This window comes from Xyrauchen texanus, chromosome 37 (genome assembly GCF_025860055.1).
Source record: "Xyrauchen texanus isolate HMW12.3.18 chromosome 37, RBS_HiC_50CHRs, whole genome shotgun sequence".
In the NCBI taxonomy this organism is placed as follows: domain Eukaryota; kingdom Metazoa; phylum Chordata; class Actinopteri; order Cypriniformes; family Catostomidae; genus Xyrauchen; species Xyrauchen texanus.
The window spans coordinates 9835575-9955638 of NC_068312.1; the positions used below are offsets into that span (position 1 = coordinate 9835575).

At 39.1% G+C, this 120064-nt stretch overlaps 2 protein-coding genes across 3 annotated transcripts in view; both read right to left on the reverse strand.

Annotated features, from left to right (window-relative positions):
- Nucleotides 1-1906, reverse strand: part of LOC127631011 (leucine-rich repeat LGI family member 3-like) — a 15917-nt gene extending 14011 nt beyond the window's left edge. Inside the window, exon 1 of the mRNA XM_052108947.1 lies at nt 1478-1906. Coding sequence (XP_051964907.1) covers nt 1478-1689 — 212 coding nt within the window. The 5' untranslated portion in view covers nt 1690-1906. The remainder of the gene's footprint in view (nt 1-1477) is intronic.
- Nucleotides 1907-16043: 14137 nt separating this feature from the next.
- LOC127630469 (fibroblast growth factor receptor 1-A-like) lies at nt 16044-82352 on the reverse strand. Of its 2 annotated transcripts, none has more exons than XM_052108010.1 (18): nt 81734-82352; nt 64314-64473; nt 49711-49968; nt 47176-47259; nt 46337-46509; nt 40277-40400; nt 37405-37595; nt 32624-32768; nt 27967-28157; nt 26718-26863; nt 25771-25892; nt 22103-22213; nt 20639-20829; nt 20370-20492; nt 19241-19311; nt 19007-19144; nt 18817-18922; nt 16044-17619 (listed from the first exon to the last, which is right to left on the reverse strand). In XM_052108010.1, the coding sequence occupies exons 2-18, from the start codon at nt 64417-64419 to the stop codon at nt 17440-17442; spliced, it is 2460 nt and encodes an 819-aa protein (XP_051963970.1). In that variant the 5' UTR covers nt 64420-64473; nt 81734-82352; the 3' UTR covers nt 16044-17439. The 2 variants fall into 2 exon arrangements, with proteins under 2 accessions (XP_051963970.1, XP_051963969.1); XM_052108009.1 differs by lacking the exon at nt 32624-32768 and adding an exon at nt 35751-35901.
- Between the last annotated feature and the right edge of the window lie 37712 nt (nt 82353-120064).

The following is a 120064-nucleotide window of genomic DNA, read 5'->3' on the forward strand; positions in this document are numbered from 1 at the left end:
GAGGAGTGATGCGCCGTAGTGGAGTTCTCGCTGGTACCATCCACTCCGCCGGACGGCCACCTGTAAGCGGAGGAACGGCCGCAGACCGCCAGGGGAGGAGGGGCTCCCAACCAACCGCCTGGAGCGGTTACTACTGCCAGGTAACAAAAAACGCGGCAGGGCATTAAGTCTGCCAGGGGCCGGTGGACTGCCTACGATCCGCCCGGGGAGGCGCGGCTGTTGTCCATTAGAGGTCGGAGGAGTGGACGAGGACCAAGCGTATCGTATAACCAGTAAGTGTTTTTTTTTCTCTCTCTCTCTCCTAATGCCTCTCCGTGTTGGCCTTTCTCTCTCTCTCTCGCTCTCTCTCTCTCTTTTTTATAAATATTTGGTTAATTTGTCACGATCGCAGTTACGGCGTGTAGGTGCCAAATTATTTTTTGTTTCCCTCCCCTTGTCCCCTCCCTCATCCATGTAGACGGGGATGACCTGCCGGCAGACAGGGAAAGAGGGGGGATGTACGTCATGTCGGGGGCTCCCTGGCCTGAGAGAACGAGGGAGGAACAAGTGGCAGGGTGGAGGGCAGGGCCGGGTCGTGATTCCGCACACCCGGCCCCTAATCAGGCTAATCAAGCATCCGAGAGGGATAAAGGACAACTGGAGACTGCAGTGCGAGAGAGAGAGATTTACGGACAGCTGTCTGGCACCTGTGTGTGTGTGTGTGTGTGTGTGTGTGTTTGTCTTTTTGGTTCAGTTTTACATTAATCTATTATTTATATTGTCAAGCCTGTTCGCACCTCCTCCTTTCCCTTTAATCCCTTTACATTAACTTTCACTTGACAATATTTACACTAAGGCATAACACAGATGCCTTAAGAGGAAACAGATTAATCAAGAAAAGATACTTTTTTAAGAATTTGTTAAGACTTCGTCAACATTATGATTGTATTATTATGACGTAAACCTCTGTGTTATGACACCAGTGCTCAAAATCCTAAAGGAATGCCGTCATAAGTCACCTGACGGTTGACATAACTCAATTGTCTTCTGCCCATAAAGCATTAACTTTAGACATTCCACATTATATTGCAGAGAATATGAGTGTGTAGATAAGAGAATGAGTGCAGAAAGTACAAGAAACAATACTAATACATTTTATATCGACAAAATTGCATCTACTATGAATATAAAGAGGACATTTTTAAAAACACAGATGACTTATGGACAAAAGTATATGGAGTTAAATGAAAAGCTCATTCAATGGTGAAAACTGTCATCATTTCCTTCGGTATGTTAGTCTCACTCACCATTGACTTTCACTGAATCTTTTTTTCCATACAATAAAAGTGAATGGTGACTTAGTATGAATGAAATTTCACCAAGCGTTTGATTTTGTGTACAACGGAAGAATTACAAGTGTTTGGAATAACATCAGGGTGAGTAAATGATCACATGATTTTTTTTATCGCTTTAACAGAAAGTCCTTTTCAGTACTCACAGAGAGATTATTCCTGGTGGGAAGCTCTTGGGAATGGATTTGGTGTCCATGCAGAAGGCACTATCTTTAGTACAGGAGCATGTGGCTGGACACCGTGGGGTTTTGGGAGCTCTGCGGCCCACTGCGATCCCAAACATACAGAAGACCAGCAGGCAAACTGACAGTCGCCAATCCGACCATCGTAGTGTACGCCAGGGCCTCACTTCCACCATCTTCCACCTTCTCTTCTCCTGCTTGAGTTTTCTCAGTCAGGGAATGTGGCCTGCTTGAGAGATGTATTAGATGCTGTGTTTTATTCTCCCTATTAAAAAAACTGCAGGTAAAGAAGAGATGTCAAATCCGGGAGGTGAAGAGTAGGTGTTAGGCTCAGAAGTGACTGACAGAGAGCAAATGAGATAATGACAAGCAGCCAGACAGAGACAGAGTGAGCTGGTGTTCCCTAGGCAAGCGCGTGTATGAGTGTGTATCAGATTTTTCTCTCCGCAGCTCTCTCTCTCTCTCTCTCTCTCTCTCTCTCACTGCAGAAGTGTTTGTCAGCCAGTGCTGCTATGCACACCCTCAGATTGAAGTGCAGCAACGCTGACACTGAATTATTAACAATCACATGGACTAATACTTAAGCAGTAGCAGGGAACACAGCAGAGAACATAGCAGGGAGGAGTTGAATCATCCAGCTGGCTATCACAGACCTGGAAGAGGGAACAGCCAGGGGTGATAGACAGGTCAATGGAGGTTATAAATAATTGGCCTGTATGAAAGGTCTAAGCCTCTTGTTTGCAGTTAGCACCAAAGGCAAAATTCAACAATCATAAGCACTAAATCTGAGATGCCTAAACCAGGGCCTGTGGGCCAAAGTTGGCCCGTGATGACATTTGATTTGGCCCACCTTGCCGTATGACAAGAGGGGGGGTGGAAATTTAATAAATTATTTGCCATTGACGCAGCTCTTCATTGCATTAATTTAGCAGATTTAACACAGCCCTCAATCAAGTTGGCCCTTTGAAGGAAAAAGTTTGGGCATCTCTGCACTAAATGAATATTATATAGCTTAACTTGGGGTTAGGGATTTGAATAAACCCCTAAATATTCAACTTTGGCATTTTACTCACCCCACCCCATTTGTGCTATGATCCTGAATTGTACCTCAAATCATGTGGCTTGTTCAGAAGTCAAATATTACTTTTCTAATCAGTCAGTTGTATGATTTTTGCCTGGTGGTAAATGAATGTTAAAAAAAGTTCCCATGGGGTTACATTATAAGGAGGCACCAGTATATCATAGCGATTGAGATTGGACTCTCAATGGTGGGCTGATTTAGCTTAGACCAGTCAGCAACCACGAGAACACACTTGTAATGCCATTGTTACCACCTCTAGCAGCCACATAGGAATATGCTGAAAGATTTAGATTTGAATATTTTAGCAAATGATGAAAAGTGATGCCCTGGCAACCAGGCACAAAACTGTAGTTTAATAGTGCAAATTTTGCAAGGGTAAACAGCACTTACATTTTTTTCAGATAATGTAAAAATCTAGTTTAAATCTAGTTTAAGTAGAGCAGGATTTATCAGAGTCGAAGAGAAGAGAACTGCTTTGATATCAGGACACACTGCAGTACTGCTGGAATGCAGATAAACATTACTGACCCCATTTCACCATCTGCAGTCTCTGATACTCTAAAACATCAGAGACTGCAGATGGTGATATTTTAAAATGCTACATAAATTATTATTATTTTTTAAAATGTTTATACCGTACCAGGTTAAAAATAAATATAAAAAAAGTCAATACATGTCATTTTATGGTAAAATAAATAAAATACAATGTTTACCTGTGAAAATGTATATTATGATTAACAAGACAATATAAATACAGTCAACTCCAAAATTCTTGGCACCTTTAATGAAAATTAGGTCAAATTATTATATATAAAAACAACACATGCAATTAATGATATTCTGCACTTAAAGTAATTTATACACTGCATATTTACATTTTTACACTGCTTTTTGGAACAAAACAAAGCTTTGTTTAGGAACACAATTATAGTCTTCAAAACATTGATTTAAAATTATTAATATTTGGTTATATACCACAGTTAGTTCCGGTCCTCGAATCTGATTGGACGAGAGGTGTTCCATGAGCACTGATGGTGTGACACCATTCTAAACTAAAGTGGATCTGTAAGGAGTTACTGGCTTTATTTTTGAAATTACATATGTTAGCCAGCAGGTGGTGGCAAATATATATTTTATGTGTGTAATATGAGGCAGTTGGTTGATTAAGGCTCATGCTGAGAGGAGCAACAGACTGACTGATTACAGAACTCAAGTGCTTACCTTTTATCAGAGTTTCCACATTGGATACATACTGTTTAAAATGGCGGAGGACATCGCTGTTTCTGTAGTGAATGGCTCTTGCGGACCAGCTGCCGCGAAATAGAGAGGAGTACCCCCGTTTGGGCGTCTATTTTCCACTGAAAAAGCTGACAGCATCTCTGATTGGGTGTGGCAACAGGTGATTGCACATGCTCCATCTCTCTCTCTCTCTCTCTCTCTCTCTCTCACACACACACATACACACACACACACACACACACACATCCAGCCGTCTATCCTTGTTTATCCAATAACTTGTTAGAAACAGCACAAGCTGTGATACTATTTCTGAAGTAAACTTTTGGAATTACTAACGGAGGCTTGGACGCATCATTTACCAGCAACAGCAGATTCTGAACCATAAACATATTTAACATTGAGCACCAGATGCTTGTCTTTGCATGCAGTCCCATTTTTCGCCAAACTTGACAATTGTGTGCATGACCAAAAAGTTCAATTTTTGTCTCATTTGATCACATCGCATGATTCCAGTCACAGGTCCAATAAAGTTTTGCAAAGTTAAGGCATTGCATTTTGTGGCTTGCTCTTATAAGGGCTTCTTTCCTGAAACTCAGGAAAGCTTCTCATCATGGAGGTCTGATGGAGGATTTTGAAATGCGAAAACCCCAAGATTGAGCTAAATTGAGCATTTCCAAAACTGTGATCCTTGTGTTCTTCTTTACTTCTCTTACCATCATCATCATCATCATCATCATCACTGTACGTGGGGGCAGTATGTGCATGCGTCCTCTTCCTGGCAAAACTTCTACTGTCTCATGCTTTTCAAAAATTTGTATTATTGCCCTAATTGATCATTTCAGATTACTGATTTTTTTTATAGCCATTTCCTAATCTGTATCTATCTATGCCCACAACCTTCTGTCTTGTTTGAGTTGACAGCTCTTATTTGAAATGTTAAGATGGATGACAAAAGTGTGCAACCTACATATCTATCCTGTGTGGCCCATTACATTTTATTTTATTGAAATATTTTTTTTATATATATCTGATATGAACATTGGGGTCTTTTATTTGACATTTTATGATTATTTTAAGTTAGTTAATTGCAATAATTGAGTCTCACTTGTGTTACCCTGATGGTGTTTTGTGTTTGTGTGAATGGCACTGTACACTATCCACACATATTTAGCCATTGCTCCAGGAAGGCCAATCTACTTGATGCAATTTAAATCATTATGTGGCATTTTGTTTTAACACCTTTGTTACTAGGTGGTTCAAAGTACATTTAAAAGTGCAAAGCAGATTTTGGTAGTTCGAGTAAAATATACAGGCACCAAAATAATGCCTAAAAATTGGTCAATAATTTTTTTGTTTGCCTTTTACAGCTGCACCTCTTTTTACAGTGTGTTTTTGAACAGAATTGTAACATTACATTATTTAAAATACTCTCGCATCAATTTAAGATTCATATGGTAACACTTTAAAATGAGGTTCCATGCGTTAACATTAGTGACCTGCATTAGTTAAAATGAACTAACAATGATCTCAGTTCATTTAAAGCATTTAATAATCTTGGTTAATGTCAATTTCAAGATATACTAATCAATGTTGTTAAAAAACATGGTTCATTGTTAGTTCATGATACCTAATGCATTAACTAATGTTAACAAATAGAACTTTATTGTAAAGTGTTTCTATTATATTATATTGGCGAACCAGTGGCTGGCTTAAAATGCTTAAAATGTACTAATTATACCGACACACCAATATTTTCTATGTTTTAAGCCAGTGAATCAAATGTTAAACGTTTTCAAAACTGCAGGATATGTTGTGTGATAAACGAACACCAGGGGGCAGCAGAGTACTAACTAAAAGCACGACAGCCTCTGTGTAGTGTCACTCTACTTCCTTTCAAGGTCATTCTGTTTTGGTAGGGTGGCACTACTGTGGCAGGCACGGCTGTCACCAGCTGACACCACACATGGCCCAATTCAGCTAGCCCATGTCACAGGTACTTGATCCAACAGTTCTTCTTTTGACAAATGATCTCACTCTGGTGAAACCTTGGATGGGGGAATTATAAATAAATACATATTTTTCATCCTTTTATTCTCAATTGTGTATTTTTAATCGTTTTCCACTCTTAATTATTCTACAAACAAATAGAGAAAAATGAAAATTGTATCCAATCAGAATGTATTCCTTGATGCTTAAAAGCAAAGTCTGACAACTGTCACAATTCACATGCTGGAAGCCAGAAGCAGCGTGTGAGTTTGAGCTCCACCCCCTCAGGCCTTCAGAATTACACAGAATCCCTCAACAGTGCAAATGAATGGGCAACTAAAGTCAGTTTGTCAGATTCATCAGCCAATCAGATTGATTTTGACATCAGATTGTTCATTTCCACATTAGCCATTATCACAACAGTCATGCTGCAGTTCAAATTAGGCTGCTTGAGCATTAAGAGTCATTTCAAGTTCTAGCTTTCGTGCCTGGACGTGTTTTAAAATGTCAATTGATATTATTAGTTAGCTGCGACATAATGTATGATGCCCAAAGGCATAGGGTGACTGTGTTTTCTTACTGGCATGAATCACACTGAAGTCCTAGACTTTAAATGCACAACCCGCCTCTGTGGATACCTGGCACCTATATGTACTTTATTTCTCACATTGCACACGTCAGCAGTTTTCTCACAGGTATAACATTACCAGCTGTGTATCTCTCTCTCTCTCTCTCAAATGTTCAAGCACCTGTCATTCATGCCTGCTTCTGTATATATCCTCTCATTCATCATTATGAGTCATGACTTCCGTTCTACAAAGCGGTAACCTGCAGGGTGCTTCAGGATGTTTGGAAAGCTATCAACCACTGTGAATCACTGCTACAACTCATAGTCGTTTAATAACAGAAAAATATAAATTCCCAACTGAGTTATATCCCAAACCCACTTCCCGAGTTCATCCCGTTGCCAGGCCCCATGAAAGAGTCTCTGTTTGCATTTCTTTCACACATCTTTTGGAGTTTCTCTGTCTTTAAAGTTTGGCCGCTGTACAGGAAACTTCCATATGCCCTGTCTCAGTTCAGGTGCAGTGGGGATTTTTTTGGCTTCTTTTTAGGATATGCGCTTGGATGCGGTTCGGCTCATTGTGAAAGCACGGCTAAGCTGCGAATCATTTACATCTATCCTCTGGACAGAGTAAAGTGACTTCCAACAAGAAAATGAAAACATAGTGTAGTGGCAATTACATTCGCAGGCAGCAAAGAATTCACATAAGGCACTAAATCCAAACCTCAAGTGCCATGAAGAAGAGGCCTTGAGCAATTGCAAGACTGCAGACGAGTTGAGTCAATGAGTCTAACATTAGGCTTGCAACCAGTGTGTGTCTTCTAATGACTTTCAGGTGGATCAACATTTTACAAAGAATTTCTGCAGGTAATTTTAAGGGCATAATCTGCTGTGGTTTGTCTCATGGACCCAAATTGTCTTATGGTGCCCCTCTGATTTCTCTCTTCTGTGTTCCACTGAGGTCATTCAGGGTATTGAGCAAGAGGGTGAGTAAATGATGACAGAATTGTAATTTTTTGGAGTACTATTATTTAAAAATAGTTTTAAACATCACACTTAAGTTTTTTTATTTGTGATATCTTTGTGATATGTAAATCTCTAATAAAGAAATCAATGGCATGGTTTTCTAGAAATGAATTGTCAGCTAGAAATTAAAGCGCAGCATAGTTCTAGCGGGAAGACTAGCAGCTGTACATCATCACACCATTAGCTGGGTAACTGCTAGCCAATCGCATGTAAGCCATTGCTTTATAAGTCTGCTCACAATCTATCACATTGCTGGCGGTGACTGCAACCTCCACCACCCCACCACCACCAGTTGAGCCCTGTCCCGCACGGGGGTAGGCTCCTCGCCCCTGCCTCCTATCTCCGGCATGACATGACGGTTCCGGGTACAACAACTCCCTCGGACTGCCGGACGGGGCCTACGCCAAAGAGAGAGTCATTACTTTTCTGTTTTACATCCATCAAATAAATGGCATCTTAAACTTCACTCAAGCCTAAATAATTTCATTCTTCCATGAAACATAAAAGGTGACTAAAATGAAGAATATCCTGGCTAAAGGATAAAAAAAAAGAGACAAAATGAATAAACTGAACTGGAGCCTTCCTGCAGGAAATTGAATGAAGTGAAAACAAACTGCCACTAATTATTTATTTTTTGAATCAGAGGTGCTGGAACACCGTTCTGTACCAAAGCACCCCAATTTAATCCCTGATTATAGCAAAGTCTTTCTAGCAAGTCAGTTCACTGTTGACCATCTTTGGAATGCTCTCGTGAGTCTATTTACAGTCATGACATATTTCAAATCAGCAATAAAATTTGACAGCACTGGAATGATAGATTTTGCTTCTTTACCTCAGATTATGTTAGAAAATTCTATTTTCCCGGCTGGTATAGCTACTGAGTTGATTGACAGGTGATGTCTGTATCTAAAAGGTGATTGACTCTTTTACCTGTAAGATGGGACTTTTGTTCTACATCCATTGACCGCTGTGAATTCCTTGGTTGGGCATTCCAATTTCTCCCATTAATTTGAATAGAAGTGGCCTGTCTCTGCTAAATAATCTCTGATTATAGGGAAGTATTCACTGCAACAAGCATTCTTTTATCTACTTTAGAAAATATCCTGTAATTGTTTACTGAGTGGGAAATAGCTCTAAATGATTCAGTCCCTGAGGTGAACTGTCTGAATGACTCAGACTGAATCACAAACTGATTCAGACCATTTTGCTAACACGTTTGACTAATCCATTGAACAGAATCAACTCAAAATAGAAATTCATTCGTGAATCGGTAGTTTGGATTCTAAACTGCCAATTAGCCAACAGGATATGGAAATATGGGACACGTTGCATGATTGCTGAAATATTTTCAGGGGAAGTTTTCAGGTCTGTATATGGCAATCTTCCTTAGACAAAGATTTTTCATTCAAATTTAATTTACTGGGGGTTACAGTGTGAAGAACTTAAATGTTCCCATTGATCATGGTATACATTTTGGTGGCGGTTATATTTGCTTGTTTTTATTATTCCTCCTGGAATCTACGCCCCTGACTGCAAGTGTGCAATGTCTAATCTCGTTTTATTTTTTGTTGACCTTAGCAACACAGAGTGGGATTTTCGGTCCAACCTGTCACGTTGGATCTACATCTGCTGTAGTGGTATTAAAGGCACCTCTGGTAATTTTGTTTGGCTCCATCAATTACTGTTATTGAGATTATTTTAATATTTTTATAAATTGTTTCATTATGCACATTTTTATAATTAATTGTATAATCCTGTGCACTACATTCCAAGTCTTATTTGTGTGAGGAACAGACTGAAATTAAAATTATTTATTGATAGTCCTATTGTGCATTCACACAATGTCAGAATTACCATAATTACAAGATTCCGACTTGTAAAACATTTTAAACTCGGAATTCTAAAGTGGTGACATCGGTCATTTAAAAAGAACCAATATGGCAGCAGCCTCAACGGTTAAAGGTATCATGTTTTTATGCCATTATTACCTGGAGTACTTTCTTTTTTCTTAAAAATGTTATCAACAACAAAGTCATAAATGGTGTTGTGAGTGTTGCCGTAGAAACAAATAACTTTAGAGGTCCCAGGACTTGGAGTTGCTATCCTGTAATTACAGTAATTCTGACACAACGTGAACACAGCACTATAATCATCTTCTCTGTCAAAGCTCTGAAATGGACTTTAAGTCATATGGACAACAAAAATGGCACATCATAGGAATTTAAAGCCATTTACTTAATTTGAGAGCTACAGAGGAATTTCGAATTGTGTCTGTTCCTCACTCAAAGCTAATGTGTGGCTTCAGAAAACTTGAAAAATTGTAGTACACTTATGTTTTTTCCCCTTTCATTTTCATTATATGGAAAAAGTAGCTGGTTAATTTATCTTTTGTGAATCACTTTCACCCCACACTTCCTGTAGCACTTGCCATAGACGTGACTGTCTTGTCAGGCTCACACACCTTACAGTCTAGCTGATCCCACAAAAGGTCAATGGGTTTAAGATCCATAACACTCTTTTCCAATTATCTGTTGTCCAATATCTGTTTCTTTGCCCACTCGAACCTTTTATTTTAGTTTTTCGGTTTCAAAAGTGTCTTTTTCTTTGCAATTCTTCCCATAAGGCTGCACCCCTGAGTCTTCTCTTTACTGTTGCACATGAAACTGGTGTTGAGCGGGTAGAATTCAATGAAGCTGTCAGCTGAGGACATGTGAGGTGTCTATTTCTCAAACTAGAGACTCTGATGTACTTATCCTCTTGTTTAGTTTTACACCTGTCCTTCCACATCTATTTCTTGTCCTTTATATTTTGACAACTTTGTATGAAATCATTTTTTTTTGGCAATTTCAAGCATTGTATATCCTTCATTCCTCAAAACAATGATGAGTTTCTGAGAAAGCAGTTTCTATTTTGACCTAATATTGACCTTAAGACATGCCAGTCTATTGCATACTGTGGCAACTCATAAACAAACACAAAGACAATGTTAAGCTTCATTTAATGAACCAAATAGCTTTCAACTGTGTTTGATATAATGGCAAATTATTTTCTAGTACCAAATTAGCAATTTAGCATGATTACTCAAGAATAAGAGGTTGGAGTGATGGCTGCTGGAAATAGGGCCTATATAGATTTGATGAAAAATAATTTTCTTTTCTTAAATAGTGATGGTGCTGTTTATTTACATCGGTAATGTGCTGACTATACTTTGTGATCAGTTGAATTAAAGTACTAATTTCCTTCCGAAACAACAAAATCTGCACATTATTCCAAACTTTTGTCCGCCAGTGTAATAATATAACTTTTTTCTCTCCAAGGTATCACTGTCTGTTCAGACAAGAAATAAAGTTTTGCCAAAGGGCTAATAGCATAGAATAAGTTGACAGACCAAGGTTATATGGCCCCACCTAAAGCGTTTAAGTGTGCTGTGATAAACCTGCAGAGGAAATCGGATCCATTGCAAGTAGGGCAGAGCACCGCCTCAGGGGGACAGGTGCATAATAGGGGGGAAGAGGTGTCTAGTGCAACCCATTTCTCTTTCGCCCGAGTGCCTTCATAAAAATGAATGATAAAACACTCTGAAATTTGCTAATACTACTTTGTAGATTCTTATTGTAAGGAGACTTTTGAAATGAATCATTTGATCTGACAGATGGATCAATGCAAAATTTGCAAATGCACACATGACTGATTATTATCCAGTTCTAATCCAATTTATGATAAAGAAACATTTTCTAAGTAAGTTTTCAAATTAGTCAAAGTGTGCTACTTTTGTATGCAGTAAAGGTTTTTAAAAGCTTAACTGACATATTTCTTTTTCTTGCGGATCTTGCTTCCTTTTCCATGGTTTAATTTGTCAAAATGACAGTCTTTTTTCTTTTCCTCAAACTTTTCTTCTGAAGGAAGTGCAGAAACAGAAAAACAAACTATACACAACTGAAGATTGATTGAAAGGTAGAGGCACTTGCATGCCCTCTCAGTCATTTCTAGCCCATTGGTTCAGTCCCATATGGACTCTCGTTAGCAGAGCAGCTACACATGTGATTTAGTCAAGGGGTTACTGACCCAAAACAAGCCCAACCTATGGTTAAAAGGTTTAAAGGTCAAATACCCCTTCTGTCAGACAGTGAGAACTGCAACCAGACATTCTCATGAAAATGTAGAAGATAATCATTTCAAAATTATATCATTATTCGTTTACAAAACCAATATTAAAAACACATTTATTTCGTAATTTTTATTTAATGCTCAATTAAAAAATAGGAAATTGGAAAAATTAATATATATGGCTTGAATATTTGATCCGCACCTGAAACACTCCTTTCTTCTGATTGGTCAACCTGCGCCGTCGTCTTCTCTATGTTCAGATAAATTTGTCTCAGTTAATATTACATTCTTTACCATTTATTCTCCCAATCTCGCCACATTCATTACAGCTGAGCTATCTCTCTCATCAAGTAGTCAGATATAACAGACGGCCCTACACATAAACCTGCTGTCTTTGATGATGTTCCGTTTTGAAAAGGCATGGTTTTAAATGAGATGATGAAAATAACCATATATTCAAAAGAATATTGATGCATATCGTTGGGTAAATAGTTGTGGCAGGACGGAGGGCAGGGCCGGGCACACCCGGCCCCTAATCAGGCTAATTAGTTCTCGAGAGGGATAAAGGCCGACCGAAGACTGCAGTGCGACAGAGAGAGATAGATATACGGACAGCTGTCTGACACCTGTGTGTGTGTTTGTCTTTTTGGTTCAGTTTATAATTAAAATATTATTTATATTGTCAAGCCGGTTCATGGTGCCTCCTTTCCATTAATCCCTTTACTCTGGTGCCAAAACCTGGGAAGGAGGAAGGATACGCCGTAGTAGATTCCTCGCCACTACCGTCTACCCCAACAGAGCAGCCGCGGCACTTCACCGAGTGACGGTGGAGCCCGGCCGCCTAAGAGCAGTGGTATGGCCACCGACCGCGAGGGGAGGAGGGGTTCCTAACCAACCGCCTGGAGAGGTCAGGGCCGCTGCCAGTGTTGGGGGAGACCCCTTCCATCCACCGGAACATGGTGGGGCGTTCCGTCAGCCAGAGGCCGGTGGACTGCCTCCGATCATCCAGGGGAGGCACGGCTGTCCACCATTAGAGGGTGGAGGAGTGGCTGAGGTCCAAACTACGGCATATTGGAGAACCGGCGAGTAAGTGTTTTTGTCACTGCCGCTCCGTGATGGCCTTTCCCTCTCTTTGTGTAGGTGCCACCCTTTTTTTTTTTTTGTTTCACTCCCCTGGTCCCCTCATAACTGCTGCAGTGCTTCCAGGTAGACATGGGTTGACCTGTCGGCAGATGGGGCGGAAGGCACACCCCTCCACAGAGAAAGGGGGGGGCATGTACATCATGCCGCAGGAAAGTGGCAGGGCCAGGTCGTGATTCTGCACACCCGACCGAAGATGGCAGTGCGACAGAGAGAGAGATTTACGGAGAGCTGTTGGACACCGTGTGTGTGTGTGGGTGTGTGTCTTGAACTTCACTTGTTGAAGTTCATAATTAAAATATTATTATATTTTCAAGCCGGTTCTCGCCTCCTCTCCATTTAATCCATTTACACTAGTAATTGTAATAGTTACCCATCCCATACCCAAGGGTCACAAAAGTTTGAGGACATTTTTATTTTATTTAATCCCTATAAACAAATATCACCTAGGTACAATATAAGATTAAAAGAACATTTTTCAAAAAATAAATAAATAAATGTGAATTGCATAGACATTCTTGGAAAATCAAATCAACAAGCAAACCAAACAGATTTCAATACTAAGACACGCCCACTGTGCAGAAATACATTTATGCGAGTTTGTCCTCACATAAAGTGAATATCAAAAAAATCTTTGAACAGCTGCTGTGGAACATTTGTCTGAAATTTAGGATGCGTTTCCATGAAGCCTTCATTTAGAGGGCAATCTTTGCCTCTTTGAAGATTACAGATCCCTAAATACACTCTTTATCTCCAAAACCCCACATTTTTCTATTCAAAGAGTAAAGCTATCAGAGACAGTGATAAAGAGCCTGCACTCCACACACCAACTGAAGACGCTCCGTTTCAGAGATATCGGATTCTTCATGGACAGGTTCTTGAATGGGCTAAATAGAGAACACACTTTCTACGACTAAAGACAACATCTTGATATGTTAATGGTACAAGTACGAATGTCATGAATACTAACAGAGATGGTGTTTGTCCTTGGTTGGGTGAAATATTGGTGACCTGTCGCCCAATGTCAAGAACATACCCACATACTGGAAATTAAGTCCTGTAAGAATAAATAAATAGAACAATGAATATAATTCAGTCAAGAGCACCCACATGACAGATGAGCAGAGAATTCTCTCAAGACAAAATTCCAAAAGAAAAAACATAATTGAGTAATTGTAGAAAAGTTATTTTTGTTTTGAAACTAATATGTTCAACCCCAAAATTAAAATTAATCATTTACTCACCTTCATGCCATACCAGATGAGTATGACTTTATTTTGCAGAACACAAATTAAGATTTTTAGAAGAATATTTCAACTCAGTTGGTCCATACAATGCAAGTGAATTGTGAAGCTCCAAAAAGCACATAATGGCAGCATAAAAGTAATCCATAAGACTCCAGTGGTTTAATCTATGTCTTCAGAAGTGATATGATAGGTGTGAGTGAGAAACTCAATTTTTTTTTTTTTTACAATTAATCTCCACTTTCTCTTTCACAATCTTCTTGTGTTTTTGTCACATGTATAAATGGATGACAGTAAAAATCTATATACAAAAAGAACTAAAAAAAAAAACTGCTCTTGAATAGTCGGGGGGGTAGCAACCATCTATTCATTTATAATCCACAGCTAACATACTGATTACTGCAATGTAAAGGATACTTTATTGATTTCTTTGCAGTAGTTTGGCCTGACACTGTGCACTTGCCTTCTATAGAACACTTCATTATTGGAAGTACATGGCTTGCATTGGATTTCATTCTACTTAGTGTGGTCAAGGCTGAAATTTTGCTGACGTTGTCAAGTTCACACTTCCAGGCTGCAGCATAGCTGTACTGATCTTGCTCATGTCTCCACTTCACACCATCTTTCTAATATGATATTACAAATTACTTCCACTTCCACCCCCACCATTAACAACAGCCCCCTCCCATCCACACAGATAAGAGTGTAGATGCTGCTTCAAGGGTTGCCATAGGAAGAAGATATGAAAAGGACAGATGCCTTTTTGAAACGGGTCATTGTAGCCATGAACAACAATAGATGCCAGAGTTCTTCAAAAAAGGGTCAAGGACAAAGATAGATGTATACTACCCAAAGTATCAAAAGTTTGGACACACTTAACTGAATCCATTTCTATCATAATCTTGAAAACCTTTTGAACTATTCCTTTAAGTCATTCAATTCTAAGTTGGCCTATTCAGAATAAGAATTCAACACAAGCCATTACATAGAAAATAAAAGCTGATACATTTATTGATGAATTTAAAGTGTAAATTTGGTGTGCACTAAACTGCAATGCAACAAACTCAATCATAATGCATGCCTTTTAAGCAAACAGACAGTACAACCAGTGTTCCAGTAGTTAAAATATTTTTTGACCCACGTTGCCCCTCTCAGTACAAAACAATGTAACGCAAATTAAAATGTACTGTAACTGTCCTATAAACATCTTGTTCACTTGCAACATGACAAAACACATTAAAATTAAACTGCTAAATACCCGGTATCCTTCAACCAGAGTCTTTAACCATATAAATCAAGCCTTGGCTGTAAGAGCGTGAGCTAGTACCGGGCAACAAGGTTCACTTGGCTGCAGCAAACCTGCGTGTTGCATCGACCACTGGCAAGGAGCCAGTCGCCATTGGAAACAGTGGCTTCAGTCTGATGCACTTGTAGCATAGAACCTGGCTAAGAAGGGTCACTCACACTGCTATAAATAAAGCACCAACAGTTACACTCAGCTTGGGATCTGGCATTTACACTGCAAGCTATGCATTATAATATTTAATCACCCCTACTAACCTACACTAAATGAGAGAGTCAATTTTGCAGTAAACAATTTATGTTTGTGTGTAAACTTGTCAGCAAGATATTTACAAGGTTGTTTATGAAGTTAATCAAAATATGAAAGGTGTCGTGATTCGGTTTTCAACAGCATTTTACTGGATGTAATCCTTCTAGAGTAAAATAATGGATCAGCAGATCTTTTCTATATCAGTAGTGGCACCATTGCTTTTAAAGCATGGTTATTTAATTGCATAGAGGCTAAATGCTTAGCGTCGTGCCTAGCTACATTTCTCGAAAGTTATTTGGGTGATATACATTTGTGTTTATACGAAAAGTCTTTTTTTCTATGATCATTAAAGAATGTCTCAAAGAGATACTGACTTACCAAAAGGAATGGTTTACCCAAGGCTAGCTGTCTTTTCAACTATAGTTGCCAATATAATATAATATAATATATATATAATATAATATAATATACATGGCTTGCATTGGATTTCATTCTACTTAGTGTGGTCAAGGCTGAAATTTTGCTGACGTTGTCAAGTTCACACTTCCAGGCTAATATATATATATATATATATATATATATATATATATATATATATATATATATATATATATATATATATATATTAGGGCTGTCAATGTATACATTTTGTTTTATTGAATTAATGACATGGTGTCCCGATTAATTAATCGCGATTAATCGCAATATTTGCTGAGAAAGCCCCCCATATAACGATTAAATTATTATTATCTTTAAATATTTAAAAATGTGATCTATATACATTTATATTTAAGGACCCGTCAATGAACACCTGCATCAGACATGCTTGTGTAGCTTCTATAAACATAAGTTTTTAGGTCACTGTGTCAAGTTAAATATAGTTTAATAATACACACCTTGAGATCCCTTAGTTCGGATTTGCACTCCAAGTGTTTTGAACGCAAGAACGTGACGCATGTCTGTGTTGTGCTGTCTGCTGAAGTGTTGTTTTGTTCACTGTATATACTGCGCGTTGCCACACAGCTGAAATTTCAATTACTGCCCTCTGGAGTAAACAGGTGGTACTACAAGCTTGCATTTATCAGGAATCTTCCTTATTACGGTCCGGGGCATTGCGATTAATTGCGTACATTTTTTTAAAACATTTTTATGAAATTAAATCGCACTGAATTAACGTGTTAAATCGACAGCCCTAATATATACATTTACACTTACACATACATACACACTTAATATAGCTTAAATCTGACATTGTACTGAGTACCATTTAGGACACTGCAGCAGTTATGAGCCACTTCTGCCAGGCTGCATAAAAAAAAAAATGTAAAAAAAATTATTTTGTAACAAAACTGGCCATCTATCAGCTCTGAATAATATAATCTCTTCTACAATTCTCATGGACATTTTACAGTCTCTTTCAAAAAGCTACACTTCAAAAAGTTCTACATATGCAAACCCTGGTACAAAAAAGCTAAATTCAAAGTGTAATAAAAATAAGGGTAGAGTGTAAATATATATTCATATTTATACATTTCTGGCTGTATTTACAAGGAAAGCTATCAGTCAGATAAACTGTATGCCCAAAGTTAAAATACTTTTGGGCAGACCTTTTAGTGGAATACATTTTTTTAAGAATTCGGAGAAACAACAGAAAGGTCATTGTTAAACATCAATAGAAAACATTCAAACACTCTAACATCCGACTATCGGTCCCTCTCACTCGATGTCACTTTAAGGTTTTCTCTACATGACAAAGGAGGATATTTCATATTGAAAAGTCTTCAGAAATGCACACACTACCACTCTTTCCTCAAGAGCCCTCAGTAAGCGATCAGGTTGTTCTCTTCCAGCTGTATAGTCCATCCATCCCAAGCAGTTTGTCTCTTGGCAACTCTGTAGTGTGCTGTGTGGCAAAGTGTCATCTTCTAGAGTTCAGGGTTTGAGTCCAGCCAGGAAGCAAACTGTAGAGTTATTGGTAAAGGGAGCTCAGCGCTTTTTAAACGGCACTCCTCGGTTGGGGTGCAGGGGGAATTTGGGCAGGCAGGGTTCATCAGCACCGGCGTCATGAGAGAAAACAGAGTCTTCACCAGAAGAGCAGGTAGAGCTGCGTGTGTCTGGGAAATTTGGGGAAAATTGGTCCAGAGACATGGACAGGTCCAGATACTCCTGAAAATAAAAAAACACACAAAATTGAGTGCAAACAGCATTCCCAAATTTGTGATCGGATTACAACATAGTAATTGATTGATCGAACACCCTCTCAATAACCCAACACATGTGGTCACAGGAGACGCATTTAGCAACCAGATGTAAACAGCAGTCTCGCTTGACTACAGGTGACCGGATCACCCAAGACGCATCTTAATACCATTAATGAACGGGGTCATTGACATCTAAGAGAAAATGTCTTCTAGACGTACTGCAGATATAAACAAACACATCAAATAGATGTTGGGGTGATATACGTGTGCAATCAGGGTTTACATGAGGGGCAGCACTTAAAACAGAAATTCACCAAGAAATATTAAGGTCCAAATTGTCTTGATCATTAAAATGACCAAACATTACTCTCAAGACGCATTATTACCTCAAATATAAACTTGACACTGTGTCCTAACCAGCCATGACTGCAAAAAACAATGAGTGATAGGACATCCTGTTGGTTGATTGGCTTCCATTTATGTGCTGCCATGCTGGGTAGCTCCGGTAGCTTTGTTTTTATGGTAGAAACTAGGGTCTTTAGAGTGTTTTGGTGTTACTATAGTAAAACTGCAGTAACCATGTTTTTCTAGCATAAGGATTTTGATTTGCATTAGCATACTTTTGGTTTCCCTGTATTATTACTATTATTTCGCTACGAATATGGTCAAAATATGGATACTGTAGTAAAACCATAGTATACTTTGTGGTTTCTATTGTTTTAATACGAATACTACAGTTCAACTATGGTTACTGTAGTAAACCATGGTTAAATATACAAAGGGATGGATCAAGCTATAGCGAAGGGTCCCATATAATTGCGAGGGAACACAAAATATTTCAGAAAATCAATAAACCCTCCCTGTCCTCTAAACATCAAATATGTTCCGATTGGACAAGATTTTGGACAGACAAATTAGTTGTCACTGGAATCTCACATGTAATAGGAGTTCAAACATGTCTTACAACTGAATGTCTGAAAATATATACTTATGACTATTCTCTAACTTTATGAAAAAGTTTATATTTCATCATGTCTTGTCCGAATAAGTTTTCGTTGGTGAATTGACTTTCCTCTTCTAGCACAGTAAAATTACATGCCAAGTCTTGAAAGCTCATTTGTGAATTCAAGACAGCTCTGATGCAGCTTCTGCATGTACTAACCTGATTGGATGTCACAGAGACCGTGCGGTCTAGATCTTCCACCAGCTGTTTGAAAGTTGGTCTTTGAGACGGAACAGCATGCCAACAATCTCTCATCATCATATACCTGAAAGACAAATAGTTGTGGGGTGAGTTCCTCTGAGATGCTCCCCAAATCATAATTTAAATGAGCAACAATGATGGCTCTTACAGTTCGTGGGTACATGTGGAGGGGCGGTCCATGCGGTGGCCTTCCTTCAGCAGTTTAAAGAGTTCCTCTACCGGAACACCTGGGTACGGTGAGCCACCAAGAGTAAAGATCTCCCAAAGCAACACCCCAAAAGACCACCTAACACACAAAGACACCATCAGAGTGACCATTACTGCTACGTAAAGACTTGCGTTTTGTATCGCACTGAGATTGAGTGAATATATTCACACGTACACGTCACTCTGGTGGGTGTAAATGCGGTCGAACAGAGCTTCAGGTGCCATCCATTTCACTGGTAAACGGCCCTGTGGAAAACACAATTACTTCATTCACCAACTATATAAGGTTACACAACTACCGATATCTGTTTGTGACAAATGCTTCATTCAAGTCCTCCTGGAGAGTTTAACCCAAGTAGTTTTGAAAATCACAATGATGACATGATGTGCATTCAAGTTATGTGATTTTGGTCTGATTAAAATGGATTCGTTTTTCAGATTTCTTTTTAAATTACCGGCAATGACCGGAAGCTTTTTTAGCATTAGTGCAACAAAACGAAGAGGAGGGATGTGTATTACATGTGTAACTGATCTATTGCGGACTTCAAGTGGAGACAGAAATATCGTAATTATGACTAAAAAAGACAAGCAAAGTGGGGAACTCTGAATTCTAGATAACACCCAAGTTTCTAACTTTTGATGTTTGGAAGGGGCGTGTCGATATGAACGATGATGGAAACCGCTGATTTTTTACAATTATACTAAAATATAGTAATATTATTTGTTTCAATAATATTAATTTGTTATAGGACAGAGCTTATAATCATCTAAAAAACACAAATGGCTCACATTTTGAGGTTTGTTTTATGAAAATTAAATGGCAATTTGTTATATACCATGCATTTATAAGTCATATAGGTTGAGTTAAAGTCCAACAGGTGTGTTTTCTAATGCTTATCTAATTATCAAACAGAAAAAAAAAAAACTTTTGCCATTGTTTATTGTGCAAATGTGTTAATTTGGCTTCTTTTGAATTTTGTTTCTACACAAAATATGTGCAAAATTATATAATCAACATGGACAATTACAATTTATTATGATCAATACCAACTTGCTTCTGCCATGATTCCTTAACTGACATGCCTCCAAATTAGAAAGTCAGGGCTCACAGAATTTTTTCAGTAAATTACTAGTAAATATGACTTTGCTGTTGTGTTCATGTGTACTCATCTTGTAAGTACAAATCAAAGATGACTAGCTGTGACAGCTTTATAGTATTCAATAAGAAACAACAGCAAACGAAAAGAAATTATGCGTAGCAATTTTCAATTTTTCTAATGACTTCTGCTTTATACAAGTCTTACATTGGTGGTCTTCTTGTAGTAATCAATATGATGGATGTCTCTGGCCAGGCCGAAGTCTGCTATCTTCATAATGTTATCTTCAGTTACCAGGACATTACGGGCAGCCAAGTCTCTATGAATACACTGCCAGAGAGAAAACACACACACATGCATTATTCAAGGGAACAATTAATCAAAGTCTAGGAGAAGACATGGGTCAATAGCAATACCCTCAAGAAAAGCTATCCAGTCATATCCAATGACAGCAGAATAGCAGGTAAGATGCCAACCTTCTTGGATGCCAGGTATTCCATGCCACGTGCCACCTGGTAGGCGCAGGAGACTAGATCTTTGACTGACATATTCTCCACAGGCACCTGGTCAGGGTTGTAGCAGTACTCCATACCGGGAGGACGACGTACACGCAGGTATTCTCGCAGATTACCCTTTGCTGCAAACTCAACAATGACATAGAGCGGACCTGAAACGGCCATACAAAAACATTTCAGACATATAAAATTCATGTAGGAACACAAGTTGATCACAAAATGTGGTGGGCCGTCCGAAATGGCTTTTTCAATGGCTGATACTGATAGCCAGACATCAAAGTGACCAATATAGTGCATATATTTATACAATGCAATGCAATGCAATACATAAAATGTCTCAAAATAAATCAACTAGGGCTGGAAAATGTAATGTGTTAAAAAAGGTAATGCAATTAATGCAGTTGCTTGTTTGTTTTTTTCACATCCTGTGGCTAAAATTGGCATCGATTAATGTCAATTAATTAAGGTACACGCTTGGCTTGATTCCACATCCTAGCACAAAAACTGATTGTGTGGAGCAGTGCACGCTTATTTTGCGCAAAGAATGTCCCACGTATAATAAACACGGGAGAGGCTTAACTGTACAGAGAATGGAGACTTCACCCGCAAGTGGTGAGCCAGGAGTGGGAGAGATATGGCCAAGCCCGAAAACGCTCACTTACTGTCATCTGAGCTAGTGTCAAAAGCGAAACCAAGTGAGAGAGACCCAGGGTGCGTGCAACAGACTGAAAGGCAGCCAGAGAAAATAATAGTTTTGAGACTTTAAACATCAGCAAATGAAATTGAATTGAATTTGTTTTATATCTGATCTGTATGTATAGTGTCTAATAATGCATTGACAATATGCACTGAAGTTTATTTTGCAATAAAGCTAGGAATTACATTTTATTATAAAAGTCTACTGGAAAACAGCATAAGATTTTACCCAACTTTAAATTACAGCACGTCAACTAGTTTTATGGCATGTATACCTGTAAAAATCTGAATATTAACATGTTTATATTCAAATAATTAAAACAAATGATGACTTACCAAGTGTTTTGAGACAAAGTTTCACAATTCACTAATAAAAGAAGTTTATTATCCATTGACAAGTCTGTTGGTAGATTTGAAAACTGACACAAAAGGATAATATTTCTGTGAATCGGCCAAGCAAGTGAATTCAAATGTCCAAATGTTTTTATAATTTCCTTTTTTTAATTTTTTAATTTTGTGATTCAATAAAGAATTTAGGTTATCAAAAGTATCTAGCTTGTGAACTCGCATAGACAACATCATCCTGTCCTTTTCAATAGAAGAGCAGAATGCCTAACAAATTGATTTTGGAATCTGAAATGATTTACGCACATATTGCATTATCTGGTAATGTCTCCCTCTATCCATCTGTCTCTCTTGTTCTTTCTTTCCCTCCCCTCGTTTACTCACCGTCTTGTGTGCAGGCTCCTAGCAAGTTGATGATGTTCTTGTGTTTGCCAATAATCTTCATCATTTCCATCTCTGAGATGAGGTCTGACAGGTCCTTCTCTGTGGCATCGGCTAAAAAAGCAATATTGACAAACAACACATCTTGGTGTGAGAAGTCACGCAAAATTCAACCTCAAAAGCCAAAAGGGACAAACAGTTGAAAAGCTGACAGACAGTTCAGAGGGTTTATTTTTTTAATTCTTGCGTAGATTAAAGGTGTCTGATTTTTAATTTCTGTGGTGGACTTGACATTGGACATTTACTTCATTCTGCTGACAATTAAATAACAATTAATATTGCTTCAAAAATACACAGGAAATATGGCCTTACATAAGTATATACTGTATGTACACACACACACACATATATATATATACTGTATTTATTTGGGCTGTAGATATAACACGTTCATTCAGTGATTAATATTTTTTTTTAAAAGACGTTAAAAAAATGTATGCGATAAATAACATCCCCAGACCGTGATAAGGAATATTCCAACCATCTGAGCAATTCAAGCTTGAGGTCCCATCTGTTTTCTCCAGGGGGCAGTAAGCAAAACTTCAGCTGTTTGGGCAAAGCGCTAATACAGAGAATAACTCACACTCAACGACAGCAGACAACACAAGATGAGAGCACATTCTTGCATTGAAAAACAAACTTTTTGGGTAGCCTTCCACAAACTTCTCAAAATGTTTCTCCAGACAGAAAATGGTGTAACTGAGACAGGTTTGTAGGCCTCCTTGCTCGCACAAGCTTTTTCAGTTCTGCCCACAAATGTTCTATCGGATTGAGGTCAGGGCTTTGTGATGTCACTCCAATACCTTGACATTATTGTCCTTAAGCCATTTTGCCACAAGACTGGAGGTATGATTGCGGTCATTGTCCATTTGGAAGACCCATTTGTGAACGAGCTTTAACTTCATGGCTGATGTCTTGATTTGTTGCTTCAATATATCCACATAATTTTAACAAAGCACTGCCACAACATGATGCTGCCACCCCCATGCTTCACGGTTGGGATGGTGTTCTTCTGCTTGCAAACCTCACCCTTTTTCCTCCAAACATATCGATGGTCATTATGGCAAAATTTTGTCTCCATGTGCACTTTCAAACTGTAATCTGACTTTTTTTGGCGGTTTTAGAGCATTTGTTTCTTCCTGGCTGAGCAGCCTTTCAGGTTATGTCGATATAGGACTTGTTTTACTGTGGATATAGATACATGTCTACCTGTTTTCTTCCAGCATCTTCACAAAGTCCTTTGCTGATGTTCTGGGATTGATTTGCACTTATTGCACCAAACTACGTTTATCTCTAGGAGACAGAATGCATTTCTTTCCTGAGTGGTAGGATGGCTGCCTTGTCCATTAGTGTATATATACTTGTGTACTTTTGTTTGTACAGCTGAACATGGTACCTTTAGGCATTTGGAAATTGCTACCATGGATTAAGAAGACTTGTGGAGGTCCACAATTGTTTTTTTCTGAGTTCTTGGCTGATTTCTTTTTATTTTCCCATGATGTCAAGCAAAGAGGCACCACGTTTGAAGGTAGGCATTAAAATACATCCACAGGTACACCTCCAATTCAGTACACCTCCTATCAGAAGTTAACTGGCTAATTGTCTAAAGGCTTGACATCATTTTCTGGAATTTTCCAAGCTGCTTAAAGGTCTTAGTGTATGCAAACTTCTGACAAACTGAAATTGTGATATAGGCAATTAAAAATGACTCGTGTCATGCACAAAGTAGATGTCCTAAACGACTGGCTATCAAAACTATAGTTTGCTAATATTTAATCTGTGGAGTGATTAAAAAATGTGTTTTTAATGATATTAAACTAAGTGTATGTAAACTTCTGACTTCAACTGTATATGTTGAAATTAACATTAAGATTAATAAAAGCTGTAAAAGTATTGTTCACTGTTAGTTCATGTTAACTAATGTTAACAAATGGAACCTTATTGTAAAGTGTTACTATATTTTTAATGCGTTACTCGTGTGCCACAATGATGTAATGTATTTAAATTATCAATATTATTATTTAATTATAATTATTTAATAATTATTTTTGTAATTATTGTTACTTGAGGAGCTTTCTTAGCAAATATTTATATATTATAATTATATATAATTAATCAGCATACCATGTATTTAATTTGATAAATTTTGTATCAATTGACAGCATATATATATATATATATATATAAATAAAACAGTATACACATGCGCACACAGATCAGCCACAACATTAAAACCACTGGCAGGTAAAGTTACAATGGCACCAGTCAAGGGGTGGGATATATTAGGTAGCAAGTGAACAGTCAGTTCTTGAATTTCATGCGTTGGAAGCAGGAAAAATGGGAAAGCTTAAGGTTCGGAGTGATTTTGACAAGGTCCAAACTGTGATGGCTAGAGGACTGGGTCGGAGCATCTCCAAAACAGCAGGCCTTGTGGTGTGTTCCTGGTATGCAGTGGTAAGTATCTAACCAAAAGTGGTACAAGGAAGGACAACCGATGAACCAGCGAGAGGGTCATGGGCGCCCAAGGCTCATTGATGCACATGGGAAGCGAAGGCTAACCCGCTTGGTCTGATCCCACAAAAGAGTTACTGTAGCACAAATTGCTGAAAAACTTAATGCTGGCCATGATAGAAAGGTGTCTGAACACACAGTGCAGTGCAGTTTGCTGCGTATTGGGCTGCATAGCCACAGACCGGTTAGAGTACCCATGGTGTCTCCCATTCCACTGCCAAAAGCGACTACAATGGGCACATGAGCGTCAGAATTGGACCATGGAGCAATGGAAGAAGGTGGCCTGGTCTGATGAATCACGTTTTCTTTTAGATCATGTAGACGGCTGGGTGTGTGTGCATCATTTACTTGGGGAAGAGATGGTAGCAGGATGCACTATGGGAAGAACGCAGAACGGCGGAGGCAGTGTGATGCTCTGGGCAATGTTCTGCTGGGAAACCTTGGGTCCTGGCATTCATGTGGATGTTACTTTGACACCTACCACCTACCTAATGATTGTTGCAGACCACATACACCCCTTCATAGTAACGGCATTCTCTGATGGCAGTTGCCTCTTTTAGCAGGATAATGCGCATTGCCACATTGCAAAATTTGTTCAAGAATGGTTTAAAGGACATGACAAAGAGTTCAAGGTGTTGACTTGGCCTCCAAATTCTTCATGGACTATTCCTTTGATTAGTCTTTATTGTTACACTTGTGCTGGAACAAAAACAACTTTTTCATTGTACTGTCAATGTCCCTGATCTGCTCAATCCGTGTTAGGTTTTTACAAAAAAGTTTTTAAAAGCTTCCACACAAGCGCGCGCGCGCACACACACACACACACACACACACACACTATTCGTGTCAGTGTTTACTAGCGTTTTTGGCCATTGGCTCACTGAGGAGAGGAAGGGGAAATGGCAGGATCTGTGCCAGAATAAACACGTGCCGCTCTGGTGTGGTATGTGACACAAGAGCTCGATTAACGCATTAAGGGTCAAAGTGGAATACAGATGACAGCTCAGTATACCATCACATTCCTAATGAGATACCAGGCAGTTTGCTGGCCTTTCCCACATTTTTATACCATACAAGAATAACAGAAAATAAGCTCTTACATTTGAGCATCTTGAGAGCAACCTTGGTGACACGATTAGGTTTGTCTTTGTCCATGCCCACAGCCTCGGCCATCAACACCTGCCCAAAACAACCCTCTCCAAGTGGCTTCCCAAGAACCAGCCTGAGATATAAACACAGAAATAAAATGTATTACTGACAATGCACTACAATATGTTTATTAATCAACATTCATTTTCATTTATCAACATTTACTTTTAAAAGGGGTCTTGGCATTTGAAATGCCACCCATTGAAATGTGCATTTAATTCATATATTTTATTCTATTTAATAAACAAACTTTCATTATATGCACCATTCATTTAGAGAAATATCTAATCAGCTGAGACAAAATTATTCTACAAATCAGGTAATAAATAGGCACACCGAGTCAAAATAAATGATGTAATCATTACTTATTAACATTTACTTTTAAAGGTGCCATATTATTCACTTTTATAGCATCTAATTTTTCCTCTTAAGTTCAATTAAAATATTGACAACAATCAAAAATGAGTTTTAAATGACTACTTTTCTTTGACCCTTAGTATGAACATTTTTGATGATGTGCCTTTAAGAATTATATCTGTAAATGACCTGCTATGTTTGGCTTACCTCTTTACTTCTGAGATGAGTAACGGTTTAGGCATTGATGCAATCAACGTAAACATTGGCTCTCAAATGTTAACACCCTGATGTTTGTGACATTATAGCTATGAATATTTCAGAATTATCTGTTTTTGGAGCTTACTTAGTTACTTCAATAACTTCCATACATGGAGAAGGAGCTTTGTGTTGTGATAGTCAGAGTATGTCTAGATAATTCAACTCTTATTACATTCAAAAGAGAGAAAATTATAATTAAGTTTTCAATGATCAGGCCCTATTAAATGTACTCTACTTATAATAATAATAATAATAATAATAATAATGTGTGTTTGCATGTTACCTGTCTCTGGGTACCTCCCAGCGAGGGTCCTGGGGCAGTTCATATTCAGAGACCCCTGAGAGCATTGGGGAGCCACTTGAGGAGAGACGGGAGGTGCGGACCAACTTTCCCCTTGAGTGCATTGAAGAGCTGGATTGCACCGACACCTGCACACAAACACTTAAACCTTTACTCTCCATACAAAACTGCAGCAGAAATGAGGTTGAAACATAAAAGGAGGTTATGTATTTGTGCATTACTTGAATTGTATTTATTTGTCATTTTTGCAGGTTTGGTCCTCTATAAATTAATAATTAAAGCTTAAATGTGTTGTTTCTGCACCACTAGCGTCAAACAGAAATTGTCCAAATCTTTACAAAAATGTAAAATAATACCAAGCTATACAAAGTTAGATTTTTTATCAAATTGTGTATGTTTTCAGGAGTGCTGATTATTCACGTTTTTGAGATATACAGACATAACTGCTGATTTTCTGTAATAATGTGTATTGTGAAAAGTATAAATAAAACAAAATCATACAAATAAAAATTATTTGACTTATGTTCCAATGTGTTTTTTCTACTTTGGCAACACAATCTCAATGTTCTCTCTTTGCACTGTCAAACAAACAAGTGACAGTCAGCAATCAGAAATTAGCACAAATAATTCAGATTCAAAATAATGGCCAACATGATCCAATCACTGCCAACAATATTAAAATAAGTTTATACATTTTGAATCTATGTACTGATTATCATTAATCCATGTCTGCCAACAATCATCTGCAGTGTGAAACTGAACTTTTGGTCAGATTTTAAGAGTGAATGCACGTGGCAGCATATGAAAGCTATAGGCACAATTTAGTTTTGTCACATGACTCTGTGTGTTGAAAGTTTCACCCTTTAACAACAGCCCAGATTGTTCTTAACTGAGCTCAGTCAGTTTAAATGAAATGAAATGATGCATAGCATATAGCTAAGACAAAACACAATGTCCTCGCAGAAGGATGCAGTGTTGCATGAGGCTAAATTAACAACGGAATATCATCAAAACATTATCAAACTGCATTGTGGTCCTGGACAACTTTTAAGGTCTTATAATGAACTCTGTCCATTTGATTTTTGAGATAATGCTCATAGTTTAACATGACTCTTTTAACAATTTATCAAATTTACATTAACGCTAACATGGCAATCAGCTTTTGGGAAAAAAAAAGATGTTTGTATGTTTAGAAGTAAAAAGATCAAACCCCGTATCTACTTTCTGTTACCTGTCTGCGCAGCGGGATGCTCTTGGCCAGCTTGTGGACAGCCAGCTGGCTGTTGAAGTCGCTTTTCTTGGCCGAGCTGTGCATTTTGGCCAGTACGGCAGTCACCACCATCACACAGATGAGGAAGAATCCCACACAATAGATTAGCACCTCCAGGTATGTCTGGTTGGGCAGCTGAGTCGGGGGAACGGCTGGATTTTGAAAGGAGGAAGCAATGCAAGGTGGCAGAAGGGGAGGGAATGAGCTTGCTGAATGATGAAGGGATTAAGTTGTGTTCACCTATAATTTGAGTGCCAAGATTAAAATGGGAAATCTTTTCTATTAGAAGGCAAAGAGAGCCTGAGATTCAGTACCAGCAGCCCTTTGGCCGAGACAGCAATTGACCCGTTGCCAAGTCTGGCCTTAAAAACACATTAAAGACCAATCCTTCCTTAGCAACTGTTGCCATCCACCATATTTTCAGTGAAGCTTTTGCTCTTTTCTAACATTAGCCTATAGAAGTCTTGTTTGTTTGAATAGTTTTAAAAGGAATTTTAGAGAAATCATGCAAAAGTACAGTAAAATTTTGCTACAGAGGCACTTTTCATTATGGAAGCCCACTTTTGCCACATTTGGAAAAAAAATAAAAAATAATATGCACTGTTAAATCCGAATCATGAGATGCTAAGTCATATTTATGAGATAATTCATAATTATTAGATTCAGTCATAATTTTTAGATAAAAAGCCATAATTACAAAACATAAGTCATAACTATTAGATTTAAAAATCACATTTCTGAAAGCGTCATAACTATGAGATCATTCTGAGCTGAAATGCCTTAATCATGAGATACAAGTCATAATTATGAGATACTAGTTTAATTACTAGATAAGTCATAATTATGAGATACTAATTCAATCAAGAGATAAAAGTATTTATTAGATTCAAAGTCTAACTTATATAACATTAAGTCATTATTATGATACTAAATCAAAATGATGAGATAGTAAGTCATAATTTTGAGATTAAATGTCTGAATTATGAGATTCAATGTCATAATGTCAGAATTATGATATACTGTACTAAGTAATAATTGAGACAATTCAATTACAAGTAACAATATTGAGATAATTAAATAAAGTGGCAAGTCATTATTATTAGAATCAAAGACATATTTATGAAATAGTATTATATATATATATTTATAATATTAAATCAAAATTATGAGATAGTAAATTATGATATTAAAAGTCATGATTATGAGATAAAACATTGATCGTTTTCTCACTGCATAGAATCATAGTGGGCAAATAAATTGTCATACAATTTATTTACATACAATGCATAATTGTGCACACACTGATGAGTATTTCAATTGTTGCTTCACTAATTATGAAATACTTGCATACTGTGCAAATGCACCTTGATATAATTTTAAGCAAGCAGCAGCATTGGCAATAACAACCTCTATTAAAACTCTTGAAATAAATACATTTACAATATCTAATAATTATGACATAGTATTTCATGATTCTGACATTTATCTCGTCATTTTGACTTCTCATATTTATGACTTAATATATTTTAGAATTATGACTGAATATAATAACTGACTCCATCAATATAACTAATTTGCATGCATTAACAAAGCACTTTTTATTTTAATTTCTTTAAGACAAACGGTAGACAAAAATGCTTTGCACATAAGAGTAATATCGTATTTGAAAGTTTTACATTGAGCATATTTTTGCTGAAAACCATCTAACTCATCATCTGCTCATGGAAATCTCCAATGTATTCATTTGGGACATTCAGTAAAGCTTATCTGAGTGAGCAACAGAAACCGAGGGGGATGGGGCTTCGCAAAAGGTCAATTGTTGCAGGTCATGTTATTGTTCGTTCTAAGCAAATGCTTGGAAATGGTATAAAAATGGACTCTACCTAGTATTGAACCAATTCCTGGTATTTGTTGGTTTAGGAATCTTACAGTTTGATAAAAGATATAGTATAAGCGGGATACTTACAGTAGTTTTCAAAGCTGTGGCTGATACTGTATATACATAAATGCATGAGCATTGTCAATTCTTTGTAAACCCATCACACTTATGCACACACACTCAAACAAAAAACACAAAACCCACCAAAAACACAAATCTGAAAAAAAACACAGAGCCTTTCACGTGACAGGCACATTGTATGGAACACAAACTCCTATTGTAGTGTCATAAATACTTCTTTCATGGATCAGGTTTCACGGGACATTCTTCTGCTTATGTGACAAGCAGGAGAAGGAAACAACAGCTCATGATACTTGGCAGATCTCACTTGTCGATTAGGCCAAAAAACAGCCTTATGTAAACTCATATGAGTCATTAAATTTGCAACCCAAATACAAACGTAAATGGAGAGGAATGGCTAATCTGGGTGGGTAGACAAAATCTGAGAGGCTGCGCATTTCAGTATAAATGGAAAGTTAAGGGGCTAACATTACATGAAAAGTCTGAATGGTAAAGATATTGCCTATGCAATTTGGTTGCTTAATGTCTGCCCAAAGGCTCTGGTTCATAATACTGGGTTTAATTCACACAATCCATGCACAAAAAAAAGATGTTATTGTGTCCCGTTTACATTTTCACACAGCACACAAAACACATGCAAATGCAGATCTTTGACACACTACTCCTCTCTCCCTTCTCTTTTAATAAATAAATGAAAAATCAAAGCTGACCAATAAAGTGAATTTAAAGCTAGTGTTCCGGAGTTATCATGCTTGTGTAATGGCAGTAGGAGTTAGACCCACAATTTGCAGATTGTCTTTTCCTCTTGCAGCATTGAAATACAAGAAGATCAACATTCAACGGCGAGAATAAAACAAATGTTCATTCTCAATGTTGAATGTCTCAACATCACAAATACTTCAAAGCATACTTTGTGTATAAGGCTTTGACTGACAAGCATATTGATAAATTGTATCCATTCAAAAACTGAATCGATACGAACTCCAGGTGAGGTGTTTATCAGACCAAACAGATTAAAGGGATAGTTCACCCAAAATGAAAATGCTGTCACCATTCACTCAACCCGTATGAATTTCTTTCTTTCAAGGAAAACAAAAGGAGTGGGAACAATATGGGTGAGTAGATGATGACTGGATTTTGATTTTTGGGTGGATTCTCCCTTTAACACTCCTTGGGATGCTTGTCCAGAGTTCAGGCATGCAAAGTTGTTAATTAGGAACAGGTTAATGTTGAAATACTTGGAAAAAGTGTTTTTATAATGGAAATAAGCGGTATAATGGAAAAAAGCTGTGCCAAACCACAAGCCACAATATGTCACCTGCTCTCAGATTTGTTATGCTTTACTTAACTCATGTTTTTAGGAAAATAAAAGTGCTGTTACACTTGCTGAAATACATGGTGAGACTAATGTTTGCCATTTGAGAAACATGTTTAAATGGGAATTTTTCATTACAGATAGTGAGTGGGTGGTTTGGCTTTGCCGATTCCACTTTCTAAAGCAGTGTTTCTAAACTGGTGGGTCGCAAATGATCAAAAGCCCCTAACTTTATATTCATATATAGTTAGGGTACCAAACTAAATGTATTTTTCAAAAAGGGAAGAGAAAATGCTTCCCTTAACTTTTGTTGTTGATATTGAAGGCTGTGCATCCAATCAAACTCAAGATTTTTGTTTACTTGTTGGAGCTTGCAAAGTAATGTTGGCAGAGGCCAACAAGGAAAGATTAGATAACCATGTTGAAAACCACGAACAAAACTAAGCAAAAAAGGGATATAGGATTTTTACGAGGATAATCATGGTTTGTGCCAAACACAATATGTTTTGTGAGATGAATTACAAGCTTCCGAAAGCATGAAAACAGAGATATTTTTATGTCAACTTTCCCCATTCAGCCCATGACATGCTATTAATTTCACATATTGTTGGGCCTATGCAGTTCATCGTAATATTAATAAATTTGGTAACACTTTAAAATAAGATGGTATTCATTAATATTAGTTAACTTCTTTAACAAGAACAATGAATATAATAAAATTCTTCATATTAAGGACATTTCTATGATACATTTTGGGCTGCCAATTGACGTCCTCTAAAACAAAATTAAACTAAAATTAAAAGGGATACTTAGAAACTAGAACTGTCAATTGTCATGTAATGCCATTAATTTTATATTGCTGGGCTTATGCAGTTCGTAATAACATTGATACATTTAAATGTTTTTTAAACATTTTTATCTACGTTTGATATCTACAAAAAAATTGTGCCCCGACCCAAAACCAATTGAAAACCACTGATCTTTAGAGAGAACATGTCATTTTAACATGTTTCAACTGACATTTCAACAAACAAAGAGTGAAACCACAAAGCAGAAAAACAGGGATTGAAGAATAGTGCTGTTCACACCGATAAAGTATTCTGTCATTTGCTACAGAACCACTGCAACGAAGCACAAACGCTAGTGTTAACTAGCACTTGACAATGTCTAAAACACAATCCCCTTGTGCTTTCCACATAGTCAAACTATACTACAATTGATTTTATGGAAACCATCGTTGCCGCACTGCAGTGGTTTTATTTAATTTGACCCAAAGTGTGAACTGCTGTTGTTAGACAGAGAGAAACCATAAACCAAAAGAGCACCAAAAGAACCACAGATACCTTTATAGACAGTCAACCATGCAGAGTGATGGGAGTGGCCGATAGAATTCCCAGCCAAGCAGATGTACTCCCCAGCGTCCTCTAAAGACACATTCCTGATCTGCAGTACCTCCATCTCCTTATCCGTGGTGTTGACGCCTGCCGTCTAGACAAAAGAACCACAGGTTGAAGCCAGAACGCTCCAGAAAAACCCACCAGAGGAGAGAGACAGTGTTTTGAATCTTTAGAATAAGATTCAAGAGAGAAGGGCGTTGATGATGGAGAAAAACCCTAAAACAAGGTCCTTCACCATCCTTTAAAGAGGAAACTGGATTGTTCTGACTGGAAGTGGTTCCTTCGATGACCCTGCTGATAGATGTACGGTTAGTTGCTGGACAGAGTGCACGGCTCCACCCGCTAGAGACCCAACACCTGAAAACCAGTCATCAGAGAAGAGGGCGACATCTACCCACCTGAGTACCCTAGAGTCCATCTCCACATGCACAAGATGGGCTACATGGAACATTACCCAGCAGAGACTGTAAAGATTTGCTCTTACATGCGTGCATACGTGCACACATTCAGAAAATGAAGGACTTAACATTACTGAAGAAGATACAAAGAGATTAGGAAAGAGGTAAAAAAAAAAAAAAAAATACACAATAAAATACATATAAGAGTAGGGATGTCAAAAATACTTTTAGGTACAAGGTAGGACTTTCCACAATTTAGTCTAGAGCAAATAGTTTGATTGACAAATTAAATCATTAGGCTTTTCAATGACTATTAAAGGCTCAGTCACATTTACATTTGAATTGCGAAATACCGTGGAGAAAGGAATGCGTGGACATTATGCACATGTGAATCCAGCAAAAAATGAATAGTCTCTTTTTTGTAGGAACACATGGGTCAACATGACGTATTTGGCTATCAAAGTTCACCAAACTTGAACTCCATTTGAAATACACGAAAGTACATCGTGCGAAATTAACGATCACGCAGTTTCCCATTGAACGGACTGTATTTTGCCCATGGAATTTCGCCTTGCAAAAGGTAATCATGACCATGACTTAAGGCCAAATGTTCCTTTGGTTTTGCTTGCCACTTTGTTTCAAGCACACATCAGCACAGAATGCGCAGATTGTCCGTGCGTCAAGAAAAACCGGGCTGCACACAAACATCCATGCATCAGTGTCTATGTATGTTATCTGCACATGTGCCTGGCATCGAATGTACAAAAGAGGATCACACAAAAGTCATAGTGCATATGTGACGAACATGTCCATATGGGCTTGTGTTCAAAAGAGTATACTTTGAAAGGCTGAGCGCTCAACTGTGCCTGAGATGGAACAACACGTGGAAAATGGAAAATGAAGCATATCCTAGCCTTTACTGTAGATTTTTGTAGGTGGTGATAGCATAATAAAAGCGTTTGCAAATTTTCAGAGTTTTGAGGTTGCTGTCTTTTGTACTATTTGTGCTATAATACAGTAATTGTTTTATACATTTTATTACTTTTGTATATTTTATCAATTTCCAAATATTTCTTTAAATATATTTGATACTGCTGTTAGATACCAGAAACACTTCAAACCTGAACCAACATTTACTCAGATGAGAAATACTTGAATGATAAATATCAGTTATAATTTAATATGTTAATATTTATACTAGAGCTGTCACATTTAACATGTTAACGCATTTGATTCATATAAAATGTTTAACAAGTACATTTTTCGTAATCGCGATTAACGCATTTACTGGTTTAACATTAGATTCTGGCATTTTATTCAGCTCAGTGAGAGTTATAAACACTGGTTGAAATAGGGCGGATCCTTTGTGATGTGTCCGCCCAGGATCATTACACGGACACACACAAACAACAACAAACACACAACAGCAATTGTGTCAATGATCAAGTAAGGACTTCTTAACGCTATTTGTTGTACATAACAAGCCCAGATTGGACTTGTGACAGAAATTAAGTGCTTTGTAGCCTCTGTGAAATGCAATTTAATTGCCAGAAGCACGTTAAATCGTAACTATCACAAAAAGGCAGCATGAGACGTTGTCTGCAAGGGCTCAAAGCAGCACTTGACATTGGCATTGACTTCTTGTGCTAATCGTGGATGCAGCTTTATGATTGCTGTAGCAAAGCAGATAGCCACAGTCTGCCGGCCGATTGATATTGTGGAGAATGAGTTTAAGAGATTTAATGTCCATTGCAATGAATACCCAATCTATGGGTGACAGTTCTTTCAATTAGTCAAACTCCCACTTAGACTTTGAAATGTTTAATGTTACTTGAATTGGTGCTATATTAGAGAATTTCTATCTTTATACTGTGGAAGGGTGTGTTTGAAATTTTTTAATGAAGTATTATTGTTACATAGTTTTGTTTTCTTTCCCATGAAGGAAATAAATGCATTTTGACAGGAAAATAAATATTTACAAAATTCAGCACTTTCGAAATCTGCGATTAATTGCAATTAACAATAAAATGTTATGCAATTAAAAAAAAAATTTATCAACTGACAGCACTAATTTATACTTAGAAATAACTTAAAAGAATGAGCTAACTAGCAGTTTAGTGTTTGCTGCGGTACTGAAATTGGTACTGAGAATCATGAAATTTCACTGGACTGAAAAATGCAAGCATTTTGACAACCCTACATGGAAGACAGCAAATTGTATTGCTCATGATCAAACAAAGCAGTCCAGAACAAAACATTGTAAAACTGACCGAGCCAGGTAAAAGCCCTTGAGTGAGGTGAAGGAAATTAAACAGACACATTTTCAAGGTGCAGCTGACATGCCTTTGAAGGTCAAGAGAGCGCAAGTAACTCTTTAGAGGGCACGACACACACCCTTATTAGGAGGGCAAAGTGTAGCACAGGGATGCAGAGAAGGAAATTTCTAGTATAAACAAAAGCCAAAATACTTCCAGTTGTTCTGCTGGGATTTTCCATGGCGTCATTTATGGCAAGAGGCACCAAAGAAATTAAAAACGAAGTGGTGGAGAGAGAAGATTTGTTATGGTCACCTGTAAGTCTGCTAGCAACTGTCTCTACCTCTGTCTAGCCATGTAAGTCTGTTTAATCTGCACTCATGTACTGTATCTATCCCTTTAGTAGGGCACGTGTATTACCTTGGAAGGAGTGTTTAATGACGTTGAGCCATGCTGATTGGTTGGCCTGGCCTATATAATTGGACACTCTACAAATATACTCTCCACTTTCTTCTTCGGTTACGTTGTACAGCGTCAAGACCTGTGTGTCCGAACTGTTGACCCCAGAGTGCTGCGGAGGTCAAACATATGTCAGAGGTTAAACAGGGTTTTAGGTTGTTGTGATTCCAATGTTGCTGTAGGACATCACTGTGACCTTGTAAGAACTCTGCAATTACTTTTCTTTGTGTAACAGATTATAACAGTCTGCCAAGAACACAAGGCTTATATTTTTCAGAAAAGTCGTTAGTCCTGTTCCATTTCCTGAGGTCCTCTGTGCGTAGAGTTGAAAGTTACCTTGGGGAATGTTACTAGTTTGGAAGAATTACTTTGAAAACAAAGTCACAGAAGTTAATTCTGGACATACATATTTAACAGTGTTAAAAGCTTTCATAAAGCTAAAGAACTGTTGACACCATTGATATTCAAACTTATCACACAGTTTTTAAAAACAAACAAAAAATATGTTTAAAGAAATACAATTTAAATTGGTTAATCTTAGTGCAATTATTTGCCCCGTACCAATATATATATATATATATATATATATATATATATATATATATATATATATATATACACATACCAATATCATGCTTGGTGAATATTGTAAACTCTGAATTGTCACTACATTCTAATGTGAGATATGACACATTTAACTGTAATTAAGTTCATTGTAAAATTTGCTTAAGGATTTTCAAGAGTTTCGTATAAGTGAAAATGTGCAGTGAGATGGAAACAGTTTATTCGCAAAACGATAGCGCATTTTGTCCATTTGTGCATGCGTTTCCGCTCCTTCTCAAAACAAAGAAATTATCTGAAAATAGCCCTTGACATTCATAGGTGTTTAACCCACAGCTGTTCATTAAAGTGAGTCCTCACAATCTGACAGAACAGTTTCGAGTGCGGGCGCTCCCAGGTATATAGAGGCTGATGGTGTATGGGTACAGTATCCATTTCAGCCCTCGTTATATTAGATGTTGCAGTCATTCTGCAGCATCTCCAGGCAGCATTTAATAGAACGATGTAGAGTTGCTCCAATACTGCAAATAAAACTCTCGCTGATGCACGGAGGTCATTCAGCTGCTTCGTCATGACAAGACAGGCTCCCTCAAGATAATGCCCATGATGTTGTGGATGGAAAAGCACTATGATTTGCATTTTCTTTAGTCAAATGTTTTGAAATACGCTCAAATTTGAAACATCTGGATGGAAACCTTGCTATAGATATAGTAACAATAACCATAGCTTGTAGGCAATGCAACAAAAATGTTCAATTTACAACATGTTCAAACTTCAATGAAGTTTATCAAGGAATATTGTCAACATTATAATAAATCCTACATTTCAAAATTCAAAAGGCAGTTTAACCAAATCATGTGTTTTATGTGTGATCTGCTCAATGACTAGTGCTAGTTTAGAGTTTATAATTATGGATGATTTTTATGGGCCAGATGTTTTTCTCTTCATTCCAAAAAGTCACCATAGCCAGCAGATTGAATTTTGTTGTTGAACAGTATCTTTATCAAATAAAGGTCCATCTCAAACAGATAAAGAAGAACATGGTTTTTTTTACCTTCAAGATCCGGACGTAAGGCAGTCCATCAGGGCCATCTCTACTGCCGTTCACCTCAATGTGTTTCAGCCACTGGATATGAGGCTGAGGATCACTGAAGACTTTACACTCAAACTCCACGTCACTTCCCACTACTGCTGTACGGTTAGCAGGCAACCCAGCCTGAAGGATTGGCCTGTGCGGTGAACGCTCTATCAAAAACAAAAACAGAGTTAGTGATGTAGAAATACTGATACAATAAGGTGAGTGTGTGTTGATTTTTTTAATCCTTGCGCTAAATTGAGAACATTTTTCCCTCTTGAAGCAATCAAAGTAGGCATTTGTATTTGAAAAATTCTGAAATTCAGCAGATTGCCCATCAGATGCTAATCTCACACTGTCTAGGAAGCAGCCTTCTAAACATACAGACCAAAATCTTTTTATAATTGCTGCAATTTGGTGGAAATGAGTGGTAATGTTATTTTAAGCCACTGCCCATGAGGGCTTTTCAGAGGCAGTAGGTTTATCAGTGTTCAAAAATGCAAAGTAGTTTGTAGCCATTCTGTTATGGAGTACATGGGACCCTCTGCAAATTAGACCAGAATATTTTTTTGTACATCCTTAATATGCCTTCTTGTGTTATTGCGACAGTAAATAAACTCAGTACTCACAGGGGAGACCGAAATACCTTCAAATATCTGTGCAATTAAACAGGATGCATTATTATTCAGGTAGTAAGATATATGTTGGAAATTTAAAGCTAAATTGTGTATTTTCTGCACCACTAGCGCCACCAAACGGAATTGCAAGAATAAACATTGCTTTCAAAACAGCTTCCTGAACACGCCCCGTCTTCTGTTGACAACCCCCCCACAACTCAAGCCATTGCTTGAGTCAAAATTGTTGTTTCTCACGAGACGTCGCTAAAAAGAGGAATTTTCTTAGCGCCACAGAGACACAGTGTTTACAGTTTTCAAGAAAATTAACCACAGAAAGGCTTACTTGTAGTTGTCTCTGGTGTTTGACCAATAGAGGTTTTTAATGGCCAATGCCAATAACAATATAAGAGCAGGATGGTGAATGGCCAAAAAAAATGCTTATACACTGACGAACAAAAGTTTAGAATAATGTACAGATTTTGCTCTTTTGGAAAGACATTGGTACTTTTATTCACCAAAGTGGCCTTCAATTGATCACAATGTATAGCCATGACATTAATAACGTGAAAAATTACTATTAAAACTTGAATTTTTGTCCTTGTTAGAGCCAGTTGTCCTTTGAAAGTTACATAATGTAAGTATAAAGTTGAAATAGAGTATGCGTAGCTAGAAGTAATTCACATAATTGGTAGAGTATGTTTCATAACTTATAGCATCTATAAAAGCATGATCAGTATTCAGTCAACTTTACGCATACTCATGTTTGCGTAATGTGTGAGTGTCTTGATCTTGAACTGAAGTGTGTTAGAAATTAAAATGCCATTTTAATGAATGCGTATTCTTGTTTGTCCAAATGATGTCACAATGGGCTTTCATCTTCAAGGGTTTGGCACTGATTTAATGGATCCTTAAAAAAGGCATCAATCAAGTCTATGTCAACCCATCAGTGTTCTGAATTTATTTATTCCAAATACTCTGATCTCATCTTGATCCACTGACTGCATCTCTTACTTATCCACGGCATCAGATAAACACTTTTTCAATGGATAATATACCACACTACATCAACAGAGTATACGTGCCTGTCCTTGATGTGCTAGTGCACATAGACACTCACACGCAAAGTGTAAAGCTTTCCATTACCTCAGTTCATTTCAGTAATGGTAACCATTAACGGTGCTGTGCCGAACCATTAGCTACATGGTAAACAACAGCTATTAGCATCTGATTGACTCAAGTAAACACTAAGCGGTTTTACGGCCATCCCTTGGGGACCATTTGCCATCTACCGTGCTAGCTAAAAACGACAATCTATTTAATCAAAGGCTTAGCAATAAATCATTGAAATTAAGCTAGTGGGGGAAGACAACATAAAATTGTCTCCAACCAAAGAATGGCAAATAAGGGATTTAGAAGAGCTTTGTCGTAAAGGACATTTACATCAAACAAAGAATACAAATTTAGAAGTAAGACCTATCCTTGAAATTCTTTTCTTGCTAAATTCAAATGGTACATCTCAACTCAGTGTGCATTCTGTAGTTCTGATCTGGAAACTGTAGCACATTTGTTTTTTCTAATGTAATTATACAAAGAATTAATGTATGAAAAAAGTATCACTACTTCTTTTCACAACTACTGTATTTATTGTTGATGTTATATAGTATTGTAAAGTTTGGGATTGTAAAAATTTTACCCTTTGCTTAAGTTTCACAAAATGGAAAGGTAATGCTCATTTCTGACTTTTTATTGAGTTTAACTGTTTTAAGGCTTCTAATAAGAAACTAAAAACATATTTTCTATTAAGAATAATGGTTGACTAATTTACAAGGCAACTTCTATTGAACAATTTATAAATAAAAGAATTACGTCCCGAACACATAGTTGTCAATCCAAATATTTAGTCAAAACTCCAAGTATATATTTATATATCCTGATTACATAGTTGTACTGTAAACCTGAATATACCATTGCAAATCAGACTTCACAGTTATAAATCAGTATATATTCAGGATTTACATATTTAGGATTTATAACTAATATATATATAAGACTTTATATCATTATTTCATGTTTGGCCCTCAAAAATCTAATCTAATAATTATTATAACATGTTCTCTTTAATTACATTTTTATGTTGTTTTAGGCTGGCTCCTTACAATATAAATATTCCATATACAAGTTCTAAATCAAATCAAAAGGCATAATGAAGCAGAGCTACAACAATTTTGACTGACCGACTACGTCCAGTTGGTAGGTGTGGTTGATGCTGCCGTATTTGTTCTCCACCCGACAGGTGTAGTTGCCTTTGTCTGACGGCACCACTGACTCCATTATTATGGTCCACATGTGCTCTCGAACCTGTGCAATGAAAAAGTCAGATATATACACACAGTTTACTTCAGAATCTGCATAACTTTAGAGGCGGCGCATTCTGCTGAATTTGCACAATCCGCTGTATTAAATACCTTGCATGAACAAGTTATTAAATATTTTGGCTGATTTGATGATGCTTTCAGCTATCAATAGATTTACTGGTTCTGTTCAACAAGTCTTAACATATTTGCATTTAAATGCATTTTGTTGGCAGATGTTTTATCCAGCGCCTTACAGTGCATTCAATGTAGACAATTGTCAATATGTGTTCCCTGCATCAAAGCCCCTGGACTTCGTTTTGTAGTTTAGCTAAAAGAAATGCATTCCACAGAAAAAAAAAGTAAACAGATATGGTGTGAGATTACATTACCAGTATAATAACTTCACAATCTATAAACTATTTGCAAAAATTGTTACTGCGCATTTGTGAGATTTGCAAAAAGCATCAAAAGGTCTACGGAAGCGCTGAACCACACTGTGAAAAAACAAAAATGAACTTGGTGAAACATTTTTACGAGTTTTTGTGCCTTCCCAAACCTATGTCCTACAAAAAAAATAATCACCAGCAAATTTCCCAGCAAATCACAGGAATATATAGATTTAATTACAATTAATCTGCAGGTTGCAGTGAAAATTTTCAACACAAATAATCGAATAGAAACTTGAAATGTCCAGAAGAGCAGGTTTATTGGCACTTTTGAAAAATGTCTTAGAGATCAGCACAGTAAAGTCATAAGAATAAAGGAGCGCGCACACATAATGTTCCCAGAACTGTGTGACGCGCTGCCGCTCCAGGACACAAGACGTTTTTCAGAGCAGTGGTTGTAGTGGTTCAATTGGTTTTGCTTTCGGACCCATATTTCACACTGGACATCAAGTGGAAAAGTACAAAACCTGAATTTAATGGATCCTACATGCATGGGTCACATTTTCTTTTAACTCACATAGTTTTGTTCATGGTTTTCAAGTATAAAAGTGACATTATTTTTGTTGTTGATGTCAAAAACAAAAGTTCTCTCCCCTTTTAAAAGTTGATGAGCGTATTTATGTATATGAGCCCATTATATTTATCATCCAGTTTATTTCCTAATATTAAACATTATTCTAACAGAACATTGGATATTACAAAGGAGGATAATATTATTCATAATTTGTCCACCGGTCTTGGAGGATCTAAAGCCCTTACTTGACCTTCGATATACAGTGCAATGACAGATGAGCACAGGTTATTGTTACTATCGTAAAATCGTGAAACATTATTTGTAAGGGTGATGAGTAGTTTTATAAACTTTATTTTGCTGCATACACCCTGTTGCTCTGTCCTATCTCACTGCTGTTTATAATGTCGGGGCTGCTTTGACTAACTCAAACCAGCCCATTTGGCACCAACAATCAACCATGCGATTATATAATCAGCCATTCATGTTGCAGAAGTAAAGTGCATAAAATCATGCAGATACAGGTCAGGAGCTTCAGTTAATGGTCACATCAACCATCAGAATGGGGAAAAATGTGATCTCAGTGATTTGGACCGTGGCATGATTGTTGGCACCAGAAGGGCTGGTTGAGTATTTCTGTAGCTGCTCAAACTCTAGAATTTTATCTGAAAGGTGCCAAAAACAAAAAACATCCAGTGAGCGGCACTTCTGTGGACGGAAATGCCTTGATGATGAGAGAGGTCAACAGAGAATAGCCAGACTGGTTTGAACTGACAAAGTCTCTGGTAACTCAGATAACCACTCTGAACAATTGTGGTGAGAAGAATATAATCTCAGAATACTATTATGAGATGCGGGGTTGGCGTTGTTTGGTGTCACGAGGGGGACCTACACAATATTAGGCAGGTGGTTTTAATGTTGTGGCTAATTGAAGTAGCTTAAAGGGATAGTTCACCCAAATAACTCTACTGGTCCACACAATGCAAGTGGATTGTGACCAGAACTCAGAAGGTCCAAAAAGCACATAAAAGGCATAATAAAAGTAATCCATAAGTCTCCAGTGGTTTAATCCATGTCTTCAGAAGTAATATGATAGGTGTGGTTGAGAAACAGATCCAAATTTTATAGTATTTTTAGCTCTAAAAAAACAAAAGCTCTTACATGAATATGTGAGCCGCTGTCAACAAGCTTTTCTCACAGCACTCATGAATGCACAATGGAAGTCAAGAATAACACTGAAAAATGTATTACATTTCTTCAAGTTGTTCTGTACAGCTTCAGAAGACTTGGAATATGACACACAAGCCACATGGATTTCTTTTATGATACTTTTGGGTCTACTGATATTGATCATTCTTTTCTTTTGTGTTCTGCATAGAAGATAGAAATACAAACTGGTTTAGAGGGACATGAGAGTGAGTAAATTATCACAGAATAAATTTTTTGTTGAACTGTCAGACAGCTTAATCACACTGCTATAAGAGCCTCTTTACTGTGGCTTTATGAAAGTCAAACAGAAAGGCCTTTTGGTTGAACAAAATTAATAGGAGGTTATTAGCTTCTAAACCTACAGAACCCTAGATGTGATCTGCTATACTCGCAGTCTGCCTGACTTCCTTTTCACATACACTTCATGCAAATGAACAATTGTGCCAGACTCTTGTTAAACCAAAAAACAATCTGTGAGAGAAAGCTGGGGGGAGGTGACTTCAAAAAGAAGCAGGGCCCCTCAATTAACCCCCTTTGACTTCTGGAGCTTAAGGGTACGTGTTTGGATGAATTTATGCAGGCATGTTTCTCTTGCAATGACATGGTTTTGATTGCATGACTGTGAGCTTATTACCTGGTATACTTGTGTGTTTGGATAAAAATTGTGCCAATGTACATGTAATTCTGTGTGTGCGTTCATGTGTGTTTACATTGCAGTGGCCTTAAACACACTCCAGATGGTAAAGTGTGTATACGGTTAGGAGAGGAAGAGGACTAATGCCTCCCAGCCGAGAAACACCTTGATGGGAAAAACAGCCACTACAGGTCCACAATGATTCAAGCAGAAAACATCACTTTAATGTCATGTAAAAGAGTGAAGAATGGGAAAAGAATGAAAATGTGAAATGTAATTTTGAAATGCTGTATTTTTTAAAGGTGAAGTGTGTAATTGTTTGATGTTAAAATACCCTTCCTAGCTTAATCCTGTCATGTGAGTGCATGGATTTCCAAAAAGCTGATTTTTTTGAGTGTCACCGTCACTGTGGTTTGTGTTGGATGTTAAATGTTGCGTTGGAGGTTGAAAAGATTGATTTAAATCTCATTAGCAAATTGCTGTTTGCTATGCATGCTGAGACTACAAGCTCACAGTTTACTACACTTCTGCTACAAGAACAACTATTTGTCCAAAAAACAGAAGTGGTATATATTAAGTTGCCTCAAGGTAATTAAAATGATGACTGACAAAAAATTTATTAAATTCATTTAAAGTTTTTACATCAAGACTTGATCAAATTGATTCAAATAAATGAGCTAAAATTATCAAATTGAATTGTATTGTGTGGAAAACGTTTCCTAAATTGTATCAAGTTCAATTAATGTTTGTATTTTTTGTGCACGCAATGACAAGTAAGCCATTCATTGGTTTATTTAGCTGAAAACAGACTTTGTTTGCTTAAGCATCCCAACCAGCCAGAAACATTTCCTCAACCAATGGTGTGGAGTTTTGGTGGGACCATCCATTTGTCCGACCAATGTAATGTGAGCGGAGTGTTCGCAAACCTTCTTGATAACAATCATTATTTTTGTGATTCCATTTGGTGTTGCTAGAACAACAAAACTCACACAGTTCACCTTTAAGCAATATGCTAAAATGTTTCAGAAAAACTACAGTCGCTCTTCTGTTCCCTGTTAGAAGACACCAGCATGAAGCAATCAAAAACATGCCACATGTCTGATTGGGGATTTGGACCAAGTGACTTTATATCTTTTGGGGCTTTTTTTTGTTGTTGTTGTAAACAAATACGAATCTAAGAAACACAAACACTCAATTATCATGCTAACCTACAACCAAAGAATGAGCAAATCTTTTCCACAAGCACAAATATGGCTTATTACAATCATAATATGAAATGTATCTTTTTCATTTTATTTGAGCATAACTAGAACAACTGTGTGCTAAACTAAAAGTTTACAGAGTGTTAAACAGGTATTGCTTATTATGTGCTGATAATGTGATTTAAATATTGATATTTTGGTTCTGTTCATATTTGTAAATTAGAATCCAAATGACTCATCATGTTTGAATTAATAAAAGCGAGACGTAAAGATTATTCAGGTCTGTCTGAGTAGAACCAGTTGCATAAAATGTGGACCGCCAAGCAAAGCGAAGCAAACCACATATTTAGTGCCTGCCTTCCAGGCACAAAACTGGTCATGCTATAGTGAGGGGTCTGGAAGACAGATCCGTTACAGGGTTTCTCTGCAGGTTTTATGAAGCCTTTAAGACCTTTTTAAGACCAACTAAAGAAAATTTAAGAAATAAATGTGTGTGTGTGGGGGGGTGTTTTATGTTTTATTTAGTACTGCCCCGAAGAAGCTATTTGACAAAAATCGTCACATATATTCCACATGGCAAAATAGTAACTGAATTTACACACATGATCCTGTTAAGAAGTTTACATTCCCTTGGATTCTAATATGGTGTGTTGCTTTCTCGATGATGAGTCCCTGATTTGTCCTGAGCAGTGAAAATGTCCACTTTTCTTATGAAAAAAACCCAACTACAGTAAAATGATTTGGTTTCTCAGCATCTTCTGCACATTTGAGTTCTTCCCAACAGTTGCTATATATATATATATATATGAGGCCCAGATTTTGACAATTGAGGGAATAATACACATCTATTACAAAAGGTGCAAACAATTATTGATGCTCAAGAAGGCAACATAAGATGAAAAAACAAGTTCACCACATTTTAGCTTTTTTTAAATGTACAAATTCCATGTAGCCTATCCTATCCATATGTCATATTGCAAGTGTAATTATGAAATGACTTGTCATGTCAGGTACACATTTGAACACAAAATTCACAACACTGTAACCAAATATTCCAAATACAACCCCCACATCTGAACATAAGTGCTTGTACTACATAAAAAGTGCAGTGTAGCTGTCTAACTGTGGCATTGTCTGATTTACATCCGTGCTCGTGGGGAAATTAACATTACAGAAAAATACTCGCATATTCACGTGCTGCACGAAGAAATAGATCGGCTTCTTTCAGCTCGTTGTTGAAAACACATATTTTTATTGGTGCATTTCTACTTGTGCTAACTAACAGGATGACAAAGAGTGCGCATCAAACGTATGATGTCATTGCCATATTATCCAGATACATTTCAGCAGATTTGCAGAAAGACTAGAATGAAAGTATCGTCAAATCAACGTGCAAAGCTTTGAAATTGCTTCTCTTCACTGCAAACGACACCAAAGACAATAGCGAGAAGAACAAGGAGTACATCAAATGCAAGTTGAAAAAAATCAGTGAGCCTACCAGCTGAAACCAGGACATAATTACAATGTTTAGAGAATTGTCGGGACACATCTCTTCAAAACGGGACGTCTGGTCTCACAACTTAAATGCAATGAGAAAACAATCCCTCATACAACATTTAATGCCATGACCTTGTGAATTAAAGACTTATTGCTCCGATTTAAGACCTTTTTAAGGCCCTATTTTGCGGACGGGCAAATTAAGACTTTTTAAGACCCGCGGAAACCCTGTGTTAGGGAGGAGGTGCACAGCTCTGTCCTTCGAACCCCCAAACCAGAGTAGGTGCCCACCAACAACAAATGTAGTGTTAAATCTAACCGCACACAGTGAACGGCTAAACGCTCTGTATTTTAAACAGATCTAATCCTTCTTTTGATCTTTTACCTTTCTACAATGCACATTTCAGTGGTGCGCTTGCAGCCACATCCAGGTGCTCTCACCTTGAATCCTCCTATTCGCTGGTCTCTCTTAAACTCTTTGCCGTTCTTAAGCCACTTGAGGGTTGGGGTAGGGTTACCGTTGGCCTGGCAACGGAACTTGACAGTTTTGCTGGCGGGAACCGCGTGGAGCTTCTTCTCCATCTTATCAGGCTGAGCCCAGGCTGGAGCCATCGCTGTGTAACGCAGAAAGTGAAGTTATGAGTCATTACAAAGCAACAAAAAACATCAAAAGATAGCTAGTAGGATAGATATCATCCTTGACTCAGCCTCATGATGTTCCAAACCTGTCTGACTGACTGTATTCCATTGAACACAAAGGGACCTTCTAAGTTTTGAAGAATATGTTTGCTACTCTTTTCTATTCAATGAGAGCACAGTGACCAGGAGTTGTCAAGATCCAAAAAAACAACAAAAAATAACACCATTATTCATTCTGCTATACTTTTCTTTTTGTTTTATGGAAGAAAGTCATATGATTTGAAATGAAAAGAGCATGAGTAAATGATGACAGGATTTTTAGTCTAGGCTGAACTATTCCTTTAAACAGAAAAGAAAAACAACAGTAGGTTCCTGATGAGTGATTGTAGAAGGTGACTGAACCGTAGATGAAAGGGTGTGATGTGTGTTGGTTGCTGGTTTTGTTCAGTCTGACTGGCTTGATGGTGCCCTCTGGATTCAAAGACTAACCCATCAAAAGAAACCATGGCAGTGTTCAGAATGGCATACTACTTTACTGATATGGTTTACTGCCATTTCTTCAGACTTATTGCAATATATTTATCTTTCTGATCTTTGAGTCACAGCTGGGAGCACCGAGAGTTTGACTAAGAGTGACTCACGAAGCAGTTTCTGGCTACTTGATAGCTTAGCCTCCTCTGAGGAAGATTCTTCATCATCATCATCTTCTGAGGAAGCCAATCCATCTAACAAGAAAGAGAAAATTATGTCATGTACTAGTCCACATGACTCAAACACTACATTACAAGTCTTCTGAAGCCATAGGGTAAGGTTTGTGTAAATTAAAAGGGACATGACATGAGGAATTAAATTTTCCTAGATCTTTTCACATGTAAGAGTTAAATACTGAAATTTTCAAAACTCAAAACGTCCTCTTCACAGCAAAAAGAGCATTTGTTGAAACCAAGCTTCCAAAACAACTCATTTTCTACTCTCTGCATGGTGGCAGCCCCTGTACTACATTTAAATAAATAATTTTAAATCAAATTTGGGTGCCAGACAGGTTTGGGCCCGTCAAAATTAATACCTTTATCCCAGACTAACCTAAAAGCCACCAATTACATGCATTATATGTATTTAAAATAAATTCCAAAGCATAAGTATATTTTTTCAAATAGCATAAAGAAAACAGTAAACAAAAGGCAAATGAGTCCCTTTGTTGTTTCTTCCTCTGTCCTCCAATCACATTCCTTATCCACATCACAGTACAAAGCAGCAAACTTTCTTTCTCCTTACACAGCTTGGCACACCTCAACTTCACCTCAAACCAGTCTCCAATCTCTCTTTTTCATGAGGTAGTGGTGGTGGATCCTCAAAGGGGATGTGCTCCGCCACACTCTCCCCCCATGACAAGACAACCCATGGTTGGCAAAGAACATTGGCAATGGCTCACCTCAGGTCTTTGGGTGACTTCCCATGAGTGGCTTCTTCTCTTAAGTTTGCTCTTTCCGGTGGGCGCTTTCTGCTGTGTAGAACTTTGTCGAGAGTGAAGGGTGTTAAGCGGAGCCTTCCTACAGCCCTTGACAAAGTTCCTCACATCAGTCCACAGTGTTAGCCAGAATGCAACCTTGCGGAGACTTTTAAAAGTCTTGTAGACTCCCACATGGTCACTCACGGTGTTGATATGATAGAAATGAAGGTATGCAGTAATGCAGTAATGTGAACCCTGTGTTTAGAAACATCTGTCCGTGGTGGTCGAAAAGTACACCCCTGAGAGTTGATCTCTTGGTGGAGGCATGGTGGATGACTAGAAGGCTGTGAAGGCTTGAATGTTTGTTGAAGCGGAGGAATACAGCTTAGAAGTGAGAGTTTTTGGTTGGAACTCATGATGCTGGTAGGTTTCTGGGCAGATGATGGGATGGTTGTGAAGGGTGAAGTCACGTGTGGTCAAATTCCCAGCGAGTGAGGTTCTAGGTTCTTTTGAGAGTTCGCCAGGAGAGCTGTGATGTCCCAATGAAACTCCAGCCGGAACTACTTTAGTATCATGTCCACCTCGGACAGCAAGATAGCTTTGATTCTGTCCAGTTCCTTTGAAATCTTTAATTTGACCTCTGTCGTGAGTTTGTACATTTCTGATTTCAAGGTTGGAAGTGTTCCACTTAGGTCTTCCTGCAAGATGGCAGACGAAACGTTGGCCATATACTGGTTAGGAGTATGGAGGTAGGTATGTGTGCGAAGTTTTGAAGACAGCTAATGGCAAACAGGTGGCCAGACTGATGTTGTATCTTCAGGAGCTTCAATCTTCCTACAAGTGGTCACGTTAAATGTTGGGTTTGTGTTCATGTATGTAGTGTGTAAAAATTGTAATGTGGTGTACAACGTCAATACAAATTGAACTGCTTCACCTTGTAACACTTCCAACACCACATTTACAATAGTCCCAGAGCAAAATATGGTATTTCCCCACGAATCAAGTCACATAAAATTAACAATGACAAATGTTTGAATGCCCATAAGCTTCTCAAGTTCTTAAGTGTCCATGTCTTTCAAATGTTTGTGGTTTTCAGTAAACAATGAATATTTCGTGAAAGACCCTCTGCTCTCCTGTTCTTCACGGTTTATTGAGGTCACCTGGTAATCTAACGAGCAGCCATTTTAGGTAGTGGTGGTGGATTACGCAGTTCTGCTCCGCCACAACATTGTGATGCCAAACTGTGGTAGACTTTTGCATCCGTCCGTCTCCACAATGACACATCAATGACTACACCATATTATTTCAGTAGACCCACACAGTAGTGAACCTCAAGGAACATACAGTATTAAAACACATGTCATGAACCCTTTAATAAAATGAATTGTGAAAATTAAGTTAATCGGTGAGCTTTTAATCTAGATTATTGAGTGTGAACTCGAGAACTGGATCAGCTTGATTCGTAAACAAATCATTCAGACCAGTTCTGTGAATTTAATCAACTGATTCATTGAAAAGATCTAATTCAAAAGAACAATTCTAGATATGGTACACATTAAGATTTCTAGTGAACAACAACTTAAAATCACCTTTTGAGTTTCACAGATCTAAGAAAGTCATTCACATTTGGAATGACAAGTTGGTGACAAAATAATGTCAAAATAAATGTTTTGGGTCAACCATTCCTTTAAAACTGAAACAATCAGTCTGTTTAGAAGTTTCTCACCTGTAACGTTGATGTTGAAGTAGTCTGTGTGGTTGCTGTTGGGGCCTTGAGCAAAGCAAGCATACAGACCAGAGTCGGCTGGTTCCACAGTTTCGATCTCCAGCTGATCGTTCCGCAGGTGCGTGTGTTCTCCATCAACCAATGGAACATTGTCCTTAGTCCAGGTCACTTCCTGTGTCTCCTCTTTACATTTACAGCTAAGCTCCAATTTTTCCCCCGGATACAGAGTGAATGGCGTAGGCACGACCGAGGCTACTGCTAAAACACACACAGTGTAAAAAGTCCCATTTAGTTATAATCCATAAAAATTCTTGGATCCCAAAACTTCAAGAAATCTGTGTTAAAGCAAAAAATATCAACTAACAATGAAACTCTGTCATTACGTGTATGTCTTTCCAAATCCATATGACTCTCTTTCTTCCATGGAACTCAAAACGAGATGATACTGGTCACTCTCTTCTATGCAATTACATTGAACTGAAACTTCTATGGCTGTTTTTGTGTTCTTTTCCCATTCAAAGTAATTTTAAAGAGAAAGAGCGACCAGTTTTTATTTTGTGTTCCACAGGAAAAAAAAAAACAACAAATATGGGATTCAAAAAAACATGCGTTAATAAATGGTGACTGAATTAAAAAAAATTATGAACTATCCCTTTAATACATTGGTCTCCATGATACAACATTCAAATCCACCAATCTCCTCACACACTTGCTTTACAGTAGAAATGTAGCTTTTTTTATAACTGAATGCAGAACATTGTAAGTATTTCACATCTTACAGATATTGACCAAAACACCAAGCATCTATTGAAGATACCATCTCTGTCAGTGCAAATCTCAGTTTAAATTAGTCAAGGGCCAATTGTCAGGCCAATTCAGAGAGGGACTCAAATTTGATTAAGGGATTCAAGGTTGAGACATTGTCTCAGACAAAGCCACCTGAGCCCACCTGTTGCTCCTGGTGTCCATGTCCAGAGGGACTGAGATTAATATAATTATTCATTTCTTCAATTATGCTGATACATCGTCCATCAACATCATGACACCCATCTGCACTTGTCAAAAAAGGGGTTCGGGGACTGCTTCTTATAGGCTATAAGTAGTGTACAGGGAGATTATCCCAGTTGGGGGTCATTCTTAAAAGAATAGATGCTGTCAATGAAAACATACTGACATCATATGCTAATAAAATCAAGAGTGCAGCTTGGAAAATGGAGCGGAAGAATAAAAAATGTGAGGTATTTTGCAGTACATGGAAGGATAGGGTCTGTAGCTGCCAGGTCAGCATATTTGAACAAACTCATAGAAAATAACCACACCAACCAAAGGTGTTTATTCAGTACTGTGGCAAAATTGGTTAGGAATGAACATTTCTAACATCTTGAACATTCATGACTTGAATCAGTTATTCTGTCACAGCTCAATAGTAATGACTTTACTGATAAAATTGAAATGATCAGAAATAAATCTGGAATTATGCAACCGTCTGTCACAGTGTCATGAGGAGCTAACAATACATCAAAAGCAACAACATGTATGTTAGATCCAATACCAACTAAGCTCTTAAAAGAGATATTCCCTGTAATCTCAGAACCTCTTCTTAAAATGATTAACTCATTGCTATCCTTAGGACATGTCTCAAGAAAAATTTAAATGGCAGTTTTCAAACAGCTTATTAAGAAGCCAGAGCTTGTTCCTGGAGAATTGGTTAATTATACACTGATATCAAATATCCAGTTTATGTCAAAAATACTAGAAAAGGTAGTGCCCTCCCAACTATGTTCATTTCTAAAGAGAAGTAGTACAGTTGATTTCAGAAGTTTACACACACTTAGGTTTATGTCATAAAAACACATTTTTTAACAACTCCACATATTTAATATGAGCAAACTATAGCCTTGAAAAGTTGTTTAGGACATCTTCTTTGTGCATGACACGAGTAATTTTCCAAAAATTGTTTACAGACAGATTGTTTCACTTTTAATTGACAACATCACAATTCCAGTGGGTCAGAAGTTTACACACTAAGATAACTGTGCCTTTAAGCGGCTTGGAAAATTTCAGAAAATGATGTCAAGAACAACAGCTACATGAAGATGCTGGAGGAAACAGGTAGACAAGTATCTATATCCACAGTAAAACGAGTCCTATATCGAAATGACCTGAAAGACTGCACAGCAAGGAAGAAGCCAATAATCCAAAACCGCCATAAAAAAGCCAGACTACAGTTTGAAAGTGCACATGGGGACAAAGATGTTCCTTTTTGGAGAAATTTCCTCTGGTCTGATGAAACAAAAATGTAACTTTTTGGCCATAATAACCATTGTTATGTTTGGAGGAAAAATGGTGAGGCTTGCAAGCCGAAGAACATTATCCCAACAGTGAAGCATTGGGGCGGCAGCATCATTTTGTGGGGGTGCTTTGGTGCAGTAGGGACTGGTACACATCACAAAATAGATGGCTTTATGAGGAAGGAAAATTATGTGGATATATTGAAGCAACATCTCAAGACATCAGCCATGAAGTTAAAGCTTGAGTCACAAATGGGTTTTCCAAATGGACAATGCATCCTCAAGCATCCCTCCAAAGTTGTGGTAAAATTGCTTATGGCAACAAAATCAAGGTATTGGAGTGGCCATCACAAAGCCCTGACCTCAATCCGATAGAAAATTGTGTGGGCAGAACTGAAAAAGTGTGTGCGAGCAAGGAGGCCTAATAACCTGACACAGTTACACCAGTTTTGTCTGGAGGAATGGGCCAAAATTCCAGCAACTTATTGTGAGAATCTTGTGGACGGTTGTGGACCCCACAAGCTTAAAGGCAATGCTACAAAACCTTAACAAATTGTATGTAAACTTCTGACCCACTGGGAATGTGATGAAAGAAATAAAAGCTGAAATAAATAATTCTCTCTACTATTATTCTGACATTTCATTAAAATAAAATAGTGATCCTAACTGAACTAAGACAGGGAATGTTTTCTACGATTAAATGTCAGGAATTGTGAAATGTATTAAATGTATTTGGCTAAGGTGTACAGTATGTAAGCTTTGACTTCAACAATTTCAGTCAGGATTTAGGCCCCATCAGAGTACAGAGACTGCACTTACCAGAGTTACAAATGACTTGCTCTTATCAACTGATCGCAGCTGCATTTCTCTGCTAGTGCTGCCTTTGACACAATAGATTATATGACATTCTCTAGAACAGGCTTGAGAATTATGTTGGCATTTATGGACTTGCATTAGCATGGTTTAGGTCCTATTTAGCACACCGCTAAATGAGAAATTATCAAATCAAACAAAAGTATGGAGTGCCTCTGGGATCAGTTTTAGGCCCTCTGCTTTTCTCCTTATATATGCCCTTGGAGATATTATCAGGAATCGTTGAATAGCTTTTAATTTTTATGCCAATGCTACATAACTTACATTTTTTGAAACCCGACAAAATTTCACAATTCTCCAAATTAGCAGTGTATCAATGAAATCAGAGATTGGATGGCCAGAAATGTTCTTTTTACTCAATTCCAACAAAACAGAGGTACTAATTATTGGACCAAAAACATCTAAAAAAAAATAAGCTGCTATATAAATATGAGTTGACTCTTGATGGATGTACTGTCTTCTACCGTGAAGAACTTAGGTGTAATATTTTATACCAATCTGTCCTTTGAAAAAACATTTCCAGTGTTTGTAGAACAGCATTCTTCCACCACAGAAATATTGCTGTTACGACACATGCTCTCTGTTGCTGATGCCGAAAAATTAATTAATGAGTTCTTCACCTCAAGACTAGACTATTGTAACGCATTACTGGGAAGATGTCCAGAAAGTTCTAAATAAGGTTCTAAATACAATAATTATTTAATTATTTATACACAATCATATTTAATCATACTACACAATGATGACTCTAAGACAGATATTACAATTTAATTCATGTTAATGCATTATTTTTTGTAAAGCTGATTTGAAATTGTGTGTTATGAAAAGCACTACAAATAAAAGTGACTTGACTCATTACCGTAATTTTGTAATAGTAAGCAGAACACTGCCCAAGTTTCCTCTTCACTAGTTTTACTGTAGTAACTCCGCTCCGTCACTACCACTAACTCATCCAATAAAGCAGAGAGAGCAAGAGGCCTGTTGCAGCAGGGTTTGGGCTGGTCTCCATGGTGACCTCAGTAGGGTCTAGTTAAGGTATTTCCTGCTTCACATGTGTCTAACAGGCTCTTAATCCTGACAGGAACAGGGGCCAGGGAGGGATCAACTTTCCCCACCAAAACACTGCAGAAAAGAATGAGGCACTGAGAAAAGATGAGCTAGTGGAGTTATTCAGGCACAAAGGGGAGCTTAAAATGTGCTGTATATGCTCGTGTCATTACCGAACTCTAATCTAATTTCCATTTACTTAAATAATGTGTTCTAATTACTTTAGTAAAAAGCAGTTTATTTTTTTAATCAGATTACAGATACTTAAAATAAATTATTACTTGCGTTACACATTTCTAAAAGTAATATAGCCTATATACAGTATGCAGAATAGATTTAAAACATGAATTTGATTATGTGCATCCGTTTGCATTTTGTGACCACTGAAGGGTATGCGCCCCCTAACAGTCCACGAATGAGGAAATATAGACATTATTTTTAATTCGTTGAGGACAAACAAATGCTTTTCTGTTTGTTTGATTTCTTATTCAAAATTCTGATTCATTTGTCGTCATCACTCAAACATCCCCTAAAGTCTTTATGTAAAAGTTTCATATCTAAATATTTTATTACACTATATGAAGGTAAATATTTAACTATTTAGTTGAAAAAACTGCCTTGATTATTTAAAAAAAACTAGATTTTGTACAGTGTTTTAGTTCTTGCAGTAAACATTTGGAATTTAACAGGCTACAATGGCTACTTGGTTGAAATGATGGTTACTCCGATTAAAAATAACCACCTTTTTTAGCCATTTCAGAAAAACAACATACTGTACATAGAGATATCTGTATAAAAATAGTCAAAAAGCTGACATATACAAAGATATTACGTTTTTAATATTACCCATCACTGCTTTGACTACCGAGAACATATGCAAATATCAACTTTCTTTTCCCAAACAATCACAGCCTCACTTGACCACAGTGTTGCTTCTAGAGACAGCAACTCTTCACATAATAATAGATGAGCAATTCTGACATATTACAGACACACAGTTGATCATAAGTTTGTGGCAACGAAAGTAATTTCCTCTTGGCACTCAGCATTGAGCAGGACCGATCCCAAACATTTTTTGCACCAATCACTGAAGAGGCTGTTTACTGTGGGGCATCAAGTGAGAATATTCTGTAATAAATCACACAGGGAGGAAATTATACATCTGCTTGATGATTTATAGTAATTAATCGACAAGCTTCCTTCCAGGATATTAAATGCTGGCTTGCTACCTAGCAATAAGTCACTTCAAAGTGCTAAACAACCCATAATGCAATACAAGCTGAAGCCAGCACTGGTGTGCAAGCTATAGAGTCCAGATGTCATCTGGCACTGCCACAACTACTGCACTGAAAACTAGAGCACAACGAAAGAAAAATAGACTGATGGTGGGAAACATATTTAGTTGCAGCAGCAACAGCAAAACAAATTCTTAAGGGAAAGTAAACAAAAAAATGAATTCTTTTATCATTTACTCATCATCATATACAATCCCAAATGTGTATGATTTGTTGCCGTGTATAATTTTTCTTTCTTCAACAGAACAGCTCTGTAGGTCCAAACAATACAAGTGAATGGTGAGCAAAACTTTGAACATCTAAAAAGCACATAAAGGCAGCATACAAGTAATCAATATGACTCTAGTGGTTAAATCCTTGTCTTCAGAAGTGATATGATAGGTGTGGGTGAGAAACAGACCAATATCAAAGTCCTTTTTAGGTGGCGATATGCAAGAATCGCCCAAAAAAAGAAGAACGGGGGAGTGAAAGTCATAGTAAATCAATAACTATTGGAACAGTTCTTCTAATTAACAGTTTATTAGCCAAACTGTATTCAGCCATATTAATATAGAATATGAGGTCACAGGTGTGCGTTTATACACGTTTAACAACAGCGTCTCACTCGTTTTATCATCCACCAGGCAAAAATCTTAAGACAAAATTGTTTGTTTACATTCCTAAGCCCAAGTATGAGTAATAATAATAGTGACGCTTACCTTGGTGATAATGGGGTCTAAGTCTTAATGGTTTTCACCTGGTAATAAGACGCATTGTTTGGTGATCGGATCACATATGGTCAGTGCTAAATACAGGTCTAAATCGGATCACAAAAACCACATACATATGTTGTCAAAAAAGCATCACATTGGAGGTGTAAACGGCAATTTGGCCATGTATGCATCCCGGCAGCAGCGAAGCGCCTCCCCTCACCTGTCAATCAATCGCTGAGTTAAAACAAGAGTTTAAACTTTGCCAGTTATAAGCAGCATAAAAAGGGGAAAAAAAAAACGTTTAAAAAGGAACATTTTAAAAGTGTATATATACACAAGCATGAGAACGGATCTTCTTCAGTGTGTCTGATATCAACATGCAGTGACACTTATGAGAAGCACAAACATTTGCAGCTCAAGTTAATACAACTAATCCACTATAATAATGGACAATTCTGCTTGAAATTTTGATTTTGTGCTTAGATTAAATTTCAGATGCATCAGGGAGAAATAGCGTTTTTTTTTTTTCACACTTTCTTTGTCTTTTCTGACTTTGTTGGGGTTTATTACCATGCAGGAACACACGGACATAGTGATTGATGTATGTCATCATGAAACAGTCCCTCTCCTCCAAATCTGATCACAAGTGGTCACAAATGATGAATTTAAACAACCAGGTGTAAACAGCGGTGTCTCACACCTGATCACATGTTATCGGTTCACCCGAGACACATCGTAATACCAGGTGGAAACGGGGTCTTAGTCTTGATTCAGACTCAAACTTAACAAAACGATGAGCCCTTTCCTGTCAAGTCACTCCTCATGGAATCTTAGGCCTGTTAATCCTCCAGATTCTATGACCAGATTAGGTCAGATTGAAGATCATATTTTTGGAAAAGCAACCCAGCTGGAATAACCACTGAGGTTTTTTTTTTCCTGCTTCAAGCCATTCAGAAAAGATGACGGACATCCCTGAAAATCAAGATAATTACAGTAAAACATGAAAGGAATTTTTTTTTTCTCTTCGTTTTTGTGGTAGACTAAATTAGAGGTGAGTGAGGCCAGGCAGTGTACAAGACGGACGAAGAGGGGCCTTTCAGAAAGAGAGACTGGATACAAAAGAGGAAGCAATACAAGAGAACAACCACAAGGATTTCCTTTCATTAGAGGTGGTGATGGAGTGAGAATGTGATGGACTGGCATGTGCACTGCTACAAGGAATTATACAGGAAAGAAACTGTAATAGATTGGTAAGTTCATTTTGTGACAAAATGCGATTACTGTGACTAGTAGTCCATTTCTTGTGATTATTGAAGGTGCTGGCTCATTGTGGAATTAAAAATGAGGAGATACCTTACTGCCCTACAAAGAAAAAACATTAGACTGCAACAACACTTGAAATGGCAAAGTTTTTTGATTGTCCAGCCAAATGTGGATTATCAACAATTCATACACTGACAACGTTTACATGCACATAAGAAAATGATTAAATCCAGACATTTTGCAGAAAGTGTCTTTCTGAAACGTCATGTAAACAATAACTCCAATTTCCTTACAGCGTTTAAGGGATTAAGAGAAAGCTGTTTAGCACACATGGGTTTCTTTCGGAGAATGCAGTTTATTGTGGCCGTTCTTACGGGGGAATGATGGTTAGAGGAGTCCGCATGTGCATGAGAAGACCGGATAACAAACGTCATTAGATGGCACACAACAACAATTCAACACAGCGGAAAGAATTCAACATTTCTGGGTGTACAGTGGGAAAATCTTGAAATAGCAACAGAAAATAAAACAGCAAAGTCTTCCTCGGATGCCATGTTTGTTATTTACACAAGCATCACGGGGACATAGTTGTGGATAAAGCTTCTTCCAGACGGAGATGCATGTATACAGGAGTGAAGAGAAAGCCGCTAACAGCTCATGTGAATACATACACCAATTCAGAGCATTAAAGGAATAGTTCACCCAAAAATTTAAATTTGCTGATCATTTACTCACCTACAGGCCATCCAAGATGTACATAACCTTCTTTCTTCATCAGAACTGATTTTTAGGAAAGTATCCCAGGTTTTCAGCTTCATCCAATGTGAATGGATACCAACACTTGACGGTCCAAAAGTCATAATTAGGCAGCATCAAAGTAATCCACATGATTTCAGTTGATTAATTAATGGCTTCTGAAGTTAATCGATACGTTTGTGTGAAAAACTAAATTGCTAATTAAAACGTTTTTATCTTTAAATCTGCGCTTCCACCAGCTCTCTGTAGCTGTTTGAATTGACCTAACTCTCGCATGACGTTCGTTACTTTGTGGTAATCAGAGCAGAACTTCTGAATACTCCCGTGAACGTGCCAACATGATGACATCACATGACAGCAACATGAGGCGTTCACTGTTCAAACATCTCTATTCACATCAGAAGACATTACTTAATAGGCAGGAGTTATGTAGATTACTTTGATGCTGACTAAATGTGCTTTTTGGGCCGTCAAAAACCCATTCACTTGCATTGGATGCAGCTAAAAACCTGGGATACTTTCCTAAAAATCAGTTTTGATGAAGAAAGAAGGTCATATACATCTTGGATGGCCTGAGTGTGAATAAATTATCTGCAAATTTTCCTTTTTGGGTGAACTACTCCTCAGTTTTCTTGCAATAAACAGCTGCTGATGTCCATATAATTGTGGTCATTGTTGGGACAAATTTGTCCTCAAACTCTAGCTAAGCAAATACACACAAACACACACACACACACCTATGTATCATTACCATACCTGTCTTGCTGGCCGGTCATCAATTGAACCCCACTTGAGGACTTGGATGCTAATGTCATTTGTTCACAATGGCCACAGTTTTATAAACATAATCACTGCTTGGCTACACACAAATGTGCCCATGTGCTCACGCACATGCTCTGCAGGAGGGACAAGAATGAGATCAGTGTACCCTGCTGAATAACAGCCATTGTTTTCCCAAATTATTTATTCATCTCCTTCTAAAGATTGAGTTATACAGAGAGCAAGACTGTTTGAGAGAAAGTGAGAATGATGGGGAAAGAATCAGAAATATTTATACTTTCCCCATCTCAAGTAATTCCAGACTGGAGATTTACCATTAATACACCAGAGCTAACCATCCTAAATCAAGTGTTTGAGAAGCTATTTTGGATCTGTTGCTTACCAAGCTTACTCAAGAGTAGTTAAACTAAAATTAGCTATTCTTTTGAAAAAGCAGTTAGCATCAGGGGTGGAAGTAGTGGGAATAATATTGAGTGATGACTCAAGTCGGTAAATTGTGTTTTTGAACAGGTTAATTGAAATGGGAATGAACTATCCAAACAGACGGTTTTGCTGAAATTAACCAGACTTACCAAAGCTATTTGTCACACCACTGGATATTGTAGATAGTAGCATCACTACCTTTAGTTATTTAGACTAGTATTGAGGACACAGAACTAAGGTAAGGGCCTGACTACTCTTTCAAACCATGTTAAATACATCGTAATGAGGAGGAGGGCTTGGCCGGGCCGTGAGGATCCATGCCCGGCACTGAATTGTCCCAATCAACCGGGAGAGGGATAATGACGAGCCGGAAGCACCAGTTCAAGATAGCGACACACACGTCTGCTGTGTGTGTCTTGTGTTTATATTTGTTTAAGTTCAGTTATGTCATTTATGTTGACTGTTCTGCCGGTTCCTGCCTCCTCTTTGCCCATCCTGAACCCCATTACATTGGTGCTGAAACCAGGTAAGGCGGAGGGATGCACTGACGAGGAATCCTCGCCTCTGCTGTCCACTGGTAAGTGGAAGAGCCTCTGTCATTCAACAGATGAAATGCTGCCATCCGCCAGGAAGCGGAGGAGCCGTTACCTTCCACCAGGGGTCGGAGGACCCGTTGACATCTGCTAGGGGAGGAGAAGTGGCTGAGGACAGGCGATTAAAGTTATGTTGACTGTTCTTCCGGTTCCCGCTGCCTCCTTGCCCATCCTGAACCCCGTTATAACATTACATTTTTATATTAAGTACGCCTCAATGTAAACTTTCAAACAAATTTTGTTTCCAAACTATCATGCTTAAAACATCTATTCTGTCTATGCACAAAGCCACTTTAGCAATATACATTTTTTGCTGCTTTTTCTAAAATAACACATTCTTACTCAATCCCAACACGAACAAGCGGCTAAAGCTCATATAAAAAAGAAGTAGAATCATGAGCCAAAGGAAATTGTAGGGAAATTATTAATAGACGTGACATGATCAGAAATCACTAGCTCCGTAGTGATTTCAGTCATCCCTCTGTTGACATTAATAATCCCTCGAATTAAGATTTATACCCCTTGATAAAAGGCATAGCGTCTAAATTTCTAAAAAGAATATGAAAATTTTTGTGTGACTTCCAAACAAATCAACACTGACAGAGGGTTATGAAATTGAATATCTTTACTCTCTTCTGATTTAGTTGAAAGCATTTAACAGTGTTTGCTCAAAATGACAATGTTTAAACATTTCAGGAAGTGTTTAGGAAGCCCTGTTGTTTATGCAGGTTGCATTCCCACTTAGGAAAAAATAAAATTTTGCCAAATGCTAGTGTTAGTCACTCATCAACAGCTGAATCTACCATTTACACCATAGGAGGCCCCAGGGGGATAGAAAAAAAGAAGAGCGTTCTCTGTTCTGACAGGAGGGAAGAGGAAATAAACAGAGGGTCTCAGCACACCTGGCAATTTACCGGTCAAGTGTTAGGTTGGTAAAAATAGAATCCATCACATTCTGGTTTGGTCTTCCTACCTTCATTATAGTCATGACAAAAACCTTAAGGCCAGTGTTCAATCAAGTGGTCAGAAACTAAAACCTATACCTAAACTAGCCAGAAATCTAGAGGCGTGATTATTTAGTGCAACAGACCCCAGATTTAAAACAGACTTTCGATGCTTAACAACAGCTTTTGTTCTGTTGCTGATGCATGGAGGCTCCAGAAAAGATTAGAGAAGATAATCCTTATGTACGTAATGGGTAACAGCATTTTAAAAAGGGATAACATAAAAACAACACTGCACTTCCCAATGCCACGCCAGGAGACCAAATAGTAAGGAGTCGCTAGCAGACATGCCAGATCTGTGACACACACACACACACACACACACACACACACACACACACACACACACACACACACACACACACACACACACACACACACACACACACTGATGCAACTGTTGAGTCCAATAGAGGAGTGTCTCAGTTTGGGTGAGTTTGCAAATAAAAGAGTTATTTTATGAAGTAATGTCTGTCCACAGACTTGTCCTGCTAATTTGAAGTGTAATATATGGATGTTGTTTGGATTGTGATTAGTGATAATGGGCTATATAAACTAAATTGACTTTATAAAAAAATTTTGGTCTGAAAACATTTCTTGTTAATGTTTGAATTTTGTGTGCCCTGCATGCAACATTAATGTCCTTTGCCAGTCACATGCCTGTTTAAGTGAAGAACTGCACTACTTTTGGTTGTTTTCGGAGATGGTAACAGACATGTTATACTTGTGCTACAATTGTGCGGCCTGTGCTACAAAACTTTCAACCTTTGTAGCACCAGGGCTATGTGCAAAAAAAGTTAACATACAGCCTTGTTTTCAACCATTGGGCCGAACGGTTCTTAGCAAGGTGAGTAACAGTTCCAATAGCATATTTACTTGAGCACAGTAGTGTTGTCAAAAATATCGATATTTCGATAAATATCGATACTGAAATATCTGAACGGTACCAATACTAATTTCCATAAGTATCGATACTAGCCGAGCTGTCACTTTCACTTCTCTCCAAAGGCGCATTGACAAACACCACACACACTCGCACTCCTCTCATTCGCTCTGGTTAAATAGCAAAAGTGAAGTGAATGTAAAGATGGCGAGTGCATGCGGCGCCCCCGCGACCAGTTTTGTTTGATAAAGAACACAGCAGGAGTGCTATCTGGAAATATTTTTGATATGAAGCCAGACATCCCAAGTCTCCCGGAAGTTCCGGGAGTCTCCACTATATTGATAGCTTCTCCCTGATGCCTGCAATTTAGTTCAAATCTCCGGAATCTATAAGCACATGCGAGACAGAACATACTGCACGCATAACATAGATAGCGCGCACACAACATACATAAGCGTGCGTGCAGAGAGGGAGAGAGCGAGAGACCTTGTGAAAGCTAGTCAACCCCAACCCCCCTTGACGTTTAAGTATCTTTTGTTGACATTGAGATTGGATTTGATTTGACTTGGAAATACAAAAGATTGCACTTTTTATTTACTTGCACTTTATTGGTTTTTGAATGGCATCTGAGGCTTTGAACAAGTGCAATACCTCAGGACATTTTGTTCATGTAAAATATACCTCATTGTCATGTTCTAGACAGTTCTACCCTCTTAATATTGTGGCAGTTTTTTTCTCTGTGGTATCGAAAATGGTATCGAATATCGATATTTTTCAAGGTATCGTATCGAAGTTAGAAATTCTAGTATCGTGACAACACTAGAGCACAGTACTATCACAGTACAATTACAAACTATTCCCAGCATGGTTTTCTCAACTAGGTTAGCCAACCATACTCGGGTCAAAGAAACGTGCTGGTTCTCCGCTAGTTTGGTGATGTGGCAACTTAAGATTGGTCACTTGCTCAGTCAGTTCACAATGGAAAAATTAAACATAACCATGTCAACAAGCCCAGAGCAGATATCTATTCAGTCTGGTGGAGGAAAAGTAGCAAATGTGTCAATGTGGCAACTATCCATTTATGTATACAGTCTGACACAAGTCCCTGAGTCTGGATTTAAGTACACCAACTAGCCACTTTACAAAAATGAATGACAATGCTGATGATATCTAGTATAATATCAGCTAGAACACATTTCAGGTTGGTGTAGATGAAGAGGTACTTGAGCCTAAATAATGGGACTGTGGGGTACATAAAGATGACAAAGTTGGGAAACACTTTGGGTTTTAAAAGGCATGACTGTAATTTAGTCCCATTGTTACAGCATAAAAGATTAGTTACATCTTTTTTACTATGGTCTTAAACATGCTCAGATGTTATATTTCACAAACTTTCTTGTGCAAGGCAAGTTTCCATTAAGTGTAGGGACCATAGATCCGTGCTTCAACGACATGCACCATCTATAAAACATGCTTATTTTTCCCAGAAACACGATCTCCACATTGGAATAGCACCAGAGGGCGGAGTACTTTCTGCCTCTTCTTTTAAAGGCAGTAATTTATAGTGTCTACTCTTCCTTTGACAACAAATACCTTCTCATTACAAAAGGAGGAGAGTGAGACAATGGGAAGGGGAGAGAGAGAGATAGATAGATAGAGGGGGAAAAGAGAAGAGAGGTATTTTTGCTTAGCCGGAGGCTACAGACGGCAACTATTCCACACCTTCATCTCTGGGGTAAATTCAAATCAACCTGGTTTATTTAAAGCCTTCACAGTCCTTCAGACAAGAAGACACTTGTTTTATAATTGCTATAACTGTAATGTAAGGCATTTAGTAGTCATGTGAGATTAATGTCTTTCCGAAATCCCAAAAGAGGATGATGAAGCTACGGAAGCATGTTTGGCCTGTGAGAGGCACTAGCACTCACCCCGCTGGAACATTGCCAAGGGTCACATTTTTCAGGGTTTCATTTCAACTGGTGTGTTTTGTTCCCCTCCCGTTACCCATTATTCCATTCCATTTATAGCATAGAGAGGTGGATATGGAGAACAAATCATATCAAAGTTGAAATTTCCACAGCTTAGAGTTGAATGTGCTTTCCCTCCTGCATGCAAGTAACACTTTCTCTTGGCTAGGCTTAGTGTACTGGAGATATAAGTTTGGTCTGAGATTATAATGGTCCATGGATGTTCTATACAGTCATACTGCTTTAATCGTATACCTGACAGCTTATTTTAAATCTGATGATATCATGTAAAACAGGATTTTCCTTGCTCTTCTGTACTGTTTTACTACATACTACTACCACTTTAAAATGAAAAGCTCCCTCCCAAGTCCACTCAGTCCATTTATGAAAACTAAGACTCAAATGAGTTATTTAGAAATCCTTATGGCAAGCTCAGCCAATTGTAACGGAGATCATTTACATATTGAAGTCTTAAAAGGTACAGTAGATGTACTGTACATTTAATTCTAAGGCTCAGCAAAGAGGGTGGAAAAGATACATGATACAGAACTAAATTAATCTTGACAAATATTTCAAGTGAACTTTTAAGCTACAAAAGGTGAGGATATGGCACCTTTAAAAAATATTTTAGTGAGCCTAAAGAAGACATGCAAAGATGGCAAATCTTTAGCTAAAAGATGTTCTGATACTACAGAAATGATTGAGAAATAACAGAAATGATTGAGATATAACTTACCCTCATCTTGAGTGGTAGGTCTGCCCTGGGACTGAAGAGCCTGAGTTAGGAGTACTGAAATCAGCAGCAGCATAGTCTTCATTATCATCATCATCATCATCATCATAAAGGGTCCTCTACATCTGAACTGTTCACCCAGCGCAGCTCTCCATAAACACAGCTAGGACATCAGCACAGAGTTTGTGACCGAGAGAGAAAATAAGAAAACAATTCTTAATATTCCATTCACAATGAATGATAAACTGGTGAATGAAAAACAATATGAAATGGCATTCACAAAACACATTTAACTTTCATATTGTTATGTATAACTGAGTGAAAAAATGTATTCAGTGGAAAATAAATAATATAAAAAGGACTGATTAATATAAGGTGATTTTCTACACCGATATTAGACTGGATCATGAAAAGTGGACTATGATATTAATGGTTAATATTATTTTTCCCCAGTCTTCACGGCCTTACGTCAGCAGAAAATGTCACTACATTTTGATTAAAGACAATGATTGTTTTTTTTTTGTAGAAAAAATGTGCATTGGGAAATCATACACAAGGAGACGAGAGATATTTTGTAATAAACAGGATAAACAGGGTCAGTTTGATCTAATGCTGTCTTTCACTACCATTTTCTGAATGATTATGAACTATGCATTTTAGACTGCTGAACATATTTAAGCAAAACCTTGTTTTCTTTTAAACAAAACCCAGAGAATTCCTGAAAGTTCACAGAATACACTTTGATGCTGAAGCAGCACAGATCAGTTTTTCATATAAACAGCCTGATAAAACTTCACTCCAAACCCATTTCAGAGGCACCCATGAATATGACGACGACGAAGAAAAAAAAAACCTTGTTGTATAAGGCCAATAGTGGAACAGTACGACCTTTAACAACTCAAGGATTTTAACCATAGATTTTTCCCCTAGAGAAAAAAAAAGGCAAGAAAATTTGGTGATATCTAACCTACAGAAGAGAACATTTTGTGTCCAGATTGAGCTTGCATCAACAAAAATTAACGATTGCAATTTGAACACCAAACTAAAGCAGTTAAGCTAAAAAAACAAGGCAGTCATCACAAAAGGAGTTCCTATTATTTATATACAACATAACTATAAAATGAACATAAATGTTGCATTGTAAGTTGCATACATCTTGATGTATATATTTTTATAGTTGAAATAACAGTTACAGTAAAGTTCAGTGTGGGGTTCACATCATCCGTTTGTTCTCATACACAGCAAAATACACACAAAGACAGAAACACAAACACACTCACATCTGAAAATCGTCCTTCTTCCCCCTTTCACAGAGATCTATCATCTCTATGGTCAAGACCCCAGCATGACCCCGAGACACCATTTGTCCTGCTAGTTATCGGAACTCCTCATTCAATCATCATTTGCACAGTTCGACACACAGCCCAATACAAATGGATTTGTCTGAAAAGACTAATGTTTCACAATTCATTTGGCGGATGTTTTCCCTTTTGATTGTTTAGCTGGGGAAATTCTACAAGTCAGTCTTGGATTACAAGATTTTGTCTTATTGTCGCAAAATGTTGCCTAAATAATTCGAAATAAATGTTTTAAGTTGCTATAAAGCTTTGGAGCAAACTAACTTTTTTTTGTTTTGTTGTAAAAGTCGTAGCCTAAAAATTAAACCAAGTGATACCTCAAAGCATTCAACTTATTTAGAAGAGATCTTTCTAAGCTCTTTATGTTGTCCAGGCCTTCCATTTCTATTCGGGGGGAAACACTGCAGTGAAAGAACCATTTGCTTTCTTATAGACTCCTATACAGGGAGTCATATGGGACCAGAATATCATAGACTTGAGGGTGGACTCTTTTAATTTGGGCCAGTAAGAAACACCTCAAAACCACCCAGAACACCCTAGCAACTGCACAGCAATGCCCTGGCAACCACCCACAAAATCTTAGCATTGTTGCAGCAGGTTTTGCACAGGCAGGCGCTTTTCAGAAAATGTAAAAATCAAGTTCTTATATTTTATGAACACAAACACATTATTTGATGTATTTACAAACACATATAAAAACCTTTACATAGTTTGTAAGCTTCTTCTCCAAGCTATATCTGCAGCTGACTCAAACAACAAACCAATAACCACCTTTATCAGGGCAAATCACATAAGCTTTTCCACACCCCTCAGATACATGGCCGAGATGTAATTTAGTAAAGAAGAAAAAAATAATAATGATATGACTAATATGATTGTATTCTGCGTGGCAGTAATGTAATAAGCATCTAGCTTAAACACTCTAAGAAAAACGTTTAGAGGATCTGGATATAATTTTAATCTTTAAAATTTTATGTCAGCACACTTTGGATCAAATTAAGTACCAACCTTATAAAGCTGTGGCCTAGTGGTTAGATGTTCTGAAACATAGAGCTATTGTGCTCATGTGGGCAATGAGACTTTGAATCTGTAACATTTCCTGATCGTATTATCCTCTTTTCCATATCATTAACTGTCCTTCAGAAATGGATCACTCCATCTCAAGTGGTCCAACACAGGTTGCTTGACCATTTTTAGTTTTCCAAAAAAAAAAAAAAAATTGTGATTAATTCTATGTATTGGTATCACAAAACCACCAGTTAATTATTTTTATTTTACTTGATTTAACCACAAATGCCATCTTTGGGTCATGGCACATGACAAATTGGTTGTTTACGGAAACCTCAAAATCTCGGCTCAGTTTACTCTTAGCTCACTGGAACAATAATTGATCTCTAGAGCACATTACAAAGTACATGTACATTTATAAACATTTTACACATTCTTGTTCCTTAAGGGGCACGCACACCAGATGCATCTGGCAGAAAACATGGCACGTTTTAAAATTCGAAACAACTGTAATAAAAGGTACGCACAATGCTACGACTCCAGAGGCTGATAAAATTTCTGCCGCGTCATGGAGCACGAGTCGCATATTTTCCATTAAATTCAACCCAAATCATTATCAAATGACATCGATAATTTACTTTAGCGTTCTTCATTCTTGAACAAGGGAAAAACCTTGGTAACTTTTGCATGTACTGTCTGCAACCTGAACCGCATCGACGTGCCCAGTGTTTGAAACCTGTACAGTGACCTAGCCATGACATGTCGCTTCTTGTCCGGTGTGCGATTGCCTTTAGACTTATGTAATCTTCAAGATTGCTTAAATTTCCACTTATAGGGTCAATTTATAATGGGAAGGGTTCGTGTCTCAGTCTTAAAGGGTTAGTTCAAACAAAAATTTAAATTAGCCAATAAATTACTCACCCTCAAGCCATCCTTTGTGTATATGGCATTCTTCTTTCAGCCAAACACTAATATAGCTTTATAATAGGAGTGAATGGTACCTTAGATTAGGGCTGGGATGGTTACCGCATTACCGCGGTCACGTGACTCCAACCGCGGGTCTGAGCTTGTCACCGTCGTCACCGCAAAAAAACAAAAACAAAAAAAACATTGGCCTGCACATGTGTGCACGTTGTGTCTAATGACATGGATTCGTTGTGTCTCATGACATGGATTCATTGATTCTAATGATATGGATTATGTCTAATGATATTAGCCTACATGGATTCAAGGTTTTCTAAACAAAACTTATCAAAATATGGAGCAAATCCGACCTTTCGCGAGTTGGGGAGCGCAATGTTCCATGACACATAATAACATTCCATTTGTATTAGAGATGCTGCGGATGGGCTATTATTATTTAATCCGCAACCGCATCACAAAACTCATCTGTCCGCACCAACGTTTTTGATAAATTTTCAAAACCGCATCCACGGCGCTGACTGTTTTAAAGTCTGAGCGATGCAAAGCGCTGCTGCCGTGAGGCTAGAAAGCTCTTGGCTGTTCTAGAAAGGAGACTGATCCAATGCAGCAAAGATATTTTAAAGGCTAAAGTCCCTAGTAGGCTATAGCCTATTGGCTATGTTGTATCCCCAGAATATCAGCAGTGAAGTCCGTTTCCGATTGGCGCACAGGGATAAAAATAAATAAATAAATAGTAACGCACATCGGCAAACCTGACTACTAGGCTACTGTAGCCTAAAATGTTATAATTTTGTTTTGAATTTTGTTTAAAATGCATTTTAAGATTTCTATTTATTTCTCATGTCTGTGAGGCAGTAGGCCTAGCCGAGTTCGTTCATTTATGAGAAGCTCACGCAGAGATCGATCGGCCTTCCAGTCCTGCTGCTGATTATATGTCTGCTATATTTGCTTCTTATTTATTAATTCAGGCAATTAGTTAATGAAACAGTGATTAAAATTAAGATACAATTTATACAAAACGAAATTTTAAGTTAAAGAAAGGCTTTTACAAAACAAACTTAATAAAGTGGTCAAAATCATGTCTGACCCATCTTCAATGCAATGTATCTGAGAATAATCTTAAATAAGGAAATCTATACAGTGATTAGTTCATGCCAAATTACTGCTGATGAAAATGACTATTTAAAATTGTGCTCGTTTTCTTTGGATGTAGGTGACAATATTTAAAGTCTGTCTATCAAAGACTCTGATGTGTGCCAAAGTCTGTCGGGAACTTCTGATCAATGTAATGTATTTAACGGTTTACGCTATACGGGAATATCTTGCTTTTCAACCGCGGTTAGAAAAAATCCATACCACCCCAGCCCTACCTTAGATATTGAAGGCCCAAGAAATCGCATCCATCCATCAAAAATGTAATACATAAAGGCCTTCTGGAGCGAAGTGATGCATTTTTGTAAGAAAAATATCCATATTTTTAAATGTATAAACTATAATCACTGGCTTCCGGTAATGGCCGTCCACACTTTCACAAGAGAGACGAGTATGCCCTGGTGTAGCGTAAGCTACAGTGAGAAGTGACGAATGCAGAAGTGCAGAGGACAGACCAAAACAAAATGCCAGTCACGAATTAGAAGACAACAATGAGGTTTTTTAAAGAAAAATGTCGGGAGGTGGAGGAGGCTGCAGCAGCGGCACAAACAAAAGAATCTGGTAGACGGAGAGAATGGGAGATGTGGTGGTGCTCATGTAGGAAATGCGAGGTAATGCCAAAAGAGGATGTAGTACTAATAATTCTAAATATTATTAGAATGCTACTATAGAGGACTTATTTCTGTGAAAATGTCAGGTTCCTATCTGGTCCCCCACCAGAGATATTCAACCCGAAAAAGAGAAGAATTTAATAAAATTGCACTCTCTCACACCACAAAAATTTTTTAAATAAGAGAAGTCTCAAACTTGAAATGTTCTGCTTGCACACAATATTTACCTAGGTACCCCCTAAAAATATTAAGACTGACACTTGAACTCTTCACATTATAAATTGAGCCTAAAAGTGGAACTATGAGCAATCTTGAGCATTACATTTGGACTTAAGTTCTAAGTGTAAGGAACAAGAATGTACATAAAGTATTTGTGCAAGTACCTTATAATATTCTCTAGAGGTCCGTTTTTGTTCCAAGGAGCTAGGACCATCCTGAGCCAAGATATTGAGGTTTCCATACACAGTTGTTTAACCAAAATGTGTCGTGTGTCATGACACAAAGATGGCCATCATGGTTAAAACAAGTAAAATAAAAATAAAAACTGGTGGTTTTGTAATACAAATACATAGAAGTAATCCCTCAAAAAAAATTACAAATGGTCAAGAAACCTGTATGGACCTCTTGAGATGGACTGACCAATTACTGAAGGACAGATAATGATATGGAAAAGAGTAATAAGATCAGGAAATGTTGCAGATTCAAACTCTCATTGCCACATGAGCAACCATCTTTACAATTAACTGGCCACTTGAGATGGACTGACCCTAATGCATCAATACAAAAGGCCATAAAGGTTAAAAAAAAAAAAAAAAAAAAAAAAGTTATTGTAACCAGCTATCCAGCAGACAAACACTCTCGATAACAACTCTTTAATAAATTCAAGCCATTTATCCACAGTGGGTCCACAACCTAAAAAGCTCTATACAATTCAAAACAAAAACCTTTACAATAGTTTCAGATTATATGTGGTAATACAAAAGAATCAAAGTTTTATTTCTCATTTAATATATTGTTTTACCATGTAGCCTTATGATTGATTCAACAGGGCAAGCATCCTTAAAATATGTGTTATGGGACTTTAACAGTTAAACAAATTGAGGGGAAAAAAACAAATAGGTGGTTAATGGAAGAAAGCTTACAAGTTTATATAGAAAATTTCAAAAGTTTATGACAAAATCAATTGGCAGCTTAAGTAAATGTTTGAACATTTAAGAAAAAAATTTGTTCCACTAATTATGTGAACTATTTCTAACTGAAACATACAGCAGAACAAACATTCAGCTGACTACATGTAATGTCTTTCCACAGTGCTCACTTCAAAAGAGAAAAGGGGAAGGGAAATTAAACAGAGAACAAGCGAGCGCCTGGGTGATTCTCACCAAATCCAGATTTAGAAGGTGTCCAGCATCAGAATTTTTAAAATGCCCTTAAAGCCAATTTTCTTTTTGCACATATAAGATTAAGGTCTGAACTTACTATAACCATTATTTTTACAAGATTTAAAAAAATATTTCCTATATAATTATTTACATTTTTAGATGAAGTCCATAAAAAATTATCATTACCATAACATGACATTACATTAAATATATGGTTAAAAATGTGTATTTTGGCTAATGTTAAAGTAGACTCTTATTACTCGTGCTCAAAGCTATGTAAAACTCTGGAGAGATTAATTTTTCATATTTATCATTTTTTGTAATTTCCTTATTTTCTCTCATTATCTGAAACATACGTGATGATTTACAATTTCTTTTATTTAATTGTTTTACTAAAAGATAACATACACATTTGTTATGTAGCAGACCTTAAATAAGTAGTGTTGTGTAATATGTATATACATTTTAAAACAAAATATGATTATCTAATTATTACTTAATTTGTAAAAAGATACATGTTACGTGTAATGAAAATGCCATTTCGGTAATGAGAATCAATGTTTCGGAAATGAGATTTAGCTCACACATTAACTGTTGACAAAGGGGTTTGATGCCTAACCCTAATTTACATATTTAAAACGCATACAATTTTTAAAATAATATTTATTTCATGAACAGAGTTTCATTTTCTCATTTATCGTAATCATCACAGTACCATGCCTTGTGTTAACAAGTGTTGTGTATATAAGTTACAATGTTATGCTCATAAAGAATCATGTCATGTAGCCTACACTGTAGTACTAACAAATATACAACCATTAGTATAAATAGTATAATTCTAGTATAACATAATCATGTGTTCATGAGAACTTTTTCAATGTAACATATTATCATGTGGTCCTGAGAAACATTTAAATGTAACAGCATCATGTGCTCTTGTAAAAAGATTTTAGTTTAGCTAAAACACTTTGGTCCTGACATTCAACCACACAACCTTTTTCTGAGAATAATTTCATGTGAAGAACTTGAATAGCAGCAACTCGATTTATGAGATGGTCAAACAACTAAAACAAACAACTGGAACGACTGCTTTGTACTAGAGATGCACCGATCGACCGGCCAGGGACCGGAATTAGCCGATTTTCCGCATGCTCGGCCCGGACCGGTAACCGGCCGGTCAGCCTCACATCTTACCGATTCCAAGCCGGTCCATTTTGTTGCCAGCGGCGCAGGCAATAACGTCACAGCCGCATGTAAACATGTCATTGGCGTGGGAGATCTTCACTGTGTGAGTGAAGTATATATAAAGTTCGAAATGTGTAATAATTTAAGGCCAAAATAAACCATGGGGGAACCACCACAATAACTTTTGGAACAACAAACCTAATTAGACACTTATAACACCATCACCCAGCTGAAAATGCCCATTTTAAAAAAGAAGCTAAAAAGTGAAAGCGGCTAAAGCTAGCCAGAGCTCAGAGCCAGCCACAAGTCAGCAGCCTCTCCTATCATTCCTTGGAATGAGCAGCGAAAAGACCAAAGCAATTACGAGGAAAATTATGCAATTCATGGCCCTGGATGACCAGCTGTTCTCCATAGTTGAGGACAAAGGGTTCAGAAATCTGATAAATTTCCTCGATACAGAGTATGAGGTACTTAACGACGTCACGTTGCCCGAGTTGTTTAATCGCGTGTCATGTCACACACGCAGCCTGTTATCTGTCAACATTTGGGTACACAAATCCAGGAGAGGGGAAGGGGGGTGCTGGATGGCAGAGGCAGGCTAAATACATACAAATTGTGCCGTTGTGATTTAACGTAATTTTTCCCACCATGTCCGATATTAAAATCAGTGCGACACACATTACAAAAGGCGTGGGCATTGTCGATATGGCTTCGGGATCCAGCTGTTGTTAAATTTACATGTATGCGTTTTTTCACCGGAGCACCAGCTGATTCTTCTCCTCCCATCTACCAGTGATGCTTGATTTAACGTCCCGCGTCTACTGCCTGCGCAGATATCAACAGCGCAAGTGGGTTGTAGGTTGCCAGATTGTGGTCATGGCAACTGGACCACCTTGTAATAATATATTGATGTGATTATTCATATAACGTGGTTTGGGCCATACAAATTACGGGAGTTTTTTTGTGAGAAATAACAAAACGGGAGACTCAGGTATGCAAGCGTTGACAGGTATGCAAGCCATTCCTGAAGCAGTGCTCTGTTTTACAACTGATATTTGTACATCTAACGTAAGTTGAGCGTATTGGACACTTCAGTTTTTCAGATCTTTGGAATTGTTTTGTTAGACGAGTAATAAAGAGAAAAATGTCCATTTATAAAAATAGTGGAAAATGACATCTGTTATATAAAGCAACTCATTTGCAGTTAATTGTTATTTCTACCTCTTTCTAGTCACAGAGCACTTTATTTTGAGAGTTGTTTAAGTGAGAGAAGATCCTGTAACTTAGTGCAGTTTGGGGGAAATTGTAATGTTTAATAATTTATTTTATTATGAAAATAATATTTAGCATTGAAGCAAGGTAGATTTTGTTTGTATATGTGGTCAATAATAGTTCTTGGAAAGAAAAACGGAAAAAATCGGTATCGGCAGGTCACACTTGCAAAAAATCGGAAATCGAGATCGGCCAAGAAAATTGCAATCGGTGCACCTCTACTTTGTACCAATCACGTTTTCCCCCAACTGTAACTCATTCATGAGCGTTTTTTATGTTTTGCCCATATGTCAGGTAAAATGCAGAAATGTCTAGCAGAGGAGGTGACATTTCTGCAAGGTTTACGCAATTTGTTCAAGAAGTGTTTAAGGCAAATATCAAGTTATACTGAAATGAGCAAGAGTTATAGTGCATGTCCCTCCTTCATAAGTCTGTTTCTCATTACCGAAACATTGAGTATCTCCACCGCAACAGGCCTTCAATTGTTGCGGTGAATGATAATGGTGTTGTGGAGGATGAGCTGACCTTAAACATTCTTGCTAACTGTGAAAGCTAAATGAGGGTTAGCTAAACTTTCCCTCTCTTTTTATATTTAGACCATAATGGGGTATATAGTAATCAAAAAATTAAAACGGCAACATTTTTTAAAACTTCACAAACTCATGTTTCAGTAATGAGAACTAAAAAGTTGTGTAGGTACTATGACAAACAAAATTTTTACTTTTATTTGGAGAGAAAAAATAAGAACTGTTTACCTGGTAGCCATCTTGAATGTCACAGTCAATTATGTCCCTTCCAACAAAATTTCTTGAAAATGTTAGTTCCTTGAGGACTTAAACAATGATTGAAAATTGTTGCGGAGGATGACAAAATTGGTCTTGGACACATTTATATTCCTTATTATTGTCACTACATTTACCAATGATCAACAAATACCACATGTTTCTTTACTGTAAATGTTTATAGTATAACATGCACTGAAGCTTTTTATTTTTTATATTTTTTAATTATAAATATTTCCATCTCAAAGAACACAAATCCAGTCATGGACACGCTATGTAATGAAAAATGTCCCCTTAAATGTGGAAAAACAACAAAATTGGTATTTATGATGTCATTTGAAATCATGTGCAAAATAGTACATGAAGAGATGTTTATAACTGTATCCTTCTTATTTTGATAGCATTTACTTTTATCATCAAAATGTTTCATGACACCTCATATGTCTAATTTCATGAGAATCACCCGCATGGAATAAAAAGAAATAGATCAAGTCAAGTGGAAAGAAAAGTTAGTACCCTAATTAATGGACCCCAGCATGCTTTTCTCTCCTTCTGATCACTGAAGGGGAACATAGCGAGAGTGTTGAGCAGGTCCTGCTCATTACCGCTGCCTACTACTGGAGCAGAACATTCCAGAGAACAGCCTTGGTTTGTGTCGGAGACGGGACGCCTGACCTCAATCATTCCAGTGCCAATGGGAGCCAGAGCCACAGAGTCCTACCGAACCGGGTGCCACCAGACATTCCATGGGGAGGCCATTAGGGCTGGGCCAATGCACATTACCTACAGGCCTCTTTACTGTTTCCTTTCCTCCTCTTTTTTTTTTCCTTAATCTTTTTTTCCAAATCACATATTCTCCACTCTAAAATCGCTGTACTAATCCTGTCCAGGCTTTTCTTGAAAAAACAAGAACCCGGATGAGCCCCTAACTAAATCTAATATTGAAAAGAACATCACATTTTTAATATCAGACTGATCTCACAATGAATTCCGTGGCCAAAGCTAGAAATGTTGTTAGACAATTGGGCATGTGTGAGCTTCAGTTTCCGGGTGAAATGTCCAAGCAGTGGTGCCAAAAGTGACTTGAAAAGTGAATTAGAAATTAGATAATACAGTCAACAGTATTAACCGTATGGCCTCACCCAAACCCCAGCACTTAACATAACCCTTAGTGGAGTAAAAATTTAATCGTAGAGGGAAAATGCAACCTTCAAATCAACACTAAACACTGATTATGTAAACATGCTTTCTGGTTTCCGTGGGACCAAAACCCATGTCTCAGAGGCTGATTGTGCAGCCAGTAGTACCACAGGAAAAGATGCCTGATGGGAAATGCAGCTCATCAGTAACTCAGCAGAATGTAGTTGATTTTAGGGTACTGGAACATCCAGTAGCAACATTCAGTAGAAATGTAGACTTTCTATGCACTTGTGTCAGAAAAAACAAGATCCTGGACAAGCCCCCAATGAATCTGGTTGCCAGTAACCATCCAGGAGGTGGATATTGAGAAATCTTACAAGAACCTGGGTGTCTACCAAAAAAATTAACTGGACTGGTCTGATAATACAAATTAATTATATAAGAAGGGTCAAAGTCATATCCACCACCTCAGACAATTGAGATCCTTTGGTGTATGCCTGTATTGCTAAAGACTTTTTATGATACTGTGGAAGCATCTGTCATTTTTTCTACTGCAGTATGATGGGGTGAAAGGATTTTGGAGAGAGACAAAAAAGACTGTCCTGGGGTGTCCTCTGCCCTTCATAGGTGAAATAGGACAGAAAAGGATGGTCAAAAAGTTGTCTTCTATCATAAATAATAACTCTCACCCCCTCCGTGAGACCAGTGGCCACTGGTCAGCTTGTTCAATAAAAGGGTTATTCATCCACGCTGCTCAAAAGCGCATTATGGATAGTATTTTCTTAAGTCTGCCATAATACTGTATAATCAATATAACACATGATTGGCTCAACTATTGTGCAATTTCTATGTAAAATTACGATAATTAGGCTAGGAAGATTGAAGACTGTTAAAAGGGTTACATGTAATGAAACTCTCCACACAATGTCTCATGTTAAAGCTCTCAGACAGTTGTGTAATAGTAACTTTCCTTTAAAAAGCACTGGGTGATACATTGCTGTGCCAGCCCAGCCCAGCCAGCTTAGTAAATTAGAGGGCAAAGAATTCCGCTTCACTCCAAACTCTCAACAACATACTTCCACCGGAACAACACCCACAGGAGAGCACCACTTTTCTTTTCTCCTTCATTCAATTGCATCCTTTTCAAACAACATATTGCTACAACAAGATATCCACAACTGACCAAAACGTGGTTTGTAAGCTTCTCTAACACACATGGACACACAGAGCAAAGAATTGAAGACAAGAACCCTGAATGTAGTTTAAAATAGAATTGTATCAAGGAAATGTTTCACCCAGAGAGAATGGTTTAAATGATTCCACTGAGTTACTGAAGATAAATTATAGCTAAACATCAAACGCTGAATTAAATTAAAACTAGCCTATTCCAGATTGATTTTGATTACTGTGACTCTGTTGAATTGTCAATGTCATTTTCCCCATGTAGAAATACTACATATGTTTCCAACGTATGCTTTCAAGCTAACACCTTCATTGCAAACTACATTTACAGCTGACCTGTTTGGAGCAAGTAACTGTAAAAACACTGGTCAGATCCAGAGGGACCAGTGGCCATAATGATATCCCCTCCACTTAAAGCAATTGATGTAATTACAGACGTAAACGATTGTAATAAACAAGGTCGGTTGCAGGTCTTGAGTATTTCAATTTCAATGGTTGAATATTACTCAAGAAAGCCATCATTAAAATCATATAAAAGGTAAGCACGAAAACTACAACTGAAGGACCAGACTTGTCTGGGAAAAATTAGTATTCCAATGACATTCCAGATCAAAATGTCAAAAACAAATTATAAAGCTCTAAAAAACATGGGGCTATAGATGTATGATTTGTTTCTTTAAGGGATAGTTCACTCAAATATGCAAATTCTGTCATAATGCCATCATGTAGCTTCAAACTTGTATAACACAGGAGACGTTAGACTCAATCATCATTAAGGCTACTTTCATAGCATATTTTTAGCAAAGTGAATGATGATGGAGGATAACAATCAGCCTAACATTGTTTCTGTGTTCAGACTGATCTCACAGTGAATTTGCAAACAGAAGGCTGACTTTTCTTTGGCTAAAATAGATCTGTACTTAACGAAATGCGAAACACTGCCCCCCACTGGCCAAAGTGGTAAATTGTTGGGTGTATGGGCACATGCGAGTTCCATTTTGAAATATTCACGGAGGGGAGCCAAACGAGAGTTGCAAGTAGAGGTGTAAATCACAAGTTTCATCAAGTTACGATCTTATATCGATTCTCTTAACCAGCGATCTGATGTTTGCTGATACAGTAAAGTCTGTCACAATGCATTTTCGATTCCAATCAGGGGCATGCGATCAATATTATGTGCTTATTTTACACAATCAATTACAAATATTCTCACAAACGCAAACAAAAATATAATTTTTATATTTTATTGAGCTCTCTGAAAAGTGCAAATCCAGTATCCACATTGGGACACCAACAACAAAATAAGGTACTTCAGTTGTAAAAAAAACAAATAAAACATTATATAAACAGTCACATATATGTGATCATCAATCATTTGATGTAAGCTCATTGCCTTGTAAAATGAGGTTAACACTACATTGACAATTTGTCATCTCTACAACAGTCAAGCCAGTCATTCAATCCAAAATACTTACATACACAAGACTTGTTTCTGACAGGAGAATATGTGCTATCCATGTCTATTCTTGGCTCCATTTTGTATTGAAAAATTGTGTTACTGCGATAAATGTTAGTAAGGGTATTATTGTCTAGATGTCAAAAAGTTTTGAAATCGATACTGGTGCAGAGCAGGTGTTTTCTCTTTCCCTCATAAGCACTGTTCAGAATGTTGGTGCTGTCTAGCTGTTTGGCATGGATGAATTGCTCCATAGCACTTTAAAATAGAAAATCCTCATGTTAAATTAAAATGGGTCGCATTCGCCATGATATCGAGGGAAGCCTGATTTAATTGCTCATGTGAACAGCTCTGTGCTATCCTGTCATTGTAACTTGCAGTTGACAGGAGTGCACAGATAGAGCAGAGCGCAACTTCAGGATTCCATCACCCACGCACATCCATGTCCCTCATGAGAAGCATAATTAGCACTTATAAAGTGAGATATCACAAGGTTGCTGCATCGCCTGACGGACACGTGTACGGATGTGGCTGGCATTATGGTGCGTTCACATACAACGCGAAGAGAGCGTTTCGCACGAACGAAGCAAACATACTGACGTAGCAGCAGAAGAAATCTGGAAAAACTTATGACAAAAATTATTGTAGCGGTGTGTGGGCACCCGGAATTGTATGACACAACATCATACATGTAAAGAGACCGGACAAAAAAAAAAAAAAGACAGACATCGCTTGGAGGAAAGTGAGCGAGGACGTTGGACTACCTGGTAAGTTCTGAAAATGTGCGCGTCTACTTGATTCCAGCTACTGGCTGTACTTTACTCTGAACCAAGTCGTAGAACCCCCTCCACCTGTACTTTTCCGGAAGAGAAGGGGGAATACTCGTGGGTTTGCGTTACTCTGGCGAACGCGGGTTTAAACACATTTATAACCCAGCGGTCAAACTCATGCAAGCATAGAGAGGTGAACATTTTCTTCCCGGTGTATGTGAATGCACCATTTGATTGTCAAAATAAAACAGCATATTAAAAAATATACATATATGTTACATTGCATCAATGACATCGTATCATTGGTTATTTGATCCATGCATTGATCCAGATGCAAAAATATCTGATAGGAGTTGGCGCTTAACAGTGAATCAGCATAATGTGTCTGATTCTAGGGTACCGCACAACATGCAGACATCCTGTGTGACTATGTTGGTGTGTTCCATGGATGGAAGTGAATTACAATGTTGTGCGAAACAACATGAGGGTGAGTAAATGACAGAATTTGCATTATCCTTTTAATAGGGAAATAGTTTTAATTTACCATTCTTTCTGTTTTTAACTGCCTAGAATATCTAGCTGACTGTATTATGCTCACTTTGCATTTCGTCTTGCAGCGTGTCTACGTAAGTCAGCGCATGCTCCAGCCAGCCTGCATGTTGCCATTCAGAAACCGCACCGCTCTCTAGTCACGTTTAACAAGTGAAAGGGTGGAAACTGTCCGTGAACATCTTTACTTAAAATGACAATGGCCAGTTATCAGCAGGGAAGGTTTCTGGAAGCAGAACTGGAAGGAATAGTGTGTTTATGTGCATTTAAGACTTTGATGTCAAGAGTATAGCAATGTTTTTAAAGTTCGAGACTGTATAGCAAATTCCAAAACTGAAGTGGGGGATGTCTTCACAGTACTCTCAAATTATCTAGTGAGTGATGAGAAGGAAAAGAGGGACTGACGCTGTGTGGTCGTTGCAGAATTGCTTTGCCATGCACACAAAGTGACACAACACAAGCCTTGGAGCACAGTAACATGCATCACTCAGAGAGTTTGCAAATTATAATCTTTTTATTGATCTCTGTGAAACGTGCATTTCCTCTGTTGTCCAAATAGGGACTCAAACAGCGTCTTTTAGCTGGAGAATCATTTCAATTCAAGACATTTAAAGCACATGAAACACTTCCAGGATTGAATATGCCGCACACATTTTTTTATGAAGTTTTCATGGATTGGCTTTCTGCCATAGTGCTATCCAAAGCCCATACTTAAGCATAGCCATGTTGATGTTCTTTTAACTTCAGAAAGATAAACATCTGCAAGAAAGAACATGCCCTTTTGCATCAAGATTTAACTTCAGGCATTTATTTGGCTAAGGGTATCTAAAAAACTTAGGGGCACAACTCACATGATAAAAAATATATATAAATTCATAACCAAGCAGGGCTCCAGACTTCGATTAAAATGGTCGAAAAAATTATTGATTGCGACAATAATTTAAAATCTAGTTGCCACTGGCGACAGTCTGGTTGTGTGCGTTCATATGCGGATTTGTCAGATTTCATCTTGAATTTAAGGTATTTTTAGAATGCGCACAACCCAGTGAGTCTCACACCGCTTTTCATCCCTTCGGTTTCTGATGAGCTCGCTGCACCGCACGCAACAACAAACACTGTGCGAGCGAGTCCTGAACAAATGACTCTTTTGAACTGGGTCTTTTTCATGAATCAGCTGAAAAGAACTGAGGATTTAAACTCAGAATCTCAGGTTAGCAGTTTCAATCAGATTCACTTTCTCAGCAAATCAGCCAACAGTGAGCTCACAACTGGAAATGCAGTCATTTCAAAATAAGAGTCCCATGTTTATTTCAGCTTCTTTATAATTAAAAGTCCGGCATTAAGTACCACTTTTTTCTTCTTCTGGTAATTATTGAATGGGTTTGAAGTAACACAATAAACTGCATCTGCGATTTCATTCAATTTGCACTTTTGTAGTCTCTGTGTCTCAGCCATCCGGTAACTGTAAACAAAGACTAAGGCAATATTTTAAAACAATTAAATATATTATAATTGAAAAAATTATATATTATATAAAATTAAAGCTTTTGACACTTGTTTGACAATTGAGGGACTCATACACAATTATTACACGAGGTGCAAACATTCAATGATGTTCAAGACAACACACTACTATATGCATACTATACATTGTCAAATCTGTAATGTAGATTCTGAAGAGCAGTACTAAATAAAAATATCTTATATTTGTATACATTTTGAACGGTTATCAGCTGTCTGTCTGTTTCTGAACAGTAATCTAAATCGAGAAAATCTGTGATTTAGCTACTAAAAACAGCAATTTGGCTTCTTAATGTTTCAGTTTAGGAGCCAAAGTCTCCCAAGTCATTATTGTTTTTGTCTGGAGCCCAGCAAACAAATAGATCACAAATCCAAATGAAAACACACACACACACACACACACACACACACACACACACACACACACACTATAAAGCGAATGAGGACGTATTCAGCTGTATGAGAATTACAACATATATTTAGTTGCTCTTGAAAAAGTTGTTGTGTTTGGTTAATATGCTCGTACTCGTTGTACTACATGGATTTAAATCTGAGATTTAGGCGAGAGCGCGCGTGGTAGTACAGGCACGCGCCATCAACGCACACACATACCGTCTCACATTTAAAGCCATTTGATGGTGAAAGCCAATGTTATCTCACAGTGTTTTCTCAATTTCTCACGTGCTTCTCTGCATAAAACAATAAACAGCCAAAACAAAAAGCCAGACATCATCAGGAGTCTTAAATACTGCTCAGTCAAATTATTTTCAATTAAACCGCTGCAAATAATTTCTAGAGGCAATGGTACATGGACTCTTTTGGTTCAAAGAGATTCCGACAGAAGAATACAATAGAAAAGTATTAATAAATATAAAAATAGATTATTCAAGATACGGAGCAAGATAGTAATCCGACAAAAAGAGGAAAGAAATTACAGGCTAATGGATATAAATGCACACATTTCTGGAAACTTAAGTAACTGTCATCTTACTCTTTTAATGCAAATGATTATAAAAACGTAAGAGGACTGTAAAAACACCATTACTCTTATTCAAATGCCAAAACAACAAAGAATGTTTATTTTAATACAAACGAGCAGACTGATTCAACGCCTTCACAAACGTTACTCACCTGTTCCTTTCTGAAAACCGTCAATCCCAAATTAGATTTCGCAGAAGTTCGTAAAAAGTCGTTCCTAATGTTTAGTCACAGGACGAATCTCCACATTTCTCCCTTTGCCGTCTTTTTTTGTCTCTTTGGTTTTAAAAATACCCCTCGGAATTTACTAGAAGGTTTTCGATTGGCCGAGAATTCGTTTGAAATCGGTGAAAATACTCAACGGAGGCGCGTGCTCGTCCTGAAGACCGCGTTAAGATTTCGTCCAAGAACAACGTTTCAGACTTACTGTATCAACAAAATAAAGTCTGTGTTTGTCTGTTTTTCTTCTGAAAATCCCACCCGTGTGGTTTTTGTGTGTGGCCATGCGAAAAGAAGGTAGAGGAAAAACTTTTACCCCTATCGCCACTTCAGTCGAAAATTCACTCAAAAGTCACAAACTAAAGCCAAGACGTTCAACTGCGAATATACTAGAGCCGCCGTCCTTTGTACAGCTGGTCCTGTTTAGCAAAATAACTTTACTTTTGAATCATTTGCTGGTTTGTAGATTGTCCGTGGTGTCGGCCTCCCCGAGGTCTTCAGAAGATACGGCGAGATTTCGCACTCACAGATGGAGGAGTGTGAGCAATCTCACACACTGACATCACCAAGAATAAAGACCTGACTCCCCCCTCCATCAGTAACACCTCAGTACTTCCAAACAGCTCTCCCGGTGCACACTGGGATTGTAGTTTCTCTAACTCTGAACCCCTCTTGAATACAAGAACATTCTAAACTTTGAACATAGATACAATACCATTCTAAATTGATATACAATAATAAACATTCTAAATAGATATACAATAATAAACATTCTAAAAAGATAGATTTACCTTTGTAAACTTTTAAAATGGACACAATAACATTATACACATTCAACATTATAAAAAGATACAATAACATAGATTTTTTTTGTATATATACCATGACATTCTAAATACAATAGATATATTCAACATTCTAAAAGTTTTTTTATTTTTTTAATCGATAGCATACAGTAACATTCTAAAAATTGAAAATACATTCTATAACATTCTAAGTAGATGCAAGAACAAACATTCTAAATATATACATTATAATTCTAAACTTTTAAAATAGTCACAATAACAGTATAAATATTCAATAACATAGTAAACTTAGAAAACACCATAACATTCTAAATAGATACGATTAAACAATTAACAAACATTTGAAATAGATACATTATCATTCTAAACTTTTTTTTAATTGATAGCATACAACCACATTCTAAAAACATGTAACATTGTAAAAAGATACAAATACACTCACCTAAAGGATTATTAGGAACACCTGTTCAATTTCTCATTAATGCAATTATCTAATCAACCAATCACATGGCAGTTGCTTCAATGCATTTAGGGGTGTGGTCCTGGTCAAGACAATCTCCTGAACTCCAAACTGAATGTCAGAATGGGAAAGAAAGGTGACTTAAGCAATTTTGAGCGTGGCATGATTGTTGGTGCCAGACGGGCCAATCTGAGTATTTCACAATCTGCTCAGTTACTGGGATTTTCACGCACAACCATTTCTAGGGTTTGCAAAGAATGGTGTGAAAAGGGAAAAACATCAGGTATGCGGCAGTCCTGTGGGCGAAAATGCCTTGTTGATGCTAGAGGTCAGAGAAGAATGGGCCGACTGATTCAAGCTGATAGAAGAGCAACTTTACCTGAAATAACCACTCGTTACAACCGAGGTATGCAGCAAAGCATTTGTGAAGCCAAAACACGCACAACCTTGAGGCGGATGGGCTACAACAGCAGAAGACCCCACCGGGTACCACTCATCTCCACTACAAATAGGAAAATGAGGCTACAATTTGCAAGAGCTCACCAAAATTGGACAGTTGAAGACTGGAAAAATGTTGCCTGGTCTGATGAGTCTCGATTTCTGTAGAGACATTCAGATGGTAGAGTCAGAATTTGGCGTAAACAGAATGAGAACATGGATCCATCATGCCTTGTTACCACTGTGCAGGCTGGTGGTGGTGGTGTAATGGTGTGGGGGATGTTTTCTTGGCACACTTTAGGCCCCTTAGTGCCAATTGGGCATCGTTTAAATGCCACGGCCTACCTGAGCATTGTTTCTGACCATGTCCATCCCTTTATGGCCACCATGTACCCATCCTCTGATGGCTACTTCCAGCAGGATAATGCACCATGTCACAAAGCTTGAATCATTTCAAATTGGTTTCTTGAACATGACAATGAGTTCACTGTACTAAAATGGCCCCCACAGTCACCAGATCTCAACCCAATAGAGCATCTTTGGGATGTGGTGGAACAGGAGCTTCGTGCCCTGGATGTGCATCCCACAAATCTCCATCAACTGCAAGATGCTATCCTATCAATATGGGCCAACATTTCTAAAGAATGCTTTCAGCACCTTGTTGAATCAATGCCACGTAGAATTAAGGCAGTTCTGAAGGCGAAAGGGGGTCAAACACAGTATTAGTATGGTGTTCCTAATAATCCTTTAGGTGAGTGTATATTCTAAACTTTGAAAATACACACCATAACATTCTAAATAGATGCATTCACAAATATTCTAAATAGATACATTATCATTATAAACTTTTAAAATGGTCAAAATAACAGTCTAAAAATCCAACATTCTCAACAGATACAATAACATTATAAACTTTGAAAATACATAGGGATTTACGAGTCTAAAGGCACACCTTTAGGAAAATTAGCCAAAGTGGTCACAAAGTTTTTCAAGATAGAAAACAAATACACTTTTTATTTAATATTGATGGAGCAACATAAATTGTTTGAAAATAAATAACAGATGGTTGTTTTGATTTAAATTCATTTAAAAAAATAAATAAAAAAAAGTTGGTGACTGGCCCCCACACTTGGGGTAAAAGGCCTTCAGGGGGGGTTATAGTGATATTGTGTAGATATAGGTTGTAGATATAACTCTTTATTTTTATACTCAATTTACACTCATATTTAATTAAACTACACAATGATGACTCTAAGACTTTATATATATCACAGTTTCATTTTCTGTTTAATACATGATTTTCTGTAAAGCTGTTTTGAAATGATGTATGTTGTGAAATGCGCTACACAAATAAAAATGACTTGACTAGGGGCAATAGTTATAGGAAAACATTTGTCAAGATTTTTTGAGAAACAAATTAAATAATTATTACACTTATAATTATAATGCTTATTCAATAAAACCACTTCATAAAAGGTGCACTATTTCTTGTTCATTTCAGTCATATTTGGCATGTATTATAACATATTCTATACACAAATTAATCTCCATTGTGATTGGATCAATCAATGTAAGCCCACATTGAACATTCTTCATAACAAATCAAAAGTGACAAACATTAAATTGAAAATTTAGCATTTTGGGAGAAAATAAACTCAAAAGTTTCTTTTACCAGGGGGACCTTTAGTCTCATTGGGTAACATGTCCCCCTCACTCTTTAAAAAGGTGATTTTTTTCCCCACCGCACTTTTCCAAGCTAAACCCGTACCATATCCAAATGGTGGATTTGTATACAGCATTCTTTGCATTTTGTTACTTTGGGCTAATTGAGCAACCATCCTGCCAATCGCAGGAGAGTTTCATGAGACAACCCTTACATAATAGGCCATCAGTCAGACAGTCTTATCAACGCAGCTCCATTTCTACAAAGTTTCTTTCAACAATGCACATTTTTCCAAGTTTTTTTATGCATTGATATTGGTCTAAATTAATAATGTAGAGATGAGGAACACAAACAAGTGTTATTTGTCGGCATATCATTCATTATTTGCAGCATTACCTGAAATGCAATGCAGCAGAGTTTATATCAGTCTTCATTAAGTTAGAATTTTTAAATTATGTTTGTGAGGTAATAGTTTGATCATTAGTTTTTGCCAGTTTTAGCAGATTATTAGATCTGTGTTAAATATGTAAAGATATTTTTAATATCAGCTCCTGTTTTTTTTTAACTCTATGTTGGTGTGCAGTCGACAATTTGTAGGAAAAAAGATAGATCTGCTATGTTCTTAGAACACTTATGACCTTTACAGAAGTCAATAGATATGTAGACTCGCTTTTGTATACATGAAAATGTTATTGAAACATTATAATTATTATGAGACTATTATTGTTGTCTTTTGATAAAAGTCATGCTCAGCAGCTCACTAACTGTAAGGAAATGATAGTTCCCCTTCTGTCACTCACTCAACGTTGTGTCGATGTAGTGACACTAGGGGGTCACTCTTGAGAGCCCAGAAACTCCTCAATCTTTGAGGAAAGGCCAATGGGAATTGGCGAGTGGAATTTGCATGCCACTCCCCCGGACATACAGGTATAAAAGGAGAAGGAATGCCCACTGTCTTTCAGATTTTTTCTTCTGAGCCGAGCGGTTGTGTATCAGAGAGCTGAATACTACAGCTGTTCCATTCACCTCTGAAAGAAGCATATTCCAGCGGCTTTCTCTCCTTCTGCATGCCTAGTGCAGATTAGGTCCCTGGGTGCTTCAACAGCACTACTAAGAGAGAATATTTCCTCTTTAAAAGCAAACACATTGACGTGAATGTCTTTTTAAAGACACGTCTTTAAAGATCCCTTTCCGTCTTTGTTTGATTCCTGGATGCGGGCGCCTCTGAAAGCCATGTGTGTTTGTGAATGTTCATGTTCTCATTGTGAGAATATGACCATGGCAACGTTGTAGTCGCAGTTTTCCTTCTTCTGGGGGAAAGCACCTCCCATCGTAGAGCCCACCGCATGAAGAGGACACCCCCCGCCTCACAGCTCCCAAGCACCCCTGAGAGGGACAACTCAGGGAGAGAGGTGTCCACTATGGAGCTGGGGCATATGGCATCCTCTGCGGCTGTCACACCGCTCGGGTTGATGCATACAGATCAGGTGGTGAGCCTGCAAGCGCTGCCCCGGGGGGAGGCAGACCCAGCCTTATCGTTGCTGTGTCCGGTGCGTGCTTTGCACATCTACTTGGATCGCACGCAGTGCTATAGACGCTCTGAGCAGCTCTTTGCTTTGGTGGGCAGTGGAAAGGGAACGCTGTCTTCAAACAGAGGCTTGCCCACTGTATCGTAGATGCCATTGCACTGGCCTACCAGAACCAGGCCATACTCGCCCCCTTGTGGGTTCACACTCTACAAGGAATGTAGCATCCTCATGGGCACTGGCCAGTGGCACGTCTCTAGCTGACATCTGCAGAGCAGTGGGATGGGCAACACCCAATACCTTCACGAGATTTTACAAGACTTAAGTGGTCTACCACCCACTGTGGTAAACACGATCACTCAGGCCAGGGCTCCTGCTACAAGGCAGCTGTATTCCCTGAAGTGGTGTGTGTTCGCTAAGTGGTGTTCTTCCGGTAGCGAAAATCACCAGAGATGCGCATTTGGGTCAGTGCTTTCCTTTCTGCAGGAGAAGCTGCTCTCCCCCTCCACCCTGAAGGTGTACGTAGCTGCTACAGCAGCGCACCACGACGCAGTTGAAGGTAAGTCCCTTGGTAAGCACGACCTGATCATCAGGTTCCTGAGAGGTGCCAGTAGGCTGAACCCTCCCAGGCCGTGCCGCTTTCCCTCATGGGACCTCTCTGTGGTCCTGCTGGGCTTTCAGAGAGCCCCGTTTGAGACCCTAGAGTCAGTCGAATTAAACTCTGCATCCGAGCCTCACTGAGCCTCACTGTTTGTATAGCTCCTCCCCTTCGAGGCAGGACCTACCACTGTGCTCCTTCCATGTGCGGCTGGGGAGCACACTTGTCATATTGTCACTCGTTGACCTCCATTTTTGGGCAGGATGTGGTCTCTGCCGGGTCTCTTCCCCCTGAAAGAATAGGAATGGAAAAGAACACCTTCCCTGATGCATTAGATGGCCCCAGCTGGATCTAATACTCTATCGAGAGAAAACATAGAGAGAAAAGTCTGTGGCTGGCGCAGCCTGCTTCCATGCTAGTTACGTCACTTACCCCCCTCAGGGATGTGGGGAACTACATGATGTCTTTTTGGGGTGTTGGGGGAGGTTACGTGCAGTCTGATGCACCTGCTGTTACGCACGCAGCAGCAGCTTGCTTACACCTGCATAAACAGTTCACGTAACACGGTTCAGCTGTTGTGGCATTTTCTATAGGGACCGCTTGTGTCACTACATCGACACAATGTCGAGTGAGTGACAGAAGGGGAACATTTCGGTTACTGTCATAACCTCCGTTCCCTGATGGAGGGAACGAGACCATCTTGCCTTAACGCTGTACTAGCCGCTGAAATGGCAGGGACCTTGTCTCAGCTCCTCAGCACAAAACCTGAATGAGAGTGGGCATTCCTTCTCCTTTTATACCCCTATGTCTGGGGGAGTGGCATGCAAATTCCACTCGCAAATTCCCATTGGCCTTTTCTCAAAGATTGATGTGTTTCAGGGCTCTCAAGAGTGACCCTTAGTATCACCACATCAACATAACGTCTCGTTCCCTCCATCAGGGAATGGATGTTACGACAGTAACCGAGATGATTTTCTTTGTTCTTATAATGTTTAAAACCTCTACTAAAGTATCTTCGCGATTATTAAATAACCGTCTGATTGAGGTTATTTGATCTAACTGTGGTTATTTGAGACAACCCCGATTATTGATCTTTCAAATTCCAATTATATTTCAATATAAATGACACAAACGGCATTCCGTTAAATGCCGTTTGCCTCACTGAGCTGAACCGTAGAAGTCAACCAGCTGTTGTTCTGAATATAAAATAGATATTTTATTATAAAATAAATGAGTTCAGAAAACAAGTGTAAATTTAAAATTGGCCAAAACTAAAGTTGACCAAAAAGAGAGCCATATTTTAATTTAGAAATATTTTGATACTTATTTTATGTCATTCATAAGTTTCTGAAGTTTTAAAATGAAATCATAGTTTATCACTATTTTATTATTTTATTTATATATTTGAAGTTAAATATGCAAAAATGTCTTCTTAAGGTGTATAAAGCAAACAAGCAGAAAAAAAGCACACCTTAAAAAATATGACCATTTCTATGACTATATGGGTTAGGGGATAGACTCTTTAGTTCGTACAGTATAAAAATAATTATGTCTATGGAGAGTCCTCATAATGATAGCTGCACCAACGCATGTGTGTGTGTGTGTCAACAATGGCCACACACCTTTGCAAGGCTTGTGTTTGCTGAGTAAAGATGACCATGGCAAAGTCAAGAGCCTGCACATTTATAATCTCAACAGCAGAAAAAGATTCTATCAAGCGTCAGATAGCATCTCCTTTTTTATTCAAACTTCCATTGGGGTCACTATAGCATAGAATAGGATCCTAGAAATATCTTCTTAAATTAATAGTTAAAAATGAAAATTCTGTTATTATTTACACACCTTCATGCTGTTCAAGCTCGTAGTATTTTTCTTCGGAACACAAAAGGAGAATCTTTGAAGAATCTTCACATGAAGATACACAAGATGGACAAAAAGCATTAAAAAAACACCATTAAATTAGTTCACACAACTATATTCATACAGACTACTTTTTATTCAAAGCCATATTAAGCAATACTATAGCTGTGTGTGAGAAACAGTCATAGTCTTCCACTTTTCTGCAGCTCTCAAGTGAAATACGGTGCCTGTGGCACAGGTTCAACATCAGTCATATAATTTAGTTGTAAGAAACTCAAGGATGTTATTGACATCCGGTGTAGTAAAAAAAGAAAAAAAACAAGATATGGAAATACTGCATAAAAACAACAAAAGATATGTCTGACTGAGATCATGAAACATTCTGAGAAACAAACAGTTTTCTCTGAAATACCATTTGAACAGTGTTTATTTGTTTGGTGATGTTCTGTTCACAGTTGTATGTTTTCCCTGAAGGGCTCAAGGTGACAATTTTCTCTCCACTAAAACCTTTATTGACCCAATTTGCTCTTCAAACAACAGCAAAGTCCATGAAAGAGATGGTAGACACCTCTGCAATGTGTAACAAACCACTCATGTTCCAACAGAGCCTCTGGACTAAGGTTTCTTTTGCATTTTCTTTTTTGTTAACTCAATGTTTTATGAAACATCAGTTACTTTAACATTATTATTATTTTTTCTTTTGTGATAGAGAAATTATTCTAAATCCATATTACCCATTAGAGCATCAAATTGTTTAGTCATGCCCAATCCCACTTATGTAAGACCAGATGCTGGTAAGAACTATAAGATACATTCCCTGAAATGAGGAAGTGCTCCCCTGAGCTTATTTTGCACAATTCCAGAGCCGAGGAATAAATAGAACAAACTGTCTTTTCGTACCCCCTTATTCTTCAGGCAAGCAAGCAGCTGAATCTGAAAGGGTCCCATTGACCTACTAAAGGGGGCTTATCACTAAATACGGCAGTGAATGGAGGTGCCAATGAGGTGTGAACCAGCCTCAGTGAGACTAATGAGGGATAGACTGCAGGAAAGAAGAGTGGAAGTGAAGGAAAACCAATCAATGTTTTTGTAATGGCTGTTTTTGAAATACATTCTCAGCAAAGCACTATTATTATTTGTCATCCTTAGGGTTAAAGAGATAGTTCACCCAAAAATGGAAGTTCTGTCATTATTTACCCACCTTTATTTGTTCTAAACTCGTATGAATTTTTTTCTTCTGTGGAACACAAATGGTAGATTTCTAGGGATTTGATAGCCTCAGTCAACATTAAGGTATATTTGCATCTTTTTTTTTTCTCCATGCAGCGACAACACTGAAACAACATCATCATAGAGACTTGGTGAGCTCTTTTGAATTGGACCCGTAACCAACCACCTAGTGTCACTGGTCCTAGTTGACCCGCTCAGAGCGAGACTCGAACCGACAATACCCGGCATGAGAGTCGGACGTGCTAGCACGAAGGCTTGAAAAGCCATGGCTTCTAGCCTCGTTGCTAGTGTGACTCGCAAGGCCAGGAGAGTGAGGTTTATACACAGTACAACTATCACGTACCAGCCGTTACACTAGCAACACCATAGCAACACTACAGAAACCATGCAGAACACGCTAGCATCCATGTTGCAATGTCCTGACTCCTGACAACCAACCAACGACTTGGCATAGTAGCGTTTTGTAGAGGCAAGCACCACTAAAATTTCTTAAAGAAATATACATTTAGGGCTGTCAGTTGATTAAAATCTTTTATCGAATTAATTACATCATATGCTTATTAATTAATCAAATGAATCGCATATATTCATATTTGCTGAGAAAATAACTCAAATAACAATTATTCAATATATAATGATTACATAATTATTAAGAGTTACATTTAAATAATTATAAATATACACTATAAAATAATAATTCAGATAATTAAAATGCATTACATTATTGTGGGAGATGAGTAAAGCATTGATGAGACAATACAAAAAGTGCCTTTCCAAGGCAATAAATTGTTTATTTATATATTATTGAACATAAGCCTATCATTGTCCTACAGTCCCCAGCAATCCATTTTACAGTTGAATTCATCAGTACGTGATAGATTTATTACAAGGGCTTTTCAAAGGACACGTCAACATACACATGCATTAGAAGGGCACTTTTGGAGTATCTCAATTTAGTTGCTTCGCATCATAAACAGCATTTTTTTAGGTTGCTGTGTCAAGTAAAATTTAGATTAAAACTTAGAAAAACTTGTCTTGTGAACCATGCATTCAGAATTGTATTGTCCAGTTGTGTTTAACCGCACAGACACGTTCTGAGAAGTGTCATGGAAGCCTGAGGACGATTTCGGAATATCGCTCTGTGGCAGAAATAGTAATTATGTATTATGGTAGTATGCCATTTAATTTGTTGTCTATACAGCTGCACGTATATACGGTATACTGTGTGTTGCCTGTACAGCTGGAGTTTTGCTTACTGCCCCCCACTGAAAACAAGTGGTACTTCAAGCTTGACAGGCTCTGACGGTAGAAATACTTGTTATGGTCCGGGGGAATGATTAATTGTGTTCATTTTTTTTTGCGTGTAATTGTTTATATACTTAATCGTTCTGAATTAGCACGTTAAATTGACAGCCCCAAGAAACAATTTTGTCAAAAATGAAAGTTACCCTATATAAAAATGTGCAAAGCATGCACAAAATCTTTGCAACCTCTCAAACCTGCTTTGCCATAGAGAACACAAAGATAAAAAGATCTATAATATCAGTAAGCCATATTTACATATACAACTGTCATATTTCTAGATCCCCGTATGTGACTTTGATGCTCAAAGCAAGCACATTGCCGTTTCATCATTAATAAATCATATCCATGTGGGTTCAACATTTGCCTGGTAAGTGACACTGCCGTTTCTTAAATTAAATCTGCAAATCATCTTGACTGTCTGTAAGAGATGCTGTGTCCGAATGCACTCCTCTTTCTGAAGTAAAACATGTTTTAAAAAGTATTGTGATAACTGAATTCTTGATGAGAAAATAACTTTGAAGTTTTGTTAAAAAAAATATAAAAAAAAATAGATCCTTTAGATTGCCCTGATGCACATGAGATACTGGAATTATATTGGTGCTATTTCATTAAACTTTCTTAAATGCCACAAATATCTACTAGAGCCTGAAGTAGACACAGTTTTATCACATGCACATTTATTATATATAATGCTTTATTCCCTATCTGTCACTCACTTAACGTTTTGTCGATGTAGTGACAAAAGGGGTCAAACATGGAAGCCCCAATCACCTGATATTTGTGAATTGGCAAGTGGAATTTTCATGCCACTCTCCCGGACATACAGGTATAAATGGAGACGGCCTGCATCCACTCATTCAGATTTGTTCTTTGGAGCCGATCAGTGTTGAAAGCTTTCCACTGGCGTTCCATTCACCTCATAAGTGCAGAGAACGCACACCTGTGCCCGCAAAATGCAGCCACCTGGCAGAATCATCCTAGGCTCCCATCCAGGGCCTGTAAGTTCACTTCGTCCTCGAGGTTGGAGGGGTGGCTGTCCCCCTCCACCTTAAAAGTGTATGTGGCACACCATGATGCGTTAGACGGTAAGTCCTTGGGGAAGTACAACCTGATCATCAGGTTCCTTAGAGGTGCCAGGAGGTTGAATCCTCCTCGGCCACACCTCATTCCCTCATGGGACCACTCTGTAGTCTTGCTGGACCTACAGAGAGCCCTGTATGAGTCCCTGGAGTCAGTCGAGCTAAAAGCCCTCTTACTGAAGATGGCCCTCCTGACTGCGCTCACTCCCATCAAGAGGGTTGGGGATCTGCAGGCGTTCTGTGTCGGCGAGTTCAGTGTGAGTTTGTCTGAAGGGGAAGGCTGTCTCCAAACAGAGGATTGCCCACTGGATTGTGGATGCCATCGCTTTGGCATTCCAGGCCCAGGGCACGCTGTGCCCCCTGGGAGTACGAGCACACTCCACCAGGAAACTAGCATCCTCCTGGGCCCTGGAGAACGGCACCTCTCTAACAGACATCTGTAGAGCAGCAGGATGGGTGACACCCGATACCGTTGCAAGATTTTACAATCTCCGGGTTGAGCCAGTTTTGTCCCATGTGTAAGTGGGTACGAACAAGTAAATATGCAGGCAGCTAGCTGGGTATACCGCTTGCACTCAGCGCCTTTCCCCTCCCTGATGGGATAATGTGCGTGTGGCAGCGGGGGCATTGTCAAGCACTCGTCTGGAGAGAGAAAGCGGTAATGGTGCTTGCACCTTAGTTAAATTATGTCTAACACCTGTCTCTATGTTGACTTTGTTACTTGTGAAGCTGAAAGTGCTGACGTGACTAATTAAAAGTCTTACCTTGGTTTGGAGCAACCTGCCTCCCGTGTCCTTCAAATCCTCATAGGCCAGGAGATTAGCCACCGGTAGTTGTTGGGTAGGGAGCAGGGCTTCCCCAAACATCAGAGGAAGGAGCGCCAGCACCCACTGGTCACGCAGCTTTCTCGAAGAGATCAAGGAAAGCCTCAACATCATCATCCACCCCATCTTCAGGAGCGTGGGCGAGGGCAGGGAACTGTGGTTGTCTGGGGTCGTGACCGGGGCTTTCTCCTCGCCAAAGAGGTTCCGGATTGCATGCCGATCCTCTGCTTGAGCCCGCAGGATCTCAAAGAACCTTCAATCCTGGTCCTGGTGGAGCTATGCAAGGTTTGTTGATGGTTCTGGTGCGGGCTGGTGAGGGCTTGGAGGATCTCCGAGAGCTGGGAAGGCTCCATGGGGTGCATTTTAATTTGTGTCCCTTGTTTCGGCACCAGTGTAGAGGTTTACGTAAGAAGGACACAGGAGGCAGGTGTTAGACATATTTTAGCTCAGATGCAAGCAGTTCAGTTCAGCTGGTTGTGGCATTTTGTATAGGGAAGCCTAGTGTCACTACATCGACACAACGTCGAGTGAGTGACAGATAGGGAATGTCTCGGTTACTGTTGTAACCTCTGTTCCCTGATGGAGGGAACGAAACGTTGTGTCCCTCCTGCCACAACACTGAACTACCTGCTGAAATGGCTGGGATTCTGTCTCGGCACCTAAGTACAAACCTGAAATGGGTGGATGCAAGCCATCTCCTTTTGTGCCCGTATGTCCGGGGGAGTGGCATGAAAATTCCACTCGCCATTTGTCATTGGCCTTTTCTCAAATATCAGAGGTGATTGGGGCTCCCAAGTTTGACCCCTAGTGTCACTACATAGACACAACGTCTCGTTCCCTCCATCAGGGAGGTTACAACAGTAACAGAGACATTTTCCATAACTGTCATATACATTTTTAAATTGACATTATAAGTGTCATATTTCTCCAGGTAAGTACCAAGGGATAAAGTAAGCATTAAGATTGTGCATGTTTTTATTTGTCATCAGTGCTGTCATGTCATCATTTTCTTGTGACCCCAGAGTGATAAGCCACATGGCATTTATGGCTCGGGTGACTGGCACAAAAAGAAGTACCCAGAACTGAGTGTCCATGAGCAAAAATGGTAGATGCAGGTTGCATACTTCTGGGGTGCATGCATCCACGATTGCTATTGAGATGAATGTGAATGCTAATGGGTCGCTCTTCAGGTGATATAAACCTACTTAGTTTGAACAACAAGTTGAAGTTGTTGTTTTTGCAGCATCATTAAACTTACAAAAACCTCCAATACAGCAGGCGTCATATGTAACACCTGATAATGTAAATACTAGGTTAGTACATTAGGGTTTCAAGCTGCAATGGATCAGAAAGTTCTCATCATCAGCCGACATGCATTTAAACCTGTAGATACACATGGAACTAATTTACTGTTTGGTCCTTGATCCCCCCAGTCACACTAAGCATTCACATGAGGTCATCAACTGTCTAGTTGATTATGTGAAATAAACGAAGCATATCCGAATGATGTATGTGTGTGTGTTTTCAATCACACAAGTATGTACTTAATCTGCACAGTTAAAATAACTCTCTATTGTTGAGTTTGCAATATGTTCATGATTGCTGCTTATGTCATTTTAAGGCATAATTTTGAACTCCCTCACATAGCGTTTGTGAGTGAATGTTGTATAATTCTTCCTGGTGAAGCTGGTTAAGCTAGTTTAAAAACCTGGTGGGGACACCTGCGCACCAGCGTCCCATGCTGGCAGACCAGCACCCAAAACACAGCATAAGCTGGTGAAGAGCAATGCTTGTCTTATTTTAGCAAGGTCTGTAAGCTTTGAAGTCATCTACTGTATATGCAAGTGCACTTCTAAAAGTTGACAAAAGTAACTTTTAGTCAATCTACACATTTCAAATTTATAGTCTTTCCCTTCTGGGAACACAGACCAAAGTGTTGATGATAGAGGTCTGCGTGGGACTGTTTACCATCCCGCCTGCTCTTGCAAGTTTCTATTCCACACCTGAATGCTTCTGCTGAATTTTACTCCATGTTCACCTGCTCTCTGCCTTCAGTGATTTTCTTCCCGACCATTCCCATTTCCGCAAACCTGCATTGTTTTCCACACAGGGAAAAAGCCATACAAATAGACAAGTGTACACAAATAACATTACAAAAATAAATTAATTGTAAAATAAAATGATAATAATTGCTTTGTTGTTTTTTTTTTTTTTTTTTGGCATTCATGAATTAATGATATAAAATAGATATCCACATCAGATTTTTCAGGCTCTTCTCTGACCGCTCACTCCCGCACACAACTCATGGATGTACCATCTTGTCTTAATCTCCGAAATTAAACCCAGCACCACAAGAATTCTGATGGGGTCCCGCAGGTCCTGTGGGAGTTTCATGGGAATGCAGACCTCTAGATGATGATTCATACTCGAGTGTATCAAAATTTTTATCCAGTAAATAGCTCTCTAGAATGATAATGCCCCCTGCCCATATAATTCAACCTGCAATAGCAAATCATGGTTCATGTAGTGCGTTCTAGTCATGTCGGAATGATCGTATTTACGGGTCGAGTTCACATGAATGCCACCAAGTCATAATTATGAGTGGGATACTCTGGATTTTCTTTGAGTTTCAACTTTCTGAGTTGGTTGCGTGTCAATTTATTAATCATGCCGAAAGAAAATTGTTACTGGTAATAATGTAGTTTTACTTGAGGATTTTGACAATTGTGGTTTAATTTGTATGCATTACGATACAAATATGACACTTATTTAGCTGGTTTAGGCAGCAACAAGTGTTTGCAACAAAACTACATTTCCCATTATTATGTGTGGCCACATGAATGATTAAGTGAGTAAAATTATTAACCATTAATTGCACACCTAATTTTGTTGGATTGAAGCTAAAAGAAAAAAACCTTCCTGCCTTCACTAGTAAGTGAAATGCTGAGATAGATTTGGCAAAAAGATGGTCTCGTCTACATTTTGGAACAGCCTTCATGTGTGAACCACACCTATAATGATGCCTTAAAATGCTGTCTAGGTAGGCAGCTCACCATGTTTTGGAAAAGAGCTAGTATCTGAGGTCTGAAAATAGGGTCCTCCGTATTTGTATGTGGTATGTAGGTGAACAGACAGCTGTATAGCACTCTCTAACTGTGAAGAGGTGAGCACACACACCAGCAAGTCACAAGCTACCATAAAGGGGCAATAAAAACGATGACCTAGTGTTATTGGAGGTTTATATAAAGTCTGTTCAGACGTTTAATCATTGACTGTTCCCAGGGACCTCTGCATATCCTGGTAGTTTTGGAAACACACAACAAAAAATCACCAGTTCTCATCCACTCACACAATCTCGGTCAAATGACAGTCACAATTTTTGCATAGGACAAATAAGACAGATGTCTTTTCAACAACAAACACCTGCCACTAAACACCCATTTAGCAATTTCCCTTTAAAACAGGCTGTTGACTTCTACTTTGCTTCACAAAGACTTCATGCTCCATGTCTATACACCTCCTCCCTCCTTTTCAGCATAAGGAAATTCTGCAGGCATGAGTAAAGACAGGAACCCTCTCATCCATGGAGAGGCAAAAAAAGAGAAAACCACAAGGTGACATTCAGCGGCTCTAAGAGGAGAGGAACCTACTCTGAACAATGGACCTGCAGGACTATGTTTGCATACCGATTTTCATACCTAGCTTTTAGGCCCCAACTGCTCTCATGGTTTCTCTAACCATTTCCTGGACAACTGAGAATTGTGATTTTTTTGCTAGAAAGACACTGGATATCACTATTTTATAAGGGTTGATGAATATGGGTTATTTTTTTTTAGACATGGGTGGAGTTGTTAGGATTTGGATGAGGTAACTTGTGCAACAGCATCGTTGGAACCACCTCTACTTGTGATAAAGCTCATGCACCTGTCAACACCACATTGTGTCCTCCATCAGCCTTTCTGTGTCTTTCCGGCATGTTCTTCTGTGGCTTTTGTTCTGGATAGATGGAGCAGCTCAATGAACAGTGTGTGTGTTGGGGGGGTTACTTTAGCTCTGCTATGGGGGCAGAACTGTCACAAGAAGTAAGTTAAATCTTACAAAACCTTCTTTTGGGGCATCCCAAAGTTATGTAAAACAAGCAACGCCTCTAACTTAAAGAGATAGTTCAGCCAAAAATTTTAATTCTCTCATCATTTACTCTAAGAAAGAAAGAAAGAAAGAAAGAAAGAAAATTTTTCACATTTATCACATTTTCTAATCAAACAATACATCGTAATGGCACCAGAGTGACCTCATGCAGGTTTGGACAGGATCTTAAGCATCACACATTAACGTACAGGGTGTGGGCTGCGCTCTGCAATTTTAGTATGAGGAAAATTACATGGGAGGCTTTTAAACCATTTCCCCTAGCCAACTATTTTTAAAACAGGGGGGATGACAAAAAGAAAAGCTTTAAAGTTTTTTTTTTCTACAAGCACATAGCTGGCTGTATCCCAGGATACTTCTGACAGCAAAGTTAGTTGTGATCTGTAAAAATGAAAGCTTCTGCACAGCTGGCAACAGTGAGTTTTTGTTGAATAGGCTTTAATGTGTTGTAGCATGTCTATAGATAAATAGTGCAATGTCTGGCTGGTTTCAACAATGGCATGGTAAAACATTCAGTGTATATATTTTTCATTTAGTTAAGATGCAAATATCTCTCTAACAAAGAACACAATTCATGTTATTCATCTGAAGGGCTATTCAGTCATTCCTTGCAAAGCAATACAAATAATTGTGATGCTTTTGAGCACATTACAGTACCATAATCAATAACAATATACGCACTCAAAACAGATTCTCCCCCTCAGTAACGAAAAAGGCTGAGCTCAGATTAGAAGTAAACATGCATCAATATCACGAGCTTATCAACACCAAAAAAAAAAAAAAAAAATGAAAATGGCACCCATTGGATTTCCCAGTGTATAATTTGACTCTCTAAGCGATGATGTTATCTCTTTGGCTGGACTACATTTTCCTGTCTTGAGATGTGATCCTCCTCTCAAGACCTGAAATGAGCCAAGAGATGCTGATGTGCCAAAATTACGACCTATAAGTGAGATTTATTTCAAACTTTGCTCAGCGCTAATTCCAGTCCAATCTTGCATCTGCCATTACAGACTGTGTAGCTCTCAGCTGAGCTGCTTAAAACAACATTGTTGCTAAAATATCTTTCAAATCATTACAGTCCATCCAGTTTAAGATGCAGACTGATAACACTGTGAATTTGGCGTCAGGAGGTCGAAAGTTCTGCTGGTGAAATCGGTTATTGCTTACCACTGCCCCCAGTGGCTGAAGCTGGAAGTGTTGTTGAATGGATGGGCAACGTGAGAGCTCCAGTTTTCAGATCAAATGTCCGCCAAAAGTGTGTTGTATTTTTAGTTGCACAGTCTAACAGTCAACAGGAATTCATATTTTATTAACTCTACCCCCTAACCCTAACCCAAACCCTAAACTAAATAGTCAGTAGAGTAAAAATTTGAATCATGCTCACCTTTGTTTATGTAAACACGATTACTTCCTGGTTTCCATGGGGCCAGAACTTGTGTAGAGGGAAATGTGTGCTTTGTTGAATTGATGTAAAAATGTCTGATGTTCTACATGAACTCAGCTAGCTGGTTAACAAGATATTTTTTTTTACTGATGGTGAAGAACATACTAGACCAGCACCAAACCAGCATAAACCAGATTGAACCAGCGTGGAAATTTAAACTGGTCTAAATTGGTCTTTTTAGCAGGGTACTCTATCATTTGAAAATGAAAGAATTAATTTTGCACACACTGAAAGTTGCTGTAACCATAATTGGTTAAATGTGATTTTCTGTATCATGTGTATAAAACAAACTCATCTGCACTACATTTTGTTTGTATTTTAGCGAAGTATATCAGTATATCATTTACAGTATTCCTTTATCTAATCTGTGTAGTATGAGATGGTATCTTTGGAATTCATTTGTGTTTGACTATGAAGTTCTTAATCTAAAAACAGCTGTTGATGAAACTGAGATGGACACGCTGTTTGTCCTCTGTGATACTTCTTTTATACTTCAATTCAATCTCTTTCTCTTATGATACAGTTCTCTGCTCTGATTGATTGTCTTTTCCTTTTCATATCTGAACAAACAATACGGACCAGGGTGTGAACATACACACTCATCGTGTAAATTGTTATCATGCCAGGATCGGCAGCCTTTTGTTAATAAACAATCCAAACTGAAAAAGAGGGTGCGGCAGTTGTGCAAAGCAATTTTATACTGCCTCTTCACTATGCCAATGTAAAAACCTGTAAATTAAACAAGTGTTCACAAATAAGACTCTCCTGACTCATATGAGGTCTTCAGTTTGATTGAAATTTTTCTGAAAAGGCATATATCAGCAAAAAGAAAATTAACTTAAATCGCTGCTGAGCTCACAAGGTTTGGTTTGAATTATGTTGCATGGTAATGGAAAAAAATGCAAGAGATTGGTACAAAAACATGAGATAAACATGCTGTATGTGTATATGAGCTCAAGGGTGTAGATTTGGCTTGAACATTGGTGGAGGGGTTGCTGCGTGAAGCATCTACATGTTTCCATTGATTGTGGGGGGGTGTGCATTGGTGCACTCCAGGAGCATAGTTTCCAGTAAGACAGTACTAACCAAAACAAGCAAGTAACCCCCCCCCCCCCCTTCCCACAATATTTATACCATGATCAATGGAAACATGTAGATGCTTCATGCAGCAACCCCTCACCAATTTTCACACCAAATCTACGCCCTTGGTGCACACACTATAATCTGTTGTTCCCTTCTTAATTTTCCTTTTATTTCTCTTGCTCATTTGTCAATGTCAGAGAGGCTTAAGTGGGTTTTTTATCTAGTTAACATGCAGTCTACAGTCTATGAATGTATGCCATTCACATACATACCTCACATGTTAGAACAGGCCCACAGCGATGGAGCACTTTAATTGTAGTATTTAAATGACAGTCCAACTGTAACACATTTAGCTCAGACAAACTTTGAAATATTGTGCAGTTTCCAAACATCGCTCTATATGTATTAAAGTGCTAATGATCAAAAATAATTTGAGTTTTAAATTATGTACTGTATATTTTTCTGAAAGAAGTATCTCAATTTTTTTTTTTTTTTTTTACAAAACTTAAACAGTTAATATATATATAAAGAAAAACTTGATGTGCCTTTTTTTAATATGGTAGGTATATCACCAGTTTACATGCTAAATAATCTATATCTAACAATTATTATATTTACAATTGCATATTTTGATTTTAATGCATTATTTACATTAAACTTTCATGTTGCAAAAATACAAATACTAATTTTAGCTGTTTTTACCTAACTGTGAAAAACTTTTTATTGATTTTTTTTAGTAGCATTGCTTAGTAAAAATTACTCAGTAAAAGTAAAATTAATTCAAAAAGAAAATCTCAAGTAGAAGTAAAATTAAAAACATAAATAATTGCTTGAGTAAGAGTAAGAAAGTATCCAATTAAAAGAGTACTCAAGTAGTGAGTAACTACTTACTTTCACAAATGACATAATAGACGTTTATTCCCCTATATTCCATTACATAATACACATTGAACATGTACTACAGAATTATTATTACTATTAATGGAAATTCTGTCATCATTCACCAACATGTTGTTCCAAATCCGTATGACTTACTTTCTTCCATGCAACACAATAAGGAGATATTAGATATTTGCCTGAGTCACCATTTACTTTCAGTGAATGTTTTTTATCCATATTTTGAAAGTTTATGGTGACTGAGGCTGTCAGTCCCTAACATTCTGTCTAACATCTTTTGAGTTCCACATAATACAAAGCCTCACACTGGATTGGAACATAAGGGTAGGGGACTTATGACAGAATATTAAATTATGGCTGAGCTATCACTTTAAAAAGATAGTTCACCCAAAAAGGAAAATTCTCTCATCATTTACTCACTCTCATGCCAATCCAGATGTGTATGACTTTCTTTCTTCTGCAGAACACAAATTAAGACTCTTCAAAGAATATTTTAGCTCTGTAGGCCAAACGTTTGATGATCCAAAAAGCACAGAAAGGCAGCATAAAAGTAAACCATAAGCCTCCAGTGGTTAAATCCATATCTTCAGAAGCGATATGATAGGTGTGGGTGAGAAACAGATCAATATTTGTCATTTTGTGATAGACAGCAGGGGCTGATATGCAGAGAAGAATGTGAATCACCAAAAACACAAGAAGAAGAATGTGAAAGGGATCTGTTTCTCATCCACACTTATCACATCACTTCTGAAGATATTGATTTAACCACTGGAGTCTTTTGGACCAAAAGAGCTGAGAAATTCTTCTAAAAATTTTCATTTTAATTCAGCAGATGAAAGAAAGCCATACACATCTGGGGTGACATGAGGGTGAGTAAATAATGAGAATTGTAATTTTTGTGTGAACTATCCCTTTAATGGCTCTTGTCAGATCTGGATGAATTTGTCAATAAGAAGAGAGGTTTGGAAACATTTCTAGTTATTATTACAGTGAAAATGCCCCACAAGGACATTATATATAATGCTGAAATATAAACCAAAGCAAGATCATGTTTTATTAATGCTATTCTGAGATGCGAGATGAAGCTGTTTTGGCGGCACGAATGGGACTGTAGAGCGGAGGAGGGTGGGGCCGGGCTGGAACAACGCACGCCCGGTCCCCAATCAGCCTTATGGGGGCAGGTGAGAGATAAAGGCAGCCGGTGACGATGGTTTGAGAGAGAGAGAGAATTACAGGCAGCTGCTCTGTGTGTTTATGTTTGTGTGTTTTTGGTTCAGTTTATCATTAAACTATTATTTATATTGCCAAGCCGGTTCTTGCCTCCTCCTTTCCCTTATACCCCTTTACAGGGACCTACCCAATATTAATATTATATATAGAAAGAATCAACATTTAACCCCCACCACTATCCCTTACCTTGACCCACAACAAACAAACTTGTGGTCACCTATGTCTATATACATACAAAAATAAGGGGAAGAAAATAAGTATTTGCCCCAACAAACACATCCAAGTTCCCCAGTCTTCTAGATGATGCTTCATCGAAAGCCACCACCCTCCCCATCTTCATGTACCACTTCTGAAATGGGGGCGCTCCAGCTGGCTTTCATCCCCTTAAAACGACTTGTCTGGTGATCATAACACTGGTTAGAACCCAATTTTGTATGTGTTTATTCTGTTTATGTGTTGACTGCCTGGGCAAAATGAAATTTGAATGCCCAATATGTCACACATAAAACTCTGAACCTTCAACCCAAATTTTTGGATCTAACACACCATCAAAAATCATGGGTTGTGTCTCCATCTTCTGGTTGGCATCGCCAGAAGGTGGGTGTGGCTTTAAGACCAAGCCTATACTATCTATAGGGGGTCCAAAAGAATGTAAAATCTTGAATTGCATAAGGCTTGCTTGTCTAGATGCAGACTTGACGTTTTTTAGAATCCCAGCACACACTCCCTCCTCCAATACAAAGTTTAAATCTTTCCCCATAATCTCTTGAGAGAAGTTGAAGCTCCATCCCCCAGAATCTGAATTAGCAGGGAGTAACACACAGATGCCTCATGACCTTTTCCAAAAGCAGTAATCACCGCACCCAGTGTATCTGCCTCTTTAGGGGGTGTATGCTACTCCCAAACATAGTACAGAGCAGGTGGCACAGCTGTAAATACCTAAAAGAACTGGGAAAGAGATCTAGGAATCCCAAAATGTTGAACCCAGTTTTCAAAGGATCTCAACACTCCACTCTCATATAGGTCACCGAGTGTATTAACCTCCCTCACAATCCACTCTGACCAGCAGAAAAGGGACTTATTAATACATAACTTTGGGTTCAGCCATATGCTCGAGGCAACATTTAAATAAATGTCCTAATTAAACACTCTGGACACGTCTGTCCATACCAAGTGCAAATGTGAGATAACGGGTTACTTAACTTCTCCGATTAGTTTGATAGAAAGGCTTTGCAATGAAAAAATAGGGGCAAGAAATTCCTGTTCAATACAAAACCAGGGAGGGGCTCTCTCAGGTGGTCTTAGACATCTCTAAGACCGAATGCATAACGATAAAACTAAATCTTGGGTAGGCCTAGCCCACCTTTGTCAATCGGCCTATGCAACTTACTGAAATGTAATCTGGGATGTTTACCATTCCAAATGAAGGAGCCCGCGAAGCATGTACGGGCCGAAAAAGGTGGCTTCCATGACTTTGTTAGCTCCTCATCCACTTCCATGAAGAAAGGCACAAGGGTGGAGCGCGGCCGTGAGTCACACTCCGAGCCCAGAAACCAATCATCTAGCCATGAATTCTCAGGGCAGGGTGGAGGGTTCCACTTTAGCCCAATGTTCACAGTTGCCCAGGTAAGCATGGCTTCCATCTCAGTGTCCCACTCATCCTGAGCTCTACCGCCTGTGGGCGGAAGCTCAGAAGATTCATCCGCTTCCGACAGCAGAAGCCCACCCTCTGATGCTGTGACCGATAACTCATCCTCGTCAGGAGCTCTGAACGAGACATTAAATCCGCCCTGAGGCAGACCGCCTGCATCACTCGATAGCTCCTCCGGGTAGAATGAGCGCGCTGGGGGATGGGAGGTCAACGTAGGTTGAGCTAGCGGAAGAGCTACCATGTTCTCATCCAGATCGCCGCAGCGCTCGCCAACCCGGCAACCTGAGTATCAGCCCAGGATGGTGCCCTGCTTCACAGAGAAGGAGGTGAACCCTGATTACAATGTTCTCTCATGGGCATGTTCTCGCAATGAGAACATGACCCCTCCACGAAAGCTGCCGAGGCGGAGAGTGGCATGCAAATTCCACTCGCCGATTCTCATTGGCCTTTTCTATTTTAAGCAAAGGTGATTGGGGCTCTCAAGATCAAACCCCTAGTGTCAGTACATCAACACAACGTTGAGTGAGAGACAGGGAACAAGTGTTTTTTCATGTATTTTTTTATTCTGCTTCATCCACTTCTTGTTGGCCAGGGTTTGGAACACCAAGGTGTCCATTGTCACAGGGAGTTAAAATGGCAGACTTCTCTAATTATTTTGTAGAATTACACAATTTCCTTCCTAACATTTTATTCATCTGTCTATGATCATGCCTGAATTGAGAGAGTGTGTTTGAGTTCTGAACACTTATAGGAAGACTGTTCCATAGTTTAGGAGCCAAATATGAAATTGATCTTCCGTTAATCAAATAGCCTGTATAACAGCAGCAAAATAACATCTTATCGACTGACTTGCTATAGCTAGTAAACAGTGTTTCAACAAACATTCAGTAGACTTTCAGTAGTCTGTATATAGATCTCTATTAATGACCTACTTACATTATTGTTGAGAACATCAGTTAATTAAAAGGTCATTAATATAGATCTATATACAGGCTACTGAAAGTCAACTGAATGTTTCTTGAAACATTGTTAACTAGCTATAGCAAGTCAGTTGATAAGCTGTTATTTTGCTGCTGTTATACAGGCTAATGATAGTCTACTGAAAGTTTGTTGAAACACTGTTTACTAGCTATAGCAAGCCAGTTGATAAGTCACTTATAGGCAGTTAAATAGTCACTTATAGTCAGTTAAATATCTACATGGGAACATCAAAATAAAGTGTTACCCTTAGGATTGTTGTGGTTATTTTATATGTGTTTATATGTGTTCGATCCCCATGGCCAATGATGGTGGCCATGGGGATCGAACCAGCGACCTTCTGATTTACAGTTATGTACATGGAGTGGTGGTGGTGTAGTGGGCTAAAGCACATAACTGTTAATCGGATGGTCGCTGGTTCGATCCTCACAGCCACCACCATTGTGTCCTTGAGCAAAGCACTTAACTCCAGGTTGCTCCGGGGGGATTGTCCCTGTAATAAGTGCACTGTAAGTCGCTTTGGATAAAAGCGTCTGCCAAATGCATAAATGTAAATGTGCTTTAGCCCACTACACCACCACCACTCCAACAGTGTGAGATATCTGAGATATCATCGCTCTGCAGCAGAATTTCTATATTATCAACATCAATTCCATATGACAAAATTAGGTCTAGCTTATGATTTTGGTGATGGGCTGGACCTTTCACATTTTGTCTAACCCCAACAGAGTTGAGAATATTGATAAATGCTAATCCTAGTGTATTATTTTCATTATCTATGTGGATGATGAGTCACCGATGATTAAAGCTCTATCCACAGCAACTACTAGATCTGACAGAAAATTAGCAAATTGGATGAAAGCGATCTAATGTTTGGTTGCCCTACCTTTATCTGACGTTTATCTTTTATTTTTTATTATTTTTTATTTTTTTCAAGATTGACATCAATCACATTTATTTCTAAATTATTATATATATTATGTAGGCAATACTTTCTCTATGTGTTGTAGTTTATATGACCTGTGTGACTTCTAAAGGCAGCATGCAGATGTTTGGGTCAGCCAGTATCTCTGCTTCCTGACCTGAGCTCCAGTACTATCACTATTATAAGACAATGAGCCATATTACTAGAGAAGATCACGGCGCCATCGCTGGAGGGATGGAATCTGTCTCTCTTTAATAGGTCATGTCTAACCCAATAACTCTTTCAATTGTATATAATGCCTATGCTATTGTCTGGACACCACATGGACATCCAGCCATACAGTGACACTAATCTACTATAAACTTCTTCACCATGATGAGCAGAGAGGGGGCCAGAGCATATTACAGTGTCTGACATAATTTTTGCAAGATTATACACCTCTTTAACATTATCTTTAGTGATTTCCGACTGACAAAGATGGACATTGTTAGTGCCGACATGAATAACAATCTTAGAAAATCTACATTTGCATTTGCCAGCACTAAATTTGATCTGATGTCAGATACCCTGGCACCCGAAATACATTTAACAATTGTGGCTGGAGTCCCTATTTCCACGTTCCTTACAATAGAGTCACCTATGTGCTTTCAACATGATTCTCAGTGGGTGCTTCACTGAGTGGGGAGAAAAGATTGGAAATCCTAACAGGAACGGGAGATTGGTGTCGCTTTGCCCAACGAGTATGCTGCCGAGACTTCCCTGCTGCTGGGGCTCTACAGCCAGAACCAAAGTATGTGTGTTGCTCACAGTACTAACTAACGGTTCTTTCATTTATATAGCAATGAATAACTTAAAAAAACATGTTTTTCTTCTAAATGATTTACATATATTCAAAATTAATTACACATCAAAACTTAATGTTTACTTGTGGCAAATTAAGTGGTATTTTATACCACTAATAACACAGTATTTAAAAAAATAACATCTCACACCATTCACAGCTTTCACACGATTATTTTATTCATGTTATTATTGGAATTCTGACACTATTAGAGAACCGATACAGTATGTTAAACCACAGAAAAAGAAGGCTTAATCTTTTGCCATTGTGGTAAGTCATCCAATGAACATTTTTATGCATTTAGAAGAAACGTCTAGCCAATATAACTTACAATACATTCTAGTTATACATTTTATTACTATAATCCATTGAAATCAAACTCTTTACTAGGATCACATTTACACATCTATGTGAGTAACTTGTATGAATTACTCAAATAGTAAAAATATGTGGGCATTTTATTATAATTTGTGTTTAAACCTGCAGAAATACACAGATACACAACACTCTCATAGTCAGAGCTAGAGGACTTGACCCTGATCAGTGTGCCTGTGAAAAATTGTTGCAGTATTTCCTTGTAATATCACTAAACACAGTCCCACACTCTGACCATTTAACACACCCTACACCTGACCTTGATCCACTCATTTTTCTCTGACACCTCCCATCTCATCTCGCATCACAATTGTTCACACTGAAGGCTTTAAATAAGCACGATCATCAAAATGACATGAAGTTTTAAATCAAGGTTGAGGATATTCAATTTCCTCTCCCTCTGCCTCACTCCACCCAGTTCTCGATGATGTCGACTACATAGATTAGATTTCCATCCACTGTTACTCCCCCAGTCTCATCCAGCGAAGGTCTAAAAAGGCTATTAGTTAATGTGGGGCCTGTTCACCTCTATAGATGTGTTGTGTTGTCTGGAGATGTGACACTCTATGATGTGGCTGGCCATGCTGCAGCCACTTACCTGATTAAACCTTCACTGTAAACCTTTACTGTAAATTTACACATAATTTTCAACAGTATTTTACTGTATTTCCATAAAACAGTAACATGCTGAATCTTTTACAGAATGGCTGTAAATATACAGCAGATTTCTTTTTTTCAGCCCACTTCATTCATAATATAGTATCATACTGTAGAGACATTGCATTGTGGAAGCTTTCTATGTTTAGCAAATACATTTTAACTTCTCTCCCAACGTGTTAAGCATTTTATGTCTACTCTTCAGGGTTTACTTTTCAAGCGTTAGTTTGCCTTTGACATGGGATAAATGTATGGCGCTGGATGAGAAGATGGAGAAATACGTTTTTGGCAGAATAATCTAACGGTTGTGCCTGTAATGAGGATAAATGGACTTTGGAGCATGAGAAGACAGATGAATAATTGTTCGTCTGAGTATTGATACAGTAAGCCAATCTTTTTTGGAGCTTTTCGTTTGTATTTCTACTTTGTTTGCACGAATGGTTTGACCTTGGGAATGTTAAAAAGTTTTGCACCTTTGCTTAATCCCAAGCAAACTCTTCACCCTGTAATTTGATATTTCACATTATACGGCAAAAGTTACCGTATATCATCCGTACAACCTGCTCTGGAAAAGGTTTTTGAAGATCCAGTGCTTTGGTAAGACCACCTAAACCGAGACCAATTCAAGACCAAGACCAGAGTGTATCGAGACAGAGACTAGACCAAGACTTTGAGGGGTTGAGACCAAGTCAAGACCAAGGCAGGGTGAGACCGAATCAAGACCAAAACCTGACCAGTGCGAGCCTCACACTGCATAACACACGATAAAATGCCACATTCCCATAAAAACACCCACAGAAAACAATCACCTGTTTTATTGACATAATTATATATATATATATATATATATATATATATATATATATATATATATATATATATATATATGTGTGTGTGTGTGTGTGTGCGTGTGTATCAGCGTATCATGAGAAATGTATTGAATAAATAGTCAATTGTATGTGTGTGAATTTTCCTTTGTTTTCTATGAGCAAACAAATACAAATACCAAAAAAGGAGCTGAAATCAACTGAACTATCTTTATTCAATGCTCCTTTTCCAAGTTTTACCATCCACCTTAAACAATAAAAATTTTGTGCAAGCATCACATCAGGTTTTCTGGATGACTAGAAACATTAAGTACTGAATATATCAAACAAGTATTCAATACTTAAGTCTTCACTTTTCTCTGTCTCTTCTTAAACAATATAGTAACTTAACCATGTTGAATGGAATGCAGCAAGAGCAGAGTGCTAACGTTAGCTTGCTAGCTTTGCTAGTATCAATTACACTTAGCTCATCTTTCTTTATGCTTCCTTTCTAAGTGCCCATAAAAGTTTGACGTGTTCCAGCCGTCTCGATAAGCCGAGGCACACTTTTTACAAACCCATGGCCCACCACTATCCCACATAACCATCGTCGATACTTTTCCTTTTGAAGAACTTGTCCATGTTTTCATGTCTTAGTAGCGTGAACTCATAATGTTTGAAATTCGGCTATGCAAAAAACGCAATTAACATAGGTACGTTGTATAGTGAGGTCACAGATGCCAAGACCACTAATTGGATAATGAAAAACCATCAAATTTGTGTTTTTTCCGAAAATCTCGTTGTTGACAGAGAGGAAAAAAACCCCACACAAGTCGCACTGACAAAGGTTGGATCCAGCAGGCGCTAGTAGCCGGGAGCAGCCGCTTGGCCTAGTTCAGATGTCAAATGTGCTCCATGAAGATTACAGTACCTCAGAATCTACACATCGTATCACGTGTTTTTGGAATTGTTTAAAACAGGAGAATTTGCTTTTAGTAATCATATGTAACAGTTTCTCATATGAGAAGAAACGCAACAAGTAAGACACATCTGCTCATAACATCTGTAACTATGCTGTGCACAAATAAACCGCTTTTAGTCTGTGAATAAAACAATACACCTGTTTTATTCTATTCATTCATTCAAATCACTGACTATATGTTTTACTATAAGTGTGATGATGAAGCGTCATTTTGTGGGCATGAGAGGAGTTGCGTTTGACAGTGGACTAGAGTTTGTTAGAATGATAATGTTACGATGGACAAAATATTTAAACTGGTTGCATAAAATACTTTGTGGTATTGGCTGAATTGGCAACTTTAAAAGTCTTCTACCATCTCTATGCCTTCACTAAAATACCTGGAAAAATCGTATTTTTTTATTTTGAGGAATTTAATAATTTTCCATGGCACACTTGACAATTTTCACGGCACACTAGTGGGCACAGTGGTTGGGAAACACTGGTTTAGGTAACCAAATTGTATTACAGTAGATTTGTCTAACATCTCTCAGACAATTACAGTTTTCACTTTCTTTTAAAAAAGATACTGCTGGATCCAACAGTAACAAAAATTTTAAAATACAAATGGGTCAAGTTATTGCTTGCATTTGAAGCAGGAAGTTTTACATCCAATCACAGTAATAATGTTAACAAATAGACAATGCACAGGCAATTTATTGATATCCCCCACAGTTGTGGTCTTGAACAGTCTTGAAATAAAATCCGTGACAAGGCCGAGTGACAAGGCCGAATAAAAATATGGTCGATTCCAAGACGAGACCGAGACCTTCAAAAAGTGGTACTACAACACTGCACTGTGCTCAATTTCACAAATTAACATAATCAGGTTTAGGGCAAAGATTTCAATGACAGTAATTAATGGGCTGCAGGACCTACATGATATTAGCCAGTCATATTTGCTACAAAGGCTAAGTGGAAAATGTACTATGCTTGGAATTGATATAAAGAGTGTTGTTGATGCTATTAAAACTGATAATCTTTCCCAGATGTGTAGTACACATGCACTAAAAACTGATAAGAGGAGAACGTTTTTTAAGTTTGTGGATCCTGTCCCCATCTGTCTTGGTCAAAATGAATTATGTCAAGGAAAGCTTTGTCAGTATATTCCTATTAAGCAAAGCTTAGAAGCTATGTTCTGCTGTAAATCAGTGATAGAACAATGTACGAATACACAATCTGAAGTCAGAGCAAAAGATATCCTCTGCAATCTATGGGATGGCAGAACTATTGATGAAAACATTTTGTTTAAAGGTTATAGAGATTTGTTAGCTTTAATATTGTATCAAGATGCCTTTGAAGTTGCCAATCCTCTTGGATAGTGTAAGAAAAAGCACAAGATTCTTGCTGTTTATAACACTTTCAAACCAGTGATTAACCTCACTGTAGGTCAGGCATTGACCATATGCAGCTAGTTCTGTTGTGTAGGGAACAAGATTGTAGGTTTTTTGGACAAGATTTAGTCTTTGCCTCTCTGGTAAAAGACATTAAAGACCTTGAGTAAAACGGTGTTGTATTAGCTGATGGGAAGGTACACAAAGGTACGTTGTGTGCCATAGCTGGAGATAACCTTGGATCACATTACATTGGTGGATTTGTTGAAATTTCAGAATAAGTTACAACATCTGCAGATATTGTGAGACTGACCATCAAACATTTCACTCAGCCCCTAACAAAAGTATTAACAAGAACTGTGAAGTTGTATGAGCAGAATTTTAAGGATTTGGATGCTGGTGCAGCTGAAAGTGCAGTTGGGGTCAAATGTAATTCCCTCTTTAATGATCTGATATATGTTCATGTTTGCCAGCCAGGATTACCTCCCTGTCTTGGACATTACCTATGTGAAGGGTTTTTTTCATTTGACTTTGCATTGTATGTTCAACATCTTGTGAATCATGAGAAGCAGTTCACTAACACTGAACTAAATCATTGCATTAACCAGTTCAAGTATCTTGGGAATGATACATGTGATAAACATTTAGAATTGATGCTTTCTCAGGCTTTTACCTCTTTTGGTAGGAGAAAAGTTTGCCAGTCCAACCAATTATTGTTGGTCAGATTGCATATTTATCAATTAAATTTTCCTAGTCATCCACTTAAGCCACAACGCCACTACATGTGTCATTATTCTGAACTCACTAATCATTTTGGTCCACTTATTCGCCTATGGACGCTTCATTTTGGGAGTAAGCACTCATACTTTAAAAATTGTGCAAGGAAACTGCACTACTTCAAGAACCTGAGGGAATTGTATTTGGGAAGATCCAGTTCCCCTTCTGTCGCTCTCTCCACGTTGTGTCAGAGAAGCGACACTAGGGGTCTCTCTTGAGCGCCGATATTCACCTCTGGACTATGAAAAAAGGCCAATGAGAGTTGGCAACCAGTATTTGCATGTCCCGCCCCTGGACATACGGGTATTAAAGCGGCGCAAATACGGGAGTTCATTCAGAAAATTTCTTCGGAGCCGATGGTCGTGCATGAACTCTGCTGCGAGTTACACACCAAGTTCCTGGTTAATCCTCTGACGCTCTGCATGCTGTTGGATCTGACGGCGCATAACAGCGGCTTTCTCCTTCGTGCACGGCTGTGCATTCTTGCCCCTGGTCCCTCGAGCTCCCCAGCATTGGATGATGACATCACCGCTGCATCGGAGAGCGTAACAGCGGCGTCGGATGCGGATAACTCGCCTGGGCTGCCACCTTCGGGTCTCCGCCCAGTCTGAGCCTGACGCAAGAAGGTCCGCTATGCTTCCCCGGGCTTAATTGGTTCCGCGGGCATATGCGCCGCTCACAGCCGCACCCCCCCCCCCGGATTCCTTCCCGGATGTGCATGACGAGCTGAGCAAGCCCAGCTTCCTCGCTCCTCCGCTCTCGCTACCCTCGGTGGTAGAACGGTCCCAGACCGCTCCCCCTTGCACGCCATGGCCCCCTCCTGCAAGTCCACCGGGCCAGGGCACTTCAAAATCTGCACTTGGGTAGTCCTGTTCTTGACGTGCTGCAGGAACTGCACTCGAACAGGCGATGGCCACTCCGTGGTCCAGAAACGCAACGATGGACAGGCAGTACGGGAGGCAGACAAAGCACGCTTTCTCAAACGCCCCCGTCTCCCAGCTCCGTCCATTCGGCGACACCACTTGACGACTTCGCCCAGCAGTCCTCAGTGGTGAAGAAACAGACGAAGGCTATTTTCAAGCAAAAGAAAAAGCATCCTGCCCTACCGCAAACCTGGCCATGCCCTGTCTGCTCGCCGAGGGCATCCTCCTGCGGCTTTCAAGAAAGAAAGAAAATGGTGCTCCGCCTCAACTAACAAGTGAGTGGGCCCAGCTCTCAGCCCCAGCGTTGAGCCCCCCGCAGAAGTTGGATGCCCATCGTCTCACGGACCCCCTTGAGGACCCAGAAGGCTCCCAGGCGCTCCTGAGATGACAGACCCAGAGACCGAGACGTTAGCTCCGGAGTTGGTAAGACCACTCCGTTCCCCGGTGGAGGGCCGGGAGGAGAATTTTTGTTAAATTCGTTACACTCTATAGAGCTATTTCCTTGTTGTCTCTGGGGTCACCTGGCCCGCAAATGCCGTTCTCACGGCACTCTGCTTTCAGGCCTCAACAGTCCCGGCTCCATGGACGCGGTGTCCCCGCCTTCAGCCTCACGACTGTTCCCCGGCCGGCCGGTTCAGACGAGTCCAGAGGACGCCAGCATCAGACCTCCTCCTCAGTCACGAACCCGCCCCCTGCCAGGTGCGCAGAGCAAGGTAAGTGCTTTGAGTTTATTCTCAGCACCAGAGCCTCGGGACGCCACGTTGCCTCCCGATGCCGCATTACCTGTTCCGCACCGTTGCAAAGCCCCGCCGGGTACGTCCAAAAAACTCGTCCCCTTGGTGCCCCTAGCACGAAGCTTAGAGGCGTGGCTTTCACTGCCCAACCCGTCACGCTGGCTGCACCGGACCATTCGACTCAGTTATGCAATTCAGTTTGCCAGGTCTCCGCCCCCCTTCGTGGGCGTACATTTTTCCACAGTACACGGCCAACATGCCCATTCCCTGCGTGAAGAAATCACCTCCCTTCTATTAAAGGACGCGATAGAGCCTGTCCCTCCAACCGAAACGAAGAAGGGTGTCTACAGCCCTTACTTTGTTGTACCCAAGAAAGGCGGCGGCTTACGACCGATCTTGGACCTGCAAGTTTTCAATCGGACCTTGTCCAAACTCCCGTTCAAAATGCTCACCCAGAAACAAATTCTATCTGGCATCTGGCATCTAGATTGGTTCGCAGCAGTAGACCTGAAGGACGCGTACTTCCACGTCTCAATTTGCCCTCGACATCGACCCTTCCTACGGTTCGCGTTCGACGGCCAGGCGTATCAGTACATAGTCCTCCCCTTCGGCCTGTCTCTGTCCCCTCGCGTCTTCACGAAAGTCGCAGAGGCAGTTCTTGCCCCACTCCGAGTAGCCAGCATACGCATACTCAATTACCTCGACAACTGGCTCATACTGGTCACTCTTGAGAGTTACTATGCGCACACAGAGACCAGGTGCTCAGGCACCTCAGCCGTTTGGGGCTTCAGGTCAACCAGGAAAAGAGCAAGCTCTCCCCGGTCCAGAGCATCTCTTTTCTCGGTCTGGAGTTAGACTCAGTCTCAATGACAGCACGTCTCTCCAACGAGCGTGCTCAGTCAGTGCTGAAATGCCTCGCTTCCTTCAAGCCAGGCACCGTGGTCCCGCTAAAACGTTTCCAACAGCTCCTGGGGCATATGGCATCCTCCGCGGCGGCCGCGCCGCTGGGGTTGATGCATATGAGACCACTTCAGCACTGGCTCCGGACTCGAATCCCGAGACTAGCATGGTGCCGTGGCACGCACAACGTAAAAGTTACTTCTGCCTGCCGCTAAACCTTCAAACCCTGGACAGACCTCTGCTTTCTAAGGGCAGGTGTACCCTTGCAGCAGGTGTCCCGACACGTTCTGGTCACAACCGACGCTTCCAAATTGGGTTGGGGCGCCGTGTGCAACGGGCGCGCAGCCGCAGGCCGGTGGAACCGAGGCCCGCTGCACTGGCACATCAACTGCCTAGAGCTGCTGGCTGTTTGTCTGGCCCTGCAGAAGTTTCTCCCGTTAACTCGGAACAAACACGTCCTAGTCAGGACAGACAGCACCACGGTCGTAGCCTACATAAACCGCCAAGGCGGAGTACGCTCCCCCCACATGTCACAGCTCGCCCGTCGTCTCCTCCTTTGGAGTCAGCAGCGACTGGAGTCACTGCGCGCCACTCACATCCCCGGCAACCTCAATGTGATAGCGGATGCGCTGTCAAGACAAAGCTTGCCTGGCAGGGAGTGGAGGCTCCAACCCCAGTCGGTCCAGCTGATTTGGGACCGGTTCGGCAAGGCTCAGGTAGACCTGTTTGCCTCCCAAGAAACCTCCCACTGCCCGCTCTGGTATGCCCGGACAGAGGCTCCCCTCGGGGCAGATGCGCTGGCACACAGCTGGCCCACGGGGCTGCGCAAGTACGCATTTCCCCAGTGAGCCTTCTTGCACAGGTGCTATGCAAGGTCAGGGAGGACGAGGAGCAAGTCACTCTGGTAGCCCCCTACTAGGCCTACCCGGACTTGGTTTTCGGACCTCACACTCCTCACGACAGCCCCTCCCTGGCGAATTCCCCTGAGGAAGGACCTTCTTTCTCAGGGACGGGCACGCTCTGGCACCCGCACCCAGACCTCTGGAACCTCCACGTCTGGCCCCTGGACGGGATGAGGAAGATCTAGCCGGTCTACCATCTACCGTCGTAGATACAATCAGCCAAGCCAGAGCCCCCTCTACCAGGCATCTTTACGCCCTAAAGTGGCGTCTGTTCATGGACTGGTGTTCTTCCCGAGCCGAAGACCCGCAGAAGTGCGCAGTTAGGTCAGTGCTCGTGTTTCTTCAGGAGAGGCTGGAGAGGAGGCTGTCCCCCTCCACCCTCAAGGTGTATGTCGCCGCTATCGCGGCCCACCATGACACGGTAGACGGAAAGTCTCTTGGTAAGCACGACTTAATCGTCAGGTTCCTAAAAGGTGCCTGGAGGATAGCTCCCTCTTGGCCTAACCTGTTCCCCTCCTGGGATCTCTCGGTCGTCCTTACGGGACTCCAGAGACCCCCCCTTCGAGCCGCTTGACTCAGTTGGATTCAGGGCCCTCTCTCTCAAGACCGCCCTGCTGATCACGCTCGCTTCCATCAAGAGGGTCGGGGACCTGCATGCGTTCTCTGTTAGCGACGCTTGCCTGGAGTTCGGTCCGGCAGACACTTTCGTGATCCTAAGACCGCGACCGGGCTATGTGCCCAAGGTTCCTACCACACCCTTCAGGGATCAGGTAGTGAACCTGCAAGCGCTGCCCCGGGAGGAGGCAGATCCAGCCCTTTCACTGCTGTGTCCAGTACGTGCCTTACGTATCTACCTGGACTGCACACAGAGCACTAGACGCTCTGAGCAGCTCTTCGTCTGCTTTGGGGGACAGCAGAAAGGGAATGCTGTCTCCAAGCAGAGACTCGCCCACTGGGTTGTCGACGCCATTTCCCTGGCTTATCACACCCAGGCCGTGCCCCCCCCTTTGCGGGTCCGAGCCCACTCCACCAGGAGTGTTGCGTCCTCATGGGCACTGGCTAGGGGCACTGCCCTAGCAGACATTTGTAGAGCAGCAGGCTGGGCAACACCTAACACTTTCGCGAGATTCTACAATCTCTGAGTTGGGTCAGTATCGTCCCGTGTTCTCTCAGGTACCGAGCCCGTAGAACTCGGTGGCACGCTCACGATCTGACCGGGTGAATCGCTTGCACCTAGCGCCCTACCCCCTAACCAGGGTAAACAGTGTGCCTTCATTCCCAGGAGATCTCAGGTTTGGGACACTGGTTGATTCCTCCCTAGCCCTCGTGGGTCGCAGTTCAGCGGAGGAACTCGCTGACCCAAGCCACTGCGGGTACCGCAAGCTACCCTGCACTGGTGTAGGTGCTCCACAGGTAAGGCCTCCTTCGGACTCCCCCTGTGTGTAACGCCATGGTTCTGTCCCCTCTGGCGAGCGGACTCCCGTGCTTCCCTTAGGCAGTCACGGCTGCCTCGGTTGCCGTGCTGTATGTTCCCCCCTCTATAGGCTGGATCCACCACCGCACCGACTTTTCCACATAGGCCCTAAGTCAGGCCTCTGATGGTTTTGCCACTTAAACTTGCCTCCCCTCTCGGGTAGGCGTGGCCTCCGCAGGGTCTTCTCCGCCCTGAATAAGGGCTAAGACCCCCTTCCCTCAATGCGTGTAAGGGCCCCGGCCTAAGTTGCTCTATGCGAGAAACATAGAGAGAAAGAGGCCCGGCCAGGCTTGGCCCGTTCCCAGGTTGGCAGCCAGCACCTTGTTCCCCTTCCGGGTAACGATAAGGAATCCTGATGGCTTAAATGGGGCATTGGGGAAGGGTATGTGCAGCCTGATACAGTTGGTCATCCTGCACGTAAGAATACCTGCTCGCTCCTGTATCAGCAGTTCACGTACACGGCTCAGCGCGTGGCGCTTTTATAAGTGGACTCCTAGTGTCGCTTCTCTGACACAACGTGGAGAGAGCGACAGAAGGGGAACGTCTAGGTTACGTATGTAACCTCCGTTCCCCGATGGAGGGAACGAGACGTTGTGTCTCCCCTGCCACGTCGCTGAGCCGAGCCACTGTTGTGGCCGGACCATTTCCGGCTCCTCAGAAAAATCCTGAATGAACTCCCGTATTTGCGCCGCTTAAATACCCGTATGTCCGGGGGCGGGACATGCAAATACTGGTTGCCAACTCTCATTGGCCTTTTTTCATAGTCTAGAGGTGAATATTGGTGCTCAAGAGAGACCCCTAGTGTCGCTTCTCTGACACAACGTCTCGTTCCCTCCATCGGGGAACGGAGGTTACATACGTAACCTAGACGTTCATGACTATTCCAATGAGTATTTTGTCACAAAGAAATGCCAGTCTTTCTGTCTCATAGACCAGGGAGTTCACTGATTGATGTCACAAGATAAAAGCTACTTGTGCATAAATCAAGACAGCCTACTGGATTACTATTGCCAGAGACCCTCCCCTACTGACCGATGACAAATTATGAAAATCCTGGCTGATGAAATATGAAAACACAAGACAAACCCCACCAGATCGCAGTGTCTTACTGTTACTTGCCAAACAGTCAGACAGTATCCAAAGACGTTTGCTGACAAAAGGTTGGTGGTGGATATGAATCTCTTCTCTTACAGCTGAAAGTACCCATAGAGCATCTGAATCGGAAAAAGTACTCTAAGTCAGCATCGTATACAAAGTAATGACACTGAAACTAGTAGAAAACAAAGTTTTGTTGACTCGTATGGTTGTACAAGATGGCAGCCTGCTCTTCCACCTGGTGAAAGTTATAACAGTCTTGAAGTGAAGCGTCAGAGGATGGAGGAGATATATCTTCATGAAGGAATCTCTAGAGCAGAGAGTGGAGACATTTGCAAGCTCATGGAGGGGACATATTGCCTCCAGCATCACATGATATATGCAACTTTATCCGCTAGAAATACATTTAATACATGAGAACCGAATGGCCATATCCCCTCATATAGAGGCATATACACCGATCAGCCACAACATTAAAACCACCTGCCTAACATTGTGTAGGTCCCCTTTGTGCCGCCAAAACAGCACCAACCTGCATCTCAGAATAGCTTTCTGAGAAGCTGTTCTTCTCACCACAATTGAACAAAGCTGTTCTCTGAATTACCATTGATTTTGTCCATTCAAACTAGTCTGGCCATTTTCCATTGACCTCTCTTATCAACAAGATATTTCCGTCCACAGAACTGCTGCTCACTGGATGTTTTTGGGACAATTCTGAGTAACTTCTAGAGACTGTTGTGTGGGAAAATCCCAGAAGATCAGCAGTTTCAGAAATACTCAAACCAGCCCATCTGGCACCAACAATCATGCCACTGTCCAAATCACTGAGATCAAGATTGTGAGATTTTTCTCCATTTTGATGGTTGATGTTAACATTAACTGAAACTCCTGACCCATATCTGCATGATTTTATGCACTGCGCTATAACACAATTTGACTGGATAAGATGTGATGCAAAGAGTTCATTTTTAACTCAGTCTTAACAAATTAAAATACTGTTAAGTCAAATTGTGTTTTAACGCAGTCATGGGTCAGGAGTTTCAGTTAATAGCTCTTATTTGCTCCTTTTTGCAGGTCATCTTACCCTCACTGTCAGAAGCATGCAGGAGCGCATTCACACACTTTAAAAACAGAGATGAGATGAAGATAATACTGAGAAGAGCCTTCTGTGTGTGACCTCTTGACTTCATAATTTGCTTGCTTTCGTCACTTCCATTTTTTCTTCTCGTGCACTGGTTTGCTAAGCTGAACAGCCAATCAGACTGAGCCGTCTCACCAACAGGCTCCGCCGCCGATTCAACATGCTCAATCAGTCACAAAGCCGGCGACGGGGGTCTGACTAGTGCCAACTGTGTGGAACACATTGCAAAAACTAGGCCGACGGATTCCCTACGATGGCCCGACATTGGCCGACGGTTGGCTTGGTGTGTTACAGCCTTAAAAAGCACAAAATACAGTGCCACAATACTGCTGCATGTGCAAGTATTTTTTGTAAACACTGACGGTAGCCTAAGTACTTCTAAAAAGTTAAACATAAGCTGAGTGTCTATGGCTGCATTTCCATTGATACTCTGACCTGACTCAGGGGCGATGAGGAGATAATATCGTTAATAAACCAATGGGGGGTGATAAGGAGACAGCAAAGACCTAGAGTAAAACTTTCAGTCTGGCAACCCGACTTCTGAAAGGAAAACATTCACAGGAAGATCAAATGTTGACTGTGTTTAATATGGAAATGCACGTGTAAACAAACAAAAGGACACATTGAGTTAATGTAGAATAAACAACGCAGACAAAAGTTCAGGTTTCTCCACAGATTTTGATTTGGGCATCAAGAGCTGGCATAAACAGCATCTCTTTTCGATATTTAGTTTATGTTTATGTAATTTTCATTTTTGATACCTCTGTCTAATGTGGGATGCAGCCCTGACATTCAGATTTCCACAATAGCTGGAAACAACTTTCACAGAATGTTTATTTTAACCAGTAGCTATCATTTATTTAGAATATATTTGCACTATTACATACACAAAATGTGAGTAAGTGGGTATTTGAAACATATTGTTCAGCAAACCGGAAGGCAAAGCTCTCGATCTACTGGTCAATTTTTGTTCCTACCCTCACCTATGGTCATGAAGGTTGGGTCATGACCGAAAGAACTAGGTCGCGAGTACAAGCGGCCGAAATGGGCTTCCTCAGAAGGGTGGCGGGCTTCTCCCTTAGAGATAGGGTGAGGAGCTCAGTCATCCGTGAGGAGCTCGGAGTAGAGCCGCTGCTACTTTG

Bases quoted from the DNA above. Each gene is read 5' to 3' on its own strand.
- LOC127630469 (XM_052108009.1), bottom strand. From the start codon at position 64,419: ATGATGATGATGATGATGATGATAATGAAGACTATGCTGCTGCTGATT. The intron at 46,510-47,175 runs GTGAGTCACTCT...TGCGTTACACAG, and splicing joins AAGTAGCCAGAAACTGCTTC to CGATGGCTCCAGCCTGGGCT. The intron at 25,893-26,717 runs GTAACATGCAAA...TTTATATCTCAG, and splicing joins TGGGAGGTACCCAGAGACAG to GCTGGTTCTTGGGAAGCCAC.